This window comes from Ailuropoda melanoleuca, chromosome 14, assembly GCF_002007445.2.
Source record: "Ailuropoda melanoleuca isolate Jingjing chromosome 14, ASM200744v2, whole genome shotgun sequence".
Classification (NCBI taxonomy): domain Eukaryota; kingdom Metazoa; phylum Chordata; class Mammalia; order Carnivora; family Ursidae; genus Ailuropoda; species Ailuropoda melanoleuca.
Window position 1 is genome coordinate 10,702,962 of NC_048231.1, and position 144,179 is coordinate 10,847,140.

At 42.5% G+C, this 144,179-nt stretch overlaps 4 protein-coding genes across 8 annotated transcripts in view; 2 read left to right on the forward strand and 2 right to left on the reverse strand.

Moving 5' to 3' along the window:
* The window catches only part of DCAF5 (DDB1 and CUL4 associated factor 5), a 91,768-nt gene extending 61,228 nt beyond the window's left edge, over nt 1–30,540 (reverse strand). The window contains exons 1-3 of one of the 3 annotated variants that reach the window (XM_034642814.1): nt 30,144–30,540; nt 3,429–3,572; nt 808–844 (exon numbers count right to left, since the gene is read on the reverse strand). In XM_034642814.1, coding sequence (XP_034498705.1) covers nt 808–844; nt 3,429–3,572; nt 30,144–30,357 — 395 coding nt within the window. In that variant the 5' untranslated portion in view covers nt 30,358–30,540. The remainder of the gene's footprint in view (nt 1–807; nt 845–3,428; nt 3,573–30,143) is intronic. The other 2 variants (XM_011222059.3, XM_002917023.4) reach the window with 2 other exon arrangements.
* A 36,514-nt stretch (nt 30,541–67,054) lies between these two features.
* EXD2 (exonuclease 3'-5' domain containing 2) lies at nt 67,055–119,171 on the forward strand. Of its 3 annotated transcripts, none has more exons than XM_011222062.3 (10): nt 67,055–67,161; nt 75,314–75,439; nt 79,876–80,259; nt 96,191–96,447; nt 100,485–100,611; nt 106,772–107,103; nt 108,108–108,214; nt 108,460–108,595; nt 112,306–112,662; nt 115,294–119,171. In XM_011222062.3, the coding sequence occupies exons 3-10, from the start codon at nt 79,915–79,917 to the stop codon at nt 115,508–115,510; spliced, it is 1,878 nt and encodes a 625-aa protein (XP_011220364.1). In that variant the 5' UTR covers nt 67,055–67,161; nt 75,314–75,439; nt 79,876–79,914; the 3' UTR covers nt 115,511–119,171. The 3 variants fall into 3 exon arrangements, with proteins under 3 accessions (XP_011220364.1, XP_034498266.1, XP_011220366.1); XM_034642375.1 differs by having other exon boundaries at nt 96,191–96,426; XM_011222064.3 differs by lacking the exon at nt 75,314–75,439 and having other exon boundaries at nt 67,073–67,161.
* Nucleotides 119,172–122,939: 3,768 nt separating this feature from the next.
* On the reverse strand, nt 122,940–123,239 carry LOC117796088 (GTP cyclohydrolase 1 feedback regulatory protein-like). Its single transcript, XM_034643038.1, has one exon. It carries the CDS (start codon nt 123,237–123,239, stop codon nt 122,940–122,942), a length of 300 nt encoding a protein of 99 aa, XP_034498929.1.
* A 10,929-nt stretch (nt 123,240–134,168) lies between these two features.
* GALNT16 (polypeptide N-acetylgalactosaminyltransferase 16) overlaps nt 134,169–144,179 on the forward strand; it is an 89,028-nt gene continuing 79,017 nt past the window's right edge. Inside the window, exons 1-2 of the mRNA XM_002917025.4 lie at nt 134,169–134,340; nt 134,690–134,979. Of these exons, the coding sequence (XP_002917071.2) occupies nt 134,803–134,979 (177 nt within the window). The 5' untranslated portion in view covers nt 134,169–134,340; nt 134,690–134,802. The remainder of the gene's footprint in view (nt 134,341–134,689; nt 134,980–144,179) is intronic.

Here is a 144,179-nt window from a genome sequence, read left to right on the forward strand (position 1 = left end):
TCTCCCTCATTTCCAGTGCAAAGTCAATCAATTGAAACCCAAAGGATGTTGTATTTCCTTAAAAAGTAGGTACTCAACTTTCAGGTAAAAAATAAAAATTTCATTAGGAAAACTTTTTATAGATTTCATGGTGAGTTTGTTTTTTTACACTAAATGAGCATAGCTGAAAGTGACTCAATAGATGAGTTCAGTGTTTTCACCTCCTGCAGAATGTATCTGCTTCTGTACATTTGGGGGTGGTGCTTGATTTCCAAAAACAAGGGAGCACTTGAAAGCAGCCAGATCTGATATCAGCTGGGGAAGAAGAGGGTGGATGTGGCTGTCTGGTACGTGAGCAAGAGCACGGCTCTGGGACCAGGCGGCCTAAGTTCAGATCCCAGCACCACTTGACCTTAAGTTACCTAACATCGCTACAGCTCAGCTTCCTCGTCCACAATGAGACCGGAATAGTACTGCTTCATAAAATCATTGTGAGGGTGAAACTGATGAACACATGCAAAGCACTCAGAATAGTATCTGGCACATAAAGATTAGTTATTATTATGTTGTTGTTTCCTTCTCTTCCAACCTCTCCCTTTAAATTTTCACCTAAAAAGTGTAAGTTCACTCCAACTTTACAAATCCTTTTCTTTTTTTTAATCAAAATTTTATTTCAAAATTATTACAGAAATCTGTTTCAGAAAAGGACAGCTGGCTTCATGTTATTTCCTTCGAAAAACCAACAACTACTTTGGTCTAAAGAGGTGTTTGCCTCTCTTCATATGAAAACCAGAGTCAGTCACCTTCACATACCAACAATCTATTTACCTTTCGACATCATGGAGGATAACTTGCTCATCATTTCCTGTAAGGGAGAAAAGCAGACATTTGATAATTCCTGCAAAGTGCTACCTGTCCATATCATAGTATGAAATTTTAAAGTTTTCAGAAAGCATATGAACAAAGTCAATGTTAATATAAATTAGGAGCATTAATTAGAAAAAAGTTTTGTAAAAATAATTTAGAAGGATATAAAGAATTTTTGAAAGACTAGTAGCAACTAGATATAACGTAAGTTTCCAAAATGAATTATTCGATGGATTATATATACATATATATGTATACATGTATATACATATATATATAATATAGAAACAACAAAAAACTGTGGCCATTAAGAAAAAGAATAAAAAGAGTAAATGATCATGGACAAATTAATTAATTCATCCAAGCTAGCTTTTTTTTTAAAGCAAAACACTCAACTGTGAGACTTAGAATACAGATAATCTATGCCTCAGTTTTTTTATCTATAAAATAGGGATAATGATTGTACCTGCTTCATAGGGTCACTGCAAAGAGTACATTTGTAAAACCATTCAGAATAGGGCTGAGCACTTAGTAAGCCCCCAATAAATGTTTGCTACTATTCATATCCTTATCATCTCATAGCATTAAAATCTGATGATAGTGTGATTATAAGTGATAGGAAAGTTTTCATTCACAACTTTTTTCTCTTGCATTTTTCTTTATTCCATCAAGGAATCTAAAAATACTACATTCACAATATGTGTAGTCCTGCCTTCAAAGGGTTTATATAACCAAACATAAAAACCTGAATATGAAAAGACAAAAGTAAAAAAATTCCCACTCTACACTGAAAGCACGACCAACAGTCACTTAAATAGAAAGTAATAGTAGCAGTAGAGATGTGGCCCGGGACATTTTAAATTCCTGGCTATAAATTCTATTGTGGGTGCATACCAAGTAAATCAAACTCATACTAATGTCTTCCAGGTAACAGGCACAGCTGAGGTGCTAGGGTACAAGAAGAGGAAGACTGTGCCCAGCCCTTGAGGAACTCCCAGTCCATCTACACAAACAACTAATAATGACAAAATGGGTTACTTGTTGTGGTGATATGCTCTATAATGGGGACACAGATAAAGGAGCAACTGTTTCCTTAAGGAGCAGGTTGAAAGTACATGGCAGAAAAGAAGAATGTTTTTATGGGGAAGAAGACATTTGAACAGAAACTTCCATAACTCAACACTCTTACCAATGGAAGACTTAGGGGAATTGGTGGGGACTGGACAATTAATCATGACCCATGAAGGCACAGCAAGAGCAAACGATACAAGGACACCTAAGATGGCGAGTGGTTTAGTGGCTAGAGTCCAAGTTGCTGGGGAGGGAGATGAGGCTGGAGAAGTAGACAGAAGTTTACACTTAATCCTGTGGACACTGCAGGGTCAGAGGTTCACATGGTTAAACTTTATTTTTAAACGAAAACTTGTGATAAATAAGAAGGAGGGTTAGAGACTGGTTGCAGAAATCACAAAGGCCACTGCAACAGTCCAGATCAAAGATAAGGACCTAAACCAGGGCAGTGGGTATAGAAAGATAGCAGAAACTAAGAGATGAATAGGAGAGGCTTTCAAGTCTAGTTGCTGAGTGACAAGATATGTAAATGAAAGAAAGGGAAGTCTGAGGATGACTTCAAGATTTCTATTAGGCTAAACCATGTGGAACTGTCATTTTTATAGTTAAAGGTGCTTCAATACTAGCAGTTTCTTAAAGTTAAACCTAATAGCTTAAATCATTAGGTGAATGCTGACAATAACTGAGAAAAGGAATCCAGGGAACAAGAGGAAATATTTGTGCAGGAGAGGAGGACTAGTAATTTTGGTTTTAGAACTGCTGCACTTAAATTGCTTTTAGAACACATAGGTAGATATTCCATGGGAAAACCTGCAGTGCAAAAGAGAAGTCAGGGCTAGAAATGTGGTGGTCAGAAAGGAGTCTGGTTGATAGAAGACATCACCAAGAGGCTGGCTTGAGCACAAGCCATTCCAATTGTACCCTAACACAACGTTTTTCAAACAGGAGCCATCCATGGATCAGGACATCAATTTGAGTAACAACCTTTAAGATCTTTAAAAATAAAATAGAATTTTTAAAAAATCAGAATGTACCACACATAGTAAGGTTAAGTACTATTTTAAATACATGTGTGTGTGTGTTTCTGCATGCCAGATTGCAATGTAAAAAGTTTTCTACCAAAAAAGAAAGAATGAGAGTGAAGGATCAAAAGAACAGAAGGAAGAAAAGGAAGGGAAAGGGAAAGGAAAGGGAAAGGAAAGGGAAAGGAAAGGGAAAGGGAAAGGGAAAGGGAAAGGGAAAGGGAAAGGGAAAGGGAAAGGAAAGGAAAGGAAAGGAAAGGAAAGGAAAGGAAAGGAAAGGAAAGGAAAGGAAAGGAAAGGGGGAGGGAGGAATTGCTCTCATATACCTGTCTAAACTGCTACAATGAAGAAAAGATAAGCTATGGGAAACCAGTAATTCTACAGCTTAGTGAAATAAAGGAAGAAAAACAAGGAGTTATTTTAGCACTCCTTTATCTAAAATCTCAGCCGCAGTGAATTGCCCAAGGGAGAAATCTCCCTTCTTCTCACCTCCAGAGAATACTTTGGTGTTCCCACTGTTGAAGGCCAGGCAAAAAATGTTGGAATGGTGCTCTCCTTTCAGCTGTATGGGCTTGACTCTGGAATGGATAGCTTGTTCCATGTGCCATAGCAGAACCCGGCGGTCATCTCCTCCTTGAGAGGGGAGTAAGAATCTAAGGTTAAAATGGCTGACTCTCAGTTTTGCCAGCCTTGAATCCCATCCTTTCCAAAACTGCAACTCCCCAACTCTGTTAAGATTCTGATGGGGCACATAAACCCAGGCTCTACCCCCTTAACCATCAGTAGACACATGGTCTCTAAGCCACTCACTTTTCCCCAGGAAAACTTGAACAGACCTATAGAAATTGAAAGGGATAAACAATGATATTGAAACCCTCAAAGCCACCCTATTCCTGACTTTCCAGAGACTCAGTTGTTTAAATATTTCTTCGCTTGGGGTGCCTGGGTGGCTCAGTCAGTAAAGCATCTCCCTTCAGCTCAGGTCATGATCCCAGGGTCCTAGGATCGAGCCCTGTATCGGGCTCCCTGCTCAGCGGAGAGCCTGCTTTTCCCTCTCCCTCTGCTGCTCCCCCTGCTTGTGCTCCTTCTCTGTCAAAGAAATAAATAAAATCTTTAAAAAATTTTTTTTAAATAAATAGATATTTCTTTTCTTGCTACCTAAAATCCTTCTATAATGGCCCCCCCATCATTTTTGTCTAACAGACGTTGAGTTGGTTTCTAACGCTTGCAACCAAAGAACTCTACAGTAATATTTCTAAGCATACTAGTTTTCTTTTCTTGATGTGATCGCACTGACTATGGGACAGCATGCAAATGACAACTAAGGAACTGCCTGTCACAGCATGATCCAGATAGAGCCTAGCTCGCATGAAGCCCAGTCTAGCTCTTTCCTCTGCGTAACTTGCAAGTCTGAATTAAATGAGCAGTATTATACTGCATGAGCCAGCTCCTAAAGAATGAGAATATGTATATTCTGTGTATTTTTTATACTTCCAGATGCATTAAGAATGTCTGGAAGGATGAATACTTTCAAGTGTTAACAATAATTAACAGTGGTTACCATTTCCAGGGAATAGGATTAAAAGAGGGGAAAAGAACAGATTGGAGGGCTTTTACTTTTATTTGATATATTTGGCACTGACTTTTTATAACAAGCCTATGTTATTCTCCTAATAAAAATTTAAGTTACAAAAGGGGCAAACACAAGCAGCAAACCACAGCAATCTCTGTACCTCTTCTTCCCCTCCTCCATTCCATATAACAGCTACAAATTACAGCACATCCATATAAGGGCATACCATGCAGCTATGAAATCAGTAAATCTGTAAGAACTAACTTGGAAAGATGTCCAAAGGTCTTCATTAAGGGGAAATGTAAGGTGTAAAACAAAATGTGTACCAAAATCCATTTTGTGTAAAACAACATTTTAAAAACCTCCATGACCAAAGGAACCTTGTCAATTTTGTATACTGTGGAGTCCCCAGCACCTGAATGAGTGCCCCCAAAGAGTAGACTTTGAATTAAAATGCTCATATTTGCATATCTATGCTTATATTTGCCTATCTATATAGCTATAAAAGAAATTGTTTATAGTGGACACCACCTCCAGGCTAGAGTTGGAAAACTTTTTTTTTTTTTAAGATTTTATTTATTTATTTGACAGAGATAGAGACAGCCAGCAAGAGAGGGAACACAAGCAGGGGGAGTGGGAGAGGGAGAAGCAGGCTCCTAGCAGAGGAGCCTGATGTGGGGCTCGATCCCATAACGCCGGGATCACACCCTGAGCCTGAGCCGAAGGCAGACGCTTAACCGCTGTGCCACCCAGGCGGCCCGGAAAACTTTTTTACTGTGGTAAAATACATATAACATGGAATTTACCATCCTAACCATTTTTAAGTATACAATTCAGTGGCATTCACTATATTTGCACTGTTGTGCAACCATCACCACGATTCATCCCCCGAATCTTTCTATCATCCCAAACTGAAATTCTGTCCCCAGTAAACAATAACTTCTCCCATCCCCAGTAACCGCCACTCTACTTTTTGCCTCTATGAACTTAACTGTTCTAGGTAACTCATGTAAGTGGAACCATACAATAGTGTCGTTTTTATTCACTTTGCATAGTATCTTCAAAGATCATCCATATTGTAGCATTCTTTTTTGAGGCTAAATAATATTCTGTTATACACGCACACCATATTTTCTTTATCCATTCATCCACTGATGGACATCTGGGTTGTTTCCACCTTTTGGCTATTGTGAATAATGTTGCTAACAACATGGGTGTACAAGTATCTGTTCAAGTCCCTGCTTTTAATTCTTTTGGGTTTCTACCACTGGGAAACTTTTATATTTTAATTTTTACTTACTTTATACCTCCCTGTAGTACTTGACTTTTTTCCATAAACATATTTCCTTTTATAATAAAAAAAAAATCAAAGAAGAGACAGTGGCCAAGTCAAACTTATTCTCTCTCCCCTAGAAAGAAGCTGCCTTTGCTCCTTCAGTTCCTTCTTTCTTTCACTGTTGGTTAAAATCAAGTTCTATTCCTCCTCCCCCTTCATTGTCTACCAAACTGAACCCTTAAGTGCGACCCAGTGTTCTGTGTTTATGATTTGCCTATTTCAACTATGGGTTCTCTGGCCTGGGATGGTTATCTAAATTCTGTATCTTGGGGCGCCTGGCTGGTTTAGTCAGTGGAGCATGCGACTCTTGATTTCAGGATTGTGAGTTCAAGCCCCATGTTGGGTGTAGAGATTACTTAAAAATAAAATCTTTNTTTTTTTTAAAGATTTTATTTATTTATTTGACAGAGATAGAGACAGCCAGCGAGAGAGGGAACACAAGCAGGGGGAGCGGGAGAGGAAGAAGCAGGCTCACAGCAGAGGAGCCCGATGTGGGGCTCGATCCCAGAACGCTGGGATCACGCCCTGAGCTGAAGGCAGATGCTTAACGCCTGCGCCACCCAGGCGCCCCTAAAAATAAAATCTTAAGAAAAATTCTATATTTATTTTAGGTTAAAGTCACAAATACAAAGGCTGGGGTTTTTGTTGTTTTCTTTTATGAATAATGACACAGAGGAGTTTTTCACCCTATTAATAGATTTATTCAGGCAGTGGGCACTTTAGTTCTCCATAGTTCTACTCTTACTGTTTTTCCCCAACACTGAGGCCACAGGTCAGGGACCTATCATGGCTTTTGCTACTGTGTATCCTCTATTACAGAAGTATTTCTCTGTACCCATTTCTCTATCTAAAGTGTAAAATTAAAAGATAAAAAGGCCCACATGTTTTTTCTACTTACTCATGTTTCTAATTTAATCTCTCTGAGCCTGAGTTTCATCAAATATAAAATGGGGATCACAGCAGCTCTACCCGCATGGACTTTATAGATTATAAAGCCAAGTACAAGAGGGTGAAGTAACTTGCCATGGTCACACACAGTAAGTAATGTGGTTGAGTTAAGATGCAAAAGCAAGCAGTTAAGACTCTATAGCCTCCATTCTTTTTTTTTTTTAATTAATTAATTTATTTTTTTATATTATGTTAATCACCATACAGTACATCCCCAGATTCCGATGTAAAGTTTGATGCTTCATTAGTTGCGTATAACACCCAGTGCACCATGCAATACGTGCCCTCCTTACTACCCATCACCAGTCTATCCCATTCCCCCACCCCCTCCCCTCTGAAGTCTTCAGTTTGTTTCTCATAGTCCATAGTCTCTCATGTTTCATTCCCCCTTCTGATTACCCCCCTTTTCTTTATCCCTTTCTTCCCCTACCGATCATCCTAGTTCTTATGTTCCATAGATGAGAGAAATCATATGATAATTGTCTTTCTCTGCTTGACTTATTTCACTTAGCATTATCTCCTCCAGTGCCGTCCATGTTGCAGCAAATGTTGAGAATTCGTTCTTTCTGATAGCTGAGTAATATTCCATTGTATATATGGACCACAGCTTCTTAATCCAGTCATCTGTTGAAGGGCATCTCGGCTCCTTCCATGATTTGGCTATTGTGGACAATGCAGCTATGAACATTGGGGTGCATATGGCCCTTCTCTTTACTACGTCTGTATCTTTGGGGTAAACACCCAGTAGTGCAATGGCTGGGTCATAGGGTAGTTCAATTTTTAACTTTTTAAGGGACCTCCACACTGTTTTCCAGAGTGGCTGTACCAACTTGCATTCCCACCAACAATGTAGGAGGGATCCCCTTTCTCCACATCCTCTCCAACAATTGTTGTTTCTTGCCTTGTCTATCTTTGCCATTCTAACTGGCGTAAGGTGGTATCTCAGTGTGGTTTTGATTTGAATTTCCCTGATGGCTAATGATTTTGAACATTTTTTCATGTGTCTGTTAGCCATTTGTATGTCTTCATTGGAAAAGTGTCTGTTCATATCTTCTGCCCATTTTATGATTTGTTTATTTGTTTCTCGTGTATTGAGTTTGAGAAGTTCTTTGTAGATCTTGGATACCAGTCCTTTATCTGTGGTGTCCTTTGCAAATATATTCTCCCATTCCGTGGGCTGTCTCTTAGTTTTTTTGACTGTTTCCTTGGCTGTGCAGAAGCTCTTTATCCTGATAAAGTCCCATAAGTTCATTTTATCTTTTATTTCTCTTGCCTTTGGAGATGTGTCGTGAAAAAGGTTGCTCTGGCCGATGTCATAGAAGTTGTTGCCTATGTTCTCCTCTAGAATTTTGATGGATTCCTGTCTCACATTGAGGTCTTTCATCCATTTGGAGTTTATTTTTGTGTATGGTGTGAGAGAGTGGTCAAGTTTCATTCTTTTGCATGTAGCTGTCCAATTTTCCCAGCACCATTTATTGAAGAGACTGTCTTTTTTCCACCGGATGTTTTTTCCTGCTTTATCAAAGATTAGTTGCCCAAAGAGCCGAGGGTCCATTTCTGGGTTCTCTATTCTGTTCCATTGGTCGATGTGTCTGTTTTTGTGCCAGTACCATGCTGTCTTTGTGATCACAGCTTTGTAGTACAGCTCGAAATCCGGCATTGTGATGCCCCCAGCTTTGTTTTTCCTTTTCAACAGTTCCTTGGAGATTCGGGGCCTTTTCTGGTTCCATACAAATTTAAGGACTATTTGTTCCAGTTCTTTGAAAAATGTCCTCGGTATTTTGATCGGGATAGCATTGAAAGTGTAGATTGCTCTGGGTAGTATGGACATTTTAACTATGTTAATTCTTCCAATCCATGAGCATGGAATATTTTTCCATCTTTTTATGTCTTCCTCAATATCTTTCAAAAGTGATCTATAGTTTCTAGCATATAGGTCCTTTACGTCTCTGGTTAAGTTAATTCCAAGGTAACGCATGGTTTTTGGTGTTATTGTAAATGGGATGGATTCCCTAATTTCTCTTTCTTCAGTCTCGTTATTCGTGTATAGAAATGCAACTGATTTCTGGGCATTGATTTTGTATCCTGCCACCTTACTGAATTGTTCTATAACTTCTAATAGTTTGGGAGTGGATTCCTTTGGGTTTTCCATATAGAGTATCATGTCATCTGCAAAGAGAGACAGTTTGACTTCTTCTTTGCCGATTTGGATACCTTTGATCCCTTTTTGTCTTCTGATTGCTGTTGCAAGGACTTCTAGTACTATGTTGAATAATAGTGGCGAGAGTGGGCATCCTTGTCGTGTTCCTGATCTTAAGGGAAAGGCTTCCAGCTTTTCCCCATTGAGAATAATGCTTGCAGTAGGCTTTTCATAGATGGCTTTTATGAGATTGAGAAATGTACCCTCTATTCCTACACTCTGAAGGGTTTTAATCAGGAAAGGATGCTGTATTTTGTCAAATGCTTTTTCTGCATCAATTGAGAGGATCATATGGTTCTTGAGTCTTTTCTTGTTGATATGATGTATCACATTGATTGATTTGCGAGTGTTGAACCATGCTTGCATCCCAGGTATGAATCCCACTTGGTCATGATGGATAATCCTTTTAATGTACTGTTGGATTCTATTAGCAAGGATCTTGTTGAGGATTTTGGCATCCATATTCATTAGAGAAATCGGTCTGTAATTCTCCTTTTTGAGGGGGTCTTTGCCTGGTTTGGGGATCAAGGTAATATTAGCCTCATAGAATGAGTTTGGTAGCTTTCCTTCTGTTTCTATTTTTTGAAATAGCTTTAGGAGAATAGGTATTATTTCTTTCTTTGAATGTTTGGTAGAATTCCCCAGGAAAACCGTCTGGGCCTGGAGTTTTATTATTTGGAAGGTTATTTATCACTGACTCAATTTCTTCATAGCCTCCATTCTTAACCACTATTCTACGTTGCCTGCCTTACAGAACCAAAAATAAACCATAAATGACAAAGAAGTTCATCTAATGGACAACTGAAGGGATTCCCCACCTTGGTAATGCGACTCACAAATGTATAAGTCAGAATAGAACAAGGGAGCATAGGAATAAAAATAGATGCTGGCTGAACTGGAGTAAACTGAGAGACCAGGAACAGGGAGGGACCAGGAAAAGACTGCCTGAATTTAAGGATTCTAGCAATACACAAAACTGGCAATGGCTTAGTATCCAAAATATACAAAGAATTCCTGCAAATCAATTTTTAAAACTATTAGGAAAAGAGGCAAATGTGACAATTCACAGAAGAGGAAATCCAAATAGCCAAAAAATATTACAGAGGATCTCAACCTCTAAAGTAATCAGGGGAATGCATATTACAATTTAAATACATTCCTACAAAGTGCCACAAGGAAATGTGCAAGAATGTTCACTGCATCACTGTTTATAATAGCATAAAGCAAACAACATATTCACAAATATATAAATTAATAAGTTCTATTGGAATACAAATACAAATTAAATCTAAACCAAATAGAACACCATAGAGCAGTTAAAATGAACTAGAAATATGTGTAACAACATGAATAAATCTTGAAAACCTAATGGTAAGTAATAAAGTTTCAGAAGGATATGTAAAAGATAACATTAAGTATATATTTTTAAATACATAAAAATAATTTTATAACTTTGTATAAGTTATACCATATATTGTTCGTAAACACATCTAGTAAAAATGGACTTCGACTGTATCTGTAAAGTTTCATTTCTTTAAAAAAAGACTACAAGCAAATTTAACAAATTGTCAACATTTTGTCAAATCCAATTACTTTTTTTGCTTTTTTAATTGATTTTTTAAATTTCATGTATTTAACATACAGTATTTTATTAGTTTCAGGTGTACAATATAGTGATTCAACAATTCTATGCATTACTCAGCGCTCATCTCTCTGCTTTTCTTTACGTTTTATGATATTAAGGAAGTATAGTTATGTCTCTCTTATTTTAAGTAGGCTCCACGCGCAACTTCAGGCTTGAATTCACAACTCTAAGATCAAGAGTCACATGCTTTATTGACTATGCCAGCCAGGTGCCCCAGTATTGTTATGTATCTTAAGTATAATAATGGCATTGTGGTGCTGTTAAAAAAGAAAAAAAGTGTTTATCAATTAGGGATGCATACTGAAATAGGCGAAATAGTATCTCTGGGATTTCCTTTAAAATATTCCAGAAAAAAAAAAAAGGTAGGGGGAATAGGTTATCAATAAAATGTTGGTAATTATTACAGTTGGGAATACTATACTTCCATGAATGTTTGAACATTTACATAAAATAAAACATTTCGGATTTTTTAAATGTTCATGATAGGGGTGCCTGGGTGGCTCAGTCGTTAAGCGTCTGCCTTCGGCTCAGGGCGTGATCCCGGCGTTGTGGGATCCAGCCCCACATCAGGCTCCTCTGCTAGGAGCCTGCTTCTTCCTCTCCCACTCCCCCTGCTTGTGTTCCCTCTCTCGCTGGCTGTCTCTCTCTGTCAAATAAATAAATAAAATCTTTAAAAAAAATAAAAATAAAAAATAAAATGTTCATGATAGAGGGGCGCCTGGCTGGCTCAGTCAGAAGAGAATGTGACTCTCAATCTCAGGGTTGTGAGTTTGAGCCCACACTGGATGTAGAGATTACTTAAATAAAGAAAACTTTTTAAAAAATGTCATGACAGAAAAGGAAAAATGAAAACAAGACTCCCCAGGATGGGCTGGGATACTCATGGCAAAGAAATACAGAGCTGATGGCACTTGTATTCATTCACTCAGACCAATGCCAGGCAGCACAACCTCTCCTGAACTGGAGCAGCTTTAAAAAAAAACAGTAATATCTACACCTATGCACTTTAAAGACATAACCACTCTCTGCTAAGGGTCTTCCGGCATCATCCAGACAGCATTATCTTTAGTGTTCATTCTAGACATTGATAGGATGATTTAATTTTGCCAAACAATGCTTAGTAATTTAAAATACATGGTTATTTGTAGAATGCCTTGGGATCATTTAAAATGATGTGTCCTTAGTATCTAACATGATGATGACAGCCCAAGTCCACAGGAGATTGGAATCACTGAGGCAGAAATTATGGCTGTGGCAGGGCTGCTGCTTCTACTTTGCCCTCAAGGTTAGTGTCAGAAGAAGTAAGGTGCACTCCCCCCCACACACGCACACATTAATTTCCTTAGGCAAGGTATTAAGAGTTCTGTGCATGGGGCGCCTGGGTGGCACAGCCGTTAAGCGTCTGCCTTCGGCTCAGGGCGTGATCTTGGCGTTACAGGATCGAGCCCCACATCAGGCTCTCCCGCTGGGAACCTGCGTCTTCCTCTCCTACTCCCCCTGCTTGCGTTCCCGCTCTCTCTGGCTATCTCTCTCTCTCTCTCAAATAAATAAATTAAGAAAAAAAAAGAGTTCTGTGCAATGACAACACTTTTCAACCATGTACTGACAAAAACCACAGTGGGCGCAAACTAGGTCATCACCTGATATTGCTGAGCTACTTTTAAGCCAGTAGAGGGAGCATAACAGCTGTGGCCAAATCTCTGACCCCACAAAGCAAAGGAGGGCTGGTGAAATAAGGATAAATCAGTTCAGAACCTGAAAAAAACTCGATAGTTCTCCTCTCTCTGTGAATCATCTAGTCAAATTCAAAAGAGTAGAGGTGTATTGGATGCTTCCATGCAGAGAGACTGTCGGACCTGCAAATAATCCAGGTGAAGAGTTTGATCCTTTAAGCCAGCTCTGCGAGCCTGATGGCCGGGTGCTTCCATGGGGTTAACCCCAGTCTCTCTAGGGCTTCTCTGGGGGAGCACAGGGACCTCGTAGGAAGGAAAGGCCTTTCTGCTTGGCACCAGGACCAGGCAAGGGACAAGCAGAGGACAGGGCTTCTAAGCCTGATTTCCTCATGAACAAATGCTTAGCTTTAATTCATCTGAGAACGCCAAAGGAACATAGCTATTCTGACACTGGTCATTTTGGATTGATTTAATTCTGCACTAAACTCACCAACTCATCTCAAAATGTACTATAATCACATTGTGGCAGCAGTTTCGTAGTTAAAAAAAACCTTTTAAGGTTTTATTTATTTGACAGAGAGAGAGAGGAAGCACAAGCAGGGGGAACAGCAGAGAGAGAGGTAGAAGCAGGTTCCCCGCCGAGCAGGGAGCCCGATGCAGGGCTCCATCCCAGCACCCTGGGACAGACCTGAGCCAAAGACAGATGCTTAACTGACTGAGCCACCCAGACACCCCACAAAAAAAACTTTATATTTAAAAGAGTACTCTTTCAGGGTGCCTGCATGGCTCAGTCAGTTTAAGCATCCGACTCTATCTCAGTTCAGGTCTTGATCTCAGGGTCATAAGTTCGAGCCCTGCATTGTAAAATAAATAAATAAAAAAGAATACTCTTTCAAAGGGTCCTGAGCTATAATATAAGCAAAAACTATACAAGACCTCATAGCATACTGTAACAGAAGTTATTATTTAAAATTATTCTTTTTTTTATAGTCCAGAAAAGCTGAGGCCCAGAAGGAAAAGAATTTGTTTTGGGCCTCTTCACAAATTCAGCCAAGCAGAGGACGGGACTGAGAAAGCATTCTGAAACTCAGGATCAAATATGCCTGCAGCATATTATCTGAAGAGCAAGAGACTAAACCATTTAAAAGGCCATCAGAAGTTGGGTTAAAATTACTGTTCAATGAAACAAATCAAACACAAAAGGACAAACACTGTACAATTTCACTTATATGAGGCATCTAGTCAAATTCATAATGACATAATGTAGATGGTGGCTGCCAGGAGCTTGGGGGGAGGGGGACAACGGGAAGTGGTTGTTTAATGGGAACAGAGTTTCAGTTTTGCAAGATGAAAAAGTCCTGAAAATGAATGGTGATGATGGTTCCATAACAATGTGAATGCACTTTATGCAACTGAACTATACAGTTAGAAATAGTAAAAATGGTAAATTTTGTGTTATGTGTATTTTTAAAAGATTTTTTATTTATTTATTTGACAGAGATAGAGACAGCCAGCGAGAGAGGGAACACAAGCAGGGGGAATGGGAGAGGAAGAAGCAGGCTCATAGCGGAGGAGCCTGATGTGGGGCTCGATCCCATAACTCCGGGATCACGCCCTGAGCCGAAGGCAGACGCCCAACCGCTGTGCCACCCAGGCGCCCCAGTGTGTTATGTGTATTTTACCACAATAAAATGCAAAAAAGCTGATTGTTCACGTATGTACCATGTATTGGGACACGTAGGGGAAAAAAAAAAAGCATGAGGCACTTCTGTCTGTACTGACACGGAATAATCACTAAGATAAAAAAGTGTTAGCAACTGTATTAACTATTCAAAACACTATTTTCTTTTTTAAAATGGGATTTGAGCCAGGATTTTGGGTCCTAGCAAAGGTGGTACTATGGAAGGGTACATGAAGTAAGTGCAAGCTCTAGAAGAAAAGTGCACAGATGCACTACCCATGTGTCCCTGGGCGAGTTATTCTACTTCTCTAACCTCAGTTTATGATTCTAAAACGAATAAAATACCAACTATCTCGCAGGGTTGTGTGTGTATTGAGATAATGTAAAAACACTTACCCAGTGCGTCATATATTAGATATACAGACCCCTCAAAATGTTCTAGTTTCTTATACGTATCATTCATGAACTTGTCCGAATGTTTCCAACTCTTGTTTTAGGTGGCATAAGGGTATGAATAGCATGATACATTTTTCTAAGATTTTATTTTTAAGTAATCTCTACACCCAATGTGAGGCTTGAACTCACAACCCTGAGATCAAGAGTTACATGCTCTACTGAGTCAGTCAATACCTTGATACATTTTAATAAAAAAAAAAAATACATAAATTCACACATGGAAGGGCAAAATCAAAATGTCTAACAGAGGTTACCTGTTGGGAATAGCAATTTTAGTTAATACCCTTTTACATTGTAGGGGCACCTGGGTGGGTCAGTCAGCTAAGCATCTGCCTTTGGCAGATTATTCAGCCTGACTTAAATCTTTTTAGCCTATTTACTCCTTCTTTGCAGTGTATATAATCGCCACTCTGTGAAGCCAAACTTTTGTGTGGCCCATAAGTCTCCTGAGTTCTAAGACGCAGCATGAAGATACAGAGGCAGAGCCGGTGGGCCACACAGCCAGCCACTTCAGTGACTGGGAAATAAAGTCTGTTTTGCTATTTTCCCAAAGATGAAAATAATTAGCATTATTATTAGTACAGAAATTCATTCACATACATCTTTGCTTGTGAGGTAAGAATTATATAAACCCTTTTTCCAGATGAGCATCAGAGAGAGATATTGACCTGCTAATAATCCAAGGAGCTACGCCGGGAGCCTAAACCAAGTTGTATCCGTCTTACCAAAGTGGAGAGGCCAAAGCACTACTAAGAATTTTAAGTGAGTCTGCCCTACTGCATTACACAGGAAAGAAAAGCATTTTCCATTTTGTCTCCAATTTTTTTTTCCTAGAGATGCCTAGCATTTTGCTGGGGGTTTTTCTTAAGTCATTTTCAAGTGTAGAGTTTTGTGGGATTAAATACATTCACATTTTCACATTGTTATGCAACTATCACCACGACCCATCTCCAAAACTTTTTCGTCTTCCCAAACTGAAATTCTGTATCCACTAAATAATAAATCTCCATTCCTGCCTTCCCCCTGCCCTTGGCAACCACGATTCTAACTCTATAGAGACCCTCTTTCTGCCTCTATCAGTTCAACTACTCTAAGCACCTCATAAATGGACTCATAAAAATCTTTCCTTTTATAATTAGCTTATTTCATCATCATGTCTTCAAGGTTCATCCATACTGTGCCATGTGTCAGGGTTTCCTTTTAAAGGTTGAATAATATTCTATTTTATGTATATACCACATTTTGTTTGTCCATTCATGCTCCCACCCTTTGGCTACAGTGAGTAATGCTATTATGAACATGAGTGTACAATGTACAAATTATCTGCTCAATTCCCTGTTTTCAATTCTTTGGGGTTTATACCCAGAAATGAAATTCCTGGATCATATGGTAATTCTGTTTACTTTTCTGAGGAACTGCCATATTGTTTCCCACAATGGCTGTGCCGTCTTACATTCCTACCAACACTGCACAAGACTTCCAATTTCTCCACATCCTCACCAACACCTGTTATTTTCTGCTTTGTTTTGTCTCATTTCGTTTTTAAGTAATAGCTATCCTAATGGGTTTGGAGTATTTGCTGGCCTTTCTGACCTTCAAATAATAGACCAAAATGACTCTCCTTACTGAATATCTTGAAGCACATCATGCAGTCTGTTATTTTTCATTATTTAATTTTACACTTACCTACTGTGAAAGTCAGTAATCAGGGTCACCTGGGTGGCTCAGTCCATTACGCATCCCACTCTTGGTTTCGGCTCAGGTCATGATCTCAGGGGTCATGAAACTGAGCCCTGGTTTGGCTCTGCTGCGTGTGGAGGCTGCTTGAGATTCTCTCTCTCCCTCTCCCTTTGCCCCTACCCTCCCATGCTCTCACTCTTAAGAAAGGAAGGAAGACAGAAAGAAAGTCACTCACTGTTCTCACTCACTTCCCCCAGATAAAAACAGTTGCCTGCAGTTTATCCTTATTGGTTTGGTGTTTCACTACCGGAAGGAAATGATGTCATATATAAATTTGAGATATTTATATGCATATTCTCCTCAAATCACTTACAAAAACATTAAGAGCACTACTCTCCATTTACCCAAGCCTGCCACTTCTGGAATTAGACCTATTTTAGATGTAGATGTAGCGTGAGGCAGTACAGCATTCAAAACCACAGGCTCAGAATACAAGTGCATAGGTTCAACTCTCAGTGTTGCTACCACTTACTAGCTGAGAGCCTTCAGGCAGATTACTTAACCTCTCTCAATTGTATCCTTTCATCTGCAAAATTGAGAAAATAACTCTACCTGTTTTATACTGTTACGTTAGGATTAATGAGATAGATCTGTGTGAAGGGCTTGGACCATTGCCTGATACATAGTATGAGCTACAGAAATGTTAGCCAATCATGTGCTGTTTGAACTCGAACAATAGCTAACTTAGCTAAATCTGCTCTGGGCTAGAGGCTATCCTAAGGGTTTTACATTTAGTGGCTCTTCTAACGCTTTTGCTTTTAACAATCCTATGAAGTAGGTATTGTTGTTATCCTTATTATCCAGATAAAACTACAGAAAAGCTAAATAACCTGAAGGTACACAGCAATCAAGAGCGGGAGTTGGGATCTGAATCCCAGCCAGGTAATCTGGCTCCAGAGACTGTGCTCCTTACCATGATTTAGCCTCAAAACAAATGAGTGACACCTGTCAGAATAAGGGGCGGCCTATAACCCTTTTAAAAAACAAGCCACTATACAGCTCCAGCCAGTTATTGCCATAGAGGAATGCAGCCTCAAGGTTGCCTGATCTTTGAATTTTTCAAAAGCCAACAACCTAAGGGGAAGGCCTTTTTAAAAAGATTTTATTTACTTACTTTGAGAGTGTGTGCACATGTGTGCGCACAGGGGTGCGGAAGGGCAGGGGGTGAGAGGGAGAGAATCTCAAGCAGACTCCCCTACTCATAACCCTGAGATCATGACCTGAGCCTAAACCAAGCGCCGGTTGCTTAAGCGACTGAGCCGCCCAGGCACTCCTACAGACTAAAGGATTTTAATGTAACAGACTGAAAATTTCTCTGATATGGTTTCAGGTTCTACCTTGCAACTAATCTTTAAGAAAATTCCACTTGTTGAGTTTTGATATAATCTCAAAGAATATGCATGGTTATCTGATAAGGCATTAAAATACTCTCCCTTTTCTAGCTACATACCTGTGTAAGGCTGAATTTTCTTCATATATGTCAGCTAAACCAACATTTCACAACAGATTAAATGTAAATGCCTTGATAATGTCTATTATGATACTAAAGAGTTGGAAAGAGGTAATAAGTTACTCCTCTCACTATTTTTTATTTTGGAAAATAGTTACTTTTCATTAAGACATTATTATGTTAATATAAAGTTTATTATTTCTTTCTTAAATGAATTTTTAAGCTTTATTAGTTTTAAATTCTAATACAATAAAAACTGATAAAAATGACCTACATAAACTGAAGTTCTTTGAGGTCTTCAATGACTTTTAAGGGGTACTGAGACCAAAGAGTCTAAGAATTTTTTATTTAGACAGTGATTCTCAACCAGAGTGCTCTCCTGCCTGGACCATCTGGCAACGTCTGGAGACATTTCTGGTCAACACAGTGGGGGAGGTGCTACTGGCATATACTGGTTAGAGGCCGGTGATGCTGCTAAACATGCTACAAGCACACGACAGCCCCCACAACACAGAATTACTGAGCCCCAAATGTTAATACTGCTGAGGTTGAGAAACACTGCTTCTGAGAAATATTCAATGACATACCAAAAAAAATGTTAATATTGAGAAAACAGTTACAAAACAGCAGAGATGACCTAATTCCAATTTTTAAAAAATTTTTTAAAAATTTATTTATTTGAGAGAGAGAGAGGGAAAGAGCATGAGAACACAAGCAAGAGGAGGGGCCAAGGAAGAGGGAGAGAAAGAATCTCAAGCCGACTCCCTGATGAGCCCGACCCAGGGCTCCATCCCAGAACCCTGAGATCACGATCTGAGCTGAAATCAAGAGTAGGGCTCTTAACCAATGGAGCCACCCAGGCACCCCTCAATTTTATTTTTAAAATATGTACACGTGCATACAAAAAAGGCTAAAAATATGTCCCATGTGTCAAAAATGGTCATCCTAAGTGGTATACTTCCTTTCTTTAAATGTCTCTTTATTTTCTGAATTTCCTATAATTAATACATGATCTTTTTAAAAACTTATGAGTAAGTGGGAAGCTTGTCTTCTAAATGCCCTATTCTATTGACTTGCATGATTCAACAGGAAATTCTCAATAATAAAGTATGGAATTAGTGAAATGTCAAAGGGCAAAAGCTCCTCAAATAGAGCTAGGGGAACACTAAAAACAGATTCTTGGATCTCAACAACAGTAAGGACTTACAAGGAAGTTATTAAGATAGTACAATGCACTGTTAGGTACTTCCAGACCACAGATCATGTACAATGTCCAGTCTCACTTCTTCTGCCATACAGAACTAACCTGGACAATATGATCTCCTGATTATATCACAGACACTCTCTTCATTTATTGTGAGTAGTTTCTCATTTTTTCATTTTTTAAAATAAGAACACTACCTGCCTGACTTTTGCAAAATACCCTGCATAAGCAACATTAACAACATAATAAAGCTTTCTTTTCTCTTCTTGAGCAATTCTAAAAAGGTTGAACCAATGCAGGCCCAGTGCTTTTTAGTCCTTTTAGGAAGGCACACAATACCCACCCACAAGCAGGTATAAACACAGATGTCAACACTGAGTCTCAAGGACTGTTTGAAGCTGGTTGTCAAACATGCAAATTTCAGCTGTTTCTTGCCAGTATGTGGAAGGCAAAAACACATGCTTCAGCCATCTATGGCAGCTAGTGATATCTGTACTAAACCATGAAACTTGGTTAAGACACCTATAAAAAAAAAAAAAAGAAACACAACAGTCCTCAGAGGTTCCAATTAGTCACTTGGCCTTAAGTAGTAACATAAAAGATACAACTGAAATTTAGATACAAGACCTGAATGGAAATCCAGAATGAGAGAAATTGTATAACAAGATCTGACAGGCACCTAGGTTTGCAGAAAATTCCTCCTCCTGAGTAATGTTCTTGGAAGGAAACAGACTTTCCAAAGTAAGGGAAGTATAGGCAGACTAAGAATTAAAACTGAAGACTCAGCCAGAGTGACAGTCTGCCTCCAACCTGGAAAATCTCTACTGACTCATCTCTAAAATAACAGGCACTGCCAACTTAATCAAAACCACCATGTTCAGGGACAATGAAACTGCAGACAGAAGGCAGTAGCAGAAGGGCGCCTGGATGGCTCAGTCAGTAAGTGTCCAACTCTTGATTTGGGCTCAGGTCATAATCTCAGGGTCCTGGGATTAAGTCCTGTGTTGGGCTCTGCCCTCAGCAGGGAGTCTACTTGAGGGTTCTCTCCCCACCTCTCCCTCTGCCCCTCCCTCTGCCCCTCCCCCTGCTCATGCATACGCACTCTTTAAAATAAATAAACCTAAAAAAATAAATAAGGAAAGAATGTAGTGGCAGAGGAAGCCAACGAAAGAGTTTAACACTTTACTCGAGTAAAGTCCTTCAGAAACCCGGAGACTTTACCTACTGAGACCCAATCAGAAGACTCCGATTCAGATTTTAATCCTGACGGTACTACTTCTAGTCGTAAACTACAGATCACTCTACTTCTTTGCTCCTCTGTGTCCCTATATGTAAAATTAAAAGCTTCAATTAGATGACCATTAGTCTTTTCCAGCAATAAAATTCTATGATTCTACAGAGAGATAACGTTAGTAGTAAAAGATCACAGTGACAATGGTGAAATCAGGAGTCTAACCCAGATCTCGTAAACTTCTTTATTGATGTCATTTCACAACATGAAAGACATTCTAGAGCCAACTGGCCATATACCTGAAAAACCACAATTCCTGAAAATCCTTCCAAGGCCCATTCTATACATTTGAGGGGCCAACTTTTAATCTAAATGTATTCTGGGTGCTGCACAGATACTCCATAACATGGAGTTTTAATAACATGGTTTTAATATCAATATCACACCCACATTTTGGATTAAAAAAAAAAATCTCAGGAAAAAAAATCCCAACTCAGTGGGGAATCATTCCCAAAAACACCTTTCCTTAAAATCAACTGCAAGAAAACCACCCACAGGAAGACTTTTTAAAAAGGGAGAAGAATGTACAAGTGAACAGAACAATAACTATAAGAGGAGGTATATACAAACGAAGGGGTAACTGACTAGGCCCTGGATGTGGCGTTTTTTTAATGGTTTTAGCTGCCTCTACTCCTTTCTAATAAGAAAGGAAGGGACAAATGACTGACTAACCAACCACTTTGTCTCTCAGGTTCAATCCAGTACCTTAAACGTGGCAGCTCAAAGACCTGACAACAGAATGGAGGCTTGGAGGCTTTCTCACCAGAGGCATTCATTCTTAGGAAGAGCTAAGAAGAGTAGAGCTTTGGTTTTACTTGAATACCAGGCAGCTCAGGTGATTATGAGTTGGCCATGTAACTGATCACTGAAACTAGGACTTTAAAATGAAAGGAGCACTAATAATTGTACTGGGACAATGGGGGAATTAGGATAGTCCCAAGTATCCCAGGTATAAAGGACCCCAGCCAACAGCAAGGTAGGCAGGGGACATACAGAGTTAGCTTATCAACCATGTGAGGAAATCTTACCTCACTGTATCAAGAGGTAGGAACCCAACAGAAGCCAAAGGCAAGATGGGAATCAGTCCTTCCACCAACATCTCTGCTACTAGGATCTGTTATAAACCTATCAATTTCCTCAGATGCCATTTTCTCGTCGATTCCTACATGCCCCAGCCCTCCAGAATATAACTTCCATTTTAAAATTGTCCCTAATAAGAAAATAATACTCAGAGCACACGGACTTGACCTCCAATGCATATCAACTCTGCATCCTCAGAGGTACGTGATAGAATCTTGGGTATCAACACTGCAAAGTGCAATGAGTGAATAAGGTAGCAAGGAAAGTATGTCCGTGAAGGTATGGGAAAAGCAGATAACAAAAGTGACAAACTGCTGTTGTCAAGTCTTTCCCTGAATTCCTGACTTAGGATAACTGATGTGAAGACCAAGTAGAAGCTAACCCTCCTTGTTAACCCTAATCTGCGAATAACCTTGGAAAGGGAATGCCTTCTTTTTCACAAAAGCAGAGTGAAGTTGCTGGTGACAGAAGTAAATTTTATTTGCAAGAACGCTATAGTTCAAGCTTACTAAGGATTAAACAGGCTTATCATCTGGTCTAGGAGTCATACCTTCCTTTATGATATTGTGTCTGTGGCAAAGCACTTCCAAATGACTTACCAGTGCTCTTTGGGCAAATTATCCTATGTTACATTGTTTAAACCTTCTTCCAAAAAGCACTTTATCATTATTCATCAATGTCCTTATGAGGAGACACCTATTTCTTTTGGCTGAAATCAGGCAAATGTACTCAATCAGCATGCTTTCAGCAGATATCAAACTCAAATTACAGGCTCAGTAAATAGTATGAGTCATGTATGTTGTTTGTACTCTGGTTGGGCTAAGGGAGAAGAGGAACCAAACTGGTAACCAGAATATACCCACTCCTAATTATACCTCACTAAAGCAGGTGAGTTTAACCCAGTGTGAAGTTACATGGTTTATGTAAACAATTGTGGAACTCGCAAAGTGTAAGGAAGGAGACTTTAGATGACTGCCGAGATTACATCCAGGTAAAGTGATTTCTAGCACCAAGAGAGATCTGCTGGAGGGGTGAGTGCAGTATCTATGACCAGAACTATGCTTATTGGCTCAAAGCCCACTGATCCATCCCCACAGCTACATCCCCTCCCTTCATTTACACAAAATGGGGGAGGGGGAAAGCAGTTATCAAAGTATCACAGTGAGAGCAGCAAGAGAAGAGAATATAGGGGAAAAGTCAGATCCTACAAAATAGTCTAAAAATTTCAAAGCAGTCAGCAGCACGTCTCAGCTGCTCCAGCAGACCCAGGCTGCAAACCCAGCACCACTGCAAACTACAGGAGCCTTGGAAGTCACTTAACTTCTCCACGCCAGTTTCTTCATATGTAAAATAAGGATAACAGCACTAACCCTACCTTAGGAAAGGTTCTTGTAAGTATTAAATGTGGTCACATATGTAAAATATGCCTGACATAAGAAATACCCCCAAATGATACATGGTAAATGAATAACATGCTCAAAAATTAGCTATTTTTATTGTTTAACATTTATCTTTGTGAACAGCAATGCCTCAGGTGAGGCATTCCTTTTTAATTTGGTGGACCCTGGGGAGCACAGTAGATTTTTTGAGGGATCAACAGAGGATGTGTGATCATGATAGTTAAGTTTTAGGAAGCTTCTGTTGGCAGCAGTGAATAATAAGTATTAAAGGTGAAAAGAACAGAAACTTGGGAAGCAGCTATTGGAACCAAATTTTCTACAAAGACCAAGGTAATAGGCCAAGGTAATCTTTTTTCATCCCAAGAATTATATTTCACTTCATTTTAACCAGAAACAATGAATTCCAATATCTATTCTTCCACCAGGGAAGGTTCTCTGCATTATAGAACCCTCAGCAGTCACTGATCAATGTCCTTTCTTGATTTTTTTAACACTTAGTTATGACAATTAAACAAAACTTTCAAATGCCTATGTCTTTCTAGACTATAGATAACACTGGCTATTTTCCAAGTGGCAAATAAGACATAAAAAGTGCTTAGCAGACAGCCTGGCACACATCATAAGCTAAATAAATACTAAGAAAAAATAATTCTTGTAGTTATTATTAAGATTAAAGAGGCACACATAGTATGTTTCCATTAAATATTTTTAATGAATAAATAAACATAAGATACCTGTGTGGAATAAGTTAACTTTATTTACAGCAAAACACAGAAATATAATTTATCATCTAAGAGGAGCAACTAGATTGCACATGTGCTCAGAAATTGCTAATTTCTCAGCTTTCAATTTTTAAAAGAGATCCAGAAAAGGTGAATTGCCCTATAAGAAAAGGGAAAGAAAAATATAAAAAGGTGACCTAGAACGTGCCTGGGAGCAACGGGCCCTACTTGGCTTGCTGACTGCCAAAGACTAGCAAGGTAGCTCTGGGCAAGTTATCTTTCTACTTTTCCACTTCCTTTTCCATAAAATGAAGATCCTTCCTTCTGTCTGATTCAATGAGGAAAAAAGAAGATACAAAAAAGACTAACTACTGCAGTATTTCCCAGGTTTCAGTCAATCTCTATCAACTTTTGATTTTTGCCATATCCATGTAACACATGCAACATTATTTTTCTTTAAACTGACTTTTAAAAATTTTAACCTCACCTTAAGCAATAAATTCATTAAAAATATTTTATACATGCTGGTTAACTTTTCCATATATAAAAATAAATGTACTATTAAAATTTAAATATTTATTCAAAGATCACCTAAAATCAGCTTACATATTCACAGGCAAATAGTCACCTAACCCTTCTAACTTAAAATCAAAATTTTAAAGAAAACAGAGAATCAAGTAAAAAAGAAATGTAATTTCACATTCTCACAATAATCTGAGGTTAATCCTAACAGATTAATATTCAGTTCTCTACTTGTAAGAGACAATACGTATAATATGGGGCACCAAAAATTGAAAACAGAATCGATTCCTTCTTAACCTACGTAATCTTCATTTGAATTAGGATTTTAGTTCCTTTGATTTTAAAAGGCTTTAATTCTACTCTTGAGTATATAAATTCAGACTAAAACAATAAGAAAAGCAATTACTTCTTGAAACCATAAAAAAGAAAAAAAATAAAATTAAGTGCTATTTATTAACAAATGGAAGTGCTCTTCAACTGGCTCAATGCATAAGATAAATGCATCTACTTCTTAACTCAGGAGGCAGCAACTGTGTTTCAAGTTTTACTGGTCAATAAAGTTTCCCTGATCTAAATGATTCCAAATGCGCTTCACATCCAAATCTAACAATAATGAGTGAATGAGCACACACTTGTGGTCACCAGGATACATAACTGAGGGCTACTGCTCCTCTTAGGAACTCTTAGTATATCAAAAACACATTGGCTAAGTTAAGTCAGTGGTGATCCTTTGAACAATACAGAACATAAAGACAGCTTTTTGCTGTGTTAATAATGTCTAATAAGACTGGTGGCCATCAGTTCAACCTCACTAGCTTATTTTAAAGTAGAAGTGACAAACCTGGGCATAATTCTAAATTTGCCAATCTTTGACAGGTATCAATTAGCTGACTGAAGAACAAGAGGGGAAAATAAAATGTGCATCTATAAATATCCACGTTACCTTATCCTTATGACACGATCTCTATAATTTATCATAGCAATGTCCTCCAAGGCCATCTCTATGAGCCTTCTTTCTTTCCCACTAAACCTCATAAGCAAGAGGATTATTTGCTGTTAAGTACTGCAAACCAGAGAAAAATCAGGGATCTATTAAAGTATCATAAAGCAGAGGGGAAATATTTTTTAAAGGGCCATGCACCGTTACAGATGATAAGTAAATGTTCCTAAAATGCAAGCTTGAGAGCATGGTTTATACCTGATTCATCATTTCTGTTCTAATTGCTTCTGCTTTATAAACTATGCACTCAAAAACTATTTGTTGAATTAATTAATAGACCAAAGGATAAAATTTAACAACTTCAGAGCAATGCATTATCAGTAAATAGAAAAGTCCAGAAGAAATACCAATTCCCTAATCACCTTATTAAAATGTATGTACTATGAAAGCTTTTTCAAGTCACAAATCTGCCCCACCACTAACCATATTTTTCCTGATAAACTAACCACTCGACCAACGAATTCATTCCAATTAAATACATGAGAAGTTCTAATGAGGTTAAGACTGGCTAAAGACAAACACTTTGTAGATAACATTCTCTTAGATCAATTTATTTACAAAAAACTGATTCCATAAAATTGATAGAACTAGTGATTGGGAAACAGAAAATGATCATGAATTAACAGCTTCAAATTGAGCATATGGTTATTATCACAGCTATTATTTGATGCTTAAAAATAAGCTTTGATGACAATGCTGGGGTTAAGCTTATTTACAAAGCATTTTTAACAGTTCATCTCATTGAGAGCCTTCTCAATTTTTCACATTGTACTGTGCTATGTGCAAATAAATGTAAGATATTGGAAGTGTCAATCTCCTAAAAGCTTTTGGTGAGGTTCAAGCTAAATAACAATACGAAGAGTTGCAGCAGTGGCAACCAGAGCAAAAGCAAGGGCTAGGCCCTGGTGTTAAAAACTTTACAAGTGTTATTTCATGCAGTCCTCGCCACAATCCTGTGGGGTATTACTGCTCTTATTATATAGCTGAGGAAGTGGAGAGTGAGTGACTTAACAAAGGTAACCCAGTTAGCAAGTAGTTGATATTCACCCCCAGGCAGCCTGACCCCTCAATTCATGCTATTAATCTCTACCTAACTTATGATAATAAAGTCAGAGACCCATGTAAAATAGAAATAGGACTAGTTATCTCAGTTAGAAATATTATGACCAAGTAAATATAGTTAAATGCTTCTCCCCATTCACAACTCCTATTGACTAGCACTTTGAAACAGTAGAGTTACTGACCCTATTTGAAAAGCTTCTGAAGGTGCTTTTCCTATATTTTACTCCTAAGCATCAAGAAAGAGATCATAATCTCTCACTGAAACTCAAAACTTCATACTAATGGCCTATTAATCTGCTAGTTCTACAGGTTCTAATATCAATTAGTCTTAAATATCAATTTATATCAAATTGATTATAACATTTATCAAATTATATCAAATATCAAAAAATATTGTTAGATGCAACCAAAGACTTAAAGGGTAAACCCAGGATATCTCTGAAATACATGTTCTAGCATACACTCCTTGATGTTGGTAGGATGTCTTAGGAGTAGTACTCCAACATACATTATGCCTTCTTATTCCACATCAAAAAGTCACAAAACTATCCTGTCTGCCCCATTTGCACAGGTCTGTTACCAATACTGTAAGAACAAGTGTCAGCTAATAAGGGTATCACAAGTTAAAAGTACCAAAGGGAGAGAAAACAAGCTCAGCATTTTCTGAGAGACCTGGCATTCTATTCAACACACAACCTAAACTTTACCTAATGTGGCTCTCACGAGAGCCCTTCAGGTAAGTGCTGGTACATCACGAAACAGACCCAGAGAGGCTTAGCAACTTGACTACAAGGTCACACATTAAATGACATAGCAGTGATTTCAACCATGTGTATGCTAATACCACACTGCCTTACAGGATAGCACAGTAACGTCCTTTGATGAACAATAAAGAAAAATACTTTTTAAGTTAAAGTATTTTAATGTTTTAAAATATATAAAAAAAAAAATCCTCCCACTTGTTGCTGACAGTCTCACTGCCCAGCAGAACACCTTTTCTCCTTCCTGATTTTCTCTGGTTTACTCTTAATATCTGCTGGCCTCACTGGGCCCTGGAAAAGGGGCCAACTGTTAGAACAAAACAGCAATGATGTATCCTTAACAATTCTTATTTTATAAGGCCACAGGAATCATGCAAATATTTCTGCCCTGGGTCTAAGTTAATTCTACCAAATAGTGACGTGTCAGTTACAAGAAATGTGAGCCTGCCCAAACATTAAGGAATGAAAATAGTGAACAAACTATGAATACACTATCTTTTTAATCACCACTTTCTGAGGCGCCTGGGTGGCTCAGTCGTTAAGCATCTGCCTTCGGCTCAGGGCGTGATCTCGGCGTTCTGGGATCAAGCCCCACATGGGTCTCCTCCACTGGGAGCCTGCTTCTTCCTCTCCCACTCCCCCTGCTTGTGTTCCCTCTCCCGCTGGCTGTCTCTCTCTCTCTCAAATAAATAAAATCTTAATAATAATAATAATCACCACTTTCTGAAGTCTTTAACCAATCCAGACAAGATACAAGAGAAACAACAAAATGCATAAAGGTAATCTCATTACCATCCCAGAGTCCAGCCTCCCACCACATTATTGTGAAACATTAGGGACAGATAGCATTAACTTCAAACCCTAAGAGCCTTTCCCCTCAGGTATTGACTGCTAAAGAAGGACAATGATAGATAAGAGAAGATGTAAGCCTGATACTTTAAATAGTTTTAAATTGGGGAAGATTATTGAAGGACTTCCCAGAACAATATTTAACTAGCTTTAACAAGTTAAGGTGTATTTATGACTCTCAAGAGCCGGCTTCCTTATCTGAAGCAAACAGGAGGAACTTTCTGTTCACAGAAGTTGTACTGATAATGGAAGGTGAATAGCTAAAAAGGCTTTTAACCAAAAGTGTACGTTCAGGGAATCAGTAAGAAAAGCTAAGTGTACCTGAGCTAAACTTGGCCCGCGGGGGGGGAGGGGTCCTTATGCATGGACTGGGAACAAGGACAGGAGTAGATAAAAAGGAAACAGGAAGGACTGAGCTAGAGGAAGTGTGATGGGAAGGAGGAGGAGTAAGGAGCAAAGAAGACTGAAACCCAGAAAGTAATGATGGAGATGGGCAACTCAGGCCTAGAAAAATAAGGAAATAAATGCCTAAAACCAGGTTTGCCAGAGCCTGCCCTGTGGAAAGGACTCTCCTCTTCTACAGACCACAATTAAGATAAATTAACTGGCCAAGACTAGAGAAAATGGGGTTCATTTGAGACATAGAGGAAGGTCCTGCACAAGGGTAACTTATTGAGAATGGAGGCAACATTGTAGTATTTTTTAAAAAGTGTTAACTTAAAATGGGTGAATTGTATGGCATGTGAATTATATCTTAATAAATCTGTTATTTTTAAAAAGTGTTAAGCTGGGAAATGTATGACTGTACTCACGATTTAATTGCCATGATTAGTTCAGCCTATAAAAGAGTAGCCCCCCTCAAATTCCCTCACCCAGGAGAGAGAATTTCCTTGTGTCTGGGGACATCTCTGTTGGAAAACATCAGTCTGGAAAGGAGACTAGAGTATAATGAATACAGAAGAAAAAACCGGTGAGCTCTTTAAAGAGATCTTCCCCATTTCTGCCCTTGGAATTTTTGGCAGTGTTGGGGAAGGAAGCTTTTGTTTGGGGTATGCCTTGAAGTAGAATATCGGGTTTCTTCAGGGGATGATCTAGGGCCAAAATCTACCTAGTCAAAGAGAAAACGATCTCGGGTGGAAAAGTCAAGTCAGTTCTGGAGAAACCCCAGAAGGTTTATCGTGAAATGATCACACAAGTCTTATCTCTGCTACCCCTAAATTGGACTGTACGCCCGTGCCACTTCCGACTGTTACTCGAGAAGAAAACGGATGCTTTGCCGTGATCCCAGAAGTTTCTGGCCAACTGCCCACTGACGTAAATTAGAAAACCATTCGGGGACCGGCCTGGGTGAAGCGAAGCGCCACGTCCAGCGCAGGGCTCCCTCCGGCTTCCTCCCTCTCAATGCAGGAAAACGGACGGAGCAGGGTAGAAGGCGAGCGGGAACGCCAGATCAGCCGTCTTCGCCCTCCGCCCCTTCGCCCGCTTTCGGGGAGCCGCCCCCAGCGGACCCCATCCCACTCGCCCGCCTGGGGCCCGAGACCCCCGGGAGGAGGGCAGCGGCGGAGAGCGCCCCCACGGGCAGCAGGAGCACCTCCCCCGGGTCAGCTGTCGCCGCGGCCCGCCCGGCCCGGGCCTCCCCGGGAGCAATAGGCTATCGATTCAGCTGCCTGTCGCTAGGAGCCCCGGGAGAGCGAGGCCTACACCGCCCGGCCGGAGCCCCGGCCTCGATTTCGCCACTTTCCCACACCAGAGGGGGAGCCCGGGGGCAGCCGAGCCCAGCTGCGCGGGAGGGAGGAGGAGCGGAGACCACCTGCAACCGCAGCGGCCGGCAAAGGGGGTTGCGGGCGCGGGGCTGCAGCCAGCAAGTCTCCGGGGGTCGCTCACCCACCACACCCCGCCTCACAAGTTGCGCATTCAAGTTCAGGCCGGTGTCCCTTAGCCTCCAGAGCCTTCGGCACTGCCTACACCGTAAGAAAAACACGACGCGGAAGAGGCCACTACAGCGAAGGGAGATGGAGCCGGGCCCCTGAGGGCGCCGACGGGGGCGGCCAACAGCGACCCGCCGGCTCCTCTCCTCGCTCACCCAGCCAGCCCCCCGAGTCGCGGCCCCCGAGCCCTCGGCGGCCGGCCTGTCACCGCCCGGCCCCCAGCCCCAAGGCCCCTGCTCCCGGACACCGGCGCCAGGGACTCGAGATCCCCCTGGCCTCCGGCGCGCCTCGGCCTCCTCCCCCTCCGAATCCCCAAAATGCCCCCCGCACCTTTTAAAGTACACGGAGGAAGAGTTTCCCATCAAACTTTGTCAGGCGGTAATCTCGCCCCCCTCCCCGACCCACACTTCCAGGGCAGTCATCAGGAGAGATCACTGTGCACTTGGGGGTAAAGCGAATTAAGGACCTGTCAACCATTTTAGGTCTTTTTTACAAGACATCCTCTCCTTCCCCTCCCTCCCCCTGCAAGGGTTTGAATTTGACACCAAACCTTCCCACCGCAGAAGGGGGGTTGAGGAGGGAGGGGGTGGGGGCGGAGGGCAGAAGGAGGGTGGCGAGGGAAAGCGAAAGGGGAGGTTGGAAGGGGGCCGGGAGGCGCGGGGCGGGGAAGGGGGTTGATTTACCTGAGACCAGCCACTGGCCTCCATTGTTGGAGAATTCAATGGCATTGACACAGCCGAAGTGGCCGAGGAGGTCCTTCTTGTAGAGGTTTCTGCAGCCCCGCAGGCGTCTCCTCTGAAAGTCCTGAGTGAGCAGGGGGTCCCCATGCAAGCCCCGCTGGGACAAGAAGCCCACCACTGACCTCATGCTGCCCCCCAGGCCAGCTCTCCTCTTCATGCTGGAACCGCCGCCGCCGCCGCTCGCGCCGCCGCCCCTCCCTCGGCCTCACGCGCGGCCGCCGCTCTCCCCCCACCCAGCCCTCCCCCCGCGTTGCGATCCGGATGGTTCTTTAACCAGCCATGGCAGACTGAGCGAGGTGTGCAGACACTCGGTGGCGTTCGCGGCTTCCTGAGGGTCCCCTCCCTCCCTTTCCCCCCTAGGCTCCTCCCTCTCCTTCTCCGCCTCCTCCAGCAGCTGATCCTCAGCTGCGGCCGCGCTTCCGCGACGCGCGGCCCTTCCGCCGGCCGCGGGTGCCGGGAGAACGCGGGCGGCGGCTGCCCCTCCCCCGCCGCGGGCTCCTGGCCGGAAGAACGCGGGCGGCTGGCCTGGAGACCGCGGGCGGAGGCGCGGCTTTCCCGCCCTAGCTCCTCCCGGCGCTGCGCCCCCTGAGCGCCGCACTCTGTGAAGTTGAGGGCGCGTAACAATCGGAGCAGTAGCGGGGCTGCGGGCTCGCCTTCCTCCCCCGGCGGCCGGAGCTCCTTCGCCGCCGGCGGGCCCGGCTGCAGGGCGAGTTGGGCTCCTCGCTCTTTTTTTCGGTGGGGACAATGCAACCCGGGGTGGCAACGGGTGGAGGACGGGCTTTGGTCGCCCTCCCTCGGTTCGTCTCCTCCTGGGGCCGCATGAGCCCAGTCCAAGGGAGGGGAACCAGGAGTTAGGGCTGGACACGGGGTAAGGCCGCTTGGGGGTTTTGTGAGTGCACCCGTCCCTCCCCCACCAAGTAAAATTTTAATACTACCCCCCCCCCGTCCCGGGTTCAGTACTCCTTTCCTACAGCCGTTCAGTAAAAAGGCTAAACTGTTTCGTCTGGTAGATAATAAGAGTGGTATATGGGAAGGGGGGGATCTTAATAAGTGGGACGAAAATTGCCCAAACTGAGTTGAGAAGGCTCTGAGAAACAAAGTACTTCTGTCCATTAGTTCCAGGTACATTGGCAAGACGCAAGAAGCTTTATCCGAAAATAACAATTTACGTTATTTAATTGGGTGCAGTGAGCTCCTCTTCAAGGTCTTGAGTGTGGAGCTCTGAGGCTGTACAGCTGTTAACCAGCAGCTGCGTTCCAGGCCAGAAGCAGCTGCACTTAAGCGGGCTGGGAGCCTCCGTGTCGACCCCAGTGAGGAGACTGGGTGTTAAGTGCTTTGGAATTCTACCAGATACAGTAAAAGTCCCCCCGTCAGTGTACTGTATTTTTCCTAGAAGCTATCCTCTGTCACTGAAATAAACCATGGTAAGCTACTAAAATAGGCAGGTGTCAGTTTCGCCCTTTCAATTTAGCAGGAGTTCCATCCTCTGTATCAGAGGTAGCACATGGGCAGTTGAGTATACACCTATGAAAGGGGGACTGAACATGAAAGAGGACACCCATCAGGCAAAATCACCTACTTCTACTTTTTGCAATAAGGCTATTTATACCAATAACATATGCAAGCAAGTGTTTAAAAGTCAACATTATAGGGGCGCCTGGGTGGCAGAGCGGTTAAGCATCTGCCTTCAGCTCAGGGCGTGATCCCGGCGTTCTGGGATTGAGCCCCACGTCAGGCTCTTCCGCTATGCGCCTGCTTCTTCCTCTCCCACTCCCCCTGCTTGTGTTCCCTCTCTCGCTGGCTGTCTCTATCTCTGTCAAATAAATAAATAAAATCTTTAAAAAAAAAAAAGTCAACATTATAACAAATGTTGCTGAACTTAAATATTCACCAAATTTCAGAAATTATGGTTTTATTGGGATATTATTTTCCTCAACGGGGAAGCGTGTAGTGCTGTCTTTTAAAAAAGTTTTGTTCTCAGGATGCTTCATAGTGTTTATTCATTATAATAGCCTCATAAAGATCAGTAGTAGTATATCAGCTTGATGAATGATTTTTTTAGCACCCAACAATTTTTTTTTTAATTTTAATTATTTATTTTAGAAAGAGACAGCATGAGTGGGAGGGGCAGACAAAGAGGGAGAAAGAGAATCTCAAGCAGACTGCATGGTGCCGGAGGCAGGGCTGGATCCCAGGACCCTGAGATCATGAGCAGAAGCCACTCAGGTGCCCCCAACATTTTTTCTTCATAGCAATATAATGTGTAATTAAACATGTATTTTTGTGATTTTACCAAAGTGTCCCTGACTCTACTGTAAGGTCTCTGAAAGAAGGGACCATGTCTTTCTGCTTACTGGGTATATGTCCAGAGCCAGTATATGCTGGCACACAGGGGCCACTTGAATATTTGTTGAATATTTGAATGATCTTAGGGAGTAGGGAAGAATTTGGAAGGGAAGGTAATGACTTCTGTCATGGAAGGATTAAGTTTGAGGTATTTGTGCTTCATTCCAGTGGAGGTGATTTCAAGGCCAGTTTCCCATCTCACTGTTCCTTTGCTTGACGTACTCAACCCACATATTCAAAAACAGGAGTCATCTGGCACCTTCTAGATTAATGAGACATCATATACCTACCTTATTTGCTTGGGATGGGAGAGATGGACACAATAATGATGTGGTTGAAGTGGCCTTTACTGTGGCAATATATGACACACTCTCAAGCTCTCCCCTCTTTAAACATATATCTTTTCTCCACAACTTTAAATGTGACTTGGTTTTCCCCAATCCCTGGAATAACTGTCCCATTTACCGCAGCCTAAAAATAGACCAGGATCTGATCACAAGCCAGCCCAATTCTAGGACTTTGCTAGAAACTTCCTTAACTGTTCAGTGACCAACCAGAACAGAAATGTAGGACCACTCAGTCTATTTATCTCCTACTGCTAGTCTGGGCAGTTTTTGTAAGGAGAATGCATAAAATCTCTCTCTCCCGTGTCCCATAATTGGGGTTGCCAGATGAAATGCAGGATCCTCAAGCAAATTCCAGATCAACAGTAATTTTTTAGCATATGTATTTTCTGCACAACATTCAGAATATATTTATACTAAAGTAATTATTCATTGTTTATCTGAAATTCAAATTGGAGCATCCTATATCTTTTGCTAAATCTGGCAACCCTACCTATAATATAATATAATCCAGCTTCAAAAGATCAAACTCCATGATACCTATTTGCTTTTATTACAAATCGAACATAGTTTCTTGTGTCATTTATTGCAAACTAATAATATTGTACATAACTATATAACATTTAATCAACTTCAGTGATCATATGAGCTTGGGCTTTCTGATATAGGCATTTATAGTGAAAAGTCCATGATACTTAGCTTAAAAATAGCAAATGAAATTGGACTATTGAATAATCTCTCCACTGCATAGAATTACATGGGGAAAGGAAAAAGAGTGAAACATTCATGTTTTTCTTACCTAGGCCCAGAAACTCCCACATAATAACACCATTTTGAATTTCATTCTGGAAAAACACTGTTTTGAAAACTCATTCTGGAAAAACCAAGATATGGAAATTACTTAACATGCGAATCCTTACTCCTTGCTCCGCCATGGGGTGAACACTGATCAAACACAGAGTTCCCAGAAATTCATTTGTTCTTTGGCTTCTATTTTCTTTGGCCCTAATATCACCGAAGGAAGAGTAAAAAATCTTTAAAAACTGACTACATGCTAAGGAAATGCTCAAACATTAGAAATTATTTGTTTAAAAAACAAACCTAAGAGGGGTGCCTGGGTGGCACAGCGGTTAAGCATCTGCCTTCGGCTCAGGGCGTGATCCCGGCGTTATGGGATCGAGCCCCACATCAGACTGCTCTGCTATGAGCCTGCTTCTTCCTCTCCCACTCCCCCTGCTTGTGTTCCCTCTCTCGCTGGCTGTCTCTATCTCTGTCAAATAAATAAATAAAATCTTTAAAAAAAAAAAACCCTAAGAAAATACTAAACCCCTTCTCACATATTTACTAAATTTTAGCTTATTAAGAGCTACATATGAACACTAACATCCTCAGAAACGTTTCATTTAAAAACATTTTCAACTCCAAAATAAAACTGCTACTCACAGATAAGAGATATTAATTCAGATAAAGATCAATGCCCTAACTATACATGTAATTCAGCTGTCATTTAAATTTTAAAGGATGTTATTTATTGGTCATTTCAAATAGATAGCAGTCAATTTTAATTTTGAAAAAAAATCTGAAATACAAATTTAACATTATCTATAGGATCAGATAATTTTATAGCTTTAGTTCTTACATTTAGGTCTATGATCCATTTTAAGTTTATTTATTTATTTATTTATTTATTTATTTATTTTAGTGTGTGTGTGAGAGAGAGAGAGAGAGAGAGAGAGAGAGAGAGTGAGCTGGGTCAGGGACAGAGGGAGAGAGAGAATCCTCAAGCAAATTCCCCACTGAGCAGGGAGCCCGACATGGGGCTCGATCCCAGGACCCTGAGATCATGACCTGAACTGAAGTCAGCTGCTTAACCAACTGAGCGACCCAGGTATCCTAAGTTAACTTTTGTATGTAGTGTGAGGTAGGGGTCTAACATTATTCTTTTGCATGTGGAGATCCAGTTGTCTAAGCACCATTTTTTAAAAAAGACTGTTCCTTCCCCATTGAATTGCTAGCAAATAGAAATGCAATTGGTTTTTGTATATTGACCTTATATGCTGCAAGCTTGCTTAACCAATTTATTAGCTCTAATAGTTTGTGTTTCTCAAATTTTCTATATACAAGATCATGTCATAGACTCATAGAAATAGTTTTAATTCTTCCTTTTTAATCCAGATGCCTTTTATTTCTTTTTCTTTTATTTCCAGCCTTGGCGGGAACCTTTGGTACAATGTTGAATAGAAGTAGTAAGAGTGGACATCTTGTCTTGTATCTGATATCAGGAGGAAGCTTTTAGTCTTTTAGTCACCACTAAATGGTATGTTAGCTGTGGATTTTATGTGATTGTGATTCCCTTATCAGGTTGCAGGAGTTCCTTTCTATTCCAAGTTGTAGAATGTTTTTATACGAAAGGGTGTTAGATTTTGTCAAATATTTTTCTTTGTCTATTGAGATGATCATATGGTTTCCTCCTTTGCTATATTTTGTTGATTATTTTGTTAAATCAATCTTTCATTCCTAGATAAATCCTATTTGGGCATGGTATTTAATCCTTTTTATATGTGGCTGGATTCACTTTGCTAGAATTTTGTTGAGGATTTTTGTGACATAGGGTTGTCTTTAGTTTTCTTATGATATCTTTGTCTGGTTTTGGGATCGGAAATACTGGCCTCATAGAATGAGTTGGGAAGTCCATCTTCTATTTTTTGGAAGAGTTTGTGAAGGATTAGCATTAATTCTTTTTTAAATATTTGGTAGTGGGGCACCTGGCTGGCTTAGTCAGTAGGGCATGTGACTCTTGCTCTCAGGGTCATGAGTTCAAGCCCCATATTGGAGGTAGAGTTTACTTTAAAAATAAGTAAATAGGGGTGCCTGGGTGGCTCAGTCAGTTAAGTGGCTGCCTTTGGCTCAGGTCATGATCTCAGGGTCCTGGGATTGAGCCATACATCTGGCTTCCTGCTCAGCGGGTAGCCTGCTTCTCTCTCTCCTCTCTTTCTCTCTCTCTCAAATAAATAAATTAAGAATCTTAAAAAAAAAACCACCCTCCTATTTGAAAATAATAAAAGGTAAATAAATAAATAAACCTATTTAAAAACAGTTTTTTAAAAATAAACATTTGGTAGAATTCACTGGAGATGTCACCTGGCCTGGGCTTTTCTTTATGGGAAGATTTTGATTACTGATTTAATCTCTTTACTTGTTATAGTTCTATTCAGATTTTCTGTTTCTTCTTGATTCAGTTTTGGTAGTTTGTGTGCTTCGAGGAATTCATCTAGGTTATTTAATTTGTTGGCATTTTGATAGTATTCCCTTATAATTCTTTTTCTTCAGGTTTGGTAGTAATATCACCTCTTTCATTCTTGATTTTAGTAATTTGAGTCTTCCATCTTTTTTCTTCTTGGTCTAGCTAAAGATTTGTCAATTTTGTTGATATTTTTAAAGAATCAACTTTTGGTTTTGTTTATTCTATTTTTTGTTGTTGTTTCTCTATTTCATTTATTTCTGCTGTAGTCTTTATAATTTCCTTTCTTCTGCTTGCTTGGTGTTTAATCTTCTTTTTCTAATTTTTTAAGTTGAAAGGATTGTTACTGATTTGAGATCTTTATTTTTTTTTAAGATTTTATTTACTTATTTGACACAGAGAGAGAGCACAGTCAGGGGGAGCAGCAGGCAGAGGGAGAGGGAGAAGCAGTTTCACTGAGCAGGGAGCCTGATGCGGAGCTCGATCCCAGGACCCTGGGATCATGACCTGGGCTGAAGGCAGATGCTTAACCACTGAGCCTCCCAGGTACCCCGAGATCTTTATTTTTAATGTAGATGTTTACAGCTATTCATTTCTATTTAAGCACTGTTCTAACTGCATCCTATAAATTTTTGTATGTTGTGTGTTTTCATTCATCTCAAAGTGTTTTCTAATTTCCCTTTTAATTTCTTACATGAGTCATCGGTTATTTAAGAGTGTATAGTTTCCACACATTTGCAAATTTCCCAAATTTCCTTCTGTTCATCGATTTCTAATTTTTTTTGAAGGGGTGCATTTTTTACAGGTCTTGAGGTAAGTTCCTAGGCTGTGTGGTAATTGAATTCAGTAAAGTCAGAATATTAGTAGTTACTAGAATTTTCAAATCATATTCCAACTTACTTTCCAAATCTTTGATTCAAGTTTGCCATGCATAATTCTTCATGATGAATGAGATCTAGTTTGAAATAAACTTTATGAAACGACAGTGGACAGAAATTCTCAATGGCCAGGATTATTCATTTGGTATTTATTCAGTGACATTTTCTGTGCTATTCTATACCAACCATCTGGGTTTTGTGTATTTGAAGTTGTCTTGACAAAATCATCGTGACCCAGCTGCTTTTACTTATTTTTTATTTCAGGCTTGCACGTGAATGGTGAGTGGCATGAGAAGCTGTTAACACTTATTACTTATTGCACCAGGTATCAAGCCATATAACCAAGGTATCTTTTCCAGAGATGGTCCCACGGATTTGTAATGTTTTTTGAGCTCTTTAGTGTGTCAAATACCATTTAGAAAATAAAATTGGGCAATTCCTTTTCCCCAAAGTAAAATATGCTCAAGGAGAAGCAAGAAGATTCTCCGGCACAGAAGTCAAATTGGAATTGTCCTTATGGGTTCAATGGTAGCGAAGGACAGGCTGCTGGAAAATGAACTGACAACAGCACGTGTTCATAAACTTGTTCCCCTTCCTTCTGAATGAACTGCATGAACTCATAATATAAATATAATTAACATTCTTGACTAGAGATTCCATTTAAGTTGGAGCTGGTGATATAGTGGTTATATACTGGAGCTGGTTATTGATGAGCTTGCTGGAAGATACTTACCCTTCAAATTACAAAACGATAAAAACTTATGGGATCTCAGAAATCCCTTGGACAAATCCCTTCAGCATTCATGGTTTGTTTTGGTCACCACTGAATCTATAGCATGAAGAAGAGTTCCTGACTCACTTGTTGTCAGGTGAAGGGATCTTCCTGAAATGCCCCTATTCAGGATTCTCTCTTTTCTCTTTCATGTCAGGTCCAGATTCCTTTATCTGCCTGTCAAGTCCCTCCATGATTTATCTCCACCACATCTATAATGAGATTCCCTGTTACTCCTCATCATACACCCACCAGGTAGGCCAGTAGCCACTTCGTCCCTATGTACCTCTGTGTATGCTCCACAACATTCTGCATATTTTAAGGTCCACTTCATCTATCCAAATCCTGTACATCCATGAACCCCTTCTCTGGCAAATAACTTACATACATTTCTTTTAGCTTTATAACAGTCCTGTGCAGTTGGCCATGAATTCATCATTCATTCATTCATTCATTCAAGAAATGTTTATGGAGCACCCACTGTGTGCCACTGCCATAAGTACGCATAAATGATATAATAGCAAAAAAGAAGACCCTGACCAATGTTTCTAGTACTTACAGGACAAAGACGGATGTTAATCAAATAATTATGCAGTAAATGTAAAATTACAACAATACTAACAATTGCTAACATTTATTGGACATTAATCATGTGACTGGCACTGTTCTGAGTCTTTTACAGATATGATCTCATTTAATATTCTCAACCACCCTATGAAGAAAGTACTATTGTTCCATTTTGCACAAAAGAAAAATAACAGTTGTGGTACATGAAAATATGTGATGCCTCAGTTTTCACATACGTTCAATGGAGTTGTTATGATAAATAAATTCTTATTGGTTGAGCCCTTAGATCAGTGTCTGGTGAGAGATTAAAAGAAGGAATCCTTTCAAAGACTTTAAAGAGAACTGTGATCTGAAGGACAGGTCGTGGGGCCCCTGGGTGGCACAGCGGTTAAGCGGCTGCCTTCGGCTCAGGACGTGATCCCTGCATTGTGGGATCGAGCCCCACATCAGGCTCCTCTACTACGTATGAGCCTGCTTCTTCCTCTCCCACTCCCCCTGCTTGTGTTCCCTCTCTCGCTGGCTGTCTCTATCTCTGTCAAATAAATAAATAAAATCTTTAAAAAAAAAAAAAATGAAGGACAGGTCGTGTGGATGAGGCCAAGCGGATGGTTGGGGGTGGTGCTCCAAGCAAAGCACATGCAAAGGGTCTGTGGGCAGAGAAACCTAGAAGGCCCATGTGGCTGAAGGTGGGACGGGGACACTGTATCAGGTGAGGGTGCAGTTAGACTGCTGCTACATTCTGAAGGGACCTGGCCCTATTAAAGATTTCAGTCTTTACCTAAGGGTCACTGGAGGGTTTTTAACAGGGGCCTTATACAATCAAACATGCATTTTAAGGGCATGTGGCTGGCTCAGTCAGTAGAGCATGCAACTCTTGATCTCAGGATTGTGAGTTCAAGCCCCACATTGGGTGTGGAGCTTACTTTAAAAAACAAAAACAAAAAAAATGCATTTTATAAGATTATTTTGGCTATTATAAGAAGAAACGATTGGAAGTGGCTAGGAGTGGTTTGAAGTAGAGAATTAGGAAGTTTTACAGTAATAAGGGGAGAGAAGGTGGCAGCTTAGACAAGGGTACTGAACGTGGAGTTGGAGAGAAGTAGGTGGATTTAACATAAAAAGATAGAATCTGGTGATGGATTTGAGAGAGTGGGGAATGACGGGACAAGACATCGGGAAACACGGAGGCTTTTTACTTGTATGTCCACTGAAATAGAACCCCTGGAAAATTCTATGTTTTGAGGGGAAAACATGAGATCAGTTATATGCATATTGAATTTGAGGTGCCGCTGAGGCTTCCAAGAAGAATTGACAGTAGGCTGAGCTCAGATACATGATCAAAGCTGGAGTCATTGAAATGGAGGTGGTGGTAAGGTCTTAGGCATGGACAAGAATATTCAGAAGTATCAAGTGGGAAGAAGAGGGGTGCCTGGGTGGCTCAGTTAAGTGTCTGCTTTCAGCTCAGATCATGATCTCGGGATCCTGGGATCAAGCCCCATATCAGGCTCCTTGCTTAGCGGGAAGCCTGCTTCTACCCCTCCCTCTTCTTGCCACTCCCCCTGCCTGTGCTTTCTTGTGCACGCTCTCTCTCTCTCTCTGTCAAATAAATATATAAAATATTTAAAAATAATAGTTTAAAAAAAATTTTTTTAGGGGGGAAGAAGAGAGAAGAAGGCCGAAGGCCTAGCATTGAGATGTTTGGGTTTAATGCTTGAGTAAGGGAGGATATATCTACAAGGAGTCAGAATAGCCACAATATAAGAAAAAAATTAGAGTAATATTGTTATGGAAACTGGGACAAGAGAGCATTTCAAGGAGAGAGTGGTCAATTGTGTCAATTGTTGCTGAAACATCAACAAGATGATTAAAAAATGTTGGATTTGTTGACATCGGTGTTTCACTCCCATGATCTCAATCAGAGCTCCTTCAGGGGAGGCTGGACTGAACAGTGAGTGGAAGGAAAAGAAATGAAGGCTGCCAGATGAGCAGCTGGAAGGGAACTTAGGATTCAGGAAGGGTTTTGTTTGTTTTTAATTAAAAAAAAAGTTGAAAATGTTTAAAAGCCATTGAGAAGGACCCTATTCAGAGGGAAAAATTGAAAAAGATACACAGATGAAGCCAGACTGTGCAGTCTACTGTCGACAAGGCAGGGCAGAAGAGATACAAAGGACAAGAAAAGAATTTGGCCCTAGTTAGAAGGAGGACAGCAACTCCATCCTCCATTAAAATAGGAGAGAAGGAAGACAGGTTGAGTACAGGTGAAGGTAGGATTATATGTGTGCTAGGAAGAAGAGTGCCCGTGTGATAGTTTCTACTTTTTTTCTGTCAAGGAAGACAAGGTCATCTATTGAGAGTATAGGGCAAGAAGGGGGGAACCAAAGTTTGATGAGAGAGGGAATGATCAAGTTAACAGAAAACTGGAGAATGAGATGACCCAACCTAAGTGATGTTTAGGGCTCATTTGGAAATTCTCTGGAGCCAATTTGCCCTATTATATGACTTTCTAAAACAGTGCACAAACTGCCCTTAACCAGAGCCATAGAGAAAGCAGATAATTAAGTTCATTCAGGTTTGGGGATTTTCCAGGTAGATAAAGTGAAAAAAGGAAAGAGAACAATGGAGTTTAGGGTTGTTAGTGTTGACAAAACAGTGAAATTATATTTCATGGAATCCAACCTGGATCAGGAGGGAGAATAAGAAAGAAACTGAAAGAAAGCTGATGAGGGTCAATGAATGAGGTCCCAATGAGGTTGAGAAAAGCTATAGGAGTAGTTAACAGGCAACTTGGAAAGAGAGGAGATTTTAGTTAAAGAAGTTGCTTGAATTAGAGATTCAGAAACTGACACAGTTACAGATGATAGCTGCGTCCAAAGGATGATGGAAGGAGAGGGTGGTTCCAGTGAAGTCAAGAAGGATATTGAGATCAAAGAAATGAGCGGCCAGGACCCAAGTGGATGAATCATCTTTTTGATTGTTGAAGTCACCCAGAATAATGGCAGGGCTTACGATAGAGAGGAGTAATAGGCCAAAGTCTTTGCTTAAATGAAAGGGGAGTTACATGAGTACAACAGATAAAAGCAAGAAGAGGAAAAGAGTGGGGTAGGTTTATGACATGGACCTCAGAGAAGCTAGCTGTTCTTTTTCTTTTTAAGCATAAGTGTAAGAATAATAGCCAGGAAATAGCAAAGAGAAGCAAACAAAAACAACAACAATAAACCACAACCTCACCTCTGTTAAAGGAAAATTTTTATTTATTTTTTAATTTTTAATTTTTTTTAAAGATTTTATTTATTTATTTGACAGAGATAGAGACAGCCAGCGAGAGAGAGAACACAAGCAGGGGGAGTGGGAGAGGAAGAAGCAGGCTCATAGCAGAGGAGCCTGATGTGGGGCTCGATCCCATAACGCCGGGATCACGCCCTGAGCTGAAGGCAGACGCTTAACCACTGTGCCACCCAGGCGCCCCTAAAGGAAAATTTTTTTAAAAAACTATAAAAAAAATTAAAACCGTGACTCTTACAAAGATATAAAATGAAATGTGTTAAAGATTTTAGTTAACCTGTATTAATGAGAGAACTGGTAAGATATCCAAAGGTGAATCCACATTTATAGGTCAGCAAAATTGAAACGAACTTGAAAATGTAGGCAAAACTGGCTTCTATACATATTAGGGGAGGCAAGTGAATTGAATTTCCACTGGACAGAATTTACTGCGTGTCTATAGACAATAATTATTTTGCATTACTATCAGTTGTCTACAGTTTGCAGAGTTGCAAAATACCTCAAAAGCAATAAAAGGCTAGAATCTGATAACCTGGAAGGGTCTGCTCTGAAGAATGCATAGTTTTCCATTGGAAATACTGGTTATAGTTTTTGCTTATGCCAAATTTCCACACACATCTCATCCCTGAGGTACGTGGAACCTGAAAATGTAAACAGCACCATTTGGGGGGGACAACAGGAAAATCGCATCTTTAAGAGAGAGTCAGTCAGATTTTAACAAAGATAAATTGAAGAGGAAGCTTGACAAGACAGGGACTTTTGCAAGTTATGGATAATGAGTTCCAGAGAGCACAGTGGAAGAAAGAGTTTGGAAGGTAGGATGAGGCTGGGAGAGAGGCAAGGATGTAGGGAGTAACGTACACATAGCTGACTTTCCAACTGCGGTTCCCAGTGGGAGAGTGGGGTTGCCCTCCTCCCCTAGGGTTGTCAGATAAAACACAGGAACCCAGTTTAATTTCAATTTCAGATAAATGAAGAATAGGACTAAAAATAAGTATGTCCTTTTGTTCTTGTTTTTTCTTTTTTTTTGTTTTGCTAAATCTGGCAACCCTACCCTAAGCGGACCCTTGTCACTGCTGGAGAAGTTGTAGATTGTCACAACTGCTTGTGTGTGGGCCGTGCTATTGGCATAGGTTGAAGCCAGCGATGCTGCTAAATAACTTACAATGCACAGGACAGTCCCCACAAAAAGAATTTTCCAGCCCAAAATGTCAGTAGCACTCAGGTTGAAAAACCTGGTATTTGAACAATCATCTCCACATTTTTTGTTGTCACAAACTCTCTTTCAAACATTTTTTTTTAAAGATTTTATTTATTTGAGAGGGGAGAGAGAGAGAGGGGAAGAGCACAAGGTGGGGGGAGGTGCAGAGGGAGAGGGAAAAGCAGACTCCCTGCTGAGCAGCTTGATCCCAGGACCCTGAGCCAAAGGCAGATGCTTAACCCCCTGAGCCACCCAAGCATTCCTCCTCTAAACACTTTTTAACATGAGCCTATGTTATTGATACATTGTATACATGTGATAATGTCCTGATATGTATGTATGTGCATTTTTAGTATTTTTTAAAGATTTTATTTATTAATTTGGCAGAGCGAGTGAGAGAACACAAGCAGGAGGAGCAGCAGGGGGAGAAGGAGAAGCAGGCTCCCCACTGAAGAGGGAGCCCAACTCGGAACTTGATGCCAGAACCCCGGGATCATGACCTGAATGGAAGGCAGACCCTTAACCCACTGAGCCACCCAGGTGCCCCTTGTGTACATTTTTAAATCGCAAAAATGTTTTAAAATTAAAAAATAAAGGATAAGATGAAGATGAAAGAAACAATATTTTAAAATATAAAACTTTATTATCTAAGCCCTTTTTGCTCCCATGAACTTTTTTTGTTTGTTTGTTGTTTTTTAAGTAGGCTCTACACCAAACGTGGGGCCTGAACACACAACCCTGAGATCAAGAATCAGATGCTCGGGGCATCTGGGTGGCTCAGTCAGTTAAACATCTGTCTTCAGCTCAAGTCATGATCGCAGGGTCCTGGGATCAAGCCCCCACATCGAGCCCCACATCGAGCCCCACATCGGGCTCCCTGCTCAGCGGGAAGCCTGCTTCTCCCTCTCCCCCTGCAGCTCCCCTGCTTGTTCTCTCTCTCTCTGTGTCAAATGAATAAATACAATCTTAAAAAAAAAAAAAAAAAGAATCATATGCTCTACCAACTGAGCCAGCCAGGCTCCCTGAACTTTTTTTTAAAGCAAGAGCAGGGATTCCTGGGTGGCTCAGTTGGTTAAGCATCTGCCTTTGGCTCAGGTCATGGTCCTGGAGTCCTGGGATCAAGTCCTGCCTTCGGCCCCCTGAGGAGCCTGCTTCTCCCTCGGCCTGCTGCTCCCCTTGCTTGTGCGGCGTGCTCTCTCTCTCTGACGAATAAATAAATAAATAAAACCTTAAAAAAAAATAAAGTAAGAGCAATCTGATTTTGATTCATTTTTGAAATGGTGGCTTAACATACTGTGATTCTATGATTTCTGAAGTTTGTATCTATGATCTATTACTTGGCTTTAAAGGAAATGAAATTCACAAAAATATAAAGGATCCAAACGGAAAAATACTTGGCTGGCTTAGTCAAACATGAAACTAGTTTTTAGGCCCCATTCAATTTTATTGAAGTCCAGCTGGTCAATTTTTATCTTCCATGATATCAATCAGTTACATTTGCAAATTAATCAGAAGATGTTATATAAATATATATAATTTATATAATATATATTTTTTATTCTGGAAAGAGAGAAAGAGAGAGCATGAGCGGGGGGGAGGAGCAGAGGGAGTGGGACAAGCTGACTCTGCACTAAGCATGGACCTCAACTCAGGGCTCAATCCCACAACCCCAAAATCACTACCTGAGCCAAAACCAAGAGTCAGACACGAAACCAACTAAGCCACCCAGGTGCCCCAGAAGTTGTTATATTTTTAACAAATGTATTTAAAACCCACTGAATCTCTTTTATTTGGAAGATTTTTAACACAGTAGAAAAATATTTCCAAGGTTTTACCTGTGCAAACATGAGCCTTTTTATAAGCGACATACTTCTAACAAGGTGCTTGGTTGACTCAGTTCGTAGAACATGTTATTCTTGATTTCAGGGTCCTGAGTTCAAGCCCCATGTTAGATGTAGAGCCTACTTTAAAAAATATATGTAAATATGTATATTACATCTGTATTTTTTTGGCAAAAAACAACCCACCAAAATTAACATCACTTTCCAAAATATTTGTTGGTAGTAGCTTTCAAAAACCAGTTGTTTTCTTGTTCATTACACTTTCAGCTTTAGCTTGAAGAAACAGTTGTAAGGCACATTTTTTTGGTGTTTTTAAAGTAGCCTACTACTGACAATCTCCTTATTGAAAAAATCAGCAAAGTTCAAATGTTTGTCTTTTTGTAAAAGAAAAGTCAGTTATTTATAGGTTCTGAGAACTATTTTAATACTTTGACCAGAAATACCTAGCAAATCTGAGTGAAGCCAAATACCTTTATCATCAGTCCCCATTTCATCATAGACCACTGGGTTAAAGATTCTGCTACATGAGTCTTATTTCTACAGAAATGAACACATTGATGTCATTCCCTAAGCACAAAAAATAACACGGGCGAGCACCACTATCAGTCCATCCGCACCATGGAACTCCTATGTCTCCCTCCAGATACCAAAATGACTCACAACCAGCTGGCATCCAGACCAAATAAGGATGCCAGTGTCCATCTGTATATTAAATAGTAGCAAAGCTGAATTTCTTTAATTTTTTTTTTAGATTTAAAATGTAAATAGAAATCTAACATTTTCTTTTAACATTCCAATGGACCATCATGGACGCCCTGGATATGCCCATCCTACCCCACTTTGGGGACCATTCCTTTAGAGGATGGGGTAGCATGGGCCCATTTCCATATCATTGCCGAGGAACATGAGGCCTGGACAGGCTGCAGTTCATTGAAGTTAGAGGGGCCTGGGATAGAGGTTACTAAAATGGCTCCATCATTCATCAGTTACATATAGTGTTGTGCACATTACATAATCTCAGTCCTTCTGTTTCTACATTTGTAAAATGGAATAATATTGTAGAGATAATATCTCATGGGAATGATGAGAGGATTAAATAAAATAATTGTGTTAATGTGACCATAATACCTTTCCTAAACCCTCACAAATTGAGCACATTCCCCAAACCCTTGCTCTTAGCCTTGACCCTTCCACCCGTTCGTAAGGATCATGCAGGCCATCAGCTGAGAACTCCTTCAATTTTAGGTCTCCCCCTGGCAAAATTCCTCTTATCCAAGCACAGCACTTTCACTGTGCTCTGCAGCCATCTCATGTTATCTCTTCGTGGACCTTGTTCCATCAATTATTCCCTTTCTCCTATATACTAATTCACTCCAATGCTACTGTCCTTTTCTCCTAGGAGAAAGTATGTTGGCAAGTATGTTCAAGTATCTCCCAACACTGAAAAACTGAAAAAAAAAATTTTTAACTTAGGTAATGTTAAAATCCTACCTAAGAATTAGGTAAAGTTAAAATTTATGCTCTTCCCCTATTTCTGGAAGGAAACTAGGAATAACAACTTCTTTAGTATTTATAGATCTACCTCATTATTTTATTTATTTATTTAGAGAAAGAATGGGTATGGGTATGTGGGGGCGAGGGACAGAGGGAGATAGAATCTTAAGCAGGCTCTGCACCAGCCCAGAGGCTGGGAGGCGGGGAGGAGGGGAAGGGCTTAATCTCTCAGCCCTGAGATCATGACCTGAGCTGAAATCAAGAGTCTTTGGATGCTTAACTGACTGAGCCGCCCACGTGCTCCTACCTCATTATTTTAAATTGGGTAACATAATGTTCCATAGTCAACAAATATTTCTTGAGTGTCTACATCGTTCTTTGCACTGATGATATAGCTCTTTTTTTTTTTTTTTTTTTTTTTTAGAGAGAGAGAGAGAGAGCGCATGCAGGAGTGGGGAAGGGGCAGAGGGAGAAGGAGGAGAGAGAGCTCTTAAGCAGACCCCATGCCCAGCCTGAGGTGGGGCTCGACCTCACAACCCTGAGATCATGAGCCAAACTGAAATCAAAAGTGGGATGCTTAACCGACTGAGCCACCCAGGTGCCCCAAAGATCCAGCATTTAAGCCAAAGCAGGAATCAGCAAGTCAACAAGGTAAACAAGTAAAATATGTATGTTAGATAAGTACTTTGAGTTTTGAATAGAGTGATCTGAGAAAGCATCTCTGAGAAAAGTAACATTTGAATAAAGATTAAAAGGAGGTGAAAGAGAAGCCCTTATGGATATCTAGGCAAAGAATGTTTCAAGAAAAGGAAATAGCAACTGCAAATGCCTTGAGGCAGGAGAATGCTTGCCATTCAGTTATAGTTACAGTGTCCACATAGGAGTGATGTCAATGACTACTCACTTTCGGTCAAGGTCCTATCTGAAAATACTAAAACCAAAAGACTAAATTGTAAAGTTAATGGCTACCAGGATTCCTTATATAAAATAAAGGGGAATCAGGAGAGATTCTCATTAAGTACACACACAAAAAGTTACAAGAAAATATGCATAGCTGTTATTGTGCTCATTTCTGTAAGTGCTTACAAGGTCCTAGTTGACGCATGTAACTGTTGTCTTCCACTATCCATTCATTATTTCCTTTGCCCTCCACTCGAAACTTTGGGATTTTTACCTGTTGGGGTGAACCAAACTTTCATTCCTGAATCTCAGGGTCCTACTTTCTTTTGATTGCTTTAATTTCCCATTAATCTTTCCTATTAGATGTAGAAATGCTCAGTGGCTTACCAGAGAATCTCCTGGATTCCAGAAAAACTTTCAGGACACTGTCCCTATTATGTAACAGAGATGCAATTCCCCCTGGTCAATTAGGATCAATCCCCTCACCCAGGGAGTAATCCATTTTTTGGCTGTTGGTTCCATGGCATGAAGAGCCCAAAATGGATAGGTGACATCTCAACCTCCCATTCTATGGAACTATTACTGTTTTGTGGTAGAAGATTTCCCTGTTGGGAATTAAGGCCTTCAAACCAATAGAATTCAAAGTTGCAGAAATAGGAAGTAAAAATTTTGTAGATTATTAGGTGTAAGAATGAGGAAAGCCACTTCCATTTCCAGCCTTTTTTTTGTGGATCCATTCATTCTGGCTGTAGAAGAAACAGCACCATACATTGAAGGATACATTAATTTTGTAAGACAATCCCAATCTTTCAAGATGCTATCTCCCCACTGGCATTGGCATTGAAACCAAGCCATCACTAGGCTATTCCAGCATTCTGTCAGACCAGCTGCTTCTGGATAATGAGGTATGTGGAAAGATCAATGAATTCCATAGACACGAGCCCCTTGCCACACTTCTTTTTGGTGAAACATGTTTCTAGATTAAAAGCAACACTGTAGGGGCACCTGGATGGCTCAGTCAGTTAAGCGTCTGCCTTCTGCTCAGGTTGTGACTCCAGGGTCCTAGGATTGAGCCCTGTGTCAGGATCCCTGCTCAGTGGAGAGTCTGCTTCTCCCTCTCTACTCTCGCTCTCAAATAAATACAATCTTAAAAAAAGAAGAAGCAGCAGCAGCAGCAGCAGCAGCAGCAATACTATAAAACACCATTACGGTAAATAAGGCGTTCTGTTTATGTCCATGGATGGTGGTGCTGGCAGAAGCACCATATGAGCAGGGAAGCTAAATCCATACCATAGTGTATGTCTATTTCATAAGGACAAATCGCTGTTACTTTGTGATATAAGGAGTCCAGTGTAATCAATTAGCTACTAATTGGCTGACTGCTGCCCCAGGGAATGTCGTACTGAGGGTCCAGCCCTAAGTTCGTAACTGGAGGTATGTTAGGCTTACTGGGGCCTTCACCAGGTCAGACTTATTGAGGGGAAGCTGATGTTGTTGAATCCATGCATAGTCTTCATTTCTGTAACATGGCCAGCTGTACTTGGACTCCTTGAGCAAGCACTGTTGTGTCTGGAGAAAGTCACATTTATACTCCATGCCATCTTGTCCATCTGATTGAGAGCCTCCTCTGCAATGGATGACCTTTGTGAGCATTTTTATGGGACTCAAATATCACTACAATCTGCCCATTTGAGAGGTCCATCCACATACCTCTTTCCCCATACCTTCTTTCTACTTATTTTCAAATGCCACTGTTCTTTCCACGTCTCTAAGCAAACAGTGAAATCATTAGCAACTACCCAGTAATCAGGGTAGATGTGTTCTGGCCAGTTCACAGTCCAGGTAAAGTGGACAACCAAACGTATTTCCTGGAGATCTACCCACTGAGAGGACGCTCCTTCACCACTCTCCTATCTTTCAACATTACTCCTTTGAAGGTTGTAATACAGGTAACTTACTTTGGTTGATTGTCAAATGTTAAATCAACTTTCGGTTCCTCAAATAATTTTTGTCTTTTCTCTTTTTTTCTTGGTCGTTCTGACTGGAGGCTTGTGGACTTTGTTAATTTAAAACAACAGCTTTTGTTTTCATTGATTTTTGCCGTTTTTCTCCATTTTCTATTCCATTGATTTCTGCTTTTATCTTCATTATTTCCTTCTATTTCCCCTGGGCTTAATTTGCTCTTGTTTTCTAATTCCTTAAGGTGAAAATGTAGATTATTCCTTTTAGATCTTCTTTTCTACTATACATGTTTAAAGCTATAACTTTCCCTGTAAGCGCTGCTTTACCTGTATCCCACGAATATCGAAATGTTTTCATTATCATCCATTTAAAAATATCTTCTAATGACTCTAGATTTTTTGACTTGTGGATTATTTACAAGTGTGTATACTGATGTCCAGATATTTATAGTTTTCTTAGAATCTCGTTATTTGGGCACCTGGGTGGCTCTGTCAGTTGAGCTTCAGCTCTTGGTTTTAGCTCAGGTCATGGTCTCGGGGTCTCAGGGTTGTGGGATTGAGCCCCACATCAGACTCCCCGCTCAGCATGGAATCTGCTTGTCCCTCTCCCTCTGCTCCAACCCCAGCTTGTGCACGTGCTCTCTCTCTCTCTCTAATAAGTAAATAACTTTTTTTGAAAAAAAAGAGAGTCTTGTTATTTATAATTTAATTCCAGTGTCAGAGAAATTTTCTTTAAAATTTTCAAGGTTTATAAATTTATCAGGACTTGTTCTATGGCTTAACATATGATCTATCCTGGTGTATATACCATTTGCACTTGAAAAGAATGGTACTTTGTAGTTGTTGGGCATAGAGTTCTATTAATGTCCATTAGAACAAAGTAGTTAATTGTGTTGTTCAGTTCTTAAATGTCTTTGATGATTTTCTACCTGGTTGGACTATCAATTGCCTATAGAGGGATGCTAAAATCTCCAACTATGATTGTGGCATTGTCTGTTTCCCTCTCAATTCTGTCAATTTTTTCTTCATATATTTGGAAGCTCTGTGATTAGGGATATACATATTTATGATTGTGATGTATTCAAATATATTGACCCTTATATCGCTATAAAATGCCCCTTTTTGTGTCCTCTGGTACTTATCATCTTGAAATCTGTTTTATCTGTTATTAATACAGCTACTCCACTTTCTTACGCTTACTGTCTTCATGTCTTCTATTTACTTTCAAACTCTCTGTACCTTTATATTGTATTTCATTTACTGTGTGTGTTTTATAGGTAGTAAATAGTGGAGTTTGCTTTTTTATGAAGTGATTCTGCTAATCTCTGTCAGTTGAAGTGTTTAATCAATCAAAATTTAATGCAATTATTAATATGGTTGGATTTAGGTCTTCTATTTTATTATTTGTTTTCTTTTTGTCCCCTCTAATTTTTGTTCTTCCGTTTTTCCTTTCCTGCCTTTTTAATTATTTAAATATTTTTAAAATTTAATTTTAATTCATCTACTATCTTTTTAGCTATACTTCTTATATTACCTTTTTAGCAGTTGTTCTAGATAATTCAATGTGCATCCTTAACTTTACACAATCTACTTAGAATTAATATTGTACCACTTTATACAGAATGTAGAAACTTTGCAAGTCTACAGATCAATTTTCCATCCCCCATTCCTTTATACTATAACTGTCTTATATACCGCAACTACAAATGTTGTAAATTTCACAAGGCAATTTTTACTTTAAACAGTCACGTGCGTTGTTTTTTAACTGTGAGGGGAAATAAACCTCTTGTGTATTTACCCAGATATTTGCATTTCTGATGTTCCTCACTTCTTTCTGAAGATCTGATTTTCTACCAGGTACCATTTCTTCTTAGCTCAAATAACTTCCTTCGGTATTTCTTGTAGTACACCCTTGCTGGTGATGAATTCTTAAAGATTCTTTTTTTTTTTTTCTTTTATAAAGTAAGCTCTATGCCCAACATGGGGCTTGAATTCATAACCCTGAGATCAAGAGCTGCACATTCTATCAACTGAGCCAGGCTGGTGCCCCCTCTTGGTTCTTTTTTTTTTAATCTAAAAGTTTTTCTTTTGGCTTCATTCTTAAGGATGTTCTCACTGGTATAGAATTCTGGATTGTCAGTGTCTTTTAGCACTTTAAAAATGGTTGTCTATGGGGCACCTGACTGGACAAGTTGGTAGAGCATGTAACAATTGATCTGGGGGGTTGTAAATTCAAGCCCCAAATTGGGTGTAGAGAGTACTTAAAAATAAAATCTTTAAAAATGGTGTTTCGCTGCCTTCTAACCTCCATTTTTTCTGATGAAAGTTAGTAGGTTATTTTTATCCATTCTCCTGTATATAATGAGTCATTTTTCTCTTGCTGCTTTTAAGACATGCTCTTTGTCTGGTTTTCAGCAGTTTGAATATGCTATGCCTAGGGATTGTTTTCTCTGAATCTATGTAACTTGGGATCTGCTGAGATCTTTAAGACTGTAAATGTATGTCTATCAACAAATTTGGGAATTTTTTGATCATTTGATCATTGTGTCTTCAAATATTTTTTCTGTCTCTTTTTCTCTTCTCTCCTTTTGGGACTCAGTTTGATATACATTAGAGCTTTTGCTATTGCCTGGGATCTCTGAGGTTTTGTTCATTTTCTTTCCAATAATTTTTCATTTCTGTTTTTCATATTGGATCCTTCCTATGCCTATGAATCATTTCTATGAATCATATTGGATTATTTCAATGAATCTATCTTGAAGCTAAGCTGACTCTTTTTTGTCATTTCTATGCGGTTGTAAACTTACCCAGTGAATTTTTTAACATGCTTTCACACACATTCTTAACATGCTTTCACACACATACATACACACACATATAATACATATACATATATCTCAGTTCTGGAATTTCATTTGGTTCTTTTCTATCATTTCAATTTGTCTGAGATTTCCTATCCGTTTACACATTACGAGCATTTTTCCTTTACGTTATCAAATATAGTTTAATATCAGCTTTAAAATCTTGGCTAATTGCAGCAGCTGTGTCATATTGGTGCCCACGTCGGTTCCTTGTCATTTCTTTTAAGAAGATGTGATACATAGTCTTGTGTCTTCGTATGTCAAGTAATTTTGAATTGTTTGTTGTGGAGAGTGGATTCTGTTATTTTCCTTAAAGAGGATTTATTTTGTGCTTGTTCTGTTTGTTTAAGCACACCATTAATTTGGACGGACTCAAACTCCAGACTCTGTGTCTGAGCTGCAGCACAAATCTCAGTTCAGTTATTTTTCCTTTGGTTGGGCTGCTGGTAGACTTCCCTGAGCATATGTGGCTCAGGGGTTTACTAGAAGCTGAACGGTGTTTAAACACAAGTTAAGTGGCTCCCTCTCTCTGGTTCTATCATTTATTGGATTCCCCTCTCATTGTCTGGCTGCTGTGGTTCCCCCCAGTTCTCTTCTTTGGTTGTTCAGGCCACAAACACTGGATTTTCTATCAGTATTTTCACATTCCAAGTAGCACTGGCTGAAGCCTGCCCTAAGGTTAAAGACTATAAAAGAAATTCACCCTACGCTATTTCTTGTAAGTGTTGACTCCCTGTCAGAATCTATCTGCATTTTTTCACTCTCCAGTGCCTTCAGGGAGTTGTTTTTTAGTGTATTTTGTCCAGAGTTTATGTCTGGTCAAGCACAGGGGCTTACTAGGACATATCATAAGTGGATAACTCCAATAACATTTTATTAAGTTATCCATTTAATTTAGGACACAGGATCAATCACCCACTGCCAAAGATTCTTGCATATCAAAACTTTCTGAATACCACTTAATTTCTGCTACTCATTATGATAATTGTGCTCACGTTTTTTTAAAGATTTTATTTATTTATTATTTGAGAGAGAGAGAGCACAAGCAGGTGGAGGGGTAGAGGGAGAGAGTAAAGCAGACTCCCTGTTGAGCAGGGAGACCAACGCAGGATTTAATCCCAGGACCCTGAGATCATGAATGCAGATGCTTAACTGACTGACTCACCCAGGCACCCCTCACATTGTTTTTTTTAAATTTTTACTTTTTAAATAAGCTTTTTATTTTATTTAATTTAAAGATTTATTTATTTATTTGAGCGAGAGAGAGAGGGAATGGGGAGGGAGAGAGTCTTTAAGCACACTCTGTGCTGAGCATGGAGCCTGACGTGGGGCTGGATCTCATGACCCTCAGATCATGATCTGAGCCGAAACCAAGAACCAAGAGTCAGATGTTTCACCAACTGTGCCTCCCAGGCACCCCAATAAGCTTTTTTATTTTAGAATAGATTCAGATTTACAGATAACTTATGAAGATAGAATAGAGTTCCCATATATCCCACACCCAATTTCCCCTATTATTAACATCTTATTTGTGTATGGTACATTTGTCATAATTAATGAACTAATATCATTACATTATTGTTAACTAAATTCCATGCTTTATTTAGATTACCTTAACTTTTACCTAACATCCTTTTTGTGTTCCAGGATCTCATCAGGGATACCACTTTATATTTAGTTGACATGTTTTCTTAGGTTCCTTTTGGCTGGGACTTTTCCTTGTTTTTGATGACCTTAACAGTTTTAAAGAGCATTAATTAAGTATTTTGTAGAATATTATTCAATTGGGATTTGTCTGATGTTTATCTCATTAGACTGGGGTTATGTGTTTTTAGGAGGAAGGCCACAGAGGTAAAGTGCCATTTTCATCAAATTTTATCAAAGGGTATTGCTATGGGCTGAATTGTGTCTTCCCTCAGCCCCACAAATTCTTATGTTGAGCCCTAAGCCCCAGTTTGACTGTATTTGGAGATAGGGTCTTTAGAAGGTAATTAAGATTAAATGAAGCATTAATGGTGGGGCCCTAATCCAATAGGATTAGTGTCCTTATAAGAAGAGACACCAGATCTCTCTCTCTCTCTCTCTCTCTCTCCATCACATGAGAATACAGTGAGAAAGCGGCCATCTACAAGCCAGGAAAAGAGCTCTGAACAGACACAGAATTGTCCTGTGCCTTGGACTTGAACTCCTCAGCCTCCAGAACTATGAGAAATAAATTTCCGTTCTTGAAGCCATCTGGTCGGCGGCATTTTCTTATGGCAGTCCTAGTTTATTTAGGCAGGCATATAGTGTCAACATGACTTACAGCCTTGATAACCTGGCTGAGGTAGTTTTGTCAGGTTTCTACACTGTAAAGTCACTCTTTCCTACCAGCCTCTTTTCATAGTATACTCTTTGCTGTTGTTGTCTTAAAGATTTTATTTTTAAGTAATCTCTACACCCAACATGGGGCTTGAACTCACAATGCCAAGATCAAGAATCGCATGCTCGGGGCACCTGGGTGGCTCAGTCATTAAGCATCTGCCTCCAGCCCAGGGCGTGATCCCAGGGTCCTGGGATCAAGCCCCACATCGGACTCCCTGCTCTGCTGGGAGCCTGCTTCTTCCTCTCCCACTCCCCCTGCTTGTGTTCCCTCTCTCGCTGGCTATCTCTCTCTCTCTGTCAAATAAATAAATAAAATCTTTAAAAAAAAAAAAAAAAAAGAATCGCATGCTCCACGAACTGAGCCAGCCGGGAACCCCTGTACTATAGTCTTTGGAAGGAAGTCCACAGATTGTCTCTTGACCCGCATTGTCTTTGACCTCTGCTACTCCAGGATCCCATATGTCCACTGAAAGCAGGGAACCCATGTCAACTGTAACTTCTTCCTTCATCAAATCTATCTACAGGAAACAGCCACCACATAGCTTATGGGAATACCGGTGCCCATCCACTAATATATTTCTCAGTGCCTTAGTGGACAGAGTGTTCTCTGGGATTTCTTAGGTGAAATAGTGAGAGACTGACCATTCATACATGATAGATCTACTCCAGCCTTTCTATCTCCTTAAGACCTTGGATTCCTTCTTCTAAGTTATACCAGAAAGTTCTTGCATCTCAACTTCATTGGATGTAGGCCACTACTTAAAGTTTCAGTCAACCAACTGTAGGTGCCATTTCCAGCTGCACAAGCCAGCACATTAAATCTAGAATTGTGGTAAAAGTGCTCATCAATTGAATTGAATTGGTTAATAATTCAACCAAATCTGGTGTTAGAATCTGTTTTTCTTGTTTATTGCCTTCCTGGAAAAAAAAAGAACTCATTCTTTCACATATTCTCCAAGTCTGCAAATATAAATGAGCAAAATATTGTAATAATAAGCACAAGTCATTTCTTCCCGAGTCAGACTTGGAACACATTGAGATCTGACTCTAGTTTGGATCTAGAGCAATGCTCTTCTGCTGGCGATGATTTTTTTTTTTCCTCCCAGGGTATATTTAGAAATGCCTGAAAACATTTTTGGTTGTCACAACTTGGGCTAGGGGAGGTGTCACCGGAGCCAGTGGGTAAGAGGTCAGGGACGCTGCTAAATACCTTTCAATGCACAAGACATCTCCTCACAGTGGTTGTCCATAGCCCAGCATGTTGAGAAACTCCGATCTACAGGTAACAAGGAATGGTTGGAGTGGAACTTCAGGAAAACAGACATCCCTCACATAACGTTGTTACAAGGCTTTTAAGCAAGGGGTGGAAGGCTGTCTAACTTTGGAGGTTCAGAGAGATTTGGACACCCTAGAATCTTAACTTGGAGCTAACCCAAATGTCACCATTCCAGTTTCAGTGTCATACCCTTTCCCATCAATGCCCTATCTCTCACCAGACAGTTCTGGCAAGGCTATCAAATCAACTTCTGTTGTAATTCTGAAATCTGCAAATTCCAATTTGATGTTTGATTTCAGCAAGATTAGTTCGCAGGTATTAAAAATAAGGGATTCATGGGGCGCCTGGGTGGCACAGCGGTTGGGCGTCTGCCTTCGGCTCAGGGCGTGATCCCGGCGTTATGGGATCGAGCCCCACATCAGGCTCCTCCGCTGGGAGCCTGCTTCTTCCTCTCCCACTCCCCCTTGCTTGTGTTCCCTCTCTCACTGGCTGTCTCTATCTCTGTTGAATAAATAAATAAAATCTTTAAAAAAAAAAAAAAATAAAAATAAAAATAAAAATAAGGGATTCTTTAGGGCTGCCATTGAAACTTTCGTTCTCTGTCATTGAACTGAATGTTTAATGACTTGAACTTTCCATTTCTTATGTAAGTTCTTTGGTGGGTGCAAATGAAGCCACTCCCAACATAGAGTTGTTACAGTCACCATTGCCATCAGATAGTCATATGTGGCCCTGAAGCATTTGCTTTAGTGGACACTTCAACAGAAATGACTACAGGTGATAAGTTGATCACTAATGATGCCACTACATCCCATTTCCCACTGACGACTTGCTTGACACTGAATTTGAGTTTAAGGGTGTAAATAAATCAACCCCAAATCCTCTATCTCAAAGTCTATTTCCTAGAAGCACTCTTGGGACCATCTTCTGTATTAGTCAGTATTCAGTAAAGAAACAAACTATAGCAGTTATCTTAACTAAGAAAATTTATATAAAGAGTTATTGGAGGGGTGCCTGGATGCCTGAGTTGATTAAATGTCCAACTCTTGATTTTGGCTCAGGTCATGATCTCATGGTTGTGAGATTGAGTCCCACATCTGGCTCTGTGATGAGTGTGGAGCCTGCTAGGGATTCTCTTTCTCTTTCTCCCTCTCCCAATCCCCTGTGTATGCTGTCTCTCTCTCTCTCTCTCTCTCTCTCTCTCTTTCAAAAATAAATAAAGGGACAAAGCCCAGACCTTTAAAAAAAAAAAAAAGAGTTACTGGAGATATCACAGGCACTGGAGAACTGAAAAGAGAAAGTAGAACAAAGACGTAGTAATTGCAAGAAGGAGATGGGGAAATAAAGTGTCAGGGTTGGGATTATCGGGATTAAACCCTCAGTAGCTCCATGGGGGGGGCCCTGCAGTGCTGTGACTCAGGCCTCTGAGGAGAGTTGCTGCCTCGCCCCTACTGGTCTCTCTGAGGAGCATGATGAGGCTAGTTCTGGGAATATGGAAAGGAGTTCAGAGCTGGAACCAACTGCTGCTGCTGGCACGGAGAACTGTTGCCTGGGTGACTCGGATAGAAACAGGAAGGGAACAGGAAGGAGCAGTCCCTTCTCCCTTCCTCCTGCCTCTGATCTCCCACTATTGGCAGAACCTGACAGAGAGCCAGGCTGGCAAAGGAAAAATGTGAAATGCAGAGAGCCAGCCTCAGCACCATAAAACAGAGCATAGATGGTGGCTTTGAAGCTGAGGAAGCTGAGGGTTTCTTCATAGCCAGCACGGTTAGACAAGCATTGCTCAAATCACACACAAAAGGATGAGGGAGAAGCAGGAGTCTAGGACATTTCAAGATTTTTAGCGTTAGTCACTGAATGACTAGTGGAGAAAGAGGGAGAATACATGTGGAGTGGGCAGTCAGAAAGGAGCTTGCTTGTAGCATGTGAAAAGATCTGCTGGGGCTGATAAATTTAGTTTGAGAAGCCTGGAGTCTAATATAGTACAATTCAAAGTGTAGTCTTTGGACTAGCTGGTTTGCAGTTTAAAAAAATCCCAGTTAAAGAAATATAAAATCCATCATTTTAATCATTTTTACATTGTAACTATATCTATCTATCTATCATCTATCTATCTATCTATCTATCTATCTATCTATCTATCTATATCTTAAAATTTACCATTTTAAGCATGTTTAAATTCTGTGGCATTAAGTATATTTACATTGTTTTGCAACTATCACCACCATCCATCTCCAGATTTTTTTCCATCATCCCAAACTGAAACGCTGTGCCCAATAAACAGTAACTTACCATTCCTCTCTCTGCCCAGCCCCTGGTCATCACTATTCCACTCCAGTCTCTATGAGTTTGACTCTTCTAGCAACCTCATATAAGTGGAATCATGCATCACTTGTCCTTTTGTGTCTAGCTTATGTCAGTCAGCATAAATACCTTTCAGTTTCATTCCTGTTGTAGCCTGTATTATAATTTCATTCCTTTTTAAAGCTGATAACATTTCATTTTGTGCAATTTGATTTTTTAAATGCATTTTTATTTTTATTCATGTTTATTCTATTTATTAATTTTTTTAAAGTACGCTCCATGCCCAGCATGGAGTGTAATGCAGGGCTCGAACTCATGACCCTGAGATCAAGACCTGAGCTGAGATCAGGAGTTGGATGTTTAACTGACTATGCCACCCAGGTGCCCCAATGCATTTTTATTTTTATTATTATTATTTTTTTAAAGTAAACTCTACTCCCAGTGTGGGGCTGGAACTCATGGCCCCAAGATCAAGAGTTACATGTTCTACCAACTGAGCCAGCCAGGTGCCCCGTAATCATTTTTTAGCAGTCCTCAATAAGGTAAAAGTGTGTGCCAGAATGTAAAGTATCCATGTCAGCAAGCACATTTTTGTTGGTAGAAGTTTTCAGTGAAGGAAGCAGTATGCTGATTCACATTTTGGAGCAAGGTCCTTTTCTCATCAGGGCCCAGCACTCAGACCACTGGGAGTAGGTATTTAGAAACATAGCTTTGGAATGGAGTTTCGGGAATCATTAACCTGTAAAAGAAAAAAAAAAAATCCAAACCAGAACCAGGATGCAGAGGTTTTTTTGAGTGATGTAATTTACAGCCACCTTCTAGGAAGAAATTAGAACTTCCAATAAAATGCTCACACAAGGGGCGCCTGGGTGGCACAGCGGTTGGGCGTCTGCCTTCGGCTCAGGGCGTGATCCCGGCGTTATGGGATCGAGCCCCACATCAGGCTCCTCTGCTATGAGCCTGCTTCTTCCTCTCCCACTCCCCCTGCTTCTGTTCCCTCTCTCGCTGGCTGTCTCTATCTCTGTCAAATAAATAAAAAATAAAATCTTTAAAAAAAAATGCTCACACAAAATTCTAATAAAACTGAAGGGATTAAAACTTGCGAGAAGCCAGGTAGCCACCCCCTCACCTTTCAGTTCAGATTGTAGTGAATTTCACCAAACATGCTTTTCTTTTTGTACCTAATTTTAAATGATTTTCTTTCTTTTTTTAAAAAAAATATTTTATTTTTAAGTTATCTCTACACCCAACATGGGGCTAGAACTTGCAACCCTGAGATCAAGCGTTGCATACTCCACTGACTTAGCCAAGCCTGACACCCCTAAAATGATTTTCTAACCAATCCCTTTTCTGCCCAAATAGCCCTACCAAAAGTAAATCTTTGAATTGGACTTCTTAAAGGATAACAGTTAAAAAAAAAAAAAAAAGGAAAATTATGACTCAGATGAAGATACAAAATAAATACCTGTCAAAGATTTAATTTAACTCATTAATTAAGGGAACTGGAAAAGATGTTACAATCAGTTTAAAGGAAAACTCAAAGACCTAACAAATACCTAAGCCCATCAAAAATGTTGACATATGGGGCACCCAGTGGCACTGTCTGTTAAGCTTTGGACTCTTGGTTTCGGCTCAGGTCATGATCTCAGGGTGGGATTGACCCCGTGTGGGGCTCTGTGTTCAGCGTGGAGGATGCTTGAGATTCTTTCTCCTTCTTCCTCTGCCCCGCCCCATCCTCTCTAAAATAAATAAATAAATCTTTAAGAAAATGTTGAAATAAATTTTCTCAATAGACACAAAGCTGGCTTATTGAGGGGTGTGTGGGGGCAGGGTTGTCAATAGAAGCGTCACCTAAGAGCATTTATTTGCACTCTGAAGACAATAGTTGTTTGCATTACTATCGGTTTTCTACAAATTAACCCATATCTCTTCAGCATTGTAAGAGAGCTCAAAGACTGTAAAAGGCACAAACCCTATAGAATCTGATAGGTGGGAAGGGTATGCTTAGAACAATGCACTTTTCCATTTCTCCATAATCTTTTGGTCCATTTAGAAATATCCTACTTTAGGCCTTCTCCCTTGTTGCAAGATAGTAAAGAAATTTTAATGTATGCTCGTAATAAAATTATTTGAAAGTTTTTCTTTTCTTTTTTTTTTTAAATTATTTATTTATTTTAGAGAGAGAGAGAGCATGGAGGGGAGGGCCAGAGGGAGAGAGAGAATCTCAACTAGGCGCCCCAGGAGCGCAGAGCTCATGACCTGAACCTAAATCAAGAGTGGGACACTTAACCAAATGAAAAAAAATTTTTTTTTTAAGATTTTATTTATTTATTCAACAGAGCTAGAGACAGCCAGCGAGAGAGGGAACACAAGCGGGGGGGGGGGGGAGGAAGAAGCAGGCTCATAGCAGAGGAGCCTGATGTGGGGCTCGATCCTATAACGCCGGGATCACCCCCTGAGCCGAAGGCAGACGCTTAACCACTGTGCCACCCAGTCGCCCCCAAATGAAAATTTTTCTTAAACAGTTGGCTTCTAACAGTGGTTGCTGATGTGGGAAAGGAAGGCGGAAGTCTTGAAAGTAAATAATTTTCACTGAATTCTTATGTTTTTTGTATGGCTCCCCTATTCGTAACTAGACCAGGTATCTTCTACTTTGTTCTCTCTAGGGCATCAATCCTAAACCTTCTGCAGAGGCTGGAGGAGCAATCACTTGGCAGCTAGGGAGGAAATCTGGTGGTTTATCTGCTTTTGAAATGGACGTTTAACCAATTCTTCTTCTTTTAGTCCCAACTCTACTGCTGCTCCTTGAGGTACCTAGAGCTGCCAGTCGTTGAGCCTCTGGTGTTTCTCTAGGGCAAACCAGGCGTGCTCCTGGCCTGTCTTTTGATAGATGAGGAGTCGGCTAAGTCAGTTCCCACAATCCTTCTGTTTTCCAAGATGTTGGTGATTTATCTCCTGTTCTCGAAGAGACTGACTATACAAACAGACAGTAGCCAAACCATATATGACAATAGAACTCTGACCCATAACTTCTACCGCAACCAGCCTGGGAAGCCAAACCACAGCCTCTGAGGCAAACAGCCCCGAATGGTTAAAACTTGTTGGTGAGTCAGCTTTCTTACATTTTGCCCCTACTTCCAACACAAGACCAACCAGAGAATGCCAAACCAATCACGTAAGAAGCCTGGTTTCTAGCTAGCCCATCTCCAGCTTCCTCACAAGAATGACCACCAATCAGAGCATGTCTGAAGCCATCCCTGTTTTCACTATAAAACTTTCCCACTGGTCTTTCTGCCTTTGAGTCTTTGCCAAATACTAGAGATGGTGGCTGACTCCCTGCTATGTTTACTCTCATTTTGGTGGTCTTCTTTTTCTGTAACTTTTTTGCCTTGACATTTTGGGTTATTTCCCATTTTTAAAGAGAGATTTCAGTAAGAAGTGGAGTTACATGTGGTTCAGTCCATTATCTTTAACTGGAGTTCTCTTCTCGTGCTTCTTGCTCTGTGACTTAGATGACAGCAATTTACCCTTTACCCTCCTGTTCCAGAAGGCTGGCAAATAACCTTTGCTTTTCCTCTTGCAAACATGGATACAAAATTCAACACGTATTTGCATTCCTCCAAAGAATTTACTGGAACAAAAACATTGGAGAATGATACAGACTTTACCGAATCTTACCTATGAGAGATAGAAGATGAGGTTACATTACATGTACACACCCCACACCAAAGAACTTCAGTCAACTTTCCAAATACTTTAAACATTTCTTTCTCCCCGAGAAGTCTCTCCTCTGAGATATCTTTCTCTTTCTTCCAGGAAGTTGGGAGCCTTCCTGACTCCTCCCTTTATCTCTGACTGGTCCCATGAATCTTCTCATTTCTTATCCTTTTACCCCACAAAGCAATTCAGCTCAACACCCATGCATACCACTCACTACAAAACAAAAGGAATGTTGACTCACCAGCCTTTCAACCCCTATTGTTGGTTGAACATGTCCCTGAGCAGGGAGAGTCTCACCATCATTCTAAGGGGCCCTCATGAATCTCTTCGCTTCCAAGAGGTAGTCTTGTTCCAGCTCTTTAGGAGAGAGAGAAAAGTTCCATATCTCTCTAAATCACAAAAAAAGGATATCTTTTCTCATTTGCTAACAAATACTCTTCTGTCCTTCCAGCTAGTTTATAAGCTTCTTGAATGCATAGCAACATAATTTTTATAATCTGTATGGTACCCAATAATATTACTAAAGTTTATAGAAGGGATCAGTGGGCAGAAAGGATGGATAGAATTTTGATGGAAGGAAATAGGATTTTCAGAAAAAGCTTAATTTAGTGGTTCCTCTAAGCTTTGACCTTTAACACACTAAACAAATCCAATAAAGTGTTTTCACTTTTCATTTGCTTGTTTGTTCGTTTTTAATATTTTATTTCATTATTTTTTTAAAAGATTTATTTATTTTAGAGTGGGAGAGTGTGCACACATTTTGGGGGCAGGGGTAGAAGGAGAGGGAATGAGAAAATCTTATGCAGATTCCCCCACTGAGCACAGGACCCAAGGCTGGGCTCGATTTCACAACCCTGAGATCATAACCTGAGCTGAAATCAAGAGCTGGACACTTAATTGACTGAGCCACCCAGGTGCCCCTTTAATATTTTATTTTGGAGTAATCTCTGCATCTGGTGTGGGGCTTGAACTCACAACTCTGAGATCAAGAGCTGAATGCCCCACTGACTGAGCCAGCCAGGTGCCCCATGTATTTAACAGGTTTTAGTTGACTTGAGAGGTATGCATTCATTATTAATACCTTTTAATCAGTTAGGAATTGGGTTTCACTGCTGGCAACAAAGACTTTTTACTACAGTGGCTTAAAAAATTAGTGTATTTTCTAATATAAAGAAGTCCAGAGGTAGGTAGTTGAGGGTTGATACGGAAACCACAGAAGGCATCAAGGATCCAGGCTTCTGTCTCTCCATTCCACCTTCCTAGGCACCTGGTTCCATCTTCAAAGTACCGCTGTGCTGGAGAGCTGCTGGAGCTCCAGCCATCAAGGCCTTGTCCTAGCAAGAATTAAGTGGAAGGGTAACAACAAAAAGGCAAAAAAAAAAAAAAAAAAAGGCTTGTGACAGTTGTCTGTCCCCTTTTAAACTACTGAGAGTCCAGTGCAAAAACTTTTGTTTAAACCTCTTTGGCTAGAACTTAATCACATGACCATACCTGTTACCAAGGGAGACAGAAAAAAAACTTATGAATGCAATTTAAATGTATTTTTTAAGTGTAATTTTAAATGTATTTTAAAAATGTCCTCTGACTTTTGTCACTAAGCAGAGGGGAGAATGCAGATATTGGGTAGGCCACAGCACTTCCTGCCATAGTTGGTGAATTTTCTGTATATGACATCTCAGTATTTGACATCAAGGTGTCTTCAAAATCAATGAATAAATGAATAAAGCATTTTTAGACAAATCAAGCAGTTCATGGCACAATATTTTAAAATGAATTAACTTTAATTCTAGAGCAGTTTTAGGTTTACAGAAAATTTGAACAGAAAGTAAAGAGAGTTCCCATATACTACTTCCCCCACCCCAACACACCCATACACATACAGTTTTCCCCACTATTAAATCTTGCACTCGTGTGGTAATTTGTTACAATTGATGAACCAATACTGATACATTATTACCAGCTAAAGGGCATAGTTTATTTTAGGTTTTTCTCTTTGTGTTGCACAGTTCTCTGGGTTTTGTCACATGCATAATGTCATGCATCCACCATTACAGTATCATACAGAATAGGTTCACCGCCCTAAAAAATCCTCTGAACTCCACCTATGCACCTCTTCTTTCCTCCCCAGGAACCCCCGCAAGGCACTGATCTTTCTTTTTCTTTCTATCTCTCTCTCTCTCTCTTTTTTTTTTTTTGAGAGAGCATGTACACAAAGGGTGGGAGAGGGAGAGAGTAAAATCTCAAACAGGCTCCACGCTCAGTGCTCAGCACGGAGCCTGAAGCAGGGCTCGATCCCATGACCATCATGATTATGACTTGAGCCAAAATCAAGAGTCAGACACTTAACCAACCGAGCCACCCAGGTGCCCCACTGATCTTTTTACTGTTGCCTTTTCCAGAATGTCATGTAGTTAGAAACGTACAGTATGTACCCTCCTCAGAATGTCTTCTTTCACTTAGCAATATGCATTTAAGATCCCTCTATGTCTTTTTATGGTTTGATAGCTCATTTCTTTCTATTGCTGAATAATATCCCATTGTATGGATGTACCGGTTTGATTATACATTCACCTATCGAAGAACATCTTGGTTGCTTTCAATTTATGACTAAAGCTTCTATAAACACTTGTGTGTGGGCTTTTTTTTTGAAATAGATTTTTATTTATTTATTTGTCAGAGAGAGAGAGTACACAAGGGGAGAGCAGCAGGCAGAGAGAGAAGCAGCCTCCCTGCTGAGCAAGGAGCCCAGTGCAGGACTTGATCCCAGGACCCTGGCATCATGACCTGAGCCAAAGGCAGATGCTTAACCAACTGAGCCACCCAGGCATCCCTTTTGTGTGTAGGTTTTTGTGTGGACTTAAGTTTTCAACTCATTTGAGTAAAAAACCTAGGAGCGTGATTTCTGGATCCTATGGTAAAGCTGTATTTAGCTTCGTAAGAAACTGACAAATTATCTTCAGAAGTGGCTGTATCATTTTGCATTCCCACCAGTAATGAATGAGAGTTCCTGTTGTTCCATTTCCTCATCACCATTTGGTGTTGTCAGTGTTTGAATTTTAGCCATTCTAAAAGGATTTAGCCAATGAGATGATGATATCTAATTATCGTTTTAATTTATAATTTCCTAATAACATATAATGTTGAACATCTTTTTTTTAAAAAAGATTTTATTTATTTATTTGTCAGAGAGAGCTTTTAAAATATATGTTTTTTAAATTTCTAAATATAGTTTTAAAAATAATCATTTCATTATTGACTTCTAACTTAATTGTAATATGATCAGAGAATGAGATCTGTGTGATACCAATTTTTTGCAATTTGTAGAAAGTTGCTCAATGGCCTAAATCAAATGTAATTTTCTTAAATCTTCCTTGTAAGTTTTAAAAGTATTTGTGTTCTCAAAATGCTGGGTGCAGAGTTCTATACCTGTTCCTTAGAAAATGTTAATTAATGGGGCACCTGGATGCCTCAGTTGGTTAAGCATGACTCTTGATTTCGACTTAGGTCACGACCTCAGAGTTGTGAGATTGAGCCCTGTTTTGGGCTCTGTGCTGAGTGTGGAGCCTGTTTAAGATTCTCTCTCTTCCTCTCCCTCGGTCCCTCCCCTCCTCATGCACATGCTCTCTCTCTCTAAAAAAAAAAAAAATGTTAATTAATGGTGTTGAAGATATTCCTGCAATGTCTGGTTATTCTTGGATATCATTACCTATGTAGGTATTATTGACTGAATGCTTTGTGTCTTCTCAAAATTCATATGTTGAAAACTGACGCCCAATATAATGGTATCAAGAGGTGGGGGCTTTGAGAAGTGATGTGGTCATGAGAGCGGACTCCCTCATAAATGAGATTAGTGCCTTATAAAAGAGGCCCATGAGAACTCCTTATCCCTTGGCCAAGTGAGGGCACAATGAAAAGACAGCAGTCTATAAAGTAGATAGCAGGCACTCACCAGAAAATAAATCTGCCAGCACCTTGATCATGGACTTCCCAGAGTCCAAAACTATGAGAAATCAATTTTTGTTGTTTATAAGCCACCTACTCAATGGTATTTTGTTACAATAGCCTAAATAGACTAAGACAAAGAGTGAGCTACTAAAAAGCTGACTGGGAAGACTTTATGCACAGATGGGGCTTGTTGGATTGGACCTTTAATTTAGGGTGATTGCTTATGGACCCAGACAGTTTATTATGGTGTAGGGGAGGAAATATTTTTTCTCTATCCTTCTAGATTTTTCTGGCTGGTCTATTATTTAAATTGACATAAGACGGATTAACAGGAGAAAACAAATTTAATTATGTACATAAGAATGAGACCCAAGGACAAGCCAGGCAATTGAGGCTCATATGCCATCCTAAACTATAGAACAGGATAGGCCCTGGGGCTTCAAATGGGAGGAGCATCATTCACAGGACAAGAAGAAGAGCAGATATTTGGTAATTAGATATTTGCCCTGCGATACATCAAAAGTTATTGAAAGTTATCTCTGGTAATAGCTCTTTTTCTGGGCCAGACTCCCATTCTAAATTCTTTTAGGGAGTTAAAGGAGAGGTAAAACTTTTTCTTTTTTTTTTTTTAAGATTTTATTTTTATTTATTTGACAGAGAGAGAGAGAGAGAGAAAGCACGTGCAGGGAGAGTGGCAGGCAGAGGGAGAAGCAGGCTGTCCACTAAGCAGGGAGCCCAAGGTAGGACTCAATCCCAGGACCCTGGGATCATGACCTGAGCGGAAGGCAGACATTTAACCGACTGAGCCACCCTGGCATCCCTCTCCATTTCGTTTAAAATGTCACTAATAATAGTCCTGCTTCAGGAGGTTGTTTTGAGGATTAAATGAGATAAAATACATAAAACAATTTCCTAGCACACTGTGTGTACATAGTCAACAAATGGCAGCTATTATTATACCTTATATTCTTTATGCTCATCTCATCTCTCCTTCTGTTACACTTTCTATGACAGAGTAACAATACACAGCACACATTAGCCTCTTCACATATAATAGTTACTGATAAAGACTAGTTGAATGAATGATTTTAAATATAAACATAAGGTATTGTGGTTATTGTTATAAAAGATGGCATAATTATTATAATGGCAATAGTATAAAATGCACTGCTAATCAGGAATACAGTATTTAAACAAGTGTCTCTCCTATTTACCTTTATCATTTAACAGTTAAGGTAATTAGTGCAGTAGAGTAACATTACTTGAGCTAATTAGTAATAACAATTAGATGTTCCATATTGCATTTGTAAGGGTTCCAGAGGCTTCTCCTGTTAAAACCAAAACTAAAACAAATAAAAATACCACCCCAGACACAAAAACAAAAACACCCCTTTTCTGAAGAGATGCTAAGCCTTCCCAATTTTAACAGATCCTTTGTTCAGCAGTGGAGAAACGTGACGGAACAGCTGCCCCAGCAGGTTCCGTACAACATGGCGTCACCCATTTGTATACCCAAGCCGGGTTTACGTCCTTCTAGCCCGTTGGAGTACCGGAAGTGGTTTCGGCCCTAGTGGATCCGGGTAGGTGCGCGCAGGTGGCCTAGGAGGGTTCCAGTTTTTCAGCGTGAGGTGCCGCAGGTGTTCGGGTTAGGTCCGGGGTCGCAGGTAAGTGAGAGTAAGGGACCAGCGGGGCCTTTCACCCGTCTTGTGCGAGGGAAGGAAGGGGTTTCCAGTGCGGATTTTGGAGAGGCGTTGTGGACCTGGAGATGTCACTGTGTGCGGGGGCGCCTTATTGCGGGGACCCCGCCGTCCGCGAGCGACTTGGCCCAGCCCTTCTTCCCTTCCCCCGGCGCGGCCTCCTCGCCCCCCTCCCCCGCGGCGGTTCAGCACCCAGGTGTGCGACGAGGGCTCTCGCCCCGGGCCGCGGCCCACCACCCGCCACCGGCCGCCCCCTCGGGCCCCTTCGTCTCTCTTTAGGAGCACCTACCAAACCTTCATGGCTTCTAGACTCAGTCAGCTCAAAAGGAGGCACTGCCCCACAGCACCTGGCAACTCCTGGGGCGCAGCGTGTTGCACGCGGTCGCAGTTACAGTTCCCTCCCCACCTTTCGTGGGGGACCTGCCCCCGCCCGCAGTGTTACCACCCCTTTCCTCCCAGACCACACCCGCTGCTCTGGGCCTTGCTGGGAGCCAGCCCTTTCTCTTTCCGCATCCCTGGGAGGAAACTATAGAACCCTAGTGATGCCTACAGAATTGATACTTGCTCTTTAAAATATAAGCAAACCTAACGCTTTCTAAGCTTTTGATATACTGATTGGACGCAAACTCTCTTAAATACCCAGTCCTTGAAAACACTATACCATTTTTAAAAAAGATTTTATTTTATTTATTTCTTTGACACAGAGAGAGCGAGCTCAAGCAGGGGGAACAGCAGAAGGAGAGGGAGAAGCAGGCTCCCTACAGAGCAGGGAGACCCATGCTGGGCTCGATCCCAGGACCCTGGGATCATGCCCTGAGCTGAAGGCAGACGCTTAACCACTGAGCCACCCAGGCGCCCCATACCATTTTTTAAAAAGATTTTTTAGTTCTTATTTTTAAGTGATCTCTGTACCCAACGTGGCGCTCCAACAAACAAACCCCTAGATCAAGAGTCGCCTGCCCCACCGAGGGAGCCAGCCAGGCACCCAATACTGTAGTTTTTTAATTGTATTACATGGATAGTAGGAGCTGTATGGGAATATTTTGTTGATTATCAGAATTAGGAAGTGTGGGAGAAAAGCAGTTTAATAGGGGGAAATGATGATTCGTTTTGGTCAAATTGAGCTGGTTTTAGAAATGTATTTTATTTTTTTATTTTTTTTTATTTTTTTTTTTTTAAAGATTTTATTTATTTATTCGACAGAGATAGAGACAGCCAGCGAGAGAGGGAACACAAGCAGGGGGAGTGGGAGAGGAAGAAGCAGGCTCATAGCAGAGGAACCTAATGTGGGGCTCGATCCCGTAACGCCGGGATCACGCCCTGACCCGAAGGCAGACGTTTAACTGCTGTGCCACCCAGGCGCCCCAGAAATGTATTCTTTTATATTTAATTTTAAAAATTTATTTATTTATTTATTTGAGAGAGAGAGAGAGCACAAGCAGGGAGAGCAGCAGAGGGAGAAGGAGAAACAGTCTCCATGCTGATCAGGGAGCCGGACAGGGGGCTCAATCTGTCCTAGGCAGATGCTTAACCCACTGAGCCACCCAGGTTCCCCCTCTTTTATATTTATTTTAGTCGTAGTCCGTGCATACAACCTTTAAAAAATCCATGTACGAAATTTAAACAAAATGGATCGTCTTTGATTTCTTTCCATCTCCAACTTTAATCTCTTAGCCCTAAAGTAAGAACTGTTACCAGTTTGGGATGTGTTTTTCTATTTCTCTTTCTTTACATTTATTGACAAGTACTCACATAAGTTACATGCATGTAAGATGTAAGATTTCAGGGGCGCCTGGGTGGCGCAGCGGTTAAGTGTCTGCCTTCGGCTCAGGGCGTGATCCCAGCGTTATGGGATCGAGCCCCACGTCAGGCTCCTGCTATGAGCCTGCTTCTTCCTCTCCCTCTACCCCTGCTTGTGTTCCCTCTCTAGCTGGCTGTCTCTATCTCTGTCGAATAAATAAATAAAATCTTTAAAAAAAAAAGATTATTTCTCTAAAAAAAAAAAAAGATGTAAGATTTCATGTTAAATTTTTCCTAATACATATTTTACAAATAGGGGCATTTTGTACCTATTCAGCAACTTGACTTTTTATACTTAAAAATGGGTCTTGGAACTTTTTTTTGTCCATATGTATGTAGAGATCTACCTTATTCTTTCTACTTGCCCTGTACATTCCATGGTATATTAAGATTTCATAGTATACGAGATTCCATATATTGCTTACAGTTAGACACAGTGTGGCAGAGAACATCCTTCCACATGTGTCTGTGTGCCCATGTGGACATTTCAAACCTGCAGATCGAATTGCTGGATGGGAGCGTGTGGACATTTAATGGCAAACTGCCCACCAATAGTGTATAATAATGTCTATTTCCTTAGCTCTTTTAAGCATTTGATGCTATTAATCTTTTTTTTTCATTTTTGCCAATCTGATGGGTAAAAAATGATTCTGATTGTTGTTTTAATTTGTATTTCCCTAGTTACTAGAGAGATTGGGCCTGTTTTCATGATTGTTGGCTGTTCGTATTTCCTCTTTTGAGAAATGTCTCCTTTTAATTGGGCTGTTTTTTATTTTTATTTTTTTAAAGATTTTATTTATTTATTTGACGGAGATAGAGACAGCCAACGAGAGAGGGAACACAAGCAGGGGGAGTGGGAGAGGAAGAAGCAGGCTCATAGCAGAGGAGCCTGATGTGGGGCTCGATCCCATAACGCCAGGATCACGCCCTGAGCCGAAGGCAGACGCTTAACCGCTGTGCCACCCAGGCGCCCCTGTTTTTTAATATATAGTAGTCTTTTATGTCTTCTGGATATTAATCTTTTGTCATTTATATTTGTTTTAATTCTTTATTCCCAACTTAGTGCTTTTTAAAGTTGATGCTTGTCTTTTAACTACATGGCATCTTTGTCAAACCATAGTTTTAATTTTACATTTAAATGTATCCATTTTTTACTCTGTGCATTTTGTATTTTTTGGCTGTCATTCCTTATCAGGGTGGTTCTCCAGTGGGAGATATTTTGCCTTCTATGGGCTATTTGGCAATGTGAGGAGACATTTTTTGGTGTCTAACTGGGGTTGTGGAATGACGGGCATCTACTGGTTGGAAACCGAGTTGCTGCTAACATCCTGCAGTGCCTAGGAAAACCCACCACAACAAAGAGTTTTCCTGGACTAAAAAGTCAGTAGTGCTGATGTTGAAGAACCCTGTTACACCCTAAGGCACGACAGGGTTTCCTCTTATGACTATCTTTTCTTCTATAAATTCTTACATGTTTGAGTTTTTTTTAATTCCTCTGGGTGTGTGTGTGTGTGTGTGTGAATGGTGTGTGTATAGTTACTGTTTTCCCAACAGTGTCACTTCGAATATTAAATGCATTATTGATGTATTAATGTGAAATGCCACATTTATCATTTACTGCTTTCTCACACACAGACACAGTTTCTGGACTCTTCTATTCTGGACTCTTCTAATTTTCTGTTTTGCTGGACCAATACCACAATATCTTATGTTAAATATATGTTCTATTTTGATATTTAGTAGGATAAATACTCCCTTATTATTACTGTCATTACTTTATTGAAAATTGTGTACTTTATCAGCTCACATGCTCATTTAAAAAAAAAACTATTTGGGGCACTAATCTTCGAGTTTCTTTTCTAGACTTTTAGAATTAGCTTGTCAAATAGTTTTTTTAAGTGGCTTTGTTGAGATGTGATTTACATAACTCATTGTTTAAAGTATACAGTTCAATGGTTTTTAGTGTATTCACGTTGTGCAACCGTCACCATAATCTAATTTTAGAACATTTTCATTACCCCAAAAAGAAACCCATGCCAATTAGCAGTCATTCCCCATCCCCTTCCCCAGTACCCGAGCCCTAGGCAACTGCTAATCTTTCTGCCTTTATAGATCTGAATATTTTATATAGATGGAATCATACAATTTGTGATATTTTGTGGCAGGCGTCTTTCACTCGGCATAATATTTTTAAGTTTCATCCATGTTGTAGAATGTATCAGTACTCATCTGTTTTTACTGCTGAACAGAATTCCGTCCTAAGTTGTATTTGTTTCCTAGGGTTACAGTAACAAAATAACACAAACTGGGTGGCTTAAAATAACAGAAATGTATTCTCTCACAGTTCTAGAGGCTGTAAAGTCCAAAATCAAGGTGTCAGCAGGGCTTTGCCGTCTCTGATGGCTCTAGGGGAGAATCCTTTCTTGCCTCTTCTTAGCTTCTGGTGGTTGCTGGCAATCCTTGGCATTCCTTGGCTTGCAGCTGTGAAACTCCAACCTCTGCCTGTCTTCACATGGCTTCTTCCCTGAGGGTCTGTCTTTACACGGTACTTCTCTCTGTGGGAGCCTGTTTCTGTGTCTCTTCTCCCCTTCGTGGAAGGACACTATTTCTATTGGATTCAGAGCCCGCACTACTTCAGTATGACCTCATTGGATTATGTGTGCAAAGACCTAATTTTCAATAAGGTCACATTCACAGGTACTGGGGGTTAGGACTTCAACATACTTTTTTTGAGGACACCTATAACCTTATGGATACAGTACCTTTTATGTATCCACTTGTCAGCTGAAGGACATATATATTGTTTCCACTTTTTGGCTATTATGAATGACACGGCTGTGAACTTTTGTTTGGACATATGTTTTCATTCCTCTTGGGTATATACTTAGCAGTGGAATTGCCAGGTCATATGGCAACCCTATGCTTAATCATTTGAGGAACTGCCAGAGTGTTTTTCAAAGCAGCTGCACCGTTTTACATTCCCACCAGCAATGTGTGAGAGTTCCAATTTCTCCATATTGTTTTTTTTTTTTCAGAGCCATCCTAGTAGGTGTGAAGTGGTATCTCATTGTCATTTTGATCTGTATTTCCCTAATAGCTTTTTATGTGCTTATTGGCCATATGTATATTTTCTTTGAAGAAATGTCTGTTCAGATCCTTGCCTGTTTTTAACCAGTTTGTCTTTTTTATTATTGAATTGTAAGAGTTCTTTATATATTCTACATGCATGCTCTTACCAGATATGTGTTGTGAAAATATTTTCCCCCACCCTGGGGTTGTCTTTTCACTCTCTTGATGGTCAGTTCATTTTTTAAAAAGTTTTTAAAAATTAAGTTTACTTTGCATTTATATGTTATTTTGATTATTTCTGTAAAACAATCTCTTTATTAAAAAAATAGAATAATTATAGTACCTTTTGCAAAAGGTTGTTGAGAGGATTGAGTAATGTATACGTGATTGTATATAATGTAAGGTACCTGGCACGTGCGGTGTGCTCTGTATGTGACAGCTACAATAATATGTCTCTGCCCTCTCAGGCTTCTATGTCTTCAGTAAAATTTTCTATTTTTCTTCATATCAATCTTGCATATTTCTTGTTGAGTTTATACCTCGGTGTGTATGTGTATGTGGTGGTTGTTTTGTGTGTGGGTTTAAAAAGGTGTATGTTTCTCTTATGAGTGGGATTTTCTTCATATTTTTATAATGGTTTTGGAAAGCTATTAATTTTATATTCATCAAACTTTCAGAGTGATAATTTGTAAAAGTTATGACTGGCTTACTTATCCAGGTGATTCCAGGGCAGTCATTCTGTTAGGAACCATGGTCCTTTTTTTTTTCTTTTTTTTAACATAAGAGCTACGCCCAGCATTAGCATCTCATGATCCCGAGAGTCGCATGCTCTAGTGACCAAGTGACCAAGCCAGCCAGGTGACACCCTCCACCCCCAACCGTCTCATAGTTCTTTTTCATTCTGCCTTCTTCTGCCCTGGTTTGGATCTTCTTCCCTTCCAGGCTCTACTATTGTGGGTCTTCCAAGAGGTCTTTCTGTCTCTTGCCTTGCTGTCCTCCAGTCTGGCACCCACACAGCCACTACGGTGTTCTTTGATCCTGGCACTTCCCTTGTAGGTCTGTTAGTGGCTGTCCATTACCTGTAAGGTTTTCTCTTGTACAGTACTTTAAGGCCCCTCACGACTTGTTCTGGATCCGCTCATTCCCGCACCATGTGTCTCTGTTTTCTTGTATGCACAGTATGCTCCAGCACAGCACTACCCAGTAGAAGTACAATGTGAGCCCCATCTATACAGTTTTCTAGTAGCTGCACTAAAAATCTAAGGAGAGGGGCCTGTGGGTGGCTCAGTTGGTTAAGCGTCCAACTCTTGATTTCGGCTCAGGTCATGATCTCAGGGTTGTGAGATCGAGCCCCGTGTTAGGCTCTGCGCTCAGTGGGGAGTCTGCTTGAGGTTCTCTCTCTTCCTTTTGCCCCTCCCCCCTCTCCAAAATAAGTAAATAAATCTTTAAAATATATATAAAAAGAAGGTAAACTTAATAACATGTTTTATTTAACTTAGTATATTCAAATATTATTTCAACATACATATAAAAAAGCAATGTGGAATTCATATAAATAGAAAGTGTAATAGAAGTTACCAGGGGTTGCAGGGCATGGAATGGGAAGTTGCTGTTTAAGGTGTACAGAGTTCATGTGTGGGATGATGAGGAAGTTCTGGAAATGAGTAGTGGTGATGATGTACAATATTGTGAATGTAGTTAGTGCCACTGAATCATACACTTAAAAATGGTTAAAATGGTAAGTTTTGTGTTTTGTATATTTTACTAAAATAAAAAAGATCCACCTTAAAAACTGATATGGAAATTATCAATAAGATACTGTAACATTTTTTCATAGTAAGTCTTCAAAATTCTGTATTTTACACTTACAGTACACATTGAATTTGCTTGAACTTTTTTGCCTATACTGTGGTGCTTCCTGCCTTTTGTATCCTTGTACGTGCTGTTCCCTCTGCCCTTCCCCTAGCTGCCTGCTCACCTGGATGACTCACGCTCATTTTCTGACCCCAGCACTAGCTTCCCATACCCATCTCCCAGGAGCATTAGCGATACCCGCGCTCCTTCCTCTTTGCCATCCCCGTGCTGCTCGGGGTTCTCTCCCTGCCCTGCAACCTGTTCACTACGGGTGTTTCTCCTTTTCTGAATCCTGAATTTTTGAAAGCAGATTGTGCCTTTTTTTAAAGATTTTATTTATTTATTTGACAGAGATAGAGACAGCCAGCGAGAGAGGACACACAAGCAGGGGGAGTGGGAGAGGAAGAAGCAGGCTCATAGTGGAGGAGCCTGATGTGGAGCTCGATCCCATAACGCCGGGATCACACCCTGAGCCGAAGGCAGACGCTTAACTGCTGTGCCACCCAGGCGCCCCAAACAGGATGAAATTTAAAAAGAATGTGAAGCTTTGGATTTAAGTGCAAAATATAAATTATAAATATATATTTTAAAATGGGGGACTCAATTTGGTATCAGTGAATTTCAGTTGACCACAAGCTTTATATGACCCACCATTGGGTTTCTTCTACTCCAAAACGAGTCATTTCATACAACATCAGTAAAATCTAGGGTCCAGACACTAGCAAGTAGTAGTACCAGTGTCGTCCACAGCAATTGGACCCTGTCTCAGGTATTGAATACCGACCTGGGTGCCACATTTTAAGGGATACATCGACAAACTTGGAGGCGTTCAGAAAGACCCGGCCACAGTGGTGACCCTCCCACGTCACAAGAAGGCTGCTTGGTTTAGGAAGAATGTTCTAAGGGGAGCCATAAAAGCTGTCTTGACATATCTCACAGGCTCTCAGGAGAGAGGAAACCCTGTTGTTATTTCAGGGGCCTGACTGGACATCAAAGAGAGCAATTACTGGGGCGCCGGGGTGGCTCAGTCAGTTAAGTACCCAGCTCTTGATTTCGGCTCAGGTCATGATCTCAGGGTTGTGACATTGAGCCCGTCCAGCTCCTTGCTGGGTGTGGAACCTGCTTAAAATTCTCTCTTTCTCCCTTTGCCCTTCCCCCCTTAAAAAAAAAAAACCTAAAAAGAGAGCAATTTCTGAGTAGGGAACTTTTGCAGAATGCAAGGACTTTTCAACAAAAACTGCCGCTTAAGGTAATGAACCCTGTTCTTAGAAGTATTCAGGTAGAGAGACCAGGTCATGATCTGTCAGGATTACTAGAGAGAGGCTTCTTAACTTGTGCAGGAGCTGAATCTGGCTCCTGAATTTTCACGCTGTGGTTCTTTGTTTTCCTTTAATAGGAGTTCTGTGGTTTATAGAGGCCAGTAGCAGTAAGAGCTGACATTGATGGAGCCCTAATGTGCTAGCCAGTATGCTAAGTCAGGTGCATTGATCACCTTACTTAAGCCTCACAGGAGTCCTGCCAGGTAGGTCCTATCTTTCCCATTTTACCAGTGAGGAAACAGAGACTTAGAGAAGTTCAGTGGATTGCCCAAGTTACATAGCTAGCAAGTGGCAGGGTCTGGATTTGAACCCAGGGTATTTGACTCTAGGGCCCTTGTCCTTATCCTCTACCTTAGGCCGCTCCCTGCACAGCTTAACATACTTGTTTAATTCATCCAGATGTGATGTACTTCAGGAATATAATCATGTCTTAAGTGGGATATTTACTTTGTCTATCTGTAAAAAGCATTAATTAAAAAAAAACTAGTAACTTTTCTAATTATCAAGAGATACACATACTTGCATAGAATTTGAAAAATCAAAATTATAATCCTACTACCATTAGGTAATCACTGTTGTCAGCTTGATGTTCAGTTACTGTGTACAATTTTATTTTATTTTTTTAAAGGTTTTATTTATTCATTTGAGAGAGAGAGAGAGCGAGAGCACAAGCAGGGGGAGCAGCAGAGGGAGAGAGAGAAGCAGACTCCCCAGTGAGCAGGGAGCTTGACATGGGACTCGATCCCAGGACCCTGGGATCATGACCTGAGCCGAAGGCAGACACTTCACTGACCAAGCCACCCAGGTGCCCCTACTATGTACAATTTAGAAAAATAAATTAAAATGGCACACTTTTTTCAGTCATGGGAGGAGGTGAGGCACTGAAAGCTTTGGATCCCAGGGCAAGCCCTTGGCGAGTTATCTCAGTCTGCTTGGGCTGCTAACATAGAATACCACAGACGGGGTGGATCGTAAGCAATGGAAGTGTATTTCTCCCAGTTCTGGAGGCTGAAGTCCAGGATCAGGGGGCCAGCGTGGTTAGGTCCTAGGGAGAGCCCTCTTTCACAAGGCGGACTGCTGACTTCTCACTGTATCCTCCCATGCAGAGATCAGAGGGAAGCAAGCTTTTACAAGGGCACTGATCCCGTTCGTGGGGCCTCCACCCTCATGACCTCACCTAACCCTAATCACCTTGCCAAGGCTCCACCTCCCAATACCATCACACTGGGGGCTAGGGTTTCAACCTATGAGTTTTAGAGGGACGCAGACTTTCCGCTTGTAACACAAAATTTGTAACACTTCTGGCCCTGCATTGAACCATACTATTTCTTTTTAGCACCAAGGCTCAGTAAGGGGAAAAATACTTCTTTCGTTGGAATAGACAGATTTTTGTAATCAGATGATTAAAGTAGAGACATTTATCATAAAACATAACAATTGGAATTACATTGTATTCATTCGATGAGTATTTATGATTATGAACCCTGTGCTAGTTACTGGGGATATATGTAGTGTTGAAGGAGCCAGGTGAGGTCCCTGTTTTCATGGAGTTTACAATCTAGTGGGAAAGACAGTCAGTGAATGAACCAACAGTTATTCATCAGTCAGGCCAACAGGAAAAAGTCAGAAATATTGCTGATTTTTTTTTTTAATATTGCTGAATTTTGACAAATGTGTATACCTGGGTAATCCAAGCTTCCATCAAGACTTGGCATGTTACACACTATTCTAGAAAGTTCCCTCTTGCCTGAAATGCTCTTCCCTAGAAATTTTCATGACTGGCTTTTTTTGATATTCAGTACTCCGCTTGAATCTCTCTTCCCTGTAAACCGTTCCCCCCACCCCGCCAGGCAACTACTGTTCAGATCTGTTTCTACTATAGTTTAATTTTAGTTGTTCTAAAACTTTATGTAAATAGAACCGTACAGTTTCTCTTTTGTATCTGGCTTCTTTCACTCAGCCTGATATTATTTAAGATTCATGCAAATATCAGTATTTCGTTTATTTTTATTATTACTAAGTACTATTCTACTGACAGGTAGCAACTGGACTGTTGCTGGGGTTTGGCTATTATGAATAAAGTTGTTGCGAACATTCTTAAACAAGTCTTTTTGTGGATAGATTTAATTTATCTAGATTGGGACTCAGAACTGTACTAAATCTGATGACCTCCATCTTCCAAACCTTCATCACATGGACGTTGAGTTTCTCGATCTATCCTTCATGTCTCTGCTATGTTTTCTTCATCTTTCTCTCTGTGCTACATTCTGAGTGAGTTCCTCAGATTTACCTTCAATTGCCTAACTCTCTCTCTCTCTCTGTCTGATCTGTTTAACTTGCCTTTTGAGTATTGAATTTTTAAAAAATATTTAACAGATATTTTTCGTATCTAGAATTTCCATTTTTTGTTTTCTCCTGTTCATGTTTTAGATTTTATTTATTTCAGAGACTTAGAGAAGTCTCTAAGTGTTATTAATACTAAGTCCCCGAGTGTTATTATTTTAAAGTTCCTTTCAGATCTCGGATATGGATATTTTTGTTTGGATCTATTGTGAACTGTTTTTTATTGGCTTTAAGGTTTTTGATTTGTGTTTTGTTGTTATTCATTTATGATTGCTCTTCTAGGGACTGGTCTTCTGTAGAAGTCCTGCATGTTTCTTGTGTGTTAGAAACAGACAGACAGACAGAAACACACACACACACACACACACCCCAACAGAATCCACCAATTCTAACCATTTTCATTTTAGTTTCTTGGCTTAGGGTTTTCTTCTGTGAGGATAGTATGAACTTGGGCCCTGTACTGCTTCACAGAGCGGGCTTGAGCTCTGCCTTCCCATGAGGAGCTCTGGTCATACTCTCAGCCTTGGGCAGGTGGCTTGCCTGGACCCTGGTGGGTGAGCACTTTCAGTTCCCGTTCCTGAACAAGGTAGCACTCTCCTGGGTCCCAGGTGTGCCCCGGGCTTGTGGCCTAGACTTGCGGTCATGGGCTAGCAATATACCCCAGCGCTGGGGCTGGTAGGAGTTCTGGTCTCTGCCCAGCTGTATCTCCCACCCACTTCCATTTCTGGCACCTGATGATTTCCCTTTCTTCTTTTTGAGTTTAATTCTGCATTATGCTTTTATCTTTTTAATGTTTTCTCCAGCATTTTGTATTGTTTCCAGTGGGAAAGGGAGGGTTTTTTGGTTTTTTTAAAACATCACCTCAGATTATTTTAACTAGAAATTTGTGCAGATTCCTTAATCTCATTAAGCCTTCAGTAAAAGTACTGGAGAAGGTACACATGAGTACTTAGCACAGTTTCTGCAATAAAGTAAGTCTTTTTAAAACAACACAGCCATTTTATTGTTTTCATTAGCAGTGTAAGGATTATGATTTTGTTTTTCGTCTCCAATGCCAAATAGCTCTGTAGGTATGATGATAGCCCAGGGTTGTTGTAAATATTAAATTATTAAAAAAGTAATTATTACTGAAGCTTTGAAGAATGATAAAAACGGTACACATTCGGTGGGAAACTCCCAGCCATAGAGAAGCGTAGGCAGGGTGTAGTGGATCGCTGCGTCTTTGGGCATGAGAGATTTTAGGCCAGAGCCCACAGATGGGTGGCACAGAGCCCGGAGTGTTTTTGTTTGGCTGGTACAATGTTTTAAAAACTGTAAATTTGTTGCTGACACTTAAAAATAGTGACATTTCACATAAAATTTAGATATCTGACTTCTCTTGAATAATGGAGTTATCTGACTGTACTGGGACTGCTTCCCAAACAGGATCAACCCCCTTGTGCTGAATGGTGTCTGTCCCAGGATAGCTCTCCGTGACTGAAGCCAAGGGCTGCTTACCCTTTATTGTTACACATTTTCTGTTGTTATTTAAGTAGTACAGAAATACTACTATATATCCATTTCTCTGTCAAGAATAGGAACACAAGGGGTGCCTGGGTGGCACCGCGGTTGGGCGTCTGCCTTCGGCTCAGGGCGTGATCCCTGCGTTGTGGGATCGAGCCCCACATCACTCTTCTGCTGTGAGCCTGCTTCTTCCTCTCCCACTCCCCCTGCTTGTGTTCCCTCTGTCGCTGGCTGTCTCTATCTCTGTTGAATAAATAAATAAAATCTTAAAAAAAAAAAAAAGAATAGGAACACAAAAGATAAATGGAGAAAACCACATGTGATAAGAAAAATGGAAGAGAGACTGTTGTGTGGGGTTTCCCTGACTAAAGCCATCTGCCATTCTTATTTCTTTTTTTAATTGTGTCAAATAATAGAACATCAGAGTGATCACAGTGGTCACCGAAGGGTAGTAGGATTATAATTAATTTTAGATTTTTCAAATTCTTTTCAGGAATTTGTTCTTGTCTATGTTCTTATCTATGTTCAGATGCCCTGTTGTCACATGCTGAAGTGAGCGCTGGGCAGCTGGTAGAGGATGGGGGTTTTCTCGGGTGGAATGAAGAGAGAGACGGAGAACAGAATGTACAGAAGGGAGAAAAATAAGTATCACTCTTCCCATGTGGAAATTTGTAGCATTTTGTTTTAGTTTGTGGACACAGATATTGTAAGTGGACTGCTTTTTAGGGGAAAACATGTTTCCATGTAGGTTTAAATTCTGTGTATAAATATTTTGTTGCCACTTGTTTTGCAGATTGTGGGATTAGTGATATGCTTTCCTAAAGAGCACAAAATGTTGAAGATGTCTAGATACTTAATGGCTTTGACGGTGACCACCCTTGTCGGTGTGGCTGTGGGGGGGTTTGTCCTGTGGAAAGGCATCCAGCGGCGGAGGAGCAAAGCGAGCCTCGACCCTGGGCAGCCGCGGCGGCAGCAGCAGCAAGCACCGGGCAGGAGGGAGCTGTCCCCTCCACGAGAGGACCAGCTGCACGCCGGTGCCCCCAGAGCCTCATGGGAGGAGAGGATCCTCGGAGCAAAGGTGGTGACTGTGTCTCAGGAGGCGGAGTGGGATCAGATTGAGCCCTTGCTTAGAAGTGAGTTAGAAGACTGTCCAGTGCTTGGAATCGACTGTGAGTGGGTAAGTTAAAAAGCAAAAACAGAACGTATGCATCTTTTCTGCTTTTCTTTTCTTTTTTTTTAAAAGATTTTATTTATTTATTTGACAGAGAGAGACAGCCAGTGAGAGAGGGAACACAAGCAGGGGGAGTGGGAGAGGAAGAAGCAGGCTCCCAGCGGAGGAGCCCGATGTAGGGCTCGATCCTGGAACACCAGGATCACGCCCTGAGCCAAAGGCAGACACTTAACGACTGAGCCACCCAGGCGCCCCCTTTTCTGCTTTTCTAACTAGGTGACTTGAATAGTAGGTAGAGGAGGAGAGTAAAGGAGAATTAGCCTGTTCTCGGCTAGCTCACAGCTAGAATTTAGCAGAAGGAGAAGCTGCCTCTCTTATCAGGATAGGGGAGTGCTTATAGGATAGGGGAGGGTTCTAGAGTGAGGCAAATCCGTACAAGCTCCATTTTGACCACTTATCATTCCTTGAACTTCGACAAGCTACTTACTCTCTGAGAGTCTCAGTGAACTTGTGTCCAATAGGGATGTAATGGTATCTCCCTCCCAGGGCATTTCAAAGGATTCGAATAGACAAGCCCTAGAAAGGGTTCAGCATGGTTTTTGCATATAGTCAGTGCTCATTAAGTATTAGTTACTATTAATATTTTTAATAGTATTTTCATAAGGATGCCATGGAGAGGATAGTTAAGGAAGTTTACCTACATGGGAATTATTACACAAAGTAGCATTTAAAGAGATAACAATTAAAATTTGAAATACTGTTTACTCTCAGCCAGGTACTTTGCTGTTTTATTTGCATCATCTTGTTTAATTTCCACATTAATCCAGTGTAGGAAGACACTACTGTTACCTTCGCTTTACAGCTAGGGAAGGAGACCTAAAAAGGTAACCACTTGAGCCCAGGGCTTTCTTAACCATCTGGATAGTCCGTTCTTTCCCTCCCTCCCTCCCTCCCTCCCTCCCTTCCTTCCTAGATTTTACTTATTTAGAGAGTGTGCAAGTGGGGGAGGGGCAGAGAGAGAGGGAGAAGGAGATCCCAAGCAGACTCCATGTCAAGTGCACGACGCCTGACACGGGGCTCGATCTCACAACCCCGAGATCATGACCTGAGCCAAAATCAAGTCAGGCAGTCAACCGCCTGAGCCACTCAGGCACCCAGCATCTGGTTAATTTTCCTACAGCTCTTCCTTTGGGAGAGTTGTTACGTAGCTGGGGTGAGGGTCATATGGTGGATCCATTCCTCTATCATTCTGACTCATAGAATGAACTTTAATCTCCGTGAAACAGAGATATTATAAAAGTATAAATAAGTCATAGTTATCATTTCTTACTAATTCAATAGAATGCCTTGCCAAGATTCTCTGATGTATTTCTTCTGGGTATCTAGGATATGGCCTCGAGCCAGGGCATGGAATCAGAAGAGGCCCTAAGCAGAATAGCTGCCACAAAATCAGGTCAGAGCATGGTGGGAGGCCTTGCAGGTGCCAGTGCAGTGATGGCCAAGGGAACACGTGGCAGCATGGGTAAGGTTTAGTAGTCACGCAGGACCCCATACCTTGGCTACTGGAGGGTATTTCATTGGATCAGCAATAATAGTAGTTGTTTCTGCCAGTGACCTTGGGCAATTAGGAAAGGATTGGATACTTTTGGTGTATTCTGTGTAAGAAATTATATCATTTTAGAAATATTTACACCAACAGTAATAGAAGAAACCATTGCTAAACAGTGAGTTTTAGTAGATGAGGAAAATTCACTTTTCCCAAACACCTTGATTTTCTAACTAAATGAAATATCAGTGCATCAACAGGGTAGTCTGAAGTGAATAGTTAGTGACAGCAGTTTAGTTACTATAGCAGAGGCATGGGTTAATTAAAGTGGCAAGTAATCTCAAACCTACTTCATTTTGGTTTTGGGTAAGTATTGAACTCCTGCTGGAGGCCAGATCTCCTTCAGGTGTGATTGCATTTCCCTGATTGCGGCCAGAGAAAAGCTTTAGGAAGAAAATCATTCATTCCTTTTCTCTCTATTCTTCCATTTCTTTCTTTCTTTTCTTTTTTTAGAGATGGGGGAGGGGCAGAGGGAGAGGGAGAGAGAGAATCCCAAGCAGACTCTGCGCTGCGTGGAGAGCCGGACACGGGGCTCAATCTCACGAACCTGAGATCATGACCTGAGCCGAAATCAGGAGTTGGATGCTTAACCAACCACCCAGGCACCCCTCCATTCTTCCATTTCTATTTCCCTTCCTCCTTTACTCACTTTTTGTGTTTGTTGAGTTATGGTTTTTGCTCATGTCTAACACAGTGAGTATTTGTTTGGATTTACCAAAGCGTCTACCTTTTTATCTGCTCGTTTTCCCTTATCTCTCAGACCTTCATTTTAGGATCATGTCCTTCAAGGTCATCCTGTAGTAGTTTGTTTGTTTGTTTGTTTCTTTCTTTCTTTCTTTTTTTTAGAGAGAGAGAGAGCTTGAGAGCAAGTTGGGGGGGGGCTGCAGAGGGAGAGAGAGAATCTTAAGCAGGCTCCACACCCAGCACAATTCCATTCCCCATCGTGGGGCTCGATCTCACAACCCTGAGATCATGACCTGAGCCGAAATCAAGAGTCAGTTACTCAACCGACTGAGCCACCCAGGAACCCCTAGAAGTTTATTTCTTGAGGGCTCATTAAACTTATTGTCATTGTTATTGTTTGAGAAGTGTCTTTATTTTACTCTTGATCTTGAAAGATACTTTCACTGGATATAAAACTCTAGCTTGGCAATGTATCATCATTTGCAAGACAGTATTCCAGTGTCTTCTGGCTTCCATTGTTGCTGTGAACTGTTAGTCTAAATGTTGATTCCTCATAGTAATCTAACTTTCTGTAGCTCCTTCTAAGATCTTCACTTTGAGTTTGTGGCTCTGAAGATTCACTATGATGAAGGTAGGTGTTCTCTCTGTATTTCTAGCTTGGGATTCAGAGAGATAGCTGGAAATGAGGATTGGTATCTTCTTTGAATTTTTAAATTCTATTTGAAAATTGTCTTTACCTTGTTTGTTCTTCTCCTCCTCCTCCTCCCTTTCTTCTTACTTTTCCTTCTCATCTTCCTCATTGTGCTCCTTCTTTCTTGCTGGAATTCGGTCAGCCATATTCTGAACTTTTTGTGCTATCCTACATGTCTGGTAACTATATAGTTTATATAAACTCTCTGTCTCTCTCTCTCTCTATATATATATAAACTATATATAATTTTAAATATTTTATTTATTTATTTGAGAGAGAGAGAGCACAAGCAGGGGGAGGGGCAGAGGGAGAGGGAGAAGCAGACTCCCCACTGAGCAGGGAGCCTGACATGGGGCTCGATCCCAGGACCCTGGGATCATGACCTGAGCCAGAGGTAGATGTTTAACAGACTGAGCCACCCAGGTGCCCCTCTCCTTTATATTTAACATATTGTCATCTCTCTGGATTCATTCTGCACAGTTTCTTTAGGTCTCTTTTACAGTCCCCTTTTTCTTTATTTAGTTTTGTCTCATCTGTTTAACTTGCCCCTTAAGTCTTTTTTTTTAACCTTTTTTTTGTGAAATAAAACACATCAAAGTGCCTGAAACAAAAATAGCTAAATGATTTATCTGAAGAGAACAGCTGTGTAGCTAGAAACTAGGTCAGGAAATAGAAGATTGCTAGTACCCCAGGAGTTCCCCTTATGACCCCTTGTAATCGTTATCCCCCAAGGGTTATCATTATCCTGATTTCATAGTATTCACATTCTTGTTTTTCTTTATACTCTTAGTACTCAAGCATGCATCCCTAAGCACTATAATTTGGATATGCCTGCTTTTTAAATTTAATATATATGAAATGGTCAAGTAATGTATTCTTTTGTGTCCATCTTCTTTTGCTCAACATTATGTTTCTGAGATTTGCCTGTGGTGTGTGTGACTGATTCTTTGCCATATAGTCATCTATTGTATAAAAATATCATGGTTTATTCATCTATTCTAATATTGATAGATATTTGGGTTGTTCGTGATTTGGAGCACTTACAAAGAATGTTCCAATGAACATATGTACTCATTATTGGGCATATATACCTATGAATGGAGTCCTGGATTGTAGAATTGTGTATATGTTTAACTTATATGGATAATGGCAAGTTGTTTGCCAAGGTGGTTTTCACTGATGTACCCTCCAGTCAGTATTGTATGAGTGTAGCCATTGTTTTCAGAAGTAGTTCTACTGATTTAACTTCCCACCAAAAGTACATGAAAATTGTCTTTGTCACATATCTTGTCAACATTTGGTACTGTCAGATTTTTATTTGTTTTTAATTTTTATTTATTTTTTAGTACTGTCAGATTTTTAAATATTAACTTTTCCCATGGGTGTGTGTAATATTTCATTGTGGTTTTAATCTTCATATTCCTAATTACTAGTGAGGTTAGCATTTTTTTTTTAAAGATTTTTTATTTATTTATTTGACAGAGAGAGAGAGACAGCCAGCGAGAGAGGAAACACAAGCAGGGAGAGTGGGAGAGAGAGAGAAGCAGGCTCCTAGCGGAGGAGCCTCATGTGGAGCTCGATCCCAGAATGTGGGGATCATGCCCTGAGCCAAAGGCAGATGCCTAACGACTGAGCCACCCAGGCACCCCAAGGTTAAGCATCTTTTTTGAAAAGATTTTTTTTTTAATCCAATATATTTATTTAATTATACCATCTTGCATTTTCTTTCTTTCTTTTTTTTTTTTTCTTTTTGGGAGCTTTTCTTTAAATTCTAGTTAGCTAACATACAGTGTAATATTAGTTTCAGGAGTACAGTACAGTGATTTAACACTTGCATACAATACCTGGTACTCATCACGAGTGCACTTGTTAATCCCTATCACCTATTGAACCCATCCCCAACGCATCTCCCCCATCTGGTTCTATATAGTGAAGAGTCTGTTTCTTGGTTTGCCTCTTTCTTTCTCTTTCTTTTTCCCCTTTGTTGTTTGTGTTGTTTCTTAAATTCCACATGAGTGAAATCAAATGGTATTTGTCTTTCTCTGACTAATTCGCTTAGCTCCATCAATGTTGTTGCAAATGGCAAGACTTCATTCTTTTTTATGGCTGAGTAATATTCCTTTGTGTATATACACCACATCTTCTTTATCCATTCATCAGTCAGTGGACCCTTAGGCTGTTTCCATAAGTTGGCGATTGTAGATAATGCTGCTTAAACAGCGGGGTGCATGTATCCCTTTGAATTAGTATTTTTGTATTCTTTGAGTACTGCAATTGCTGAATCATAGGGTAGTTCTGTTTTAACTTTTTTTTTTTTTAAAGATTTTATTTATTTATTTGACAGAGATAGAGACAGCCAGCGAGAGAGGGAACACAAGCAGGGGGAGTGGGAGAGGAAGAAGCAGGCTCATAGTGGAGGAGCCTGACGTGGGGCTCGATCCCATAATGCCGGGATCACGCCCTGAGCCGAAGGCAGACACTTAACCGCTGTGCCACCCAGGCGCCCCTCTGTTTTAACTTTTTGAGGAATCTCCATACTGTTTCCCAGAGTGGCTGCACCAGCTTGTATTCCCAACCACAGTGCAGGAGGGTTCCTTTCTCCACATCCTCATCCTCACCAACATCCTCTCCACATCCTCACCAACACCTGTTGTTTCTGGTGTTGTTGATTTTAGCCATTCCGACTGGTGTGAGGTGGTATCTCATTGTAGTTCTGATTTGCATTTCCCTGATGCCGAGTGATGTTGAGCATCTTTTCATGTGTCTGTTGGCCATCTTGGATGTCTTCTCTGGAAAAATACCTGTTCATGACTTCTGCCCAGTTTTTAATTGGATTATTCATTTTTTGGGTGTTGGGTTTTATAAGTTCTTTATATACTTTGGATACTAACGCTTTATCAGATATGTTAATTGCAAATATCTTCTCCCTTCAGTAGGTTGCCTTTTAGTTTTATTGATTGTTTCCTTTAGTGTAATAAAAATTTTTTATTTAAGTTATTTAATTTTTTAGTTGAGCATCTTTTTTTTTTTTTTTTAAGATTTTATTTATTTATGTGACAGAGAGACAGCCAGCGAGAGAGGGAACACAAGAAGGGGGAGTGGGAGAGAAGAAGCAGGCTCTCAGCAGAGGAGCCTGATGTGGGGCTTGATCCCATAACGCCAGGATCACGCCCTGAGCTGAAGGCAGACGCTTAACCGCTGTGCCACCCAGGCGCCCCGGTTGAGCATCTTTTTTGCATTTTATGAATCATTTAGCTATCTTCTTTTGTGGAGTACCTGTTCAAGCCTCTTGCTCCTTTCTCTTTGAATTTTCTTTTTCTCACTGATTTATAAGAGTTCTTTATATATTCTGGCTATGAATCCTTTGTGAGTTAAATGTATACCTTATATGTTTTCTCCCGTACTGTGAATTGCCTTTACATTATTTTTTTTTAAGATTTTTTTTTTTAAGTAATCTCTACGCTCAACATGGGGCTCAAAACACAACCCTGAGATCAAGAGTTGCATGCTCTACTAACTGAGCCAGCCAGGCACCCCATCTTTACATTCTTTTAATGTTATCTTTTGATAATCAGAAGCTCTCTATGGTACAGTTTAAGAAGTCTTATCCTACTCCTAGTCATAAAGATATTCTCCTATATTATTTTCTTGGGGTTTTGTGGTTTTAACCTTGCACATTTAGATTTACCGTCCGCCTGAAATTGGCGTGTGTCTGTGCCTGTGGGCGTGCATGTGTATGTGTGTAGGCTGTGAGGGGGAGTCAAGTTTCATTTTTCCCCCATATCGATATCCAGTTATTCTAGGACCATGAACTGAAAGGATAAACCTTTCCTCACTGCTCAGCAATGCCACTTTACCACAAAACAAGTGCCTTATATAAGACGTGTTTCTGGGCTCTCTAATAGTCTGTTTTTTCTATTTTTGCACCTATAATCACAAACTATCTTAGTTACTATTTTATCTTGACTCCTGATATCTGGGTCAGCAGTACTTGCCATCTTGTTCTTTTTCCAGAATATCTTAGTCTTGGTCCTGTGCATTTCCTTATTTATTGTATTTATTTCTGCTTCCAGGTTTTTGATATTTTGATCGAAATTGTATTGCATCAGTAGATCAATTTGTGGGGAGTAACTTCTTATAATTTTGAGTTTTCTAATCTAAGAATATTTATTTAGATCTTTAATTCTCCTAAAAATCTGCTTATAGTTTTCTGTGATTTTAAAAATTCTATTGTAAATGAGATCTTTAGAATTTTTTGTGTTTCTGGTATAAAGAAATGCATTGATTTTTATATATTTCTCTTATATTAAGGAACCTTACTAAAGTCATTGTAGATTCTTTTGGATTTCTGCATACACTGTTACATCATTTGAGAAATGATTTTATTTCTTTCCAGTCCTTACACTTTTTGTTTCTTTTCCTATCTTACCGTAGTGACTAGAATCACAGTGTAGTGCTTAGTAGAAGTGGTGATAGTAGGCATCCTTAACTCATCTCCCATCTCAAAATGACAGCTTTCAACATTTTCATATCGCATATGATATCTGTCATAGGTTTGTTTATAGATCCCTTTACCAGATTAAATACATTGCATTCTATTCTTGTTTTGTTAGGAGGTTTTTAAAAAAAATTATGAATAGTTGAATTTTATCAAGTGTTTTTTCTGCATTTTTTCTTTATTATTATTATTATTTTTTAAAGATTTTATTTATTTATTTGACAGAGATAGAGACAGCCAGCGAGAGAGGGAACACACGCAGGGGGAGTGGGAGAGGAAGAAGCAGGCTCACAGCAGAGGAGCCTGATGTGGGGCTCGATCCCATAATGCCGGGATCACGCCCTGAGCCGAAGGCAGACGCTTAACCGCTGTGCCACCCAGGCGCCCCTCTTTATTATTTTTTTAAACAATTTTTTTAAGCGGGGTGGGGCAGAAGGAGAGAGAGAGAATCTTCAAGCAGGCTACCTGCTCAGTGCAGACCCTGATGGAGGGCTCAATCTCACAACCCTGAGATCATGACCTGAGCCGAAATCAAGAGTCGGACACTTAACCAACGGAGCCACCCAGGCGCCCTTTTCTGTGTCTTGAGATAACTATGTAGTTTTTCTCCTTTATTCTGTGGTGGTGGTGAAATACATTGGTTTTTGAATTTCTGGAGTAAATTCAACTTGGTCATGATGTCTTATTCTTTCTATACATTGCTGAATTCATTTTGCTAATGCTTTTTAGAGGATTAAAAAAAAACAACTATGTACATGAGTGATACTGGCTTATATTTTTTTTTTTCTAGAAATTACCATGTCTGATTTTGATAAAAAGTCATGCTGGTCTTACAGAATAAGTTAAGGCTTTCCTTATTTTTGCATTCTCTGGAAGAGTTTGTACAATATTACCATTCTTTTTTTCTTAAATATTTGGTTAGAATCTAGTGATGAAGCCATCTGTAGTTTTTTTGTGTTTTTTGGGTTTTTTTAGCGAAGTATTTGAATTATGGGTTTTCTTTCTTTCTTTCTTTCTTTCTTTCTTTCTTTCTTTCTTTCTCTTTCTTTCTTTCTTTCTTTCTTTCTTTCTTTCTTTCTTTCTTTCTTCTTTCTTTCTTTCTTTTCTTTTCTTTCAAGGATTTTGTTTATTTATTGGACAGAGAGAGCCACAGTGAGAGAGGGAATACCAGCAAGGGGAGTGGGAGAGGGAGAAACAGGCTTCCTGCTGAGCAGGGAGCCCAAAGCGGGGCTCGATCCCAGGACCCTGGGATCATGACCTGAGCAGAATGCAGATGCTTAACGACTGAGCCACCCAGGCACCCCACGGATATCATTTCTTTAATAGTTTTAGAGCTATTCAGATTTTCTATTTCTTCATGCCTTTAAAAAAAAAATCATTTATTTAGTTATAAGAAAGTCATCTCTTCACCCAGTGTGGGGCTCGAACTCCTGACCCCAAGATCAAGAGTGTCATGCTCTTTTGACTGAACCAGCCAGGCACCCTATCTTCATGTCTGTTTTGGTAAATTATATTTTTCATCTAAAGCTGCTTTCAAATTTTAAAATTATGGGCATAAACTTGTTTATAATATCTTCAACAGTTTTTTCCCCCAATCTGAAGGATATGTAGGGAGGGCTCCCTTTTCATTCTTGACATCACTTATTTGTTCTTCTCTCTTTTTCTTGATTACTCCTTCTGTGGGCTTTTCAATTTTATTAGTCTTTTCAGAGAACCAGCTTCTCACTTTATTGATCTTCTTTATTATATGTTTTTGTTCTATTTCACTGATATCTGCTCTCTCATTTCTCATTTTTTTCCTTCTACTTGCTTGGGTATAATTGGCTACCTTCCATTAATTCTTCAAACTACCTTAATCTGACCTCCTACTATACTACCCTACTGAAAGTGATCAGGTTGATGGCTTTCTTGTTTTCTAATCCAGCAGACACTTGTGTGGACTCGTGTTCTTCTAGCTCTCAAAACCATTTGCATAGTTCCTACATAAGACATTCTTCTTGGTTTTCATGTCTTCAGACTCTCCTGTCTCCTATCATACTGTTCCCTACTCTTTTTCGTCTTCTGGTCTACCTTTTACCTCACATCTAAATATTGAGGTGGCTCAGACTTGGTCTCTTCTCTATCTACCCCAGGGATTGCAAACGCATATGCCTACAAGTTCCAGGAGGGAAACGTAAATGAAGATGTGGAGTGATTGTTTGCATTTTTGAGCATATAGAGATATTCTTAAATTTCATAAGGAAATATGCTCCCTCCCTTTTTTCTTTAAATACAAGGCCTTTATAATGTTTTATTTTCCTAGTTTGAATAGAGACATGGATCCTGAGAAATACTTCTTTCTATTAGAAAAACAGTGGTGGAGTGCCTGGGTGGCTCAGTTAGTTTAAGAGTCTGACTTTGGGGGCGCCTGGGTGGCGCAGTCGTTAAGCGTCTGCCTTCGGCTCAGGGCATGATCCCGGAGTTATGGGATCGAGCCCCATATCAGGCTCCTCCTCTATGAGCCTGCTTCTTCCTCTCCCACTCCCCCTGTGTGTGTTCTCTCTCTCACTGGCTGTCTCTATCTCTTCAAATAAATAAAAACAAAACCTTTAATTAAAAAAAAAAAAGAGTCTGACTTTGGCTCAGGTCATGATCTCAAGCAGATGGGGGGCGGTCCTGGGGTGGCTCTGCGCTCAGGGGAGTCTGCTTCTCCCCTGCCCCTCCCCCTGCTTGTGCGCTCACATTCTCTCAAGTAAATAAATAAAATTTTTTTAGAAAGTGGTATACAAACAGTGGTAAATGGAAAATGATAGTTGGCTTCAGTGTTGAGAAGACATTATGGTGAATTAAAGAATTCATGCCTTATATAAATGAGGAAGCTGCTATACAGGTCAAGCCAAGCGTTTCCAGGTTGTCCAGTTCTTTAAAGAGAAACTTTTAATATAGATTTTTTTTTAAAATGTGAATTTAATAATTTTTAAATTTTGGTAGAAGTTTTTAAATACGTGGAGACCAAAATAATAATAATATTAAACATGTCTGTGGGTCAGCAGATGTGTCCATGGACCACTAATTTATCCTCTAATCTACATTTTTCTCTTAAGTGATCTTATCTATTTTATAGCTTTAAATATCATTGATAGGCTGATTGATAAAACTCCAGCCTTTTATATCCACCTGCCTATTTGACGTCTTCCCTTCACTAATAGTCATTTCAAGCTTAACATGTTCCTGAAAGAACTCTTGAGTTTTTTCCCAAATCTGTATTATCCTTAGTCTATTCTGTACCTTTAAGATGAAAATCAGGGAAACATCCAACCCCCAAGGGCTAACCAACAGAAATGATAGGCCTGAGAGTCAGACACATGGGACACCTGGGTGGCTCAGTCAGTTAAGCATCTGCCTTCCGCTCAGGTCATGATCCCAGGGTCCTGGGATCAAGTCCCCACATTGGGCTCCTTGCTCAGCAGAGAGCCTGCTTCTCCCTCTCTCTCTGCCCCTCCCCTCACTGGCACTCTCTCACTGTCTCTAGCTCTCCCTCTCTCTCTCAAGTAACTAAATAAAATTAAAAAGAAAAATAAAGTCAGACACAAACAGGCGGCTGTGGTATGCTGGGTTTCTTCAATGGCAGAATATATAAAAAAATTTTTTTTAAAGATTTTATTTATTTATGTGACAGAGAGAGAGACAGCCAGCGAGAGAGGGAACACAAGCAGGGGGAGTGGGAGAGGAAGAAGCAGCCTCATAGTGGAGGAGCCTGATATGGGGCTCGATCCCATAACGCCGGGATCACGCCCTGAGCCGAAGGCAGATGCTTAACTGCCGTGCCACCCATGCGCCCCTATGGCAGAATATATAGAAATTCAGAGGAGTGGTTACACAAACAGGAAATAACACAGCATGCTACCAGATAGAAGTAGAGGTATGGGTTTCCAGACCCCACAAAATGAAGTTTCTGCTGTGTTTTATTTTTCATTTTTTATTTTTTTAAAGATTTTATTTATTTATTTGACAGAGATAGAGACAGCCAGTGAGAGAGGGAACACAAGCAGGGGGAGTGGGAGAGGAAGAAGCAGGCTCATAGCAGAAGAGCCTGATGTTGGGCTCGATCCCATAGCGCCGGGATCATGCCCTGGGCCGAAGGCAGACGCTTAACCACTGTGCCACCCAGGCGCCCCTCTGCTGTGTTTTAGAAGCTAAAACATACCTTTCTCTTGGGAAGGTGGGGATGGAGATGTTCAATATCTTTCTGGCCCCTGTCTCCTGCCTGATTTTTTCCTAGAGTCTCTGGCTGCAGATGTCCTTGCTCAACAGGTGCAAATAATTGGTGCAACAAAGATTGAATGAAGTGAAGGTCATTTTCCGAAGAGCACCGTTCTGCAGGCCCAGGCTTCAGGCCTACTGGAGGTTTACTTCCTTTTCCTTAACATTAACCCCTTTTTAGTCATACTACCTAGTGCTGTCTCCAAAGCAGATATTGCCTCTGTCTAGTTCTCTGCATCTCCTCTGCTTCCTCCTGAGCCCAAGCCTCACGTGACTCTCATCTGGACCTTTGTAAAACCCTCCTGACTGGCCTCCCTGCTTGGACCCCTGTGCACCTATAATCCCTCCTCCATATAGTAACTAAAGTGAACTTCTAAAAATGAAAGTCAGACCATGTCAGTCCTCTGCTTAAAACCTTTCATTGCTTTGAATACAACCGACATGTCTTAATTACTTATCCGTACTTAAGGACTTACGTGCTCTGGCTTCTCTCAGCATCTCTGATGTGTCTCCTGTTCTCTTCCCATCCTCCTATTTTTTTTTTTTTCTCATCTTCTTATTATTACTTGCTAGCCTCATTAAGCCTTTATTCTGTCACTTGAAAAGGACAAGTTCATTCGTGTCTCAAAGCCATGGTCTAAATTTAACTGATACATGAACTACAGACTAAGGGTGCTCTTTAGTTAATCTGTTCAAAGCCCAGAAGAAGGTCCCAGATCATTCTTTACTCTCTGCTGCCATCGTGGGGTCATTTAAAGAATCATGGGCTTTTCCAGAAAGTTTTATTGAGCTCTGGACTTCTAAGAATCCTGAAGCCAAAATGGGCCATCAGAAAGGAGACTCTCCAAATCAGTGCTCTCTAAGTGAATCACTGAAATACAAAAAGAGTGTTAGAAATTTTGTCTATAATTCTTGATGGCATCATTCATTAAAAGGTTTTATTTTGTGTATGTTTAATAATGTCTATAACATGTTAATATAGTACTACATGTTATAATGTACAAATACATATTTATATATGTTATGTATGTCCCAAACATTTTTTATGAGTTGACTAATCTAAAAAAAAAAAATGGGGTGCCTGGGTGGCTCAGTCGGTTAAGCGTCCAACTCTTGATTTTGGCCCAGGTCTTGATCTCAGGCAGGACCCATGTCAGGCTCCGTGCTCAGTGGGGAGTCTGCTTGGGATTCTCTCTCTCCCTCTGCCCTACCCCCCACTTGCACACATGTATTCTCTCTCTAAAATAAATAAGTAAATCTTCAAAAAAAATCAGATACCACTGAATTAAATAATGAAATTTAAGTGTGTCTCTTTTTGTTGTTGTTATTAAACATAACTTTGGGGGCGCCTGGGTAGCGCAGTCGTTAAGCGTCTACCTTCGGCTCAGGGCGTGATTCCAGCGTTCGGGGATCGAGTCCCACATCGGGCTCCTCCACTGGGAGCCTTCTTCTTCCTCTCCCACTCCCCCTGCTGTGTTCCCTCTCTCACTGGCTGTCTCTCTGTCACATAAATAAATTTAAAAAATCTTTAAAAAAAATAAATAAACATAACTTTGGTAAGCCAAGAGTTCCATTGTTTTCCATGAGTAGTAAGTGATGTTGAGGCAAAAAGATCCTAGGAAGTAAAAGGGGGAAATATGGGAAATAAAGGCTAGATTAGATATCTTATTCTTTAAGCCGAATTGACTCTGCTAAAAACATTATTCTTCTACTTACACATTCTCTATAAATTGGGTACCTATTGGAATCATAAACATTTGAATTCCTAGTGGGAAAACTTTATGTGATACATTGGATCTTAAACGTAATCCAAAAACAGTATTAAAAAGACAACTTATTTATCTAGTTGTTTATTTAAAGTATTTTAGACAGTGGAACCCAACTGAAAAGATGTACAGAGATCCACCTTAGGAATTTGCAGTGAGTATTATGTCAGATTAACAGTGCGAAATATCAGAAGTAGAGATGTGTGGCTTTTTCTTGGAGAGAGCTGGTATGTGGAGGAAGGGAATTATTAACTAATAAAAAGGCAATTTGGCCACATCTAGATGAATTGTTATTGAACAGGAACCAGTAGGGGCACCTGAGTGGCTCAGTCGGTCAAGCATCAGGCCCTTGATTTAGGTTCAGGCCATGATCTCAGGGTCGTGAGATCGAGCCTCATGTTGGGCTCCATGTGGGGAGTATGCTTCTTTCTCTCCCTTTCCCTCTGCCCCTTTCCCCTGTGCGCGCTCTCTCTCTCTCAAATAAATAAATAAATCTTTAAAAAGAAAAAAAAAAAAGAACAGGAACCAGTAGTCAAGTTATAGGTCTTTTTTGACCTTGGCTATGCCCTAAGAAAGAGACACATTAGAAATCAAACTGGCATGCTTTTTTGAGGATCTGGAAATCGCCCTCATTGATAAAGCGCTACCTGAGAAGGGAAGTCCTGAGCCTTTCCTGAGGCAAGCCATGGTTTTACTTCATGAAGTAGAAGTCAAAGGGGAGTGCTCTCTGAGTTTTGTTTCTAACAGCAGCTCTGTGATCTTGACTGTTTCCTCTCTGTGGTTTTGGTCACCTCAACTATGAATATCCTACCTTGGGTTACTTGTAACACTTCGTTTGAACCGCTCCTTTATTTTTTTTTTAATAATAATATTTTTTTATTATATTGTGTTAGTCACCATACAGTACATCCCTGGTTTTTCATGTAAAGTTCCATGATTCATTACTTGCGTATTAACACCCAGTGCACCATGCAATACGTGCCCTCCTTAATACCCATCACCGGCATATCCCAATCCCCCACCCACCTCCCCTCTGAAGCCCTCAGTTTGTTTCCGAGAGTCCGTAGTCTGTCATGGTTCATTCCCCCTTTTGTGTACCCCCCCTTTCTTCTCCTACCATTCTTCCTACTTCTTATGTTCCATAAATGAGTGGAACCACTCCTTTGGTATTTACCATGTCATTTCTGAGGGCGTCAGCTTGTGTGTATTGTACTCTACCAATAAGGCTGTAATCCCTAAGTCACGTTCCATCTCCTGCATAACTTCATAGCCACAGTGGCGCGTGGCTCAGGGCCTGGCACAGTGATACCGTGGTGGTGAGAGCACCACACTGCCCAGAGCGGCGTTCCTCACTGTGAGTAGCTTTGGCTGTGAGTCATTGTTGTGAGGGGCTGCATCCTGTATATTGTGGGATGTTTAGCGGCAATCTGGCCTCTACCTGTTAGATGCTTGTACACCCCATCCCCCAACTGTGATAACCAAAAATTTCTCCAGACGTTGCCAGATGTCCCCGGGGTGTGTGTGGGGGTGCACATATTAAATCTCGGTTGAGAACTTCTAGATTGGGGAATTTGGGTTCTAGTCCCAACTTTGTCATTACCCCTCCATGTGTAGGCAGACCGCTTCACCTGTAGGTCCTAAATTTCTTCTCCCGAAAAATGAGAAGGATTGGGATTTCTTGGGTGTTTAACCTGGATTCTGTGGGTGGCTTTAGAGGATCTTTTCGTTAATGTGAACTTTGCATGTAAATTTTTCTGGTAATAATTTCTTAGCTTTCAGCTTTTTTCTGCAACTTATCTGTTACCTCAAAAAGATTGAAACTAGGTCAGTTAATAATATAGAGTGATTTTCATCTCTTAAGATATCAGGATCCTACCTTATGCTCAATATAGCTTTTTTTTTCCCCTTAGTGAACACCATTTGTGATCATAAAATGCTGAGAAAGCACTTTGTGCTACCAGGATTTATTATGTTGGCAGGTACCACTTACTTCTATTACCGTATTGTCTACCTCTTTGCAAAAATTGGATCATGAGGCAGTAACAATAAGAGAAATGACTAGCGTTCCTAGCACATGCATTGAAGAGTCTGGATCATGAAAAGTATGTGTTTATCATTTGGCACTCTATGCTGTAGCCTTTTTTCACTTAGACTTTTAAAACCAGTACGTTTCACCTGACTCAGCCAGCTCTCCTCGCTGTCTCTTGTTAGGGATGGCTCACATTTCAGGCTCGCGTGTGGCCCTTTCTTTAGGTTGCTGCTTCACGGAGTCCATAGCGTTTGTTAGCATAGGCTCATCCTTCGATTTGAACCAAAATGTGGTCAGCCGCTTCCTTTGGGAAGTTAATGATGTATCTCTTAGACTTTTTTTTTTTTTTTTTTGCCAGTTTCATGTTGTACTTGGTGCTGTGGTTGGGCATGACCTATGGCTCTGTTTTCCTCCATTGCAGGTGAATTCAGAAGGCAAAGCCAGTCCTCTGTCCCTCCTTCAAGTGGCCTCCCCGAGCGGCTTCTGTGTTTTGGTTCGCTTGCCAAAGCTGATCTGTGGAGGAAAAACACTACCAAAAACATTGTTGGACATGTTGGTAGATGGCACGGTTTTCAAAGTTGGGGTAGGATGTTCAGAAGACGCCAGCAGGCTTCTGCGGGACTACGGCCTCGTGGTGAAGGGGTGCCTGGACCTCCGGTACCTAGCCGTGAGGCAGGGGTATGGTTTGTATGAATGCTGGGGTTCCTCTAGTGCCGGGCAAATATTGTAGCAAGATTTGTGGAGTACTGAGAACAGTAATGAAGCATCTAAAATTTTTTAGTAGCCTAGAGGCTTCTGAGATGCATATGAATTCATGAGGAAATAGTCCAACCTCTGAGAAAACTTTAGTTACCTAGGATTGGTCTCTCTGGGTGAAACATTGATAAGTAAGGTGTTTCCATAAGCTACAGGTTGTAAACTGATGGTGCCACTGGCTAAATTAGGGCTTCACATTTTGCTTTTGCTTTTTTTTCCTCCATAGGATATTTTGGGGAATTTTTAGTTTAAATCCAGAAGATTTAATGTAAAAGTCTGTATTTGGGACTTTTGAAAAATCAGATTGATTTGACTGAGGTCAGTGGTTCTGAATGGTAGCAATTGCTGGGGAGAGGTGGGCCTCTTTAGATGCCCGTGCTCTGTTCAGTTGCCAGAACCCCCACCTCTCCCATCCCTTGTAACCCCAGCTCATCCTGATAAACATTTGAATTTGCAAACCCTGCTTTAGGCCAAAAATAGTAGTAGACTAAGGGGTTACTGGGAGAAAGATTTCCCTTTTCCTTGGAATTCTATTCTTATGGAAATTCTATGCTAACTTGTTTTTCAGGGAGTGGCAATGGCCTGTGTGCTTGTGTGTGTGTGTGTTAATAATGTGGAGAGAGGTAGCCTCCTTCCCTGCCTCAAATGACACTGACATTAAAAGTTCAGAGGATTTGGTAAACTGAGAGAAGGCCTGATTAAAATCTCTTATCTTTTTTAGCATAAAATGAAATTTTATTTTAACTTAGTAGTTTGGCTTATGTATATACAACTCTTGTAAGTATCAAGCGTTTTCAAGAAATACGTTGGCATATTTACTGTAAAAAAAAATTTAGATCTGTGAAAGTATTTGGAGTGTCACCCCAACAGCCACCTCTCACCAGGACTTCCTGTCCACCCCCCCACCCCCCTGCACCACCTCCCCAGAGGTGTCCACTGTCACTCTCTGCTGTTAGAGGGGGTGGGTGTAGGACCTAAGAGTTGACCCTGGAGAGGGTTGTGTGGCGGCTGTTCCTCATTTCTCTCACCTGCAGCAATAATTAGGTTCTCGCCTCCCAGGATTGGTGCGAGAATTGCAAGAGTTAAACTACATGAGGAACTTAGCGTGTGTCACACAGAGACGGTGTGGTGTACTGTTGTGTTCAGCTCTTACTGTCATCATCACCGTCGTCATTGTCACTGCCTCCTTCAGAGCCCTCATCGATCAGTGTGTCCTTCCAGATCTCTCCTGTGCAGTTAGTCCTCTCCATGAATAGACAGAAACGAGAAGTACATGAATTCTCTGTTTCACTAAGTGCAGAATGGCCATGCATCAAAATAAGAATTTGGCCAAAGCTGAATATTACCATGAACTTCTCTAGAAGTAAGAGTGAAGTATTTATCAGGCCTTTCAGTTTTTAATGAGATTTTTAAAAACATTTTAAAAATTATTTTTATTGTTGAATACTTCAGTAGGAAAATTAGAAGTTTTTGACATTATAGTTTAAGAAATTTGACATTATAGTGCAAGGATTATATTTCACACTATTAGCTATTGGTTGCTCCTGGCATTTGCCATAAGTAGTTGTTCCTTTCAGTTGATGTTGAGAGGAGCACATTTTTTTGGTACTGCTTTTCTTCTTACTCTTTATATTTTGTGTTATATGTTAACCAGAGATAATTTATTACAGAGATTGTTGTATATGACTTTGGACTCTTTCCTAGTGAAATTTTGAAATGGCAAAGATGGCATCTTGTTTTTAATTAATCCTCAAGAAATGTGCATCCTTTCCAAATACAACGTTTAAAAAAAGACTAATGACCTAAGTGGAATTAAGTAGCTTAAAAATTAAGTACTGTCCTTAGCGAGGGTAATGATTTCAAGAATTATGGACTAGCCATGCTTGAGAAATTACACAGCTATTAAAAAGAATGAAATAAGTATATTTGTACTTATTATCATGGATGGAAGTCTCTGATATATTAAACAATAAAGCAAGTTGCAAAGCAAAAAGCAGAACAAATACCAAAAACATGTTATCTCCTCGCCCTTTTAACCATCTGTCTATTTGCGCATAGGAAAGGTCTGGAGGGGCCACAGCATACTGTTAGGAGTCATTATTCCTAAGGAGTGAAGTATGGGGTGACGGGCTTTTACTTTTCACCTGTGATGCTTTCCTGTTGTCTGAACTTTTAATAATAAGCATTAATTACTTTTATAATTTCCAACAAAACAAAAGAGAGTTTTATGTCTCCCAAAGCCTTAATTTTCACTAATTGAACCAAGACATGATGTATTTTTCCCTAAGTACGTCTGGACCTGTTTTCACTTTTTAGTCAGTGCTGCCTTTTGGAGGTAATGAAATCCATCAATTACTGCTGGTTTTTGTAGGGAAAGACTTCCTTTTTTCATCATTATAATTATTTCATTTCCTACAGTACCTGAGGGAGTCCTGCTTGCGGTAACCCTGACAGCAACCCGCACTTCAGGCCTCCTGCTCCAAAACTTCTGGTCTCTCCCTTGGTAGCCAGGAAGTCAGATCCCCTTGTGTAGACCAATGTGTTCTTAATTTCATGTTTATTTCTTGTTTGGAATTTCCAAATCTTGGACAAATTAATTTTTTCCTCCACCCTGCAGCTATTTTAATCAGAAAGTGTTTGAAGGGCAGAAATGTTTTTTATGTGTGGTTTTTTTTTTTTTTTTTTGGTAACTTCACCGGCCCAGTGAAAATACCATTATCATTTTTTCAAATTTGAAAAGTAATTACCTGAACACTAGCCAAGCCAAATATAGACACACATAAAGAAGATAGATAATCACCACAGATCCTATACGCAGAGATAATATCACTAACATATGATCGATATCTTTCTAGTTATCTCTTTGTGCTTTGTCTCTCTCATACCTAGAATCACACACATACATCTGGAATGTGGTATGTATATATTAACATAAAGGGACCACAACATGTTTTCTCCCACAGTCTCTTTTTACTTAACTGATATGTCATGGACATCTTTTCACATCAATATAGATCCACAGTCCTTATTTTTTTAAAGATTTATGTATTTATTTTAGAGAGAAAAAGAGAGAGCACTCATGCGGGTGGGGGGCAGGGGCAGAGGCAAAGAATCCTCAAGTGGACTCCCTGCTGAGCATGGAGCTGGGCAGGGCGGTGGCCCAGGCATTGGGGCTCAGTCCAGGACCCATGAGATCATGAACTGAGACGAAACCAAGAGTCAGCTGCTTAACCGACTCAGACACCCAGGCGCCCCATCCACATCCTTATTTTTAACAGTTGTATGGAATTTAATTGCATAGATATTTAACCAGACTTTTGTTGATGGGTATTTAGGTTATTTCCAATTCTTTGCTACTATAAACGGTGCTGCAGCGAAGATCATTTTATGTACGTTTGTCCTTAGGATAAATTCCTAGAAGTGTAATTCTTTTTTTTTTTTTTTTAAGATTTTATTTATTTATTTGACAGAGAGAGACAGCCAGCGAGAGAGGGAACACAAGCAGGGGGAGTAGGAGAGGAGGAAGCAGGCTCCCAGCGGAGGAGCCTGATGTGGGGCTTGATCCCACAAAGCTGGGATCACGCCCTGAGCCGAAGGCAGACGCTTAATGACTGTGCCACCCAGGCGCCCCTAGAAGTGGAATTCTTGAATCAGAGAATTTTCATGTTCAAAATTTTGAAAGCTCTTTATTGTTAAAACTATTTTCCATAAAGCTTGTAAAAATGGACAGTTCATGAATTTTAGATTAGACTGATTCTTCATGCTCCATCAATGGTAGATAGAGTTATTTTTTAAAATCTTTGCAATCTGATAGGTAAATTATTTATAATTTTTATTTTGTTTGATGTCTAGTGAGTTTGAGTGTCTGCCATCTGTATACTGGCCATTTAAATGTCTTTCTTGATTTACCTGTTCTTCTTTTGCGCATTTTTGATACATGACTTACTTATTTCTTCTAGAAACAATTTGCTCTGTAATGGGCTCAGCCTGAAATCACTTGCCGAGACGGTTTTGAACTTTCCACTTGACAAGTCCCTTCTGCTTCGTTGCAGCAACTGGGATGCTGAGAATCTTACTGAGGACCAGGTATTTCTTATCAGAATAGTTGAAGAATGGAAGAGCCATTGCTTGTGAAGTATAGTTGTTCTTGTAATTATAATCTTCAAATATAAGTATTGGGTGGAAATACCTGAAAAGAGACTCACTGAAGATAACTGGTCTGTAGTTTGTAAATGGTACTTAAGTAACAGAGTAAAAGAGTCCCTATTGTGTTTTATATTTTTGAGCATTTACTATATGCCAGGCATTTCAGAAAATGTAATTTTTTAAATTATGAATACAATGCATAATTAGAAAACCAAAGTGTTATAAGACTTATTATAAGAAACAGTTAGTGGTTCCCTGTCTTCCTCCCACTCAGTGGCAACCAATTTCATTTCTTCTTGGTGATTACCATTATATTTTAAAATTACATGCATATATTACTCTTTCTTATTTTTCATATTATCTTTGACTTCTTACAGTGGAAGACATGATTTAGTACTCTTATAATTCCTCTGTCCCCAGACAAATACTTATTCCCTTCCCCAACTTCCCAATATAGGTAAATCATCATTTTTATCAGATTAATATCTACTTATATTGATATTATTTATAGCTGAGCCACATAGTAAGCCGCAATTAAGTTTTTGCTTATATAGCTCTTTGTTTTCCTAGGAGTAATAATTCGTACTTTTGTTTGCTTTGTTTTCTATGTACCTATTAACCGTTTCAACCCCGGACTCTTTTAATGGCACCCTACATCTTGGCTGGTTCAGACATATGAGGTGACTAACTCCTTTGGTTTTCCATTGGAGCTGTTCCTTCCAGATTCTAGAGCCCTTTGTCATCCTGCTTCTTTCAAGAGCCCTGCTGCCCAGCTCTGACCCTGGAATCTGCATTTACCATCAGCCTAGGGAGTCCCTTCGCCTTTCTTTTGGAGTAGATCCTCTGTCTTTCAAATTCCATGTCTTTTCCCTTCCTTGTCTTGGAGTAGATTAAGAAAGGGAGCATAGGGAGTTAATTTATGACACCCTGGATATCTGAAAAGATACTGGCTTCCCTCTCTATGAACTGATATTTTCGCTGAGTACGGCAGTTTAGGGTGAAAGTCATTTTCCTTTAGAACTTCAGAGATAATGTTCCCTGTCTTGGAGCTTCCAGCATTGATACTGAGCATGTCACTTGTTTTTCTTTTTGGAGAAACTTCACTTTATTCTTAGTTCTTAATATTCATGATGATATACATTAGTGTGGGTTATTTTTCATTTTAGCATTAGAAGCCAGTGGACCCTTTCAATCCGGAGGCTCCTGTCTTTCAATTTAGAGAATTAGTCTCATAATATTTGAAAGTTTCCCTCTCTTTTGTTTCTAGAACTCATATTATTTGGATATTGGACTCCCTTGAATTGATCCTCTGATTTCCTAGGAAAAATACTTTGTCTCTGATTTTTCTCTCTCTCTATTTTTTGTTTTACCTTCTGGGAAATTTCCTCAAGTTTATCTTTTAACATTTCTATTGAATTTTTAATTATTCCTATCATAATTTTAAGTGACAAGAGATTCTTGGTCTCCTCTGAATATTCACTTTTAAAATAACTTTGTTTTTGTGTAATGGATACAGTATCTTCTGTTACAGTATTAAAGATTTTTGAGATTTTCTTTTTCCTATATTGCTTCATTTTCCTCCAAGTTCCTTATTTGAAATGTTTGATTTGGTCTTTTTCTTTCACGTTAAAGATTTTTCTTAAATGTTTAAATCCTTGGCTGTCCATTCATATTTAAAGACAAATTAAAAAGTTGATTGGGTCCATCAACTGTTGAATGAATAAGTAAAATATGGAATAGCCTTACAATGGAATATTATTCAGCAATAAAAAGGACACATGGTACAACAAGGCTGCATCTTGAAAACATTATGCTAAATATGATGAGTATACAAAATCTTGATTAAAAAATGAAAACATTATGCTAAGTGAAAGAAGACAGTCATAAAATACCACATCAGATTCTGTTTTTGCGAAATGTTCAGAATACATAAATCTATAGAGACAACATAAAGTAATGGTTGCCTGGGCTGAGAGAAGTGGAGGATGACTGCTAAATGGTATAAGGTTTCTTTTTGAGGTGATGGAAATGTTCCAACATTGATTGTGGTGATGGGTTGTGCAATTCTATAAGTTTACTAGAAATCCAGAATCTTGCACCACCTGAAAAGACATGTTTGGAACAATTGGAGACATTCAGATAGAACCATATATTATTGTACTTTGTCACTTTTAAAGTTCTTGGGTGTGGCAATGGTGAGGTCATGTAGAAGAATGTCCTTGTTCTTAAGAAGTACACGCTGACACATTTGAGATGAAGTATCATAATAGCTGCAATTTAATTTTGAAATGTGTTCAGGCCAAAAAAAAAAAAAAGCATCTATGTAGTGTCCATATTATAAAGAGATAAAGCAAATATTGACAATTGTGAATGTCAGTTGGCACTATTATTCTTTTAATTTTTCTGTGGGTTTGACAACTTTTAAAATAAAAAGTTGGGGAGGAAAAGTTAATTGCTACCAAATTCGAAGCCAAATTTGTGATCCTTATTATTGTGAGAGTTCAGAATTTCCGAAGACTCTTCTTCATTCTTTTTTTTTTTTTTTAGCTTTTTTTAAGTTTATTTCTTTTCTTTAGTAACCTCTACACCCAACGTGAGACTCAAACTCACAATCCCGAGATCAGTGGTTGCACGCTCTTCCTACTGAGCCATCCAGGCACCCCTGTTCCTTCTTTATTACGATAATGTTTATTATTTATTTTGTTCTAATTATAAACATAATGCTTAATGAGATTTTAGAAAATACGGAAAATGCTATTTAAACTTGAGTTTTAAAAAATAGATTGAGAACATAGCAAATATAGCCAGGGCTTTTGGACCAGTACCTCTAGATTATAGTTACATGTCAGTAACTGGAACTCTTTTTTCTCAGGCTACTCAGTTTCTCCAGAGATGAATCATCTAGTCTTCTGCCCAAGAGGTATAAGTCCCTCTGCTTATATTCTGGTTGCCGAGTGGGGAAAGGTATTGGTAGTTTCACCAAGCCATATGGACACTTCCCCATAATCCCTTTCTCAGGTGACACTTTGCCCCCTCCCCCCTCTGCCAGGCCTGGTATTACTAGATCCAGATCCTCTGTGAGTTAGCCATTATATGACTTAAATGTTTACTCTTTTGGGGCTTAGAGAAGGAGTTGTCACCAGCCCTGTGGTACAAAGAAGAAGGTCTAGGGTTCTAAGTGTTCTTTATGGAGGCTTTCACCTTATCTTCTTGTTTTCACCCATGCTTGTTCTTGCTTTCAAAGATAACTGGTGCTTCCCATTCCTAATGCTTTTCCATTCTCTGTGGCTCAAATTAACGTGATTCTTGGGTATTTGGCTTACCACCCATAGGCCTAGATTTTAGCCTTCTCTTCTTTGCAGAGTTGGTCACCACTTGTTCATCCTTCCAGGATGTGTTATTGGAAAGATTTAGCTGGTATCTTCAGGTTAACATTATCCTGTGAAAGAATTTTGGGAGTCAAATTATCTGAATTTGTTTTCTGCAGCTATTTCTGACTTTCTGTGACCCTGAGTAAGTCATTTCTCTGTGCCTTGGTTGGTTTCTTTCTTTCTTTCTTTCTTTCTTTCTTTCTTTCTTTCTTTCTTTCTTTCTTTCTTTTTAAATAGTTTTATTGAGGTATCACTTACATACAATATAATTCAGACATTTAAAGTGTACAGATTGGGGCACCTGGCTGGCCCATTCTGTAGGGCAGGTGACTCTTGATCTCCGGGTTGGGAGTTCAAGCCCCATGTTGGACATGGAGCCTACTTAAAAAAAAATGAAGTGTACAAATCAATGAATTTTAGTATTTTCATAGAATTGTGCAACCATCACCAGTATCTAATTTTAGAACATTTTTATCACCCCAGAAAGAAACTCCATACTGATTAACAGTCACTTCCCATCCTACAGTCACTTCCCATCCCCCCCAACACCCTAACACTAGACAAACCATTAATCTACCTTTTGTCTTTATAGATATGTATATTTTGGACATTTCATATAAATGGAATCATACAACATATGGTCTTTTGTGATTGGCTTCTTAATTTTGCATGTTTTTGTGGTTCATTCATGTTATAACATTTATTGGTACTTCATTTCTTTGTATTGCTATGCAGTACCCCATTGAATGGATATACTACATTTTGTTTATCCATTCATCACTTGGTGGAGATTTGGATGGCTTTCATTTTTTTGGCTTTTATGAAAAATGCCACTATGAATATTTGTGTATAAAACTTTGTGTGGACATATGTCCTATGTTTTTACTTATCTAGAAGTGGGATTGCTGGGTCATAAACTTTATGTTTAACTGTTTAAGGATCTGCCAGACTTGGCAAAGTGCAAAGTAGCTGCACCATTTTATATTCTTACCAGCAATGTATGAAGGTTCCAATTTTCCACATCCTCACCAACACTTGTTATTGTCTATCTTTTTGATTAGAGCCATCCTAGTAGGTATGAAATGGTATTTCATTGTGGTTTTGATTTACATTTCCCTAGTGACTAATGATGCTGAACATCTTTTCATGTGCTTGTTGGCTATTTGCATATTTTCTTTGGAGAAACATCTATTCACATCCTTTGGTCATATTTTAATTGCATTGTTTGTCTTTATATTGTCGAGTTTTAAGAGTTCTTTATATATTTTGGACACTAGTCCCTTATTAGATATATAATGTGTAAATATTTCCTCCCATTATTTGGGTGGTCTTTTCACTGACTTGATTGAGGTCATTATCTGAAGCAAAAAAGGTTTTAATTTTGATGATGTCCAGTTATCTGTTTTTTCGATTATCACTTACGCTTTTGGTGTTATATCCAAGAAATCATTGCCTATCCCAAGGTCATGTACATTTACTCCTATGTTTTCTTTTACAAGTCTTAGGTTTTAGCTCTTACATTTAGGTTTGTGATCCATTTTGAGTTAATTTGTGTGTGTGATGTGAGGTAGGGGTCCAACTTTATTCTTTTACATGTGGTCATCCAGTTGTCTGAACAGCATCTGTTGAAAGTGCCTTCGTTTCCTTATCATTTGAAAACAGTTTGTTAAAAAGCACTATATAATTTTTTTTTAAGATTTTATTTATTTGAGAGAGTGAGAGGGAGAATGAGCAGGAAGAGAGGCAGAAGCAGAAGGCAGGCTCCCCACTGAGCAGAGAGCCTGAAGTGGGGCTCAATCCCAGGACCCTGGGGATCATGCCCTGAGCTGAAGGCAGATGCTTAAGTGACTGAGCCACCCGGGCACCCCTAAAAACACTTTAAACTCTTCACATTCAAGCATATTCTTTTCCTGTGGAAGACAACCTGCTGGTAGATGTACAGATTGTTGAGTGTAGGTGGAAAATTCTATCCAAACCGTTTTACTCTAAAAGCATATTCCTAATAGTATTATTTACCACGCTTGGTTACTAAAGGTAAATTAAAGGAATTTTAAAGTCTTCACTCCCTTTGTTGGGAAAAGCTATTAGTGATAGTTTTGGCTACTTTTATTTATGACCAGCTTTCCTGTTACCAGTTGTTTGAAAGAGTGACTTACCATTATTAAATAAATAATTCCAGAAATGAGCCCTCGTGACTTGATTTGAGGTCCATGCTTGAAAGCCATTTGTTTTCCACATCTTATTAATAGGTATGGCAGGTTGTTTCTGATTGACAGTCACACAGTCCTCTCAATGACTCTTGTTTTCAGGTATTCTAGACGGTGACCACCTCCAAAGTGAATTTCATGTACTAGTTGTCAAACTTGTGGTGACTGCCCTCACCCAAACTTGAGAAAAATCTGTCCATCGGGTTTGGTAACAGATAGAAAGAAACTTCACTGGGTTTATAGAGTTAGGATTTTTTTAGCATTCTGAGTAAGTCATTATTTTAGCTATTTTAGTTAAAAATATAGACAAGAAACATGAAGATTCATTATACTATTCAGTTTACTTTCATATAGTGTGAGATATTTCATCATAAAAGGTTTTTAAGAAGTACACGGTGCTTAGGGTGTTGTACATCTTGAGTTAGAACCCTTAAAAGTTGTCCGTATCTTTGTGATTGACTTGGAAATTGCTCTCTCTGGTTTGCCTTCCAGATTCCACTGATCTCTGACTTTTCTCTTCAGGTGATTTATGCTGCCAGGGATGCCCAGATTTCAGTGGCTCTCTTTCTCCATCTTCTTGGATACCCTTTCTCTAGGAATTCAACTCTAGATGAAAACAATGACCACGTGGGCTGGAGAAAAGTCTTGGAAAATTGCCAGGATGTGGTAGACATCCCATTCCGAAGCAAAGGACTCAGCCGCCTGGGGGAAGAGGTTAATGGGGAAGCAGCAGAAGCTCAGCAGAAGCCAAGAAATAAGAAGTCTAAGATGGATGGAACAATGCCAGGCAACCACCAAGGGAGAGACCCCAGAAAGCATAAAAGAAAACCCCTGGGGGTGGGCTATTCGGCCAGGTAACTGAGTAGTTCTCTGTCTGGTAGAGAGAAACTCAAGAGGCCCAGCCTCCAGCAAAAGGCATGATGCCTCATCTTGGGTCTGGGCAGAAGGTTGTGTGGTAGGGTAGCAGGTGCTCCAGGGGTTAGCTTTTCCAAACCCCAAGGGTTCATTTTATTTTTCCTTTCCTTCAAGGACATTTGGAGCTATCCTTTGGTCTATTTGTGTATTTTCCTCCTTTTCCCCTTCTTGTACTTTCTAATTTTTAGAATTGAGTGGAAGTAAGGGGAGCTTCACCTAGCTTTATCACTGATCCTGCTATGACCTGAGCCCTGTAACTTCTCCAGTTATAAATGAGGGTATAATTATTACTCCTTTCTTGCTCAGGATAGCTGCGAAAAATGAATAACATAAATCACCTCATACATTTCAGGAGAAATGCATCATCTGATTTCCTGTTCACTTGGTATTTTATTATTTAGAATGGCATCCAGCTCTAAGCCAATATCATTCTCTAACCAGTGAGAGTTTTTCTGTACAACTTACGCCTCTGTTGCAGAAAAATGACTAACAAGTACTTTGAAGTGGAAGTTTGGTCCCTGTAGCAGAGTGCCTTTAGGAATTGGATGATTCAATTGAAGCAAGTATTGCATATGAGCCAGAAATAAACCCATGTGGCCCTCATTACTTTAGCTTGAAGTTCTTTAATTTTAATTTACTTTGTTTAACCCAGTGATTACTTTGTAGCGCAGTTTTCTTGGTGCTCTGTTCCTGTTCACTTTCACAACAGAGCTGTGTACGTACTACCCAACTCACTCCTTGTTCCATAAATATAAAAACTAGCTAAACGAATTCATTTTTAGTTCCTAGCCCCATGCAGATGGAAGAACAAACACGATTTTTTGCCCTATTTGTGTTTTTCCATAAGTGTAATGTAGTGTTGAGAATAGCTGGAGTCCCTCAGAAGACATGGGAGGCCCGGAGTTAGCTTCCAGTTTTAGATTAATCTCTCCTTTCCCTGCAGAAAATCACCCCTCTATGATAACTGCTTCCTCCATGCTCCTGATGGACAGCCCCTGTGCACTTGTGACCGAAGGAAAGCTCAGTGGTACCTGGACAAAGGCATTGGAGGTGTGAGACTCACCTGTCCTGTTTCATCTACATTTAGGTGCATGTGGGTACCGGCAGGAGTGGGGAGAGAGACAAGGCGCCGGGAGGGTTAGAAGAAGGCAGAATGACCTTAAGACAAGTAGGATGTGGCTATTCAAAACTGAGAAATCGTGATCTCTGCCAGGACACTGCAGAGGACATTTCAGGTGGGGCTTCTTTCCTCAGGGACAGGTGGGCAAACACTGACCTCTTATCTTTTCTCTAAGAGCTGGTGAGTGAGGAGCCTTTTGTGGTCAAGCTACAGTTTGAACCTGCAGGAAGACCCGAATCTCCAGGAGACTATTACTTGATGGTTAAAGAGAACCTGTGTGTAGTCTGTGGCAAGAAAGACTCGTACATTCGGTAGGTGTGGGGTTGGGCCACCCAGATTGTCGTCCTCTGATGGAAACTGCCTTTGTAGCTACATGTGGAGCTCTCAGGGGTCTTGGTTGAATCTGCCAACGTCAGCTGAGAGACTTGTCCGTAGGGGTCATCCCAGTTTTCCTGAGAACTTCTGCCCTCTGTGGGGTCCTGCTATCGTGCTCTCCTGCCTATCCTGCTCCCTGTTCTTGGTTTCAAGAGTGTAACACTCTTCTCAGTAACAGTTTGCCGTAAAGAGAGTGGTTCCGCTTTGCTCATGAAAGACTGGAGACCCATTTCCTTCCGAAGCTGCCCTTCTCTGTGTGTCCTTATAATCCTCCCTTGAGTGGCTCACAGCTTCCTGAGCCTTGATACTGTTCATGGAGTACAGGTTTATCTAGGCAGACCTCAGAGATACCGTAGGCCTCGCTCCAGCCCACTGTAATAAAACAAATACCGCAGTAAAGTGAGTGAGTCAGGGGCACCTGACTGGCTTAGTTGGTGGAGCGTGTGACACTTGATCTCAGGGTTGTAAGTTCAAGGCCCAGATTGGGTGTGGAGATTACTTAAAAATAAAATCTTTAGGGGCACCTGAGTGGCTCAGTCAATTAAATGGCCAACTCTTGATTTCAGTTCAGGATATGATCTCAGGGTCATGAGATCAAGCCACATTGGGGTCTTTGCTGGGCATGGAGCCTGCTTAAGATTCTCTCCCTCTGCTCTGACCCACCCCTACTCACACTCTGTCTATAGATAGATAGATAGATGGATAGATAGATAGATAGATAGATAGATAGATAAATAAAGTCTTTTAAAAAATGTGAGTCAAATGAATTTTCTGGTTTTCCCAGTGCATATAAAAATTATGTTTATACTATACTGTAGACTGTTAGCTGTGTAGTAATATTATGGCTTAAAAAAAAATTTATATACTTTCATTTAAAAGTACTTTATTGCTGGGGCACCTGGCTGGCTCAATTGGTTAAGCATCTGACTCTTGATTTTGGCTCAGGTCATGATCTCAAGGTCATGGGATTCAACCCTGCATCAGGCTCTGTGCTGAGCATGCAGCCTGCTTGAGCTTCTCTCTCTCTCTCCCCCTGCCCCTTCCCCCCTGCTCACTGTCTTTATATAAAACAAAAACAAAACAAAAAACTTCATTGCTGGGGTTGCCTGGCTGGCTCAGCCAGGAGAGGATGTGACTCTTGATTTTGGGGTCATGAGTTCGAGCCCCATGTTTGGTGTAGAGATTACTTTAAAAAAATAAAATAAAATAAATAAAATTAAATTAAATTAAATTAAAAATATATATATATATTCTATTGCTAAAAAATGCTAACCACATCTGAGCTTTCAGTGAGTTGTAATCTTTTTGCCGGGGGAGGGTATTGTGATGATGTTGATGGTTGCTGACTGAGCAGGGTGGTGGCTGTGGCAGTTTCTTAAAATAAGACAACAGTGAAGTTTGCTGCATCGATGAACTCTTCCTTCATGAATGATTTCTCTGTAGCATGTGATGTTGTTTGATAGCATTTTACCCACGGCAGAACTTCTTCCAAAATGGAGTTAGTCCTCTCAAATTTTACCGCTGCCTGGTCAAGTAAGTTTATGTAATATTTTAAATCCATTGTTGTCATTTCACAATCTTCACATCATCTTCACCAGGAGTCAATCCCATCTCAAGAAACCTTCTTTGCTCATTCACAAGAAGCAGCTCCTCATCCTTTTAAGTTTTATCATGAGCCAACTGAGCCACGCAGGTGCCCCGAATAGTAATACTTTAAAAGGAATTTTGGTTTTTTCCCCTGAGTTGTAGTCCCATCAGTGGGCTTAAAATATTCAGTAAACCATGTTGTGAACATATATGTTGTCTTCCGGGCTTTGTTGTTCCGTTTAGAGAGCATGGGCAGAGTAGATTTAGCATCATTCTGAAGGGCTCTGGGATTTTCGGAATGGTCCGTGAGCATTGGGTTCAACTTAAAGTTACTAGCTGTATTAGTCCTAAGCAAGAGAGTCAGCCTGGCTTTTGAAGTTTTGAAGCCAGGCATTGACTTCTCCTCTTTAGCTATGAAAATCCTAGATGGCATCTTCTTGCAATAGAAGGCTGTTTCATCCACAGTGAAAGTCTGCCGTTCAGTGCAGCCACCTTCGTTAACGATCTTCTGCACAACTCACTGCAACTTCTACATCAGCACGTGGGGTTTCGTCTTGTGCTGTGATGTTTATGGAGATGGTTTCTTTCCTTAAACCTCATGAACTTACCCCAGCTAGCTTCAGACTTTTCTGCAGCTTCCTCACCTGTCTCAGCCTTCACAGAATTGAAGAGAGTGAGGGCCTTGCTCTGGGTTAGGCTTTGGCTTAAGATAACCGTATGGCTGGTTTGATCTTCTGTCCAGACCACTAACCTTTCTCCTTATCAGCAGTAAGGCTGTTTCATTTGCATAGCATTTATGTGTTCACCCGAGCAGCACTTTTCATTTCCTTCAAGAACTTTTCCTGTGCGTTCACAACTTGGCTGACTGGAGCAGGAGGCCTAGCTTTTGGTCTGTCTTGGCTTTCAACATGCCTTCCTCACTTAAACGTAATCATTTCTAGCTTTTGATTGAACGTGGGAGACATGCCACTCTTCCTTTCGCCTGAACACTTAGAGTCGTTGTAGTAGGTTATTAATTGGCCTAATACCAATATCATTGCATCTCAAGGAATAAGGAGGCCCAAGGAGAAGGAGAGAGACCCGGGAATGGCCAGTTAGTGAGGCAGTCAGAACACATGCATTTATGTACTGAGTGCCACTGTCTTATGGGCACATGGTTCATGGACTCCCAAAATAATTACTACAGTGCCACCTATGACGGTGATCACAGATCAGCATAACAAATATAATAATAATGAAACAAGTTTGAAATGTTGGGAGAATTACCAAAATGTGACAATATGACACAGAGACACAGTGAACAAATGATGTTGGGGGAAAAATGGGGCCAATAGACTTGCTCGATGCAGAGTTGCCACAAACTTTGTTTGTAAAAAAATGCAGTTTTTTTTGCAAAGTGCAATAAAATGAGATATGCCTTTATTTGGATGACCTGAAGGCACACTTTGGCTCTACTCCCTGGCTTCAGTGGAGTAACTCACTTTCCTACGCTCCTCTTACAAAGTGAGACAAATAGCTGTGAATGCCAAGAGTCTTTCCTGAGAGCTCAATTCTCCTTAGAAAATAACAAATGGGCCTTGATGAGCCATGGAAATAGTCTGAGTAAGGGGTTCCTCAGATGAGGAAATTGGCTTTTTTTAGGTCACCAGTCTTCCAAAATTTCAGGAGTAGAGGGACCTGCTACATGCTTTGAGAGAGTTATTTTCCAGATGTTAAAGGTCATTAGAATTTGTTTTCATTTCTCTGATACTTTTCCTTCCGGGAGCACGGTGTTTGCGAAGGTCGTTATTAGCCTCCCCTTGCCTTGGCCCTCCGCTGACTCTTGGAACAGGTGGTATGAACTTGCTCCTCGGAGAGAGAAAACTAAGGCACAGCTAGGTAAGTAGGCCGAGAGTGGAAGAGGCAGTATTGCCTTTATGTAATAGCTGTTGGGTGGTGGTGCCCAAGGCTTCTCAGTCCTGTTTAGGCCCAGATGAGAATCCCAGCAGCCTGCCCACTAGCTCCACCCGTGTTCTGTGTCCTATACTAACGAGCACTGCCTTCTGGGTGGGCTTGGCAGGAAGAACGTGATTCCGCATGAGTACCGGAAGCACTTCCCCATTGAGATGAAGGACCACAACTCCCACGATGTGCTGCTGCTCTGTACCTCCTGCCACGCCATCTCTAACTACTATGACAACCACCTGAAGCAGCAGCTGGCCAGGGAGTTCCAGGCCCCCATTGGCTCTGAGGAGGGTCTGCGCCTGCTGGAAGATCCTGAGCGCCGGCAGGTACGGTCTGGGGCCAGGGCCCTGCTCAACGCGGAGAGCCTGCCTGCTCATCGAAAGGAGGAGCTGCTGCAAGCACTCCAAGAGTTTTACAACACAGACACAGTCACGGATGAGATGCTTCAAGAGGCTGCCAGCCTGGAGACAAGGTACAATGTACAGTTCTGGTGTGAGAAGGGACTGAGGAATAACCCGGTGGTATTAACCCTGACTACTTAGTGAGGATGCTTGCCAGGCAGGGGGCGTTAGCCATTTAGGTGCAGAGCATAGCTTCCTGTTATCCCATTGAGCGTCTAATGGCTTAAAATACCATAGGGCTGGGATAGAAGAATTTGTTTGAGAATTTCCTTTCCGTAGGAGACTTGCCTTCTATCCTTGACCCTTTAGGGTCATCCGTATGCAGTCATGTTCATGATTAGCAGATGAGTTCAAATGCCATGGAGTTGTGCCTTGGACGTTCTATGCAGAAGTAAACCCTAAAGTCAGCACAGGAGATGAAAATAATACTCAAGAAATACCCTCGAATCTCTCAAGTTGCTCATGCGTACGATGTGTGTGGCTTTGTGTCTCTTACCTTATCCAGGTCTGTGGGAACTGAGACCAATGGATTCATGTTCTCTGTCTCACCTACACTCAGGGTCCTGGTCCACTGAATAGAATATTGGCCAGAAGTGCTCTTACCATTCATATTACTTTTCTCCTTTTCCCCTCCTTCTTTGCTTTCTCTCCTTCCCTATGAATACAAAGTTGAACTCATGACTTAATTCAGTGTTCCTAAATGAGAAGCCGATGGTCCTGAGAAATGAATGGGTACATGGCTGAGGTGAAAGAAACTCTGGGCCACATGCTATATTTTTGCTTCCCGTTATCACTTTTCCAGTAGTATTAGGGACTGAAAGAATTGCACTGATAAGTTTGCAAAACTGTGAGAGCGATGCTGGTTGCCTTTACAGTTTCATATCCAAAAATCTTAAAGATAGCAGCAAACATTTATCAAGCAAATAGTTATAGATATCCTAATCTATTTAACCAAGCTAATAAAACTTTCTGTGAATTGCCTTAATTGGTTCTTCTAACAACCCTATGAAATAGGATTTAGATTTCTTACTGGCAACTGCTAGCATTATATCTTGCATTTCTTAAATCTTTCAAAGTTAAACACTACTAATGAGTTTTATCCTTACGACTATTTTGTGAGGTTGCAGTGTAGATGTTATTTTCCAAGTTTTATGTTAGCTACCCTGAGGTTAAAGTTAAGTAACTTGGCAAGGTCCAGTGAGAAATTGATGAGACTGGTTCCTTCGACCAATTCCCAGATGTATTTGCTAAAGAACTAAACTTCCCCTTTCAGCCCCAGACCTTTCTAACCAATCACCTTGCTGACTTGGATAGAAGGATGCTGGAGTTGGATGTCTGGGGCCGAGAAGAAGCTGTTTGGGCTTCCTCAGGAAAAGTTGTCGTTACTCACAGGAGGTGAAAGCACTGTTTGCAGGGCATCAGAGCACTTTTTAAGGCCTCTCTACTTAGTTAGGAAGAAGGCAGGGGTTCGTCTTCCCATTAAACAGCACCAGTTGCACAACTGAGTATTTCATGGGACCAAAACATGTCTCTCATGGATGTGGTTTGGCATTTTTTTTTTAAGATTTTATTTTTAAGTAATCTCTACCCCCAACATGGGGCTTGAACTTACAACCCCAAGATCAAGAGCTACATGCTCCACTGACTGAGCCAGCCAGGTGCCCCAAGATATTTATTTGTTGATTTTTTTTTTTAAGTAATCTCTAGGCCCAGTGTGGGGCTTGAACTCATGACTGCTTGATCAAGGGTCACATGTTCTACTGACTGAGCCAGCCAGGCACCCCCATCTTTTTAAATTTTTTTTTAATTGAAACGTAGTTGACACAGTCACACAATGATACATTAGTTTCCAGTGTACAACAGTGATTCAACAAGTTTATGTGTTATGTGTTAGCTCACCACAAGTATAGCTCCCATCTGTCACCAGAGAATGCTATTACAATCCCACTGACTCTACTGCCTGTGCTGTACGGCTTAGCATTCTTTCTGTGAGGAAGAAGGCACTAAAGAAATGTCCCACCTTGCATTTTACATGTAGGTATTCCAGTGTTTGAAACATTGGAACATGTGGGGCGATTTAACAGCCCCATATAAATACTGAGTATGGTTGAGAATGAGTAACTTAAAAAGAAGGGCGAGCTGGTACCTGGGTAACCTGGTACCAGAGTAAATAAAAGCCCAACATTCTTCACTCATTGTCAGCCAGACAGTACGGCCCCTGTAGTGGGGGCTGCATCCTGCAGTGGCCTTCCCACAAATATAGCTCAGAATCCCCAAATTCCTTCTGTTGGATTGTGTGCAATATGTCCAAACTACTTTAAAAAGGCAGATGTAGGAAAGATGCTTTAAAAAGATGAAAGTAGGGGGTCCCTGGGTGGCTCAGTTGGTTAAACGGCTGGCTTCGGCTCAGGTCATGATCCCAGGGTCCTGGGATGGAGTCCTGATTCTGGGCTCCCAGCTCAGCGGGGAGTCTGCTGCTCCCTCTCCCTCTACCCCCCCTGCCCCTGCTGGTGCTCATGCATTCTCTCTCAAATAAATAAAATCTTTTTTTTTTTTAAATCATTAAAGTAATCAACCTTTAGAAGTCTAGCAACCTCCTCATATACCGTTGTGGAAACCCCTTGGCCCACAGCATTTGGAGCCGTCTGCAACACCATCCTGTGCTTGTCTCCCTCAGACCCTTGTCCTTTGTGTCTTGCCAGGATTTCCAATGAAAACTACATTCCTCATGGGCTGAAGGTGGTGCAGTGCCACAGCCAGGGCGGGCTGCGCTCCCTCATGCAGCTGGAGAGCCGCTGGCGTCAGCACTTCCTGGACTCCATGCAGCCCAGGCACCTGCCCCAGCAGTGGTCAGTGGACCACAACCACCAGAAGCTGCTCCGGAAATATGGGGAAGACCTTCCTGTCAAGCTGTCGTGATAGCCGCTCTCCTCCCAGGTTAGCACAGCTGGGAAGCTGAGCCAAAGTGGGAAAGTCACCTCTTCCCATGTCATTAATTGTCAGAGCCTAGTGTCACAACTTGGAATGCTAACCCATGCTGATCCCAGGATGCTTCTGCTGGAACCAGGCTGTTGCTTCAAGGGGAGCTTATGGTTTTGAATTTTAGTTGGGCCGGGTGAGAATTCTTTTTGCCTCTCTCTTATTTTATTTTTGTGGACAAAAGGGCCTTGGCCTTTATTTTACTTTCCTTCTTTTGCTTTCCCTGTGCAGACAGCAAATGAAGGATTCTCCCCTGAAGTGACTTATCAAGACGCTCAGGTTTTTAATACATTTTTTCCCCGCCCAGTATGTTGGTTTTTCTCAAACAGGGGCAGTCAAGTATTTTAATCCCATTGGGTTAGGATGGGAGAAAACATTCTTGCAGAGGTTGGAGAGGTGAACAAGGAGTCAGATTCATTTTCCCAGTTCAAGCTCATAATTATAAATTCCTTGGCTTCAAGCTCTCCCACAGCTCACCTGGTTGAGATCCATCCCATCTAGGTCACTTCAGTTTATTTCCGTACTTGAGAATGCTCCCCTTTACACATCCAGGACCAAAGCAGCGACTTCCTGCCATATGCTTCCACCCTAACACTGGAGGAAACCCTTTTTTGGAAATAGGTCTTCTAACTGGGTGGGGCAGAGAGAAGTACAAGCACCATCTCTCAAGAGAACTTTGATATTTGCTCTGCTTTCCCTTTCATGCTGTTTGTTGTCTGTCTGTTGCAATCCTCTTGTCCAGAAGTGCGAGGTTTTTAGCTGAATCCCTTTCTGAGAGGAAGATTCTTTTCTTTCAGAATCAGTGTCGGGTCCCTTCCGTGTTCTGTGTTCCTTCAGATTTGTAATACTGACCTCTTTTTAACACTTAATTCTCTCTCGGAGTCCTTTGGTCAGGTTGTATTGTGAGGATTTCTCCACCTGCTTTCATGCCTGGGACTCCGAGATTAATTCATATATTTAGATGTTCAAAACGGTGGTGTTTCATTTCTTTATGTGAAGCCACCACTTTGAGCATGAAGTCAAGTTACTAGTATTTTTTCTAAAGTATGAGGAGAGCTTTTTTACTTTACAAGATCGTGACAAACTTTAATAATAATTTTATGGCCAGAATCCAACAGGAGCTGTTTTGAAATTGTGCCCAAGTTGGTGATGGTTGCTCTAACACTGATAAATAAAACTTCTTCTAAGCACAAAGCTCACTGATGGTAAATGTAAAAGTTTTTTCTTCACAGCTTTATAAAATCGGTAAATATTCTTGGGGGAGGAGATATCCATTCCTCAGGTCCCTGCTGTGCGGCAGTGGCATGACGTGCACACAGATACACCACGCGCGGCGTGCGCACTGACGTACCATGCGCGGTGTGCGCACTGACGTACCACGCACGGCGTGCACATGGACGTACCACGCGCGGCGCAGCTTCAGGCTATCAACCAGTGGCCCGGAAACGAATGTACATTTTGTGCTTCCGCCCCTTCATTCCCTCTTGTCCTCAAACAGGCATTCCTGGGCACTAAACTAGAGATCCTTGAAAATGAATAGTACCAGCCACCCTGGGGACCGTCTGTTCAGAGGGGTAGGTTATTGTGGGGCATGTGCGTCAGTGGCTGGACCCCATGCTCCGGAGTCCAGGGGTGAACCCTGGAGACTGATGGGTGGTTGTTAGAGTAGTCAGACTTGCCACAAGGTGGCACTCACAGATTTTGTGTTATATTCATTATTGAGAACTAGGGCTTTTTATATATGGTTCCTGAACATAACTGATGACTTCTATTTCCAAATCTGTATAGCTGATTTGGGGTCATTATTGGATAGGGTTACAAGAAAAACTTCCTCTGAAATGGAGTAGGGTGCTTTCATTCTCTTTCCCTGTGATCCTCATGCTAAGAGGGGAGAAACACATACGAGGTTATTTAGACATACGAGGTTATTTAGGTGCAGTGGTTGCTGTGGGAAGAAGCAATAGATTCTCCAGCAGTTTCCTGCAAAGCCCAGTAACAGAGCCAGCAGCCACCGTAGAGAAAGAAGCTAGACTGGCACATGAGATTCCTCACCCTCCTCGGAAGTTACTGTGTAGATTTGACTCTGTTCTCTGAGTCAGCGTTTAGCACCCTTTCCTGAAGACTGACAATGGTCAAATGGACAAAATACCTCAAATGAGATATTTTAGGGCAGGCATATTATAAAAGAAATATTTATTGTTTTTTGCTGATAGAAAAATAGTGTATGTTCATTAGAAATGAGTCTAAAGAAGGAATAAAAATCATCCATCTTCCCTCCGTCTAGAAAAGAGCTAACCTCCATGAATTTCCTTTCACTATTTAAAAATGCATAAAATACAAACAAAAATTCAGAGTCGTGTGTGTACATACACACACACACACACACACACACACACACAGCTTGGCATCCTATTTTTTCCCCCTCACATAACATGGTAGCACAAGTAATTAATTTCCTGTGCCCCTAATCTTTGAAAGTAGATTTCTAGTGGCTCTACCATACTTTAGTTGTCCATTCCCCCGTTGTTGAAAATTTTGGTTGTTTCGGGTCCTTTGTTAATGTCGGTGATGCTGTGATGAACTGTCCTTTGTATAAATCTTTGACTATATCTTTGAAAATTTACTTAGGATAGAATCCTAGAGATTGGATGGGGCGGAGTGGGCTCACATTGCTGGAGTGGGTACCAACTGTTATCACCTTTGAGGAGCATATATCAAGGGATCGCTTCTCTCTAATCCTGTAGCTCGTGTCCCAGTGCATTTGCTGAGCCTGCATGTGAGTGGTAGTGAGAGAACAGGGTCATGGTGAGGGCTTCTCTGAATGTGCCCTGATCTAGACTCAGAGTCTTCTCTCTGCTTCCCCTTTGTGTCCCATCCTTTATTGACTCATTTCCCCTTGAAGTCCATGTTTTTTGGAAACACTGTTTATTTTAGAATAAAAACATAAAAGTTACAGGCAGATCTTTTTTGTGTGTACGATGCACAAGCAATCAGTGATTTGCTATCCTAAAGTGAACAAGGTACAATATTCAGGGATTTGTTGCTTTTTAAGAGTGCAGCCATAAGTTACTTATTCTTATCCATGTCACGGATGGAGATCAGATGACAAAATGTGTTCTGTTGAAATAAAGCCATTTTAATCCCTCATTTTAGACTCTTAGAAACCCGGCAGGCAGAAAGAGCTTTTGTTCAGCTTCCTTTTCTACCTGTTAGTGTGGGGCCCTAACATTTGATTATAAATTCTTAGTTTACCTTACCTGTCTGAGTTTTTCATTCATTCGTTTATCCTTTTTCCTTTTGTCCCCTTTCATCATGTCTCATCATCATGAGAGGTATCACCTTTTAAAGAAGACAGTTTCTTGGTTTGCTAGTTTACTAATTATTACATTTTTTTTCAGTTTAATTTATTATTAACATATAATGTATTATTTGTTTCAGGGGTACAGGTCTGTGATTTGTCAGTCTTACACAGTACACAGCGCTCACCCCAATGTCCATCACCCAGCCATCCCATCCCTCCCATCGCCCTCCACTCCAGCAACCTTCAGTTTGTTTCCTGAGATTAAGAGTCTCTTATGGTTTGTCTCCCTCTCTGGTTTCGTCTTGTTTCATTTTTTCCTCTCTTCCCCTATGGTCCTCTGCCTTTTTTCTCAAATTCCACATATCAGTGAGATCATATGATAATTCTGATTGACTTATTTCGCTTAGCCTAATACCTTCTAGTTCCATCCACGTTGTTGCAAATGGCAAGATTTCATTTTTTGATGGCTGGGTAATATTCCATTGTATATAAACACCATATCTTCTTTATCCAACTGTTGATGGACATCTGGGGTCTTTTAAAAGGGTTCTTTCTGATCTTTCATCTTTTCTTTTGCTTAGTGGCCATTTTTGGAGTACCCGATCCTTCAGGAATACGGTGGGAATCAGTTTTTCTTGGGCGAGATAAGCTGAAAGAGGGTATAAGAATGACCTGTTATGATGAACTCTTGATCTGAATAACATAAACATAATACATAGTCCCCAGAATACTTCTGCTTTGGAACTCAGTGATCTGTGTTAGCTGTTCACTAAGTTATCCCCTCATGCTGAAGCCTTATACCTTCTGCCTGTCCCCAGTCCTGGAGCAGGTTCGCACCAGGTGATGGCGCAGGGCTTACATGCGGCCAGGTAGCTTGCTTGTTCGAGTTACCTATCCCACCAGCCTGCTAGGAGATGCGTTAGTGACCCCCCTTTGCTTGAGGCACCGAGGCCCTTGCTTTAATGCCAGCGTGTTATTTGGGAAGGTGGGAAGTACTTTAGACTATTACTTCCATCTCACCAGGTCTGCCTGTGGCCCACTCTTGTTGGAGGTCCCTAGACACTGTGGGGAACTGGACCAAATGGGTAATCACTTGAGGGATAATCAGGAACGGATTTCCTTTGCATAGGAATAGGGAATGTCAAAGGACCTAGTTCACACATCCTGGGTTGTATCCTCTTCAAATGTAGTACACACTGCCTTACAAGGTCATTTGCTACTCTGAATGGAGGTAGTTAATTTCCTGCCTTCCAGATTGAACCAAAGTATTTGCCCTCCTTTTAGCTTCCTTATTTGTTATTAATTCTTGCATATTCCTCTTGCTAAGTGGGTAGTCTATTGCCTTTCTGCCTGCATAAGCTCCAAAAGCTGCTGAGTTTGGAGTCAGCATTATTATAAGCATGATGTGTGGTCCAGAATATTCCTGAGTGGAGAGGCTACTTATATTCTACTCCTGCTTCCCAAAGATCTCCCTTTTCGGGCTTCAACATGCTGGGGCAGAGTTGGGATTCTGACTAGTCAGGCCACCAGGGTATCCATTAAGTCCTGGATAAGAACCAAACATTTGAGCTTAGTAAGCTAACAGCTGAAAAGAAATGGGAGATTAAGACATGAGTAGTTTTAAAAGAGGTATGTTTATTTGGTTCATGGGTTGATGGGGGTGTAGCCCATGGACTTAACTTTCAGTTTTGCTTTTTCCCTGTACTCAGTTCTGTCATGTGTTGGAGGATCAGAGGGACAGGCTGGTGACCTCGGTTTTGGTTCTGGCCATTAGCTGTGTATCTTTGGACTAATCACTTAACTTTTCTGGGCTCCTTTCTTTACCAGTGAAGTTAGAAGTTGAGATTAGATGTGCTGTAAGGACCCTCCTAGCTGTAGCACTCTGCAGTACATCCCACTGTTTCTTATGTGGCACTTTCCCTTGGGAGCTGTGTACCTTCTGCTTCATTGCACACCCTCATCCCGCCCCCAGCTCTGGGAATGGAGACTGTGTACGGAAGGGGGGAGGGGAATGAGGGAAGCAGGATGCCACACCATGTCCTCCTGGCCTCATTGACTAGAGAGAAGCCTGCTTCCTCCATCTGGTGTTCCACCTGGGGTCAAAATACCCTTCTCACCAGAGATGTGCTGTGTGTGGCCTTAAGGAACTCATATTTCTACTTAGTTCACTATTTAACAATAAAAAAAGAAGAGAAATCTTTCTCTTCAGCTGCATTGCTTGTGCTGTAAGGTTTAATAAGAGATAAGCACAGAATGGAAATTAGGCAAGTTTGCCAAGTGTTGTAGATGGGAAGATATTGAGAAAAAAGGAGTGAGTGTTTCTCATTTTAAGGATAGGAGAAGACTATACTATAGAGGACTGAATAGAATTAGGTACTTTAAAAGGAAAACATTAAACCAATAAGTTAAAAATATTCTCTCTCTTTTTACGTTGTCATGACTGCCTAAGAAAATTGGAGGGATCCAGTGTTAACACATCGTTACCCATCCGTAAGTCCTAAGACATGATGAACTCACAGGGAGACTGGGAAGTTTCTGGGGCCTGCATCTTGTATAACCCTGACTGGCCTTGGACTTTGCCCCTCTTATCTTTGGCCACCAACAAGACAGACATGTGCACAATGTAGTTTATATTTTATAAGCTGCCAAAAGACATTTCTCTGTACCTCTATCCGCTCCCCATGCCCTGACAGAAAATACGTTTCCCAGTTCACCCTTGTGCTTAGTTTCAGTCGCAAAGAGGGTGTTGGCGGATTGGCTTTTGAGTAGCACAGATTTGGACCAAATATGCTAAACTTGCAGCTCTTTTTATAATAATCACCCAGATACAGACAGGAGCCCCCATTTTCTACCAAATTAGGGTCATTTTATTACTCTAGTTCCAGAAAAAGCAATCGGATAGCCAAAAGGGAAGCAAAAGTGTATTTCTCTGCCCTCTGATAGACGAACCCTGACTTCATCTAAAATTCTGACATCTGTCGTCATATCCCATAGAGCCAACTGGAGTCCCAGCAAGCTAGCTTCGTTTTTTTTTTTTAATCCAAGTACGTATGTGTGGGCCCTGGAGGTTTGTGGGCCCGAGCTATAGCCGCATGCAAGTGGCTTCCTCTGAGTTCTTGGATACAATGAGCAGGACTAATGTTGGCTCCGAAAAGGGACGGAAGATGGCTTGAGGTTAGTTTTTCTTTTTTAAATGTTACACAAGTGCAGAGCAGTTGGCTGCCGTCCCCCTCTCAGACCATCAGCAGAGCTTGACCTTGGCCAAGATTTTGCCTCATCCTCTCGGCATCTCAGCATAGAGTTGCGTTTCAGCCGTGGAATGCTTAACCAGAAGCACATGCTGTAGTGATGGTTTCCAAAGAGCAAGTTTTTGCAGAAAGGCTACATCATGTTGTCTTCTGAAAACAACAGTTTTCTCTGAACCACCAACTCAATAAACCCCCGAATGGCGATTCTTTGACTCATTCGTTCACAAGGGCTAGGATTGTTGTTGTTGTTGTTGTTGTTAATAATACTTTATTGAAGCACAGCAGAATGAACAGACAATGAAGTACAAATCTTAAGAGTACTGCTTGTGAATTTTGACAAATTGTATGCACCCATGTAACCATTCAGGGCTGGGGTCCCTCCCTCCTTTCCTTCTTTCCTTCCTCCTTCTCTTCCCCCCTCCCTCCCTCCCCTCCCCTCCCCTCCCCTCCCCTTCCTTCCTTCCTTCCTTCCAGCAGCCACTCATCACAGCCCTTTATTTGCTTAGACCAGCTATGTAGGACCTTCCCACCCAGTCCTGGGGCTGTGCTCCTTGGGGGCTCCAGCTGCTTGCCAAGGACAGCCTGGCTCTTGTGGGCCCCTCAGCCTGCCCACAGATCATGACCTCCTCTAAGGCCCTTGGCCAGGCCTGAAGCTGGAGGGGCCACTGGAAGCCCCAGGGGAAGGGCCCTGCCCTCTCCCAAGGGCTGAGGCAGGTTTCAGAAAAGGCCATTCACTGCCCAGTGGTACTAGGCAAAGGAAAATGATGATTTGGGAAGAGAGGGGCTGGACAGTGAGTGAATAGATGCTCAGGATTGGGAATTACGCATAAAAGGGATGTCCTATCTGCTCCTCAGTGTGAGAGAGTGAGTCCTTGTGCAGGCACCACACCAGCGTCCAGCCCACCTCTCTCTTGCTCAGCACATGGAAGCCTTTGCATTCCAGCTTGTCCAGGACCATGCAGGGAGGGTCACTGATGAAGTACTCACAAAAGTGGTTTCCCAAGACGCTTCTCTTTGAGGCCCCCAGATACCACATCAGCTCTGGGGCTGAGTGCCCATCACCCAACGGGGTGGGGCCCACTTCCGTGTGGATCTGGGTGCTGCTGAGCGGGTGGGGCATGGTGGATGAGTCCCGGTCAGGCTCCCACCCAGGGCTTTGGGCTCAGTGTGGATGCCAGCCCCTCAGGTGCCAGGCCTGCTGCGACCCACGACCCCGAGTCCAGTTACTCCAGCTCTCAGGGCCGGGGTTCCTTATACTGCATAAAACATCTCTTCTGATGATGTACGGCCTTGGATTGGAAGGTCGTGCATTCATCTACCTGAGCAAATTACCGTAGGACAGCAAATCCCGGTTAGAACATCATGAAGATTTGGTGGCCTGAGTCTGGGCAGTTTGCTCTTTTGTCGTATCTAGTAGATGTGCTTACCACAAAGCTTTATGATATTTGTTCTTTACGAGTTACTTTTGAAAATAGGTGATGTGTGCACATAGTACAAAAAAATTTTTTTTAATGTGTAATGAAAAGGGACTCTCCCCGCTCCCCACCCCCCAGTCCTTTCCGTCCTTGAAGGAAACCACTGTTACTGTTACTTGGGCATTGTTCAGCCTGGGGCTGGGGGGAAGGGGGGTTTGTTTTTTAAGTCCAAGCTTTCTTTGGTTGTTAACCAAGAATATGTTTCTCAGCCCTTGTCTTTATATTTCAGGCTCTAGTCTAAGGCATTTATGCAGAAACACAGCTCAGTACGACTAATCCTATTTGTCCTGTCCTATAAAGTTCATTCTCCTTATCTGTCATCTGGCTCAAAAGTCCATGTTTCTCACAGGATTGGCCGGGAGTTGATGATAGCTGGAGTTGGATTTTTTCACATTAGGCTTGCTACTTTTAAAATACATATTTGAAATTTTCCATAATCAATTTTTTAAAAATTCCTATATCGTTAGCAGGGGCTCCTGCAACACACCTATCTAATTAAGTTTTTTGTTTGTTTTAAAATAATGCTGCATTGCAACCTAGAAGTAAACTTTAGACGGATCTCTAGACAGTCCCACCCCCACCCCCACCCAAATCAGACATTCAAAACTCCAAAGTTACAGACATGAACTGGGATGGTTTTTCACCTTCACAAGCCATTCTTCTCTTTAAACATAGGATTGACCTCAAATTTCTTTTGAAAAGCCAACTTCTCTGGCAGGCAAAATTTGATTTGATTTATACACTGAGTTTTTCAAGAATATAAATGTCATGCAGAGCAGAGGACTTATATTCAGCCTGGAACAGTATTTTACACAATTTACAGGCTCCAGAGCCAGGGAAGGAAGACCTCTCATTCCCAACCCTCTCTGTTGGACAGACACCAAAGCGTGATGGATGGATGGCTTTCCTCAGCCACTTTTAGCTCCCAGCCGTGTTTTGTACTCCTCTGGGCAGGTAGATGAAGAGTCATATCTTCCCCAGATTAGAGTTTCCCAAAGATACACAGTCCAGGGAAAGGAGTGAGGCTGTTGGTGTTTTCCAGTTCACGTCCCATATGGTTTCCCTGGTGCCATTTTATATTTGATGTCCTTTGGTGCTCTCTTCTTCGTCTTGCTGTTCTCCGATCTCCCAGGGCCTCTTCAGTCATCACTGCGGGTATTCCCGCTGGTCAGGGAGCTCCCCGTGAGCATCATCCCTTTAGTGCAGCTATCACATTCCAATAGCATCTGCCTTCTGACAAGCACGAAGACAGAACGAAGGAAGTCTTCGAGACTTTCCCAGTGGAAGTGGATAACACCAACAGCCTTTGGGACTTGGATCAATACGCTGTCAGTTTAGTGGCCTGGCAGCTTGTGTCAGGGGAAGGGAGGCTGATTCCCAGAGGGGGCAAGGAGCTCATGGTCTCAGCTCTGTCGTCTGTACAGGCTCCTAATGCTGGAATGGTTCCCTCAGCCTTTGGCTCCAGCCTTTTCTAGACAGGGAAAGAGACCAAGGTAAAATGCTTGCTGTGTTTTAAATAGATTCTGCTCACCGCAGCCAATAAGCCCCACAGCTCGGAGGTGACTGACCCTTCCTGAGAGGTTTGTGTTGTGCCGTGCCTCCGGCCTCCAGCCCTCCTGCTCCTCTCTGACCTGGCTCTGCTCGTGTCAGGCATCCCCTGGCTGCTCCCCGGATGGTTTCTCTTCAGGCCTTTCTGGTTTTAGGACTCATTACACTTTTATTGGTTTTCACTCTCTGCTTTTTCTTTCCCTGAAGCTGTTTTCCCTCATACTCTGTATCTTTCTGTCTCTTGTGTCCACTCTATCAAGTGCGTGTCTCCATCTGCTGCTCCCTGTCTGACTCTGCCATGGCTTCTCAAATTGTCCTCTCGCCTGCACCTTCGCATACCCTGCGGGGGTTGGGGGGCAACCTGCCCTCACCTGGGCTTTGTTGACCCTGGAAAGTCAGGGACGGTGGAGGAGCCTATCCCAGTTGTGGGGCAGGTGACAGCGCCAGCCTCGGTGGTGACCTCAAAGGTGGCAGCTGTTTCTGGGCAGTGTAGCAGTGAGGTAGGGAAGTCAGAGGAGGGGTGGAAGGAAGTAGGAGACACAGAAGTGATGGCCAGCACCCATCGAAGGTGACAATCAGACAAGGAGGTAGGAGAAGGCTGGGTGGCAGCCAGATGTCACAAGGGGAAGCTAAGCAGGAGCTCCTAGGGGAGCAAACCTGGGGAGTGGGACCCGCCAGAGATGCTGCAGCCCTGCTCGGCCAAGCAGGGCCAGTGGGGGGGGGCAGGAGAAAGGGGAGCCTGAAAGATCCTGTCTCCCCATGCATCTCTGGCCCTTTTGTTCTTTTTCCTTTCACGTTCCTGCCCTCATGTTATATTAGCAACAGAAAACAAAACAAAAAGCAGTCTGTCTTTGAAAGGGAATGGCAAGATCTGGAGAATTTGAAGCTAGATGCATGTACTTCCCTGTTTGCTGGACTCTTGGGCCCCTTTGCCCACAGGCTGCTGGAGCCAGGAGAGCCCCTTACTGGAACGCCTTGAATGGAGTCCCTATAGCAGTTCGACAGCTCAGCCCGAGTGCCCACGGCAAGGGCGGCCCGCATGGTGCCCACCCACAGAACCCCTCCACACACACAGGGCAGCCGGGGGAGCAGGGCTGTTTGCCATCCCAGCTAGGGGGCCGGGACTGGTCCTGGGCAGGGCCTGGTCTGAGGGCTGGCTTCCAGCCCATGACGCCAGCCCTATCATGGTCTCCTCTGCCCCCAGGAAGTGAGCTGCAGAGAGGCTGGTGGTTGAAGAAAGAGAAAGGAACACTCTTCTCTTGCTTACAAAATGTTTAAATTGAAGAGGTAATAAATGCATGTGGCAAAGAAATCAAAAGATACAAAAGAATATATGATGAAAAGTCTCCCACTTCTGTTCTCAAGTTCCCCTCCTCAGGCATCCTGGATGCACCAATTTCTTGTACATTCTTCTTACTTTTCCTTTTTAGGTCTGCTGTAATCCCGAAGTTTTTAGATTCTTGACCAATGGAATATTTTAAATTGTTTGGATGTACATGTATGTATGTAATGTGTGTGCAGGGACTAAATGATAATAAAGAAAACTGAATCTCAGTTTATTGCCAATAATTCTTGCTGGGCAGGAGTGGTTTAAAATATTAAAATAACTAAAGAGAGTCTTAAAATGCTAGCACTAGAAAGGACCTTCCGAGTCCCTTGTACCAAAGCCTTCATTTCAAACACAAGAAAGAGGCCCAGAAAGTGACTTTTTCAAGGTCACTAAGTGAGGTAACGGCACTTTTTAGGTAGTGGCCTTTGGAAAGATAGGGATCCCGAAATGAAAGACAAATGATTGGGCATGGGTTTAGAAATTTCCTCCATTGGATACAAACAGAGGGAAAGAAATCGGTAATTTCCAGGAAAAACCTGAAGTCACATTCTAACTGAAAAATAGCACACATGCACACGCGTGCGCGCGCACACACACACACAGGCACTGGCAGCTGACAGAAGATGAAAGTCGGCAAAGTCTGCTGTCTGTCTCTCCTGCTGAGCTGGGCAGAGGCTGTAAGTGGCAGCATGACGTCACTCCTCTGCTGAGGAACCTGCACCCCTCGGGCCTGGGGTCACCGGGTTGGAAGCAGAGGCAGAGACAGGCATTTTTTGTTGGGCAGGAGGAAGAGATGCCCACACAGACTTGAGTAAGAGGACACCTGTGCACAGATCCCAGGTCAGAGACGCCGAGGGTGCGGGGAGGGTGTGCCTGCCCGTGCCACCGTGGAGCTCTGCCACCATGGGATCCAGGAGCCTGACAACCCCAGCTCTTTATACAGCCTCCCAGGAGGCAACACCCCACGATTTATATGCTGACAGAACGGCAGGATAATTTTTAAAAATTCTCTCTGCTTTGACATTCGCTCCAGACACTGTGAACGATTTCAGTGTCCAAGCCAGATTGATGGGCCTTTTGATGGCTTCAGTGAGAGGGGACATGTATGACTGTAAACACTGGCAGTAAAAACCCTCAATTGCTTTGAAATGGTAAATTTCCAGGCAATGTGGATCTGATGTTACACGCCTCCTGCATTAACAGCTTTTTCTTCCTGTTCAATTATTTTGGCTGGTAAGGGAGTGGAAATTACACTTCAAAATACATCGATGGATATTTTCAGCCTTGCTGAGAGCTTCAAAATATGTACCAATCCCAGGAACATTCCCTTAATTTCCACCTCCAAGTTTCTCAGGGAAAATGGAGGTATCAACTACAGGCCCACTTAGGCTAAAGGAGATGCCAGGGGTCTCCTTGCATTTCAGATTCTCTCTGCTCTTACCACGTAATCTCTTTTTCAGCCAAATTTTGTTCCAGCCCTAAGTCTAGGGTCCATCCTAATATGTACCAGGTGATGAGGTCCTTGATAAAGAAATGAGTATTCCCAAGAGCTTGGGTCCGGGGCCTTGAGACAAGCATCTGATGGAGGCAGAAAAAACCCGCCAGTTCTCTGTGGCTTCTTTTTCACTCGAGGGATCAGGAAGTCCTCATCTCTGATGCATATGGTTCTCTCCTATGCCCCGGTGCTGGGCGCAGGTGCAGCCACCCAGCAACGCATTTGCCCCAATTGTGCTTCTGGTTCTCTCATCTCTACCTGACCTGTTCCTTCCTCTCCTCTTCCTAAGCACCAGACCTGGGTGTACAGCCACTTCTCCGGACAGACCACAGAGAACTCCAGTTCTGTTGACCATGCCTCCCAAGTCTGTTCCTCCACCTGCATTTCCCGTTTTGGTTAACAGTTGGTTACCTTACACCAAAGCACTTGTCTCCTACACAAGAAATTTGCATGCTCTTCTTCATTCCTTCCTGCAACCCCACTTCCAACTGATCACCAAATCCTTTGAGTCTGCCCTCTGTCTCTCTCCTCCAGAGTTTCTGCCCTCACCCAGGCCCACGGCACTGCTTGCTTGGACGAGCACGGTCTCCTTGTGATCCCCTGCCACTAGTCTCCAGCCTCCTCACAAAAATATATAACTGATCATGTCACTCCCTAGTTTAAAATCTTAGATGGGGGGGCACCTGGGTGGCTCAGTCATTAAGCGTCTGCCTTTGGCTCAGGGCATGATCCTGGAGTCCTGGGATCGAGCCCCACATCAGGCTCCCTGCTCCGCTGGGAGCCTGCTTCTTCCTTTCCCGCTCCCACTGCTTGTGTTCCCTCTCTTGCTGGCTGTCTCTCTCTGTGTCAAATAAATAAATAAAAAATCTTTAAAAATTAAAAAATTAAAAAAAAATAAAATCTTAGATGGTTCTCCATGGCTTACCAAAGTAAGTCCAAACATCCTAGAAAGACAGAGAAGACATCTGTTAACTGGTCAATGCCTATGCCTCTACGCTTGTTACCATCACCACCCCCTACCCCCTACCCCAAACCTCTCGCCATTTCCTGTGCTCCCACACACTTCCACATCCTAGTGTCCTCTGTGCCCTTCCTCCTCAGAACACCCTTCCACTCTTGCCTACTTGGCTGCCCTTTAAGATTCAGCTCTCAGATGACTTCTTACTTGAAGAAGCCCCCTTTGTGCTTCTAGAGAGTTCCATTATACCCTCTTGTGACAATTGATGTGTATTTCCCCGTGATCAGTTACTGGGCTTCTCAGAAGTTGTGATCAGGTTTTGTTCATTTTCGTATCCCTGGAACCTAGAATTGCCTGGCATGGTAGGCACTCAAGAAGGAAAGGAAAGAAAGGGACTGGGAATACTGCCCTGTGGGTAAGCAGGCTTTGCCGTCTGAGCAGGCTTGTGGCATTTTCATGGGACAGAATGGGGAGTAGCAGCAGCCCTCCACCCTAGGTATTTATTCCCTCATTCACTCATTGCACAAATATTCATGGAGTGCTGCCACGATGCCCAAGTACTGTGCTAGAAACTGGTGACTAAAGAAGGCTGCCAGTCCCTGCTCAGAGGAACTCCCATTCAAGGGTGAGAGACGGGAATGTGACAAGCACTGTCCTGGCATTTTGGGCCATCTGTTCGGCTCTGAGGACCTTTGCCACTCATCTCTGCAGAGGCTGTGGAGAGGGGGAGGGGATGAAGGAGAGCACCAGAGAGATGGGGAGGTCAGGGAGGCCTCGCAAAGGGCTCTGCCTCCGAGACCAATTCTGCTGACCAGCTGGCTTTATTTATGCATTTCTCCTTTGTCGAAATTCCTTACTGTTAAGAAAAAGCATTTGACATATTTCTAATTAACCCTCAGCCTCTGCAATCTTATTATTCCCAAATGCAACAGCTGGCTCATTTCATGATCAGTAATGATATTCCTGCAGTTATCCACCAGAACCAGGGTCACTCCTCCCAAACTCTGATGGGACCACAGAGGACCTTTCTGCCCCCCGTCCGCCACCCTGCCATCCTGGGGCAGCAGCATTTGGCCCCTGGTTCTGGGGTTGCAGGAAGGGGGACAGTGCTCCTGAGCAAGCACTGTTGGGGAACCTGAGTTCCTCCTCCCACCGGCCCACACTGACCCCAGACGCATCACTCCCTTTTTCTAGGCTCTTCCCTCCCTCCCTTCCAGCAACAAGCACTCAGTGAGCATGTGCTAGGCGCGGCGGAATGCCAAGCACTGTTCTAAGTGCGGGAGAGACCATGGGGGACAAAACACACAAGAACTCCTGGCTTCATGGAGTTTACACCCCAGTGGCAGAAACTGATCTGAAAAGCCAAATACGAGAACGATGACTGATAAGACTCTTGGAGTTCCTTTCAGAGAGCCAGGTCCTCTCCTTGATGGATTATAAGAAACTTAGCTTAGAAATAACATTCCCTTAGGTGCAGTGGTGCCTTGAGTGCAGCCAGCGGGGATCGTATGTGCTGCTGATGGCTGGGGGACCTCTGCAGGGTCCAGTCTGTCTGTGCAAGGAGAGGGTACCCTCCTTCCTCACAGGGTCATTGTGAGTATTCTGAGATGCTGCTTTGGCACAGTGCCTGTTGCCTGGTAACATACGTTCTGTTCACCGTGTCTGCCTCCTTTTCGGCCTAGAGCAGACATGGCGGTCTAACCAGTCCCCCTCACCCACCGTCTGGGTCCCTGCTGCAGCTGCAGACAGGGCAAGGGGCTTCTAAGCTGACTGAGTTGCAAGGGTAATGGATATGCTGGCAAGAATGGACACCCAGCAGCAGCTGGGGCCCCACACGTGGCCTCTCCCCTGCCCCCTCCAGGCTGCTCGGCACAGGCTCTAAAGAGACAGGCAGCCATCGCCTGGTGGGGCAGGACAGTCATCCTTGTTGGGCCTGTCGGGGTCTGTTCTCCTTCGCAGCTCTGGTGAGCAGTCCCCCACGTGTGCCCCGGGCAGGCCTTTCAAAAGCCCCGCAGCCAGCAGCAGTGCCTGTGAGAGGGGTGAGGTGGGGTGGGGGCCCCGGCAGGGGGGTTTACCAGCACTGGAGTTTACGTGGTTTATTTCCTACCTTTCCCAACAGTGCTGCAAGTTAAGGGTTGTCAATGCCCCTTACGGTTGAGGAAACAGGGTGAGAATTTGCCCAAGCCACTCTCCTAACACATGACAGAACCAGCATTTGAATGCAGGCGGTCCAAGTCCAGAGCCAAGGTCTCACCCGAACTATACAGCCTTTCTCCCCTCTGTTATCTACCCCCACATCAAATGCACAGGGGCAGAGAGTTCCCTGGGGCCTCTGGGAGTGCCAGGAACACATGGCTTTGCCCAACTGACCTAAACGCTGGCTTTGACAGTTTAAAAAAGAAGGGCCGTGTGGAGGAATGCCACGTTTTGGAAGAAAATGCCCAAGGAACCGGCAGTCCAAAAGGGCACAGTTGGAGGGTCCTTGGAGGTCATCTCCCGCATCCCTCCTTTTCCAGAGAAGAAAATGGAGGCCCCAGTGGGGAGGTGAGGTCCCTGCATACAGAACTTCGGACCACCCTGCAGACCGCCCGGTGTGCTCAGAAGCTGGCCCCCAGACACTGGCTTGGGGAAGGGACTCCAACCCAGCCCCGCCTCTTCCCTGCTATATGGCTTCCGCCATGGAGAGTTTCCCCAAGTCCTGGTCTGCGGGTTGGGGCGCTTCAGAGATCACATAGGTGAGGAATGGGCTCCATAGCTGGCACCTGCTGGGTACCCAGTAACTGCAGCTATGATGACCACTCTGGCTCAGTGAATGCTGGGTAACACCAAGTCTCTTAGGTAGCACTTTGATTCTATGGTTCCGCTGGACTCCGTTCCTAGGACCAGAGAGGAAACAATGCTCACTGTCATCTCTGAACACTGTAATCCATCTCAGGGAGGGCTGAGCTTCAGCCCCGCACCTATTTAGGGTTCAAATCTGGAAGAAAGTCCATGGGCGGTAGCTGAGATGGCAGGCCCAATTTCCAGGCCCTTCCAGGGTGCCTGTGGCTAGAGACCATCACTTAACTTCTGCCTAGGTCAAATTTCTGTCAGCCAAATGAGCCAGGTATTGACCTGCCTCCTTACCCCCGCCCTCCGCCCCATCCCCCCTCTCGGGGGAAGTTTACCGTGTCCATCTAAGGGAGGGCTGTGAAGTCTAACATCATCCAGAGAGGCTATGTCCCTGTGGGGTTTTTCTCCTGGTGGTGGCCTGGGGGAGCATGAGGGGGGCGGCAGAGACCCTTCTCTTCCACACGGAGCTACCAGGGAGTGACGGTTGGTACAGAGGGTGTTGCACCCTCACCACTGACCCCTGGGGAGTAAGAGGTGAAACTTGTGGGAATCCTGCCAAATTCCAGCTCCTCCTTCCCTCCTTCTCCTCATACAGCTCTCCTTCTAGAGCCATCGGAAACCCATCAGCCTGATTTTGGTTTCCACCTTCATTCCCATGCCTAGGAGTGAGTTTGGAGCGTCTCCCTAGGGGTTGATGTAATGTCTTTGGATCCCACATCCTCTCACCTGGTTTTCTCAAAACCAAAGGCAAGTAGACATACATAGGCCAGGCTGGGCTGAGGGAAGCAGCCAGTGGCAACAGAGGACCATTCCCCAAGTCTTTCCACTTGGCTGACCTGAGAGCCTGTGTGGAAATGGGGGCACCAGAAGGGGAGTTCCCTTATATTTTCTTATTGTTTGGAAATGCCCGTGGGGCCTGACTCTTAAGCAGTAAGGTTTTCCTGGCTTGCCACAGAGGACAAGCCTCATGATTCCTGTGGAAACCAGGCTGTAGCTTGACAGTGCTTTTCTCTCTCTCTGGAAATGAATTCTGGCCCCTGTGGCAGTCTAATTAAACTCCGCAGGCAAGAGACACCCGGGAGACCAAGGCTGGCCCACGGCTCCGGGGCTATTGGCACCTCCACACCCACCTCCTATTGTTCCTGACTGCCACCTGGCTCGGCCTCGGATTCCCTGCAACTCTTCGTGAGACCCTCTTGGTACATTCTCTTTCTAGAGTCCTAGTCTCGGTGGGGCCATTTCTGGACTTGTCCACGTGTCCTCGAGGTTCGTGTTCTGAGTGAGGAAGAAGGTACTGCAGTAGCCACGATGATCTTTCTGCAGCAAAAACGCAGTAGGCTTTTCTTTCTTCATTTTACTTCATTCCAACAGAAACAGAATGAGCATCCATTACACGCACGGTTCAGCCCTGCGTGCTGGAGAAACGGGAAAATGAGTGCTGCTGATGGGGGTGCTCGGGGAAGCATGAGCTGTGGCCTCACCTTTGCATGATTCCTGAGGCAGCTTCATTTAGAGTCGGGGACCTTATTTGGGCTGGGACCCTCTGTGAGAGCCAGTGTCCAGCAGCACCAGCAAGAAGCCAACTCCCTGCCAACTCTGCCCCTGGCATTCCAGGGCCCAGCCTGCCCAAAGTCAGCTCCCAAGTCCTTTCCAGCATCCTGGGCCCCAGCAATACCAGACAGCTCTCTTTTCTGGAACACAACAAGCACTGCCATCCTCTGGACCTTTGTTCTGGCTATGCATGCATCTAATACCTTGCCCTGCCCTGCCTCTTAAGAATTTATTCAAAGGTTTAGCCACCTTCTGTGAGAAGCCTTCTCTAAGACTACCTTGCAGTACACCATTTCTTCCTCTGTGATCCTTGCTTAGTTCAGGCGACATCCGCTCGCTGTGAGTCTACCCTGTGCCTGACAGTGTGTTGCTCTCCTAGAACTTATTTAGCTCGCCTTGCCTTCTGCTCTGAGCAGTTCACACGGGGTTCTCAATGCCTCCGGGGCTGGGGCAAAATCTCCGTGATTTCTGTGTCCCTGTCTCACCACCGTGTTTTGCACTTTGTGTAAAGTGCAAACGGAGAGAAGGCTTCTAGACTGGGCTCAGCCCACTAATTAGCCGTGTGGCCTCGGGCCAATCTTCCACCCTCTCTGGTCTCCTTTCTCCCTGACAAATAGCGGTGACGATACCTCACGGTTGTTCAGGCCACAGTGAAAGGTCTGGAGGGAAGCCTCATGAAAGCTGGGAGCCCCAGGCCAATGGAAGATGTGGGGTAGTTGTACTCCCATTCTTTCACCAGCAGTGAATCAGAATGCATCCCCTCGGCTCTCTTCGAATGTCAAGTGCACCACTTCCAATCCCTCCTCGGGGCGGGCCCTCGGGCGGCTCGGAATCCTAGGCTGCGGAGGATTCCCGTGCAAACTCCAGACTCTCCTCCCGCCCAGCCGTCCCTGCCCGAGGCCTCGCAGAACACACCTTAAACCTCGCGACAGAGCGCATTTCCGAGCGCAGCCCAGAACTGCAGCTTCGCGACGCGGGCCCGGGCCGGGGTCGCGCATCTCCAGCCGGTGCTCGGGCCGCGGGTGGGTGGAGGTAGGCGGGACCGACTAGGGCCGCGCGGGGGCAGCCGCCGGGCGCTCGGTCGCAGAGCGGTGGGAGTGAGGCTGGCTCTGGCCCGTCGCCATTCCACCGCGGGTGTCTGGCTCGCGGGGCCTTGCTCCCGTGCCGCTTCGCACCCGCGGTGCTCCTCTCCCCACGCGCAGCGGCCGGGGCAGTCGGTGGGGGCTGGAGCGCGGGGCGGGCTCTGCGCGCGAATGAATGGGCGCCCGGGGGATGCGCGCGCTCGGGGCTGAAGGGCATTAGGACCGTGAGGATCGCTCCGCGCTCCTGTCTCTCCCTATCACCCCCCACCCCCCACCTCTCTCCCTTTTCGGCTCTGCAGGACTGAGCAGCCAGGCGCGAGCGAAAACAAACAGCTGGGGCTGCGAGCGCCCCCACCCCGGCCCCTAGAGCAAGCCGGCCCGGGTCCCCACTCGGGGCGCCCGCCCGCCCACCATGAGGAAGATCCGCGCCAATGCCATCGCCATCCTGACCGTAGCCTGGATCCTGGGCACTTTCTACTACTTATGGCAGGACAACCGAGCCCACGCAGCATCCTCCGGCGGCCGGGGCGCGCAGAGGGCGGGCGGGAGGCCAGAGCAGCTCCGCGAGGACCGCACCATCCCGCTCATTGTGAGTACGCCCTGCGCGCCGGGCGGCCGGCCCGGGAGCCGCGGCGCGCGTTCTTAGCCCCGCGCGGCTGCAGAGGGCGCGGGGCCGGGGGCTGCGTGCCCGCCGCGCCCTGCCGGCTTTGTATATGTTGGAGCATTCCTGTCCGTTGTTATGGCAACCTCTGTCGGGCCAGCCGGGCCAGGGCGCACGGGTGAAGGGAGGGTGACAGCGGGTGGGGGCTGGGAGAAAGTGCTGCAAGTTTGGTGGGCCCGGCGTGCGCGCGCGACTGGGAACGTGGCTCTCTCAGCGCTGCGCGGCCGGAGCCGGGACCCGGGGGTCGGGGCCCGGGTACTGTCCGCACCTCGCCCGCGCCAGGAAGGCGGCTGGACTGTGAGCGCAGCGAGCCGGCAGTGGGAACCTCGCGCTGCTGAGCGCGTAGGTGGCCGTGCGCACCCCCTCTCTAGTCTCCCGGGGGCAAAGGACGTGGGGTGGGGGCGCTGGGTAAGGCAGGGGCGCTAGGGGCTGAGCCCGGCTTTGAGCCCCTTTTTCAGCCCAGTTCAACTTGAACTTGCTTCTCTGGCACGGAGGACTCCCCCACTAACACCCGCGGCATTCTCTGGGTCCGGGAAAGGTCTCTTCCTGTATGCGCCCTTCACCCCAACACGAGGGTCCATCACGACGGGCGAGCTGGCAGTGTGTGCGCCAGGGCTGGGAGATTCCCTCTCTAGAGGTCAGCTCCGCGATGTGCCAGCGGGGAAACAAAGGTGGCGGAGCACGGCGGCGGCCTCCGCAGCGCGGCCCGGGCCCTAGGCGCTCCGGGGACTTGGGCTGGGGCGTGCGGAGCCCCCGCCGCCCTGCAGGGGGCGTTGCTGCCGCCCGGTCCCCGGGTGACGGCCCTGTGTGGCAGGGGCACCTGTTGAGGCGGGAGGCTCCGGCGCCCGCCGAGGGACGCGGGCGGCGGGCCGCGTTCTTCCGACCGGGGCCGGTGGCGGGCGAGAGCCTTGGGCGACCCTCGGGACAAGCTGCTGGGCTGGGGCAGCTTGGCCGGAAGAGGACCAGGAGGAGGGCGAGCCAAGTGTGGGGCTGAGGGTGGAAGAGTAGAGCAGGGTGGCCATTCTGATGGGAAAGATCGGCCTGGGGAGGGAGGAGTGCTGAGCTCCTCCGGGAGGGAGGTGCAGGTTCAGGAGGGCGAAGGCTTGTGTGGAGTCGAATCTGGGATATTTCTGCAAAGGCAGCTGAGCCCCAGGAATATGGTGGAGGCGGGTGTCTGTGTGGAAGTGTTTTCATATTCCCAACCTGCCCCAGATGCCGTGTCTTGTCAACCCCCCTCCCCCTGGAAGAAGTAAAAAACCCCTGCAGAGGAACCATATTGCCTAGCTTTGCCTGAGGAGACCTTGGGGTTTATGGGTTTTCCCCAGCCCTGCCCCCCAGTTCCCAGATCCCTGTCCGGTTGAACTCCGCAGGTGTGCCCGATTAGGTGGAGCGTTCCCTTCTGAGCTGAGGGTCCCTGTCACTAGGAACTGTTTCCAAAGCGCTTAAGGATATTTGGCCGGAAAGGCTGATGAGGATAAAGCCTCCAGCGTAAGGACCCCAGGGTACTGGGATCTGGGCAGACTGACAGACTGGAGTGGGAACTGGCTGAACCAGCAGTGGCCCCAGACCCGCAGGGAGCTTGCGCAGACCCACGAGCTCCCCGTTCTTACACCCTGAGAGGCCCAGCCCGGGTCTCAGGGTAGGTGGGCTTGGAGCGGCAGGGGAGAGGCAGGCTGGCCAGATGTTCTGTCCTTCACAATGGTGACGTGTGGGGAGGAGGGTCTGAGCTGGAGGGGGCGGAGGAGGGGAGAGTGGAGGGGAGAGAGGAAGGGCAAGGGAAGAGAGCACAGGGAAACTGCCGACGGGAGCAGAGCCCGAGGTTAGGTTTCCTTACGTTTGTCTCTGCTTCAGAATCCTGGCCTTGCTCTCGGACCTCTCCTCCCTCCTCACTCCTCCTTGCCCTCCGAGGTCTGCCGGAAGGCCGAAGGCTGCCCAGACTGAGAGCCCTGGAATGGTGGGGTGGGCTCCGCTGGAGGCACGTGGCTCTTGTTTTGAGGGGTGGAAATGGGCAATCATGAGCGGGCACAGGTGAACGTCCTCTGGCCCTCTCCTTGTTCCCATGGGGTTCGACTTGCTGCAGATTGGAACAGGGCTGTGAACTGGGAGCTAAGTTTAAAGTGTGAAGGATTATCAGGAAGATCCCGGGAGCCAGGGAGTGCAGGTGCAGGAAGAGAGGGAGAGTGGGAGTTCTGGGGAGTGAGCCGCAGACAGTTCTCTGGCCACCTAGGGGCATGGCCAGCTCCCCCCCTGTTTGTTCCTCAGGCACTGGTCCCCAGTCCCACACCTCCCTGCGCACAGCCTCGCCTTGTCTTCCTACCTTCTGAGCTATTTCACTTCAGGAGGATTCTTAGTCATATACGCTGTCACGCAGAGACTATGCTGGAAGCTTCTTACATCTCCATATTGATGCACACAGCAAGACTTAATAAGTACTTGTTAGTCAAATGAAGTAGGATTTCTGCCTGTCTCTGGGAGTAGACAAGCTTCATAAGCCCCCCTCCTTCCCCCAGTATTTGGTTCCTGGCTCCAGCCTGACCATCACGAAGGAGATAGGGGAATGCATGTTCATGTTCTCGGGGAGCTGAACCCGATGTCCAGCCTAGAAGGGGCAGGTGCGGCTGAGGAGTGCTTTCTCCCGGAGTGCTGTGGTGAACCTCTCACTGGTCTTGCCATTCCAAAACATGTCTCTGTCTAGTTGCGCCAGGACGCTCCATGTGGGTTTTCAAATTCTTAGGGAGTGATGTGGCCAGCCCTGCTGACAGAGGCAGAGAGAATTCAGACAAGCGTCATCATCACCCCCCTGGGGAATCAGAGAGCAGAGCTGGGAAAGGGAGGGTCTGCCTAACAGCCTGGGCCAGGGGGGCAGCTCTGCCTTCACAATGTCTGGGCTATTCAAAGCCAGCCAAGTTGCTTCTAGACCTCGGAGGCACTATTTGGCATTGTGGGGTGTCGGCATAGCAACCGGATGGCCCGGATTTCTCAGGGAGGTCCTGATTTTTAATATTCTGTCCTGCTGTCAGCCCATGTGTCACAAATTTTGATGTGAAAAATTGGTTACGGAATGTGTAAAACTACAGGGAGATACTGACTCCATCCCTAAATGGCTGCTTACGATGTGGCAGGGTTTGTGATTTTTCCATGCTGTATTTTCTGGGCAAGGCGATGGATTTGGGGAAATCCCCTTGAATCTACACTGATGCGTGCTGGCACTGGACAGCCGCTGGAGCAGGCGGCAGAGCAGACACGGCTGGCCTTCCGTCTTCAGACCTCGCAGTGGGGAAGAATGTTTGTGATTGGCTTGGCACCCAGGTTTTCCATATGCTAGTTCTCTAAGAGGCCTGGGTGGAACGCTAAGGTGCTACACGGAATTTCACTTTGCAGACATATTTTTAAAAAGACTGTCCATTATGAATATTTTCAGTATAGGGACACTCATTTGCAACATTTTCTGTTTGGAGCTGTGAAAGTCTTAGGCACGAGTTTTCTTAAGCTGGAGTTTTCTTATCCTCTAATTGGAATACTGCTGATGACCATGGACAAAAGATTTATATCTCTGGACCTTGGTTATTTTATGTCAAATTGGGGTTAAATGATTTGTAAGGTTTGTTGATCCTTAGACAAGCTGATGAGAGCTTCATTTCTAGAAGCAAATAAATTGGCTTTAAGGCAATTTTCCTGAAGGGCGTTGTGAGGTTTATTGCTTGTGGAGGGAAGGCCCCTGTCAGGAGAAGGTCCAGCAGTGACCCTAGAGGCTTCAAAGGGATCCCTGCTCACCTAGCAGGAGGGGACACAGGTGACTGACGGCTTTTCTGGTCCTGTTCCCTGAGAGCAGAGGCTTCAGTCAGATCTGGATGGGTTTATATTTTATTTATAATGTGTGCATTTCAGAACTGTGGGACTAGGGTTTGCCTAAATGACAGAAATGATTTTCTATTTTATTTGTCTAAGTGCCACACACAAGAAAGAGGGTGGGGAGGGAGATGCTCGAACACCCACAGTTCCCTTTGTCAAAATGCTCAGATTGGGAAGCGCCTGGTCTCCCTTCACTGGGGTCCCAGCCTGGGTCATGTTGAGACTTGCCCATAAACCTGGGGACAGCACAGAGCCACCAAAACTGGTAAGGGCCTGAGAGCCCAAGAGTCACCTCCCTGGGAAGCCTGAGGCCCAAGGTCCCAAGATTCTAGGGTTCTGCTCACTTTTCGGATGGGCCCCCTATTTCTTTTCTTTTTTTCTGAATTTTTTTTCAGAAGTAATACTTTTTATTTTTTTATTATTTTTTTAAATAATTTTTTATTATATTATGTTAGTCACCATACAGTACATCCCCGGTTTCCAATGTAAAGTTCGATGCTTCATTAGTTGCGTATAACACCCAGTGCACCATGCAATACGTGCCCTCCTTACTACCCATCACCGGTCTATCCCATTCCCCCACCTCCCTCCCCTCTGGGGCCCTCAGTTTGTTTCTCAGAGTCCATAGTCTGTCATGTTTCATTCCCCCTTCTGATTACCCCCCCTTTCTTTATCCCTTTCTTCCCCTACCGATCTTCCTAGTTCTTATGTTCCATAGATGAGAGAAATCATATGATGATTGTCTTTCTCTGCTTGACTTATTTCACTTAGCATTGTCTCCTCCAGTGCCGTCCATGTTGCAGCAAATGTTGAGAATTCATTCTTTCTTATAGCTGAGTAATATTCCATTGTATATATGGACCACGACTTCTTAATCTAGTCATCTGTTGAAGGGCATCTCGGCTCCTTCCACGATTTAGCTATTGTGGACAATGCTGCTATGAACATTGGGGTGCATATGGCCCTTCTCTTTACTACGTCTGTATCTTTGGGGTAAGCACCCAGTAGTGCAATGGCTGGATCATAGTGTAGCTCAATTTTTAACTTTTTAAGGGATCTTCACACTGTTTTCCAGAGTGGCTGTACCAACTTGCATTCCCACCAACAATGTAGGAGGGATCCCCTTTCTCCACATCCTCTCCAACAATTGTTGTTTCTTGCCTTGTCTATTTTTGCCATTCTAACTGGGCCCCATATTTTTGTGTAGTAGCAGCGGTTCCCGCACTGGCTGCTCCGGGCCTTGGGCCTGGCTTTCTTCTCTGGTGGTCGAGTTTATTAGCTCTGCAAGCAGGGGAAGCCCTCCATTCTGGAAGATGTGGAGGGGCGCAGGCGAGCCCGGGCTGAGCCGCCCAGGGAGCTGTTTTGCTGTAGCGGAGGAAACCACGCTGGGGTCAGAGGGGAGCCTGTATCCGAGCAGTGCATTACAGTTCGAAGATGGAAGACTTAGCCCCTGTCTGCTTCTGGAGGAGACCTGAAACACCTTCCCTGTGACCTGGGGGCAAAGACACAGGGAGGCTAACTAGACAGGGAACCCGGGGCTCCTGAGAGGAGAAGGGAGCAGTCAATGATGATCACACCTGCGCAGGGGTTCTCCTCACTGAATCAGACAGTTTGCTTGGTGCGCTTGCAGCCGGTGTGCAACTGGCTCTGGACACGGTCTGCAGGGGCTGGGTGTCTCTCCTCTAAACGGACCCCTGTGCTCTTTGATCTATACCGGTCTGGCCTCTGTCATGGCCATTACCCCTGTATGATATTTATAGAGGCTCATTCATTGGATGCGTCGATGGTAGATGTCTCACCATTTAACCTGATTCCCCTCAACAACCTAATAAGGTAGGTGCCATTATCAGGTCCAGTTAACATGTGAGTAAACTGAGGCTTACTTATCCATGACCAGGCAACTAGGAAGTGCTTTTAAAACTAGGTGTTTCTGCCTCTGAGGCCCATGCTATGTCTTCTTTCCCCCGAAGCATCTTTAGGGCAAGACCCAAGTCTGACGCACCAGCGAGTGCTTCCTGAAGCACCTAGATCAGCACCTTGCTTTGTGTTTACTCCGTAAACATTTGTTGGGGGAAGAAATGCAAAAACCACTTAGGAGAAAATGTTAGCACTAGGAAAGTAGTATTATGGGTAATCCCCTCTTCTGTCTTTTGGCTTTTTTAACCTTTTTTTTTTAATTTTATTTTTAATTTTTATTTTATTTTTATTTTTTTTTAAAGATTTTATTTATTTATTCAACAGAGATAGAGACAGCCAGCGAGAGAGGGAACACAAGCAGGGGGAGTGGGAGAGGAAGAAGCAGGCTCATAGCGGAGGAGCCTGATGTGGGGCTCGATCCCATAACGCTGGGATCACGCCCTGAGCCGAAGGCAGACGCCCAACCGCTGTGCCACCCAGGCGCCCCCAACCTTTTTTTTTTTAAAGTAGGCTCCATGTCCAGGGTGGGGCTTGAACTCACAACCATGAGACCTGAGCCAAGATCAAGAGTCAGATGCGTAACTGACTGAGCCACCCAGGTGCCCCTCAACATTTTTCTTAAAAAGACTTATTTATTTATTTGAGAGAGAGAGAGAGCGGTAGGAGGCAAAGGGAGAGGAAGAGAGATACTCAAGCAGACTCCACACTGAGCATGGATCTGATGTGGGGCTCAATCCTATGACCCTGAGATCAGACCTGAGCCAAAACCAAGAGTCAGGTGCTTTAACCGACGGCAGCACTCAGGTGCTCCTCAGCATTTTTTAGAGTAAACATCTATTAACACTATAATGATAAAGTCCATCAGGATGATTATTTTAAAAAGTATTCAGGGACTAAATAAAATCACTCTTGACTCCTCAACGAGAGTAAACTTCTTAACTACGTCTCCCACTTCTGAATCTCCCATCAGTGCTTAGCATTGAGCCAAAAGAAAAGGCAAGAGACTTACATGACTTATTCCATAGGGCGTGAAGGAACAGAACTGGGGCGAGTGGGTAGAAGTTGCAGGGAGAGAGAAGGACAACTTTGTCACTGAACCGTCCATTATTGGAATAGTCCAAAGGCTAATCAGGGTTTCTGTTCACACCCCCTGTGGGTAGATGAGCACGTTCTTCCAGCAGCAGTTGCGAGGGGATGAGAAAGGGCTTGCTGTCCCGCCGGTCTCCTAAGACGTCAGGCAGCTCTGTAATGGGGTTTGAAATCAGGTCCAATTCTTGCACCACAAGAGACCTGGCGCCCTGGGGAGCAGGGCTGGCTGAGCACACGGAGGCCAGGCCAGGGAAGATGACTGAAAGACCCATAACGGCCGCTCTGCTGTTCTCCTCCCTGTTCCTTTGGAGCCGCCAAGCAGGGAAGCAGTGGGGGCCAAGGCTGGTCAGAGGCAAAGCCGCAAAAGAGCAAACCTCTTTCATGTCTGTCCTGCTCCTCAGAACGAGGCCCACAAAGCTTTCCTGCCCGACTGAAGCCCAGGCTTGCCTGTCTCCCCCACACCCTGAATTTTAGCTACACCCTAAAACAGTATCTGGCTGGAGACAGTGTGCCTGCCTGGAGGACTTTTGTGAACATATCAGAATAGGTAAGAGTGGCAGGCTGGAGCACTTTGGAACAGAGGGGGCAAATGGAAAACTTTCGATTATACTCCCTAGGCAAGATGAGGTTCAGGCCACGTTTGGGGAGACATGGAGGCAAGTCTGCCCCAGGTAGAGTGTTTCTACTCTTCTGGATCCATTAGGAAGAGCTTTAAGTGTAGCTTAAAGACCCCAGTGCCTCTTTCCTGCCATTCCATGAAGTGAGGTGTGGCTTGGGGTGCATCAGGAGCAACATTGTCTCAGGGCTCAGAGGTGGGTGACATCTCTCGACACACTCAGAGTGTGAGACCTGCCATAATGGGCCCTCGCAGGGCCAGGAGAGAACAGAGTGGGCTGGGATGAAAACAGATGTTGGCCGCTGGGGATGAAGGTGTGAGGGGACAGAGAGGTGATGTGGAATGAAAGCCAAGTGACCCACTTCTAGGCTCAGCCTTGCCCCCGAGGGGCGACGTTGTCTTAGGTGAGTCACTTCCCCTCTCTGAGCCTTAGTCTTCTCATGTGTCAGAGGAGGGTTGAACTATACGATCTCCGAGGTCCCTCCCAACGTAAACCATCTTTGACTTTGTTGGCCCACTTCTGCAGAAGTGAAGTGGCCCCAACCCAGGGCTCAAGGTCTGATAGCGTCTAGATGAAGGAGAATAAGGCCAGAGGGTGAGATGTACAGAGACCCAGACCATTTGTGTGCAGAAGAGCATGAAACCTTTAAAATTCTCATAAGGAATAAACTGGACCTACTCCCTCCCCGTTCTCTTCCCTTGAAGCACGGATGGAGCTACACGGCTCCCCTTCTGCTAAACTAGAAGCCTACGGTATTTGTGAGTGTGTCTGGGGTTGCTCACAGACACACATGTAGGAGTGCCTAGGGGTGGACATCTCAACAATGTGGGAAGACCAAAAGGAAACTACAAAGACCCCTGAGCAGAGAATTAATAGTCCTGTGCCCTTGGACTTGACTCAGAAGACAGGTGTGGAATTGCCCTTAGGCCACAGCCTGGAAATGAACATTGTAGAAATCCGTTCAAGGAAATCAGGAGGTTGGCCATCTCCCGGCAACCTTTAGCTTTTCCCGGGTTACGAGTCCAGCAGATTAGAGGAAGCGAGATGAGAGAATTGCTAGGAGCAGCTGCTATAGTGAGAAGGGATCGTTGACAGCAAAGGACCAACCAGGAAGGGCCATAGGAGGTTGGAGCAATCCCCATTTTCCCTAACAAGCACGCACTGGCCAGCAGGGAATGGCATCATTTATTCCTTCTCTTGACAATTTTTCCTGAGCACTTACTATGTGTCAGGACTGTTCCAGCCTCTGGAGATAACAAAATGGGTAAAAGCCCTGCTCTTGAGGGCTAGTGAGAGAGACAGACCATAAACAGATAAATATACATCCTAGTGAGAGAGACAGACCATAAACAGATAAATATACAATGCACGGGAGGGGGGTTGGCAAATACTATGAAAATAAAATAAAGTCACAAAAGAGGACAGAGAGATGAGAGAACAATGGCCAGGAAAGGCCTTCCAGATAGATGGTGTTTGAGCTGTAGCATGAATGGAAAGAGAGAACCATGCAGGCATCCAGAGTGAGAGTGTTCCAGACGGCCAAGGCCCAGGGCACAGTCTCTGCAGGGTGTGTGCCCGGTGCACTTGGCAGGGCAGGCTCAGCAAGGGTAAAAGTGGCCCAAGGTGAAGTCTGGATCATTAGGCCCGTAGGCT

Excerpts from the sequence above, each read along its gene's own strand:
- EXD2 (XM_011222062.3), top strand. The coding sequence starts at position 79,915 with ATGTTGAAGATGTCTAGATACTTAATGGCTTTGACGGTGACCACCCTT. Across the intron at positions 108,215-108,459 it reads CCTGGACAAAGGCATTGGAG|AGCTGGTGAGTGAGGAGCCT; the intron begins GTGTGAGACTCA and ends CTTTTCTCTAAG. Across the intron at positions 108,596-112,305 it reads AAGAAAGACTCGTACATTCG|GAAGAACGTGATTCCGCATG; the intron begins GTAGGTGTGGGG and ends TGGGCTTGGCAG.
- LOC117796088 (XM_034643038.1), bottom strand. The coding sequence starts at position 123,239 with ATGCCCCACCCGCTCAGCAGCACCCAGATCCACACGGAAGTGGGCCCC.